This window comes from Caretta caretta, chromosome 28 (assembly GCF_965140235.1).
Source record: "Caretta caretta isolate rCarCar2 chromosome 28, rCarCar1.hap1, whole genome shotgun sequence".
Lineage (NCBI taxonomy): Eukaryota > Metazoa > Chordata > Testudines > Cheloniidae > Caretta > Caretta caretta.
This window is the reverse complement of record NC_134233.1, coordinates 14937213-15074828: the sequence shown is the minus strand read 5'-3', so window position 1 is coordinate 15074828 and position 137616 is coordinate 14937213. Positions and strand designations below refer to the sequence as shown.

General features: G+C 59.5%; 5 protein-coding genes across 7 annotated transcripts; 4 read left to right on the top strand and 1 right to left on the bottom strand.

Annotated features, from left to right (window-relative positions):
• The first annotated feature begins 14975 nt into the window (after positions 1-14975).
• Positions 14976-48800, top strand: LOC125628552 (alpha-2,8-sialyltransferase 8F-like). Its single transcript, XM_075123802.1, is given in 10 exon segments — positions 14976-15077; positions 29325-29436; positions 29735-29833; positions 30072-30149; positions 30400-30486; positions 30690-30834; positions 32162-32274; positions 32543-32629; positions 33261-33767; positions 48389-48800. Coding segments are annotated over 10 exon segments (1662 nt in total). The 5' UTR covers positions 14976-15055.
• Positions 48801-58260: 9460 nt separating this feature from the next.
• FIS1 (fission, mitochondrial 1) lies at positions 58261-87543 on the top strand. The gene is made up of 5 exons (XM_048833584.2): positions 58261-58391; positions 74135-74267; positions 74570-74646; positions 75315-75420; positions 86116-87543. The coding sequence occupies exons 1-5, from the start codon at positions 58347-58349 to the stop codon at positions 86217-86219; spliced, it is 465 nt and encodes a 154-aa protein (XP_048689541.2). The 5' UTR covers positions 58261-58346; the 3' UTR covers positions 86220-87543.
• A 9466-nt stretch (positions 87544-97009) lies between these two features.
• Positions 97010-105253, top strand: CLDN15 (claudin 15). Of its 3 annotated transcripts, none has more exons than XM_048833943.2 (5): positions 97010-97464; positions 102775-102939; positions 103442-103523; positions 103632-103742; positions 103987-105253. In XM_048833943.2, the coding sequence occupies exons 1-5, from the start codon at positions 97248-97250 to the stop codon at positions 104081-104083; spliced, it is 672 nt and encodes a 223-aa protein (XP_048689900.1). In that variant the 5' UTR covers positions 97010-97247; the 3' UTR covers positions 104084-105253. The 3 variants fall into 3 exon arrangements, with proteins under 3 accessions (XP_048689900.1, XP_074980130.1, XP_048689901.1); XM_048833944.2 differs by lacking the exon at positions 97010-97464 and adding an exon at positions 97997-98563; XM_075124029.1 differs by lacking the exons at positions 97010-97464; positions 103632-103742 and adding an exon at positions 97775-98563.
• Positions 105254-106039: 786 nt separating this feature from the next.
• LOC125628639 (dnaJ homolog subfamily C member 3) lies at positions 106040-123836 on the bottom strand. The gene is made up of 12 exons (XM_048833861.2): positions 123691-123836; positions 122122-122232; positions 121659-121783; positions 119150-119224; positions 118636-118779; positions 116329-116510; positions 115989-116108; positions 115446-115551; positions 110524-110644; positions 109174-109306; positions 108460-108608; positions 106040-107886 (listed from the first exon to the last, which is right to left on the bottom strand). The coding sequence occupies exons 1-12, from the start codon at positions 123797-123799 to the stop codon at positions 107744-107746; spliced, it is 1518 nt and encodes a 505-aa protein (XP_048689818.2). The 5' UTR covers positions 123800-123836; the 3' UTR covers positions 106040-107743.
• ADAT3 (adenosine deaminase tRNA specific 3) lies at positions 123821-127002 on the top strand. The gene is made up of 2 exons (XM_048833906.2): positions 123821-123928; positions 125885-127002. Exons 1-2 carry the CDS (start codon positions 123892-123894, stop codon positions 126898-126900), a joined length of 1053 nt encoding a protein of 350 aa, XP_048689863.1. The 5' UTR covers positions 123821-123891; the 3' UTR covers positions 126901-127002.
• Positions 127003-137616: the final 10614 nt, after the last annotated feature.

Sequence of the window (137616 nt, the reverse complement as noted above, 5' to 3'; positions counted from 1 at the left end):
CTGTTTTACTGGCTGGCTGAGAGTCTCAGTGAATCCCAGAAAGAGGGGTGCAGGGCCTGGACTCCCCCACACTCCATGACAGCTGGTGGCAGCGGTGGGATGTTCTGCACCCCGTGAACGGCGCTTCCTGCAGTAAGTGACGGGGGAGCAGTAAAACGAAGGGGGATTGACGGGGACCAGCGTGCTGAAGATTCAGAGAGGGACGGTTTCGGGGGGCGGTTAACCCCTGGGAGTGTGTGACCAGAGAGAAGGACTTTTGCAGTAACAGGGTCCCCCGGGGGATTGCAGTGAGCGGTCCCAGGGGCGGAGGAGTCTGCAGCTCGACCCTGGCAAAGAGTCGGTGACCTCAAGAAGGACTGGCACACTAGGGGCTTTTCCTGGAAACCGTGGAAAGCTGCCCGGCCTGCGAGTGGCCAGCAGGGAGATGTACGCTAAACGCCTGAAGAGCGACCTGGTGGAGCTGTGCAGGCAGAGGGGGCTGCGCATCGGGAGGTCCACCAAGGAACAACTGATTGCCCAGTTGGAGGAGAGGGATCGCTTGGATGACCCGATCCCTGTCCCTGAGGGGAGCCGCCCGGGGGACGCAGCGTGGGCCCCGGGGCCTGACCGGGCTGGGAGGGGTCAGACTGCTGCCGAGGACATCCCGAGACCCTTCCTACCTATGTCTGGGGGAGGGGTTGGGGGAAGCCCAGCGAATACCGAGGGCACCCTGACCCCGGCACCCAGCAGGGGATCCTCCCGGCGGAGCTCCCCATCCCTGGAGCGGAGGCAGCTGGAATGGGAGAGGGAGATGAAAATGAGGGAGCCGGAGGATCATGAAAAACAACGTCAACATGAGGAGAAACAACGTCAACATGAGCAGGAGGAGAAGGAGTGGGAACGTCAGGAGAAGGAGAGGCAACGTAGGCATGAGCAGGAGGAGAAGGAGAGGCAACGCCAGCATGAACTGGAGCTGGCCAGGCTGAAGAGCAGTGGGGCCCCGGCTGCGGTGAGTGTGGGGGGACCCAAGACTGCAAGGAGCTTTGATAAGTGCTTCCTGGCCCAGCGGAAGGAGGGGGAGGACATAGATAGCTTCCTGACGGCCTTTGAGAATGCCTGCGAGATGCACAGGGTTGACCCTGCAGACCGGCTCCAGTTCCTCACCCCCTTACTAGACCCCAAAGCCGTGGAGGTGTACAGCCGGATGACAGGGCCGGAGGCAGGGGACTATGAACTGTTCAAACAGGCCCTGCTCCGTGAGTTTGGGCTGACCCCCGAGATGTACCGGAGAAGGTTCCGGAGTCAGCGTAAAATGCCTGAGGTCACCTACCTACAACTGGCCAACCGGATGCAGGGGTATGCCCGCAAGTGGACAGCGGGGGCCCGAGCTAAAGAGGATCTGCTTGACCTAATTGTACTGGAGCAACTGTATGAACAGTGCCCTTCCGCCCTGAGGCTGTGGTTGGTGGACAAAAAGCTCGAGAACCCCCAGCACGCAGGGCAGCTGGCCGACGAGTTTGTGAACAGTCGGTCAGGGGGTAGCCGGGAGGAGTCCCAAAAGAACAGGCCCCCCCCCGATGCAGAGAGAGAGTCACCATGGGGCCTCCCAGCGGGGAAATAGGGAGAACCCCCTCCCAAGGGGAACGCCTGGCGTCGGGCCCCTCCGACCCGCTCGAGGGGACCAACGTGACCTGAGCTGCTATCACTGTGGCCAGAGAGGCCACGTACGGTCCCAGTGCCCTGGGCTCAGGGACAGACTGAACAGACCCAACCTACCCAGGGTTAACTGGGTAGGGACCCAGCTGGACAAGGGGCAGACGACCCAGGCAAGGGGGGCTGCCAGCTTACCACCTGCCCCGGAGGGAAGAGTACCCCAGGCCAGCTCCACCAGAGGGCTGGAGGCTCTGGACTCAGGGCGCTCAGTTTACAGGGTGGGCGCGGGGCTGTCCCTCCGGAGAGAGTGCCTTGTTCCCCCGGAGGTGGATGGGAGGAAGGTCAATGGATACTGGGATACGGGCGCGGAGGTGACGCTGGCCCGGCCCGAGGTGGTGGCCCCAGATCGGGTGGTGCCCAACACCTACCTGACCCTGACGGGGGTGGGCGGGACCCCATTTAAGGTGCCCGTGGCAAGGGTACACCTGAAATGGGGGGCCAAGGAGGGCCCCAAGGATGTGGGGGTACACCACCATTTGCCCACTGAAGTTTTGATGGGGGGAGACCTAGAGGACTGGCCAAGCAAGCCCCAGACCACCCTGGTTGTGACCCGTAGCCAGAGCCGGCGAGGGGCACTGCACCCCGACCTTGGGGAGGGTACCACACCGGAGGCGCAGGACCCTACCCTGGTGGGAAGGGAGGGCCGAGGGGCACGGCTCAGAGAGGCTGAGGCCTCAGACCTGGCCACTGAGGGGGAACCGGGCCCCGTCCCTTCCCCAGCCGCTGAGTTCCAGGCCGAGTTGAGGAAAGATCCCTCCTTGCGGAAGCTCAGGGACCTGGCCGACCTCGGTGTGGTACGGACCATGAGCAGAGGCTGCCAGGAGAGGTTCCTGTGGGAGAAGGGGTTCCTATACCGAGAATGGGCTCCCACAAGGGAAGTAGAGTCCTGTGGGATCAGGAGGCAGCTGGTGGTCCCCCAGAAGTATCGCCGCAGGCTCCTGTCCCTGGCCCATGACATCCCCCTCGCAGGGCACCAGGGAATCCGGCGCACCCGGCAGAGGTTGCTACAGAACTTTTACTGGCCCGGGGTCTTTACCACGGTCCGGCAGTATTGCCGATCCTGTGACCCCTGTCAGAGGGTGGGGAAGGCCCGGGACAAGGGGAAAGCGGCTTTGAGACCTTTGCCCATCATAGAGGAGCCTTTCCAGAAGGTGGCCATGGACATCGTGGGGCCTCTCAGCAGGACGACCCGGTCGGGGCAGAAATACATTCTGGGGGTGGTAGATTTTGCCACCCACTACCCCGGGGCAGTGCCCTTAGCTTCCATTGAAGCAGACACCGTGGCCGATGCGCTCCTGACCATTTTCAGCCGAGTGGGGTTCCCCAAGGAAGTCTTGACAGACCAAGGCTCCAACTTCATGTCGGCCCTGCTCCGGTGCTTGTGGGAGAAATGTGGGGTCCGGCACGACTGGGCCTCAGCTTATCACCCCCAGTCCAACGGGCTGGTGGAGAGGTTTAACGGGACACTAAAGATGATGCTGAAAACCTTTATGAACCAGCACCCGCAGGATTGGGACAAGTACTTACCTCACCTGCTGTTCGCGTACAGGGAGGTGCCACAGGAGTCTACCGGATTTTCGCCTTTCGAACTGTTATATGGAAGGAGGGTGAGGGGCCCCCTGGACCTGATGAGAGACGAGTGGGAGGGGAAGGCCACTCCCGATGGAGAGTCAGTGGTGGAGTATGTCCTGATCTTCCGAGAGAGACTTGCTGAACTCATGGGCCTGGCCAGGGAGAATCTGGCCAGAGCCCAGAAGAAGCAGAAGGTCTGGTATGACCGCACGGCAAGGGCCCGTGCCTACGCCACCGGGGATCCGGTGATGGTTCTCATCCCCGTGAGAAAGAACAAACTACAGGCCGCCTGGGAGGGCCCTTTCAAGGTCGTCAAGCAGCTCAAGGAGGTAAACTACGTGGTGGAGCTGTCGAACCGGGCGCACCACCGCCGGGTGCACCATGTGAATATGATGAAGCCATATTATGCCGGGGTGTTGGATCATATTAAAGAAGTTCTGTATTAAAATCACAAATGAGTTTGATTCCCCAGAGTTTAAATTCCAGGGTAATACTAATTAAGAGGTCTCTTGGTTTTTGGTACTGTTTCTCTCCCTCTATGTGCGAAACTTGCAAGCTGCTAATTGTGTTAGTACTTTCTAAGACAGAGTCTGTTCTCAAAGCAATTCACAGAGAGAGAGACTCAAAGCAATACTCTAACAACAGAAACAGCACCCAGAGACTCCCCGCCCTTTTGTTGTATTAACAATTGTGATTAAAATAGAGATAGAGGATCTATGTGGATGGATGCTTGGTGTGGATAATAACCGAATGATCAGGGAGGTGCCAGCCTAAGAATCCAGTGTCCATCGGCTGAAGAAGGCGTCAAGTGGAAATAACCAGAGGACCCCCCGGAGGGCAGACTGGAATCCACCCAACAGCCTCAAGAATGGGAGAACCAAAGAACAAGATAACATCTTGGAGCCGTCAGGAATGTGCCATCTGCTGATTGATTCAGCAACAGCATGATGAAGCAATTCCCATAGACTGCCATAGGAAGAAATTCCTATAAAAATAGACTCTAAAAAGTGAGAACTTTGGGGTCTGATTCTGCAAACCAACTTCCAGGAGCATCAGAGGAGCGTCTGACAAGGCCCTGCTCCCTCCTCATGTCCAGGCCACCTGGCCAGTGGCTTGGCATGAGCAAGTCTAGGGCTGGTAACTATGATAACTACCTTGCAGAACCTGTGTGTGTGTGTGTGTGTATGAATGAATGTGTGAATAAATATGAGATTGAATGGAATGTTATAGCTATAACTAACTGCTTACTATGATTCTTTCTGTATTCACAATAAATGTGGTATTTTGCCTTTTTCCCTTTAATAAGATCCTGCTGGTTTTTATTTTATTGGTACAACAGGGGGGATGTGGTGTTGGCCGTGTGTGGACAGTGGGAGGAGCAGGGAGATGACCCTTTAGTAGATCTATTCCCTGGGACCAGAGCTGGTTCCCCCCTGGAAACAATCCCCCTCTCGGATCAGCTAACCCCTGCCCAGCAAGCTGAGGTCAGGGGGGTGCTGCATCCGTCCCGACAGCTGTTTTCCAACCAGCCTGGACGCACTAATCTGACTGTCCACCGGGTGCAGACAGGGTCGCACCCACCGATAAGATGCTCCCCCTTCCGAGTCACAGGGAAAACTGCTCAGGACCTGGAAAGAGAGGTCCGGGACATGCTGGCTTTGGGGGTGATCCAGCCATCGGCCAGCCCTTGGGCCTCGCCGGTGGTGCTGGTCCCCAAAAAGGACAGGTCGGTCCGGTTCTGTGTGGACTATCGGACGCTCAATGCCATCACTGTATCTGATGCCTACCCCATGTCCAGGTCTGACGAGCTCCTAGACAAACTGGGAGGAGCCCGGTACCTTACCACCATGGACCTTACAAAGGGCTACTGGCAAGTGCCGCTGGATGCAGATGCCCGACTGAAATCGGCCTTTATCACCCCTCTGGGGCTCTATGAGTTCCTGACCCTGCCTTTCGGCCTCAAGGGAGCGCCGGCCACCTTCCAGCGCCTGGTGGACCAGCTCCTGAGGGGGATGGAGAGTTTTGCCGTGGCGTATATTGATGACATCTGTGTCTTTAGCCAGACCTGGGAGGACCACGTGTCCCAGGTTAGACAAGTGCTGGACCGACTCCAGGGGGCTGGGCTGACTGTAAAAGCGGAGAAGTGCAAGGTGGGGATGGCGGAAGTGTCTCAACCCTTCAGCTCTCACCTTGCAGGGGGGAAGGGCCCAGGCCATCAGTTGCCAGGAAAGAGGGTGTCGGCCATTCTCTGTGTCCAGACCCCTGCACACACATGCCCTCTAGGGCTCTGCAATGATCATACACCCTTACTCCACCCCCTAGATACTTAAGAACTGCCATGGGGAAACTGAGGCACCCCCACACTATTCAGAGGAAACATTAAGAACAGTCCCACTTCGTCACATCTCTCCCCCCTTCGAGATCGAACTGAGCGGGGTCACTTTAGCCGGTGACCTGGGGAAGTTCGAAGCCACCAACGTTCCCATGGATGCCCCAGCATCTCTCCCATTCCTTGGTAGGAGTTACACCAGGCCCTTCCAGTTTCACGCCCTCCCTTAGGTCAGGGGTGGTCGATAGCACTCGCAGGCCGCATGTGGGAAGGTTTATGCAGCCCATGCCCTTTGGCCACCCCAAGAATGTCTCCCCATTGACCATCACCTTCTGCTCCCACTGGAGGTCCGGGGGGCCTGGCCCCAGGAAACTCCACACAGACATATAGGCCCCTCGGGGTCACTGGGCAAGGGCCAGGAGCCGAAGAGGGTGAGGTGCCGGCCCATCTCCAGGACAGCATGCACCAGCCGGGTACTCGGGGTTCATGAAGAGGGCCCGGGCCGGGGAGCCGAAGTCCTCCGGGGTGCAAAGGGCCTGGAACGGGACCGCGCTGATGCCGGCGAAGCTCAAGGCTGGGATGAGGAGCAGCGGGGCCCCGTAGGTGCCCACCGCCTCCGCGAAGGGATGTCAGACCCCTGAACCTGCGGGCAGGGGAGACGCCCCCGTCAGCCGCTGTCCTGGCATGGCCCGTCCCCCAGCGCCAGACCCGTTCCCTCCCACGGCCGTCCCATGGCTCAGTCTCCTCTGCCCCGATCCCCCGGTGACCCCATGGCCGACCGGAGAGCTGGGGGGCTGGGCCTCCTCTGACCCCGATCCCCTGGTGACCCCATGGCTGATCGGAGAGCTGGGGGGCTGGGCCTCCTCTGCCCCGATCCCCCGGTGACGCTATGGCTGACCGGAGAGCTGGGGGGCTGGGACTCCTCTGCCCTGATCCCCTGGTGACCCTATGGCCGACCGGAGAGCTGGGGGGCTGGGACTCCTCTGCCCTGATCCCCCGGTGAGCCCATGGCCGACCGGAGAGCTGGGGGGCTGGGACTCCTCTGACCCGATCCCCTGGTGACCCTATGGCCGACCGGAGAGCTGGGGGGCTGGGACTCCTCTGCCCCGATCCCCCGGTGAGCCCATGACCGACCGGAGAGCTGGGGGGCTGGGACTCCTCTGCCCCGATCCCCCGGTGACGCTATGGCCGACCGGAGAGCTGGGGGGCTGGGACTCCTCTGCCCCGATCCCCCGGTGACGCTATGGCTGACCGGAGAGCTGTGGGCTTGGGCCTCCTCTGCCCCGATCTCCCAGTGACCCTATGGCCGACTGGAGAGCTAGGGGGCTGGGCCTCCTCTGCCCCGATCCCCCGGTGACCCCATGGCTGACCGGAGAGCTGGGGGGCTGGGCCTCCTCTGCCCCGATCCCCCGGTGACCCCATGGCTGATCGGAGAGCTGGGGGGCTGGGCCTCCTCTGACCCCGATCCCCTGGTGACCCCATGGCTGATCGGAGAGCAGGGGGGCTGGGCCTCCTCTGCCCTGATCCCCTGGTGACCCCATGGCTGACCAGAGAGCTGGGGGGCTGGGCCTCCTCTGACCCCGATCCCCTGGTGACCCTATGGCTGACCGCAGGGCTGGGGGGCTGGGCCGCCTCTGCCCCGATCCCCCGGTGACCCTATGGCCAACCGGAGAGCCCCTGTACCCCCTCACACCCTCTGAACTGGGTTTCCCCCACCCCCCACTGGTTACTCTCTGGGCCTCCATTGCCCCAGTTCCGATCCCGGCTTCCCCATGGGCCCCAATACGACCCATCCCTCCCGCTGCTGGCCTCAATCCAGCTGCCCCCCCAGCCCGTTGTGATCCAATCCCCCCTCCTGCCCCCCCGCTCACACGTTCCACGCCGGGCTCCCCTCCCCACACGGTTCGTCCCCCCGCCCCCCGGTGCCGCTGGGGTTCATGGCGACCACGCTCGATTTGGTGCCCACGTCGTCAGCAAAGCCCATGGGGGGCAGGTTGAACCTGCGTGAGCTGGGGAGCTGCCGGGGGAGCCCGGTGCCCCCCACCCCATGGGGTGCCCCATGTCTTTACCACCCTGCAGGGGCGGCGGGTATCATAGGCAAGGGTAGGCTGGGCCTCCCGGACCCCCTAGCCTGGCCCTCCCGGACCCCCTAGCCTGGCCCCGCCCACCCCCAGGCCCCGCCTCCTCCTGCGGGGGATGGGGGCAGAAGGGGAGGGGCGGGGCCTTGGGCACAAGGGGCGGGGCTGGGGGCTACCCTCCCCCGACAGCCCATGCCGCCCTCCCCTGGTCCTGCTCCTGCTCCCCACACCCCGGCCTTTGAAATGGCTCACGGCCCCCACGCCTCAACCGGGGACCCCCTGCCCTGCACCGCGACCCCCGCACCCGGCACCCCACTGTCCGAGCCTCCCCAATGCGCCCCACTCCCCCTGAACCCCTGCCACTGCACCCCACTCTCCCTGAACCCCCTTGTACCCCACTCTCCCTGAACCCCCCTGCACCCCACTATCCTTAAACCCCCTATAGCACCCCACTGTCCCTGAACCCCCCACTGCGCCCCACTCTCCCTGAGCCCCCCACTGAGACCCACTGTCTCTGAACCCTCCTACAGCACCCCACTCTCCCTGGACCCCCCTGCACCCCATTCTCCTTAAACCCCCTATAGCACCCCACTCTCCCTGAGCCCCCCCACTGAGACCCACTGTCCCTGAGCCACCCACTGAGACCCACTGTCCCTGAACCCTCCTATAGCACCCCACTCTCCCTGAGCCCCCCCTGCACCCCACTCTCCTTAAACCCCCTATAGTGCCCCACTCTCCCTGAACCCCCACTGCGCCCCACTCTCCCTGTGTCCCCCACTGCACCCCACTCTCCCTGAGCCCCCCACTGCACCCCACTCTCTTTAAACCCCCTGTAGTGCCCCACCCTCCATGTCCCCCCCTGCACCCCACTCTCCTTAAACCCCCTATAGCACCCCACTCTCCCTGAGCTCCCTGCACCCCACTCTCCTTAAACCCCCTATAGCGCCCCACTCTCCCTGAGCCCCCCTGCACCCCACTCTCCCTGAAACCCCCACTGCACCCCCACTCCCTGTACCTCCCACTGTGCCCCACTCTCCCTGAACCCCCATACCCTCATTCCCTCACCCTATACCCGCACTGCCCCCGATGCCCCAGCCCCAGATCTCCGGTCCCATCCGGCCCCGCTCCCCCGCCAGCCGGCGTTACCTGATGACGACCTGGGCCCGGTCGATCTCGGGGCCACAGCTGCTGTTACGAAGGATCCCCCCGCTCCCCGCCACGGCGCAGCACTCGTAGGGGGCGTCCTGAAACGGGGAGCCCTGCGGGATAGGGGACCTGGGTCAGCACCCACCAGCCATGAGCAGGACCTCCCACACACAGGGGGCCCCCTTCCTGGCGCTGAGATGCAGCCAGCTCTGGGGTGGGGCGCAGGGGGCTGTTTATAAAGTACCCCTCACTTGGGGCTGAGATGCAGCCAGCTCTGGGGTGGTGTGCCTGGCGCTGAGGCCCCCCCAACAGTCCCCCTTCCACCTTCACTGCACCCCCCCCAAGACCCCCCCACTACCGACCGCCCCCCTCTGCCAGATCTGGCCCAGGTTGCCAGCGGTCGCTAAGACCTGACAAACTTGTAGCTGGAGGCCAGCCCGGGGTGTGGGTCTGGGTCAGAACCGGGGTGAGCCTGAGCCGAGCATGTTTCGCCCTCAGACTGCGAGCCGGCAGGACTCGCACTCGCAGCGTCTCTGTCCCAGGCTAGAGAAAGACGAAACGTTTCCTGGGAACTTGCGAACCGGGGAAGGTTTTTAAGGGCTGTGATAAGTTTTGTACAAAGAATGGTTTGTGAGGTAGCATCGGAAAACTCGTAATTTGCTGGTCATTATTGTCCTGATACATTTTGTACAAAGAATGGTTTGTGAGGTAGCATCGGAAAACTCGTAATTTGCTGGTCATTATTGTCCTGATACATTTTGTACAAAGAATGGTTTGTGAGGTAGCATCGGAAAACTCGTAATTTGCTGATCATTATTGTCCTGATACGTTTTGTACAAAGAATGGTTTGTGAGGTAGCATCGGAAAACTCGTAATTTGCTGATCATTATTGTCCTGATACGTTTTGTACAAAGAATGGTTTGTGAGGTAGCATCGGAAAACTCGTAATTAGCTGATCATTATTGTCCTGATACGTTTTGTACAAAGAATGGTTTGTGAGGTAGCATCGGAAAACTCGTAATTTGCTGATCATTATTGTCCTGATACGTTTTGTACAAAGAATGGTTTGTGAGGTAGCATCGGAAAACTCGTAATTTGCTGATCATTATTGTCCTGATACATTTTGTACAAAGAATGGCTTGTGAGGTAGCATCGGAAAACTCGTAATTTGCTGATCATTATTGTCCTGATACATTTTGTACAAAGAATGGCTTGTGAGGTAGCATCGGAAAACTCGTAATTTGCTGATCATTATTGTCCTGATACGTTTTGTACAAAGAATGGTTTGTGAGGTAGCATTTGAAAACTCGTAATTTGCTGATCATTATTGTCCTGATACGTTTTGTACAAAGAATGGTTTGTGAGGTAGCATCGGAAAACTCGTAATTTGCTGATCATTATTGTCCTGATACATTTTGTACAAAGAATGGTTTGTGAGGTAGCATCGGAAAACTCGTAATTTGCTGATCATTATTGTCCTGATACGTTTTGTACAAAGAATGGTTTGTGAGGTAGCATTTGAAAACTCGTAATTTGCTGATCATTATTGTCCTGATACGTTTTGTACAAAGAATGGTTTGTGAGGTAGCATCGGAAAACTCGTAATTTGCTGATCATTATTGTCCTGATACATTTTGTACAAAGAATGGTTTGTGAGGTAGCATCGGAAAACTCGTAATTTGCTGATCATTATTGTCCTGATACGTTTTGTACAAAGAATGGTTTGTGAGGTAGCATTTGAAAACTCGTAATTTGCTGATCATTATTGTCCTGGTAAAATACGGGTGGCAACATTGCATGGAAAGTTACAGGATTGCTCTGTATGGCATTACGAGGACATACTCCAGCCACCGACCGGTTCCCTAGAGACGAAAGACTAGCCGGCCCTTCAGCCAGCTGTGAAATGGACCATCCCCATTGTCTGGGTGAAAGCGGGTCTGGGTGAAAAATCTACGTCTTGACAGAGGAACAGCTGGGAGTTCCCGTCCACACAGACTTTCTGTCTCCTGAACACGCGTCCCAAAGAAGAGCAGGGACCTTCCGCAAGAACGGGAGTCCGAGTTTCTCTCTCCCTTTCCGGCACCCACCCGAGGAACATCCCGGGAGACATCCCGGCGGAAAGGGATTCGGCGAGTGGGGGGGGAGACCTTGGCTTCGAATTCACTCCCCTTGTGGCCTTCGTTGCGTGTGGCTTTCATTTCCCTGAAACCGGTTCTGAGGTTGATGCCTCGTCATTTATACTCCCTTCAAGGCAGCCTGCTGCGGCTAAGAAATGTGTCTGCCCAAAGCCTGCGGGTTGGGGCGGACCCGCCAGGGCACCTCTGAGAGAAGCGGGTCGGGGCGCGTCTGGGACGGGGGGGGGGGGGGTTGCTGGGTGAAGGAGGGGCTGGTCTCCCCGCCAAGCAGTGTGAACGGCACCCCGGGTCGGAGGCCGGAGGGCACACGGCCGGTCGTGGGGACGCGGCCCCCGTCCGGAGAACGAAGCTTTGCACCGTTTACTCCCGTAGCGGCTCCGGGGGCTGGGCTCGGTGCAGGCTCCGGGGGTCCCGCCGGCCTGGGGGCAGGAGGCCGGGCTCGTGGGGCTGGGCGCGGCCTGGCTTTGGGCGTAAGGGACCAGGGATCGCGAAGTCCGGGGTGCGCGGCTGTCGAGGGGCTCGGGGGCCGCCCCGGTGAGACGGGACCGGGGGCCCGGGAGTTCCCCGCCGGAAAACCTACCCCCAGGCCACAGCGCCGGTTGGGGGGCTGCCCCGGGGCAGCGAGACGCGCCCGGCCCCACTCACCTGGCGGGGAGGGTCCCCGCGCTCCAGTTCCACCCCCATCACCGGGGCCTCGGGGCTGGAAAGGCGAAGGAGGGGTTACGCACGGCCAGGAGAGCCTCCCCCCCCCACAGGGCCCCCCCAGCACCCCCGTGCCTCCTCGCCTCCCCCCCGCCTCCTTCCCCCATCTCACAGAGCCCTCGCTCCTCCCTCCCCCCTCCCCTCCCTGCACCCCCTTTCCCGCCCCCACACTGCTTCAGGGACCCCTTTCTCTTCCCCTCCCCCACATCCCTCCTCCCCCCGCCTCCTTCCCCTCCCCCACACTCCTTCAGTGACCCCTTTCTCTTCCCCTCCCCCACATCCCTCCTCCCCCCGCCTCCTTTCCCCCCCACATCCCCCACACCCCTCCCCCTGCCTCCTTCCCCTCCCCCCACATCCCCCACATCCCTCCCCCCGCTTCCTTCCCCTCCCCCACACTCCTTCAGTGACCCCTTTCTCTTCCCCTCCCCCACATCCCTCCTCCCCCCGCCTCCTTCCCCTCCACATCCCTCACACCCCTCCCCCGCCTCCTTCCCCTCCCCCCACATCCCCCACATCCCTCCCCCCGCTTCCTTCCCCTCCCCCACACTCCTTCAGTGACCCCTTTCTCTTCCCCTCCCCCACATCCCTCCTCCCCCCGCCTCCTTCCCCTCCACATCCCTCACACCCCTCCCCCGCCTCCTTCCCCTCCCCCCACATCCCCCACATCCCTCCCCTGCTTCCTTCCCCTCCCCCACATCCCCACACCCCTCCCCCACACCCCTCCTCCCCCCGCCTCCTTCCCCTCCCCCACACTCCTTCAGGGACTCCTTTCTCTTCCCCTCCCCCACATCCCCCCACACCCCTCCCCCGCCTCCTTCCCCTCCCCCACACTCCTTCAGTGACCCCTTTCTCTTCCCCTCCCCCACATCCCCCCACATCCCTCCCCCGCCTCCTTCCCCTCCCCCACACTCCTTCAGGGACTCCTTTCTCTTCCCCTCCCCCACACTCCCTCAGTGACCCCTTTCTCTTCCCCTCCCCCACATCCCCCCACATCCCTCCCCCCGCCTCCTTCCCCTCCCCCACATCCCCCCACATCCCTCCCCCCGCCTCCTTCCCCTCCCCCCACATGCCCCCACATCCCTCCCCCACCTCCTTCCCCTCCCCCACACTCCTTCAGTGACCCCTTTCTCTTCCCCTCCCCACCTTCCCCCCACCTCCTTCCCCTCCCCCCACGTCCCCCCCCAGCCCCATCAACAGCCCATCACCCACCATCCACCCTCTTCACCCGCCCTCCCTCTGCCCCACTGAATCCCACTCCCTGCCATGCCCCCATAACTCAGTGGGTCCCGCAGAGGCCAGTGCCCCCAAAGCCCCTGCTCCCCCCCTCCCCCGCACACGGGGTTCCCGTGCTGGGCCATGCTCCGGCAGGGATGTCGGGGGCCCCGCCTCGCTGCCGCCCGGCTAGGGGGCAGAGAGAGGGGGGTTAACGCCGCTGGCCCCGCTTCCCGGGGACCCGGCTGCCCCCTGCCCTGAGGGCAGAGCGGGGTGTGTGTGCCAGGCCCCCCGCACAGCTTGGCTCCAGGCGTGAGGCCCCATCCCCCAGCATCCCCCTGGGGCGCCCAGCCCTGGCACCGAATTTGCGGCACCGTGGCGAACCCCAAGATCAAGGCCGGGGTGTAAGGAAGGAAACCTGCGTCCGGCCGGGCAGCAGGATCCCCGCGAAGCACCCGGGTGAGGAAGTGAGAACTTTCTGTCACGGGTCCAGGCATGCCTCAGTTTCCCCTATCTTTCGCCAGGCTACCCGGGGGGAAGGTTTACTTTTACCGCTGTGAGCTGGTGGGTCTGCGGGGAGCTCGCTTCCCACGATGAGCTTGCGGCGGGGGCGGTGGGGGGGGTTGAAGGCCGGCGGGGGGGGGGTTGGGGGGGGGGTTGAAGGCCGGCAAGGGGGGTTCGGGAAGAGCTGGGCCGTGAGTGTTTGATGACAGCCCGGATGGGTTTCAGTGTGGGGTGGGAGGTGACAGCGAGGGGTGTGGGGTTGGCGGGGGGGTTATCTCGGGGGGCTGGGGTGGCCCGTTCCGGGACGGGATCGATTTCTCCGGTGCAGCGTCTTCGATCGGCCAGGGCGGCGTTCAGGGGTACGTCCCTCGGAGCCGGTTCTGGGGGCTCTGGGCGCCTGGCTGCTGATCACAGATTTCTGGGGGACGGGGCGCGGGAACAGAGCGGCCCCTGGAGACTAGCACCCCCAAACCTCCCAGTTCACCGCTTGGATTTCCACAGGGTCTCCCCCGGCCTGTCTGGAGAAGCCTGGCTCAGGGCTCGCCACCTCGGGGTGGCCGGCCTTTGCCGACAGGGCTTCAGAGCGTAACTCACTACACACACCCCCCAAACATGAGTCCTGGCTCCCAGCCCCCCTTGCTCTGACCACTAGGCCCCACTCCCCTCCCCCAAGCTGGGGAGAGAACCCAGGAGTCCTGGCTCCCAGGCCCCCCTGCTCTCATCACTAGGCCCCACTCCCCTCCCCAGAGCCAGGGAGAGAACCCAGGAGTCCTGGCTCCCAGGTCCCCCTGCTCTCATCACTAGGCCCCACTCCCCTCCCCAGAGCCAGGGAGAGAACCCAGGAGTCCTGGCTCCCAGGCCCCCCTGCTCTCATCACTAGGCCCCACTCCCCTCCCCAGAGCCAGGGAGGGAACCCAGGAGTCCTGGCTCCCAGGCCCCCCTGCTCTCATCACTAGGCCCCACTCCCCTCCCCAGAGCCAGGGAGAGAACCCAGGAGTCCTGGCTCCCAGGCCCCCCTGCTCTCATCACTAGGCCCCACTCCCCTCCCCAGAGCCAGGGAGAGAACCCAGGAGTCCTGGCTCCCAGGCCCCCCTGCTCTCATCACTAGGCCCCACTCCCCTCCCCAGAGCCAGGGAGAGAACCCAGGAGTTCTCTGCCCAGCTCTGTGGAGGGAGTGGGACCTAGTGGTTAGAGCAGTGGGGGGTGCTGGGAGCCAGGACTCCTGGGTTCTCTCCCTGGCTCTGGGAGGGGAGTGGGACCTAGTGGTTAGAGCAGTGGGGGGTGCTGGGAGCCAGAATGCCTGGGTTCTCTCCCCAGCTCTGGGAAGGGGGCTAGTGGTTAGAGCAGGGGGGGCTGGGAGCCAGGACTCCTGGGTTCTCTCCCCAGCTTGGGGAGGAGGGCTCATGGTTAGAGCAGGGAGGGCTGGGAGCCAGGACTCCTGGGTTCTTTCCCTGGTTAATCTGCAATCTCCAGGCAGTGTCCTTCCCCGTAGACCCATCCCACGCTGCCCCGCCTCCGAGGCATAATAGTTCAAGGGTTCAAGGCCAGAAGCATCCATCGGCTCCGCCCAGCCGATCTCCTGGGTTCCCCAGCGATGCAGTAGCAAGCAATTGCCCTGGCTGGAGCCCGGTAACTGGCCTCTCTCCCGGACCCGCAGCCCGTCTGGATCCGAGAACCCGGGGGGGATGGAAAATCCACCTCTCGACCGTATGAACCGGGGGCAATGGCGAGAAGGAGGAGGGAGGGGCTTTCCCCTGTGGATCTGGGCAACTGGGGCTGGGGTCCTGCGTCCGGTTCCGGGGCCCCCAGTTCCAGGAGCCCTGGCCGTCGGCGCTGGACACATTCAGACCGGAGATGAGGGGGTGATTTGGCCCGGCGACGGGAGTTCACCCAGCGTTTTGTGGCAGGGCCGGGTGAGGCTGGGGGGGTGGAGGCCAGGGGCTCTCCTGGGATAGGATTCCCTTCCCTGCGGAGGTCGGTCCAAGGGCTGGGGAAATTGCAGCCTATTTCCAACGGGAACGTGGCCATTCCCCGGCTCTTGTCAAGAGCGCTTTGCGACCCGGGAGGTGTCCCCATGCTCAGAGACCTGAGGGAGGGAGCCAGGGGGGCAAGGCGCCCCCAAATGGCAAGTGTTGTGGGGTTCACTGGGGCTCTCGGCCTTGGCCACTCGCCCTCTGCGATATTTTTCGTGTCTTCTGCCACTTGGACCGGGGGGGATTTTGTGTTTTCCCCCGGGTCACAAAGTAAAACCCTGGAGAGACCAGCCTCGACCGGGGGCTCCCCTCTGCTCTAACTACTAGCCCCCCCTCCCCTCCCAGAGCCAGGGAGAGAACCCAGGAGTCCTGGCTCCCAGCCCCCTCTGCTCTAACCACTAGCCCCCACTCCCCTCCCAGAGCTGGGGAGAGAACCCAGGAGTCCTGGCTCCCTGCCCCAACCACTAGCCCCCACTCCCCTCCCAGAGCTGGGGAGAGAACCCAGGAGTCCTGGCTCCCAGCCCACCAATCTACGCTCCTAGACGCCCCCCTCCTCTGAGCGCTGGGCTTTCGTAGCCAAGCTCACCTCTGGCACCAGGCCCTTGGTGCCAGGCTGCGGGAAGCCACAGGCCATGTGTGTCCCAGGCGGGCCGACTTCCTCTCTGTTGTTTGTCCAGAGTCAAAGCAAACAGACACCTGCTTGTGCGGAGCCGGTATCTGGGCAGGGCACTGCCTAGCCATCAGGGCAACCAGCCAGACGCCTCCAACCTCTCTCCCGCCCCGGCCCCCCGACTCCTCGCCGGCCCCAGCAGGGAGCGGGCTGAGTTAAGGGGGTTTCCTTGCCCAGCGTCTCCCGGCACCGCCTCCCCGGGCGCGCTCCAGCCGCTGCAGACGCTTCGCCCAGGGCAACTTGGGGGGTGCGGGGGGGGGGTGTCTGACCCCACTGCTCTGGCTTGGCAACTAGCCCCCGAAACACCAGCTGCATGGGGCCGGACCAGCAACGCTGCACTTCTCGGCCAGAACTTTTGGGGAGAAGTTGGTCACAGATTTCTCTGTTTTTAGCACGCCCCTTGTTTTCACTTTTCCTGCTCTTTTTGGCTCGAGGGGTTTTTTGTGTGTGTGGGGGGGGGGTTGCACAGTTTACTCAGAGATTTGGGGGGGTCAGTTGCCCTGTTCTCTGGAACGTTTGGCCCCCCCAAAAAATCCATTTTTGAGGCTTTCTCGTTCTTTTTGCCCTGCACTTTCCAGTTTCGATCGTTCATTTTCTCACCTTTCCTCCCTGGGCCGGAGCAAGTGTGTGTGTGTGTGGGGGGGGGGGCAGCACCGTGGCCCGATCCCCCCACTTCCCCCTGCGGACCCACCCCCATTTTGCCCTGGCCTGCCGCCCCGCTCCTGTTCCAGCCACGGCCCCGCCCCTTCCCTTGTGGCCCCGCCCCATTGCACCCCTTCCCCTGTGGCCCGGACTTTCCGCCCCTCTAAGCTCCTCTAACTTTTGGGGGGGGGGATCTCAGGCCGCTCGCCGAACGGACGTTCTTTTGCTCAGCCGGAGCATTCGATAAGACCCCGGTCAGGCCGAGCCTTTGGCTAGACAGGGCACCGGCCTCTCCGCTCTAACCCACCGGTCTGCGCTGTGGACAGACTCTCCCGTGCCCTAGACGTGAGTGTGAATTCGGACACTGCAGTGTCCGATAGGACCGAAAATATCCGATTGCCTCTCTATAAATCCATGGTACACCCACACCTTCAATACTGCGAGCAGATGTGGCCACGGGTGTGACGAGGCGGGACTGTTCTTAATGTTTCCTCTGAATACTGTAGGGGTGCCTCAGTTTCCCCTAGGCAGTTCTTAAGTCTCTAGGGGGTGGGATAAGGGGGTGTAATTGTTGCAGAGCAAAGGGCCAGGGTACATAAATGGCCGACACCCTGTTTCCTGGCAACTGATGGCCTGGCCCTTCCCCCTGCAAGGTGAGAGCTGAAGGGTTGGAGAACAAAGGAATCAGGTGACCACCTGGCCCGGGAAAGGAACAAAGCCCAGAGGAGGGGGGGCTGGAGGGAGTTTCAGTTTGGGGCTGGCTGGGACATGCAGTGAAGGGCAGACGTGGTTGTCTGGCTCACTGCCCCCCAGAATGGACCCAGCTGAGGGGTCCCGTTCTCTGCACCTACAGGCTCTGTGTTAGACCATGTTCCTGTCGTCTAATAAACCTTCTGTGTTACCGGCTGGCTGAGATCACGTCTGACTGCGGAGTTGGGGGGCAGGACCCTCTGGCTTCCCCAGGAGCCCCGCCTGAGCGGACTCGCTGTGCGAAGCGCACGGAGGGGCAGAGGATGCTGAATGCTCCGAGGTCAGACCCAGGAAGGTGGAAGCTGTGTGAGCTGCGTGTCCTGCAGACAGGCTGCTCACAGAAAGGCGACTGCCCCAGAGTCCTGCCTGGCTTCATGGGGAGCCGTTCCAGAGCATCGCCCAGGGACTCCGTGACAACTGGTGGCAGCGGTGGGATGTACTGCACCCCGTGGATGGCGCTTCCTGCAGTAAGTGACGGGGGAGCAGTAACACGAAGGGGGATTGCCGAGGACCAGGCGTGCTGAAGGCTCGGAGAGGAGCGGTTTCGGGGGGCGGTTAACCCCTGGGAGTGTGTGACCAGCGAGAAGGACGGTGCAGTAATGGGGTCCCCCTGGGGACTGCGGTGAGCAGTCTCAGGGGCGGAGGAGCCTGCGGCTTGGCCCTGGGACAGAGAAGGACTTTTGCAGTAACAGGGTTCCCCTGGGGATTGCAGCGAGCGGTCCCAGGGCGGAGGAGTCTGCCGCTCGACCCTGGCAAAGAGGTGGTGACCTCGAGAAGGGCTGGCACACTAGGGGTTCTCCCTGGAAACCGTGGGGAGCTGAGAGCACACAGATCTGTGAGTCCACAACAACTTGGGAAGGGCGGAGTGAGGGCCTGTCACCGTCTCCTGAAGAAGGACATTGTAACCCTGTGCAGAAAGAGAGGGTTGAGCATTGGAAAGTTCACCAAAGCAGAGTTAATCGTGCAGCTGGAGGAGGATGACTGCTCTAAGGAACAGATTCCTGACCCCAACTGGGGCTATAGCAGGATCTGGGAGCAGCTGAAGCGGGAGCCAGGCATCCCCAAGACTCCTGTCCCCGACCAGACGAGGGTCTTCACGATCGGGTTCCCCATCGGGGGATCGAGACGGACGGGATTGGAGCTGAGTCCGAGAGAGCAAGAGGACCGTGGGAGACAGCGAGAGCCCGAGAAAGAGCTGCAGAAGCAGCAGCAGGATGAACTGGCGGTGGGGGAGCGGAGAGGCCTAGGGGACCTCCCCGGGGTGAGTGGGGATAGACCCCGGGGGGCCAGTTCGGCAGGGAACCTCGAGACTAAATTGCTGCCCCTGGTTAAGGGGGGGGGGGGATGTGGATGCCACCTCACTGCCTTTGAGCAGGCTGGAGATTTGAACCGGGGGACCCTGCGGAAAAGCCCCGGTGTCTAGCCCCCTTGCTGGGTCCCAAGGCCGTAGCCTCCGTCAGCCAGATGGGTGGGGAGGTGGACAGGCTCCCACTTCTGGTCCCAACCTATATGTCTGTGTGGAGTTTCCTGGGGCCAGGCCCCTCGGACCCCCAGTGGGAGCGGAAGGGGATGGTGAATGGGGAGACATTAAGAACAGTCCCACTTTGTCGCACCGGGCAAACTGGTTGAAACTCTAGCAAAGAACAGAATTTTCAGACACCGAGATGAACACGATTTGTTGGGGAAGAGTCAGCATGGTTTTTGTAAAGGGAAATCCTGCCTCACCGATCTACTAGAATTCTTTGAGGGGGTCAACAAGCATGTGGACAAGGGGGATCCAGCGGATATTGTGGACTTAAATTTTCAGAAAGCCTTTGACAGGATCCCTCACCAAAGGCTCTTAAGCAAAGTAAGTTGTCATGGGATAAGAGGCAAGGCCCTCTTGTAACCCTTGTAGCTGGGCTTCTTCTCCGCCTCGGTGGGTCCCGCACTTCCTTCTAGAGGTGGGTCGGGATAGCGTCCTGTCTCTCAGCATTTCCCCCCTCTCCGTTTATAGTGGGCAGGGAAATTCGGTGTCCAAGCAGCCTCACTGCTTCACCGGGGCTTCTGGCCTCCTCGGCGGACATCCACTGAGCTTGGGCGGGGTTCCAGAGCAGAAGCAAAACCGTGAATCTGCCTCTGGGGCACAGCCCCGTGCGGCTGAAGGGCAGCAGAGGGTGCGACTTGGCCGGATGCAGAGCCGGGCGGGAGCTGCAGTTTGGTTTAGTCTCCTCCTTGCCCTGCTTCCCTCCCTCCTCCGCCGTCTCAGCGCAACGAGGCAGCGTGAGAACGCCGCGGAGGGACCCGCAGTGCGACATCGCCTCTCCCCGGTCCCCTGCCCCGCTCCCTGCAGCACAGTGCCCCATAGCACCAGCCCTGCCTGCCAGGGGAGAGCGCCCCTGTTGTACCCAGAAAATAAACCCGAGCCGGATGGTTTTGCTGTGGGGGGTGGGGTTTGTGTTTCCCAGGTGAACAGGATTTCGGTGGGAAGGCGATGACAGACACAGGGGCAGCAGTGGGAGTGACCCATGTCGTGGAAGACACAATGGAGATGACTGGCTGTGGAAGCTGCCGTATGTCCACGATCCTGGAGGGGGGACCTGGTAAGCCTTTTGTCTGCATGAAATGCCGCCTGCTCGAGCTGATGGAGGAGAAGATCTGAGGTTTGGAGATGCAGGTGGAAAGTCTGGTTGAGTTTAGGAAGGGGTTCGAGCAGATGATGGAGCAAAGACATGAGGTATCTGAAGGGAAAAGCTCAGACTTGCAGATGGAAGCAGGACTGAGGAATTCTGAGGTGAGGAAAGTGGTCAGTGGAAGCAAGTGACTAAAAGAACCAGGCAGAGGAAAAGACGGGCTCGTGAAGGAGAAATAGAGCTCAGGAATAGGTTTTGAGAGTTGGAAAATGAAGAAGGGGCTCAGCAGGTGGTCACTGAAGGTGGAGGGGCAAGGAAGAAGAGAAGAGCGGCTAGTCCTATAGAAAAGGGGAAGAGTCAATGGAGACTACACCAAATATGAGCCCCAGGAGGATACAGGATGGGTTGAAGAGGATTACAAGGGAGAATAGGAATGGAAAGAACTTGCAGCCAGAGGGAACAGGGGATAGACTGGAGAACAGCATCGTCACCAGGGAAAGGCAGGTCTACGTGATCGGGGACTCCTTACCGAGAAGAATAGACAGGCCTGTAACCGGAGCTGATCCAGAGAATAGAAGGGTGTGCTTTCTTCCAAGTGCTAAGATACGGGATGTTGACCTGAGGTTGAAAAGGATCCTAAAGGGAGCAGGAAAGAATCCCCTAATTATCCTTCATGTGGGAACAAATGATACGGCTAGATTCTCGCTGGAAAGTATTAAGGGGAGACTATGCTAGGCTGGGGAAGACGCTTAAGGAAATCGAGGCTCAGGTGATCTGTAGTGGGATTCTGCCTGTTCCTGGAGAAGGGCAACAAAGGTGTGACAAGATTATGAGTATCAACCGATGGCTTAGGCAGTGGTGCTATAAGGAGGGCTTTGGGATGTATGGCCACTGGGAGGCATTCCTGGACAGAGGACAGTTCTCTCGGGATGGACTTCATCTGAGTAGGGAAGGAAATAGACTTCTAGGATGGAGGCTGGCATAACTGATTAAGAGAGCTTTAAACTTGGAATCTGGGGGAGATGGCTGGGAGATGTCCAGGTAATCTCCACCCCGGATTTTAGCATTGAGAGGGAAGAAAATGAAGTAAGAGAGGATACAGCCGTGGGCAGGACATAAGGAGGAAGGGCAGTGTGGATACCAGTCTAATAGGTCATACTGGCTGTAGAATGACCGTGCCGAATCGGGTACAGAATGTGAGGGAGGCCAAACAGCAAAAATGAAGATGTTTGTACACCAAAGCGAGGCGCCTAGGTAACAAAATGGAGGAACTAGAGGTACTGGTGCAGGAAGTGAAAGCAGATATTCTAGGGCGAACAGAAACAGGGTGGAATAGTCGTCATGACTGGACTACGGGTATTGAAGGGGATGTGCTGTTTAGGAATAAAGGTCAAGGTGGTGGAATAGCATTGTCTATCAATGAGGAGGTAGAATGTAAAGAAATAAGCGATGGAATGGATAAGACCGAGTCCGTCTGGGCAAAAATCACATTGGGGAAGAAAACTACTAGAGTCCCCCCGGGATAGTGCTTGGGATGTGCTAGAGACCGCCGGGATCTAATCTGGATATGGACAGAGCCCTCTTTAATGTTTTTAATGAAGTAAATACTAATGGAAGCTGCGTGATCATGGGAGACTTTAACTTCCCAGATATAGACTGGAGGACGAGTGCTAGGAATAATAATCGGGCTCAGATGTTCCTAGATGCGATAGCTGATGGATTCCTTCATCAACTAGTTGCTGAACCGACTAGAGGGGATGCCATTTTAGATTTGGTTTTGGTGAGTACTGAGGACCTCATAGAAGAAATGGTTGTCGGGAACAATCTTGGTTCAAGTGATCATGACCTAATTCAGTTCAAACTGAACGGAAGGATAAACAAAAATAAATCTGCGACTAGGGTGTTTGATTTCAAAAGGGCTGACTTTCAAAAATTAAGGACATTAGTTAGGGAAGTGGATTGGACTGAAGAACTTATGGATGTAAAGGCAGAGGAGGCCTGGGATTACTTCAAGTCACAGCTGCAGAAGCTATCGGAAGCCAGCATCCCAAGCAAGGGGGCAAAATTCCTAGGCAGGAGTTGTAGACCAAGCTGGATGAGCAAGCATCTCAGAGAGGTGATTAAGAAAAAGCAGAAAGCATACAGGGAGTGGAAGATGGGAGGGATCAGCAAGGAAAGCTACCTTATTGAGGTCAGAACATGAAGGGATAAAGTGAGAAGGACCTTGCAAAGAGAATTAAAACCAATAGTAAAAGGTTCTATAGCCATATAAATAAGAAGAAGTGGGACCGCTAAGCACTGAGGCTGGAGTGGAGATCAAGGATAATCTAGGCATGGCCCCATATCTAAACAAATACTTTGCCTCAGTCTTTAATGAGGCTAAAGAGGATCTTAGGGATAATGGTAGCATGACAAATGGGAATGAGGATATGGAGGTAGACATTACCATATCTGAGGTAGAAGCGAAACTCGAACAGCTGAATGGGACTAAATCGGGGGGCCCAGATAATCTTCCTCCAAGAATATTAAAGGAATTGGCACATGAAATTGCAAGCCCATTAGCAAGAATTTTTAATGAATCTGTAAACTCAGGGGTTGTACCGTATGACTGGAGAATTGCTAACATAGTTCCTATCTTTAAGAAAGGAAAGAAAAGTGATCCGGGTAACTACAGGCCTGTTAGTTGGACATCTGTAGTATGCAAGGTCTTGGAAAAATTTTTGAAGGAGAAAGTAATTAAGGACATTGAGGTCAATGGTAAAGGGGACAAAATACAACATGGTTTTACAAAAGGTAGATCGTGCCAAACCAACCTGATCTCCTTCTTTGAGAAAGTAACAGATTTTTTAGGCAAAGGAAACGCAGTGGATCTAATTTACCTAGATTTCAATATGGCGTTTGATATGGTGCCACATGGGGAATTATTAGTTAAATTGGAAAAGATGGGGATCAATATGAAAATTGAAAGGTGGATAAGGAACTGGTTAAAGGGGAGACTACAACGGGTCCTACTGAAAGGTGAACTGTCAGGCTGGAGGGAGGTTACCAGTGGAGTTCCTCAAGGATCAGTTTTGGGACCAATCTTATTTAATCCTTTTATTACTGACCTTGGCACAAAAAGCGGGAATGTGCTAATAAAGTTTGCGGATGATACAAAGCTGGGAGGTATTGCCAATACAGAGAAGGACCGGGATATCCTACAGGAGGATCTGGATGACTTTGTAAACTGGAGTAATAGTAATAGGATGAAATTTAATGGTGAGAAGTGTAAGGTCATGCATTCAGGGATTAATAACAAGAATTTTAGTTATAAGCTGGGGATGCATCAATTAGAAGTAACAGAGGAGGAGAAGGACCTTGGAGTATTGGCTGATCATAGGATGACTATGAGCCGCCAATGTGATATGGCCGTGAACAAAGCTAATGCGGTCTTGGGATGCATCAGGCGAGGTATTTCCAGTGGAGATAAGGAGGTTTTAGTACCGTTCTACAAGGCACTGGTGAGACCTTACCTGGAATACTGTGTGCCGTTCTGGTCTCCCATGTTTAAGAAGGATGAATTCAAACTGGAACAGGTACAGAGAAGGGCTACTAGGATGATCCGAGGAATGGAAAACCTGTCTCATGAAAGGAGACTCAAGGAGCTTGGCTTGTTTAGCCTAACCAAAAGAAGGCTGAGGGGAGATATGATTGCTCTCAGAGGGATAAATACCGGAGAGAGAGAGGAATTCTTTAAGTTCAGTACCAATGTGGACACAAGAACAAATGGATATAAACTGGCCATCGGGAAGTTTAGACTTGAAATTAGACGAAGGTTTCTGACCATCAGAGGAGTGAAGTTTTGGAATAGCCTTCCAAGGGGAGCAGTGAGGGTGAAAGACCTATCTGGCTTCAAGATTAAACTCGATAAGTTTATGGAGGAGATGGTATGATGGGATAACATGATTTTGGCAATTAACTGATCTTTAACTATTCATGGTAAATAGGCCCAACGGCCTGTGATGGGATGTTAGAAGGGGTGGGATCTGAGTTACTACAGAGAATTCTTTCCTGGGTGTCTGGCCGGTGAATCTTGCCCACATGCTCAGTGTTTAGCTGATCGCCATATTTGGGGTCGGGAAGGAATTTTCCTCCAGGGCAGACTGGAAGAGGCCCTGGAGGTTTTTCTCCTTCCTCTGTAGCATGGGGCACGGGTCACTTGCTGGAGGATTCTCTGCTCCTTGAAGTCTTTAAACCACGATTTGAAGACTTCAATAGCTCAGACACAGGTGAGAGGTTTTTCGCAGGAGTGGGTAGGTGAGATTCTGCGGCCTGCGTTGTGCAGGAAGTCGGACTAGGTGACCATGATGGTCCCTTCTGACCTTAGTATCTATGAATCTATGAAAAAGGCAATATGCTGGGTTTCTTGTGAATAAAGAATCAGAGTCAGCAATCAGTTCTAGCTATAACATTCCATTCACTCGCACATTCGTCCACTCATATGCACAAGTTCTGCAAGGTTGTTGTTATAATTACCGGCCTAGAAGTTGCTTGTGCAAAGTCACTGGCCAGGTGGCCTGGACACGAGGAGGGAGCCGGGCCTTGTCAGAGGTGCATCTGAGGCTCCTGGAAGTTGGTTGCTGAACCAGACCTTCAGTCTTCAGAGTCTGTCTTCATAGGGATTTATCCTCATACAGGTCTATAGGGTTTGCCTCATCACGCTGGTCTCACGTTTGAAGTGACAATCGATTGCTGGTCTCACGTTTGAAGTGAGGGTCAATCGCTGGTCTCACGTTTGAAGTGACAATCGCTGGTCTCACGTTTGACATGAGGGTCAATCGCTGGTCTCCCATTTGAAGTGACAATCGTTGGTCTCACGTTTGACGTGACAATCGATTGCTGGTCTCACGTTTGAAGTGACAATCGATTGCTGGTCTCACGTTTGAAGTGAGGGTCAATCGCTGTTCTCACGTTTGAAGTGACAATCGCTGGTCTCACGTTTGACGTGACAATTGTTGGTCTCACGTTTGATGTGACAATCGATTGCTGGTCTCACGTTTGAAGTGAGGGTCAATCGCTGTTCTCACGTTTGAAGTGACAATCGCTGGTCTCACGTTTGACGTGACAATTGTTGGTCTCACGTTTGATGTGACAATCGATTGCTGGTCTCACGTTTGAAGTGAGGATCAATCGCTGGTTTCACGTTTGACATGACAATCGCTGGTCTCACGTTTGAAGTGAGGGTCAATCGCTGTTCTCACGTTTGAAGTGACAATCGATTGCTGGTCTCATGTTTGAAGTGAGGGTCAATCGCTGTTCTCATGTTTGAAGCGACAATCTCTGGTCTCACGTTTGAAGTGAGGGTCAATCGCTGTTCTCACGTTTGAAGTGACAATCGATTGCTGGTCTCACGTTTGAAGTGAGGGTCAATCGCTGGTCTCACATTTGAAGTGACAATCTCTGGTCTCACGTTTGATGTGACAATCGATTGCTGGTCTCACGTTTGAAGTGAGGGTCAATCGCTGGTCTCACGTTTGAAGTGACAATCGCTGGTCTCACGTTTGACATGAGGGTCAATCGCTGGTCTCCCATTTGAAGTGACAATCGTTGGTCTCACGTTTGACGTGACGGTCAATCGCTGGTCTCACGTTTGAAGTGACAATCGATTGCTGGTCTCATGTTTGAAGTGAGGGTCAATCGCTGTTCTCACGTTTGAAGTGACAATCGATTGCTGGTCTCACGTTTGAAGTGAGGGTCAATCGCTGGTCTCACGTTTGACGTGACAATCGCTGGTCTCACGTTTGACGTGAGGGTCAATCGCTGTTCTCACGTTTGAAGTGACAATCTCTGGTCTCACGTTTGACGTGAGGGTCAATCGCTGGTCTCACATTTGAAGTGACAATTGTTGGTCTCACATTTGATGTGACAATCGATTGCTGGTCTCACGTTTGACGTGAGGGTCAATCGCTGGTCTCACGTTTGACATGACAATCGCTGGTCTCACGTTTGACGTGAGGGTCAATCGCTGGTCTCACGTTTGCTGTGATGGTCACTCACGCAGATTGCACTGCAGTGACTTGTGGCTTGTTGTTATCTTGCTCTTCGGGTCTTTGGCCTTGGGGCACTTGGGGGTGGACTCCGGTGTGCCCTCGGGGTTATCGGGGCCAGCTCGCCCAGCGCATCTTTCGGCCGAGTGCTCCGGGGTAATTGTTTTCCTTATTCTAAGGCTGGCCCCTCGGCCTTGTATTACCCAGCAACGTCCAGCCGCAGAGAGGCCCTGTGCCACGTCCCACCTTCCTGGCATGGGCACAGCGGATTCCCGATTTATCCTGTAACGTCCCCGCCCTGAAACCACCGGGGCTGGCGGGCTCCAGGCAGCCCATCCGTGGCACTTGTCAAAAGGAGTTGCCCGAACGTGATCTTGTGGCTTTTGGAACCGAGTCTCCGGATGGTCGCCGGCAATTAACACAGACCGTGTGAACGAACAGGCCTGGCCCACTTCGGCCAGGCTCAGCAGGCTGCGAGAAGAGGCGGAGAGACAAATCCGGGCTCTGTACTGGGCCACACTCGTCCCTCTTTTATCCAGGGACGGCATAAAACCTATTAATCCTTATTTTAATCCAACACCCCACCCACCAGCGCTGAGCCCCCCCCCGCCCCGCCCCTTGTCCCCCAGTGCCCCCTAGTGCCGCCCTGGGGCCAGCCCCGCCTGCCGGGAGAGAGCACCCCCTGCCGAGCCCCCCGCCCCGCTCTCTGCCCCCCAGCGCCCCCGAGCGCCGCCCTGGGGCCAGCCCTGAAAGCGCCCCTTCCTGCCCCCCCCTCACACAGCACTGGGGCATCGGGGCCAGCACTGACTGTGGGGCGAATGCCCCCCTCAACTGAGCCCCTTCCCCCCATATCTGGCAGGATCCAAGTGCCTTGTGAGAGCGACCCCCCCATCCTACCTGGCCCCCGCGGGGGTCCCTCCTGGCATCCCCACCGAGAGCTGCCAAATTTCTTACCACACAAAGCCTGCCCTGCCCCTTCGCGGAGGCCCTGCCCCCCGTCACCCCAGCCACCCGCCCCCCTTCACCCCAGCCCCCCACCCGCCATCACTCACTGTCCCCCACCCTCACTCACTTTCACTGGGCTGGGGCAGGGGGTCGGGGTGTGGGGTCCGGGAGGGGGTTCGGGTGTGGGAGGGGGCTCTGGGCTGGGGCAGGGGGTCGGGGTGCGGGGTCCGGGAGGGGGTTCGGGTGCGGGAGGGGGCTCCGGGCTGGGGCAGGGGGTCGGGGTGCGGGGTCCGGGAGGGGGTTCGGGTGCGGGAGGGGGCTCCGGGCTGGGGCAGGGGGTTGGGGTGCGGGGTCCGGGAGGGCGGGCAGGGGACCACCTCTACCCCCCTCCCCCGAGTGTCATTCCACATTGGGGTGCAGTTTGCAGCAGGAGGGAAGATGCCCCCAGCTACCCCCCCATGCACACCCAGCCCCCAGCCACCCCCTCCCTGCCCCCTGAGCTACCCCGCACCCGCACCCAGCCCCCAGCTACCCCCTCCCTGCCCCCTGAGCTACCCCGCACCCGCACCCAGCCCCCCTCTCCCTGCCCCCTGGGACCAGCCCCACCCCGGGGGGAGACCGCGCAGGAGTTGGCGGGACCGGAGCTCCTACGTCGCGACCCCAGGAACGAGAGTGGACGTGGGGCAGGAACGCCGGAAGCCCAGGTCCTAGGGTCCAAGCATGACGCGAGACGTCCGGCTGCTGCAGCCAAGGACCCACCAAATCGCGGCCCCCCCCCAGCAGGAGTCTGGACCCCCCGGCTCCCGAACGGCCCCGAAGCTGGCGAGGTGACGGGCAGGACCCAACTTTCCGCGACACGTCGGTCCTTGGACTCTCGGGGCTGCAACCGGTTGGATTCGGGGAGGAAACGGGGCATTTTCTTCGTGTTTTGCCTGGGGACCGGGGCAGGCCTCAGTTTCCCTGCGTGCGTAGCCAGGAGGGGCAGTTTGCTGTTGCAGGGGACCAGCTGCGACCGGACAACGGCCTGGAGGTGGGGGACCCCAGCGGCCGGTGAGCTGGTGGCCACGGGGCCACCCCAGCTTGGCAGCCGGCCGGGTGGGGCCAGTGGGAGGAGACGGGCCGAGGAGCGGGGTCCCGGCCCCGGGGCGGGGACGACACAAAGGACGGAGGATGGCAGGGGAGGCCCAGTGACCTCTTAACCTGGGACGGTCGACAAAGGACGGGGGGGGGGGGAGATGATCTAGGGGGCTCGGCTGGAAGGACGGGGCTCTGGACCGGGGGGGGAGGCAGAGCGGGGGTCGAGCACCCCCTGTGAGACCGGGGTGGGGGGCATGGAGGGGCCGGGAAAGAAGGTGACTCGCATCTGTCAACTTTCGATCAAGGACTTTCATGAGCCAACGGACAATTAATCACACAAACGCCCAGCGGCGCCCCCCCCGCCCCGTTAGCCCCCGGCATGCGGGGAGCGGGCGGGGGACCAGGTGGGGGGCGAGGGGGGGCCCGGCCCCACCCAGCCCGGGAGACGCCGCCGGGAGGTTCCCACCCGGCCTGCAGGGGGAGCCGGAGGGAGGCCCCACAGGAAGGAGCCGCCCTGGCCATGTGCCGGCTGCAGGGGGAGGGTCAGGACGCCTGGGTTCTCTGCCCAGCTCTGGGAGGGGAGTGGGGCTGGTGGGTCAGAGCAGGGGGGGCTGGGAGTCAGGACTCCTGGGTTCTCTCTCCGGCTCTGGGAGGGGAGTGGGGGCTGGTGGGTGAGAGCAGGGGGGGCTGGGAGCCAGGATGCCTGGGTTCTCTGCCCGGCTCTGGGAGGGGAAGGGGGGCTGGTGGGTCAGAGCAGGGGGGGCTGGGAGCCAGGACTCCTGGGTTCTCTCTCCGGCTCTGGGAGGGGAGTGGGGGCTGGTGGGCCAGAGCAGGGGGGGGCTGGGAGCCAGGATGCCTGGGTTCTCTGCCCGGCTCTGTGGGGGGAGTGGGGGCTGGTGGGTTAGAGGAGGGGGGGCTGGGAGCCAGGACGCCTGGGTTCTCTCCCTGGCTCTAACTACTAGGCCCCTCTCCCCTCCCAGAGCCGGGGAGGGAACCCAGGCGTCCTGGCTCCCAGGCCCCCCTGCTCTAACCACCAGCCCCCTCTCCCCTCCCAGAGCCGGGGAGGGAACCCAGGCGTCCTGGCTCCCAGGCCCCCCTGCTCTAACCCACCAGCCCCCACTCCCCTCCCAGAGCCGGGGAGGGAACCCAGGTGTCCGGGCTCCCAGCGATGATCTCCAGGAGGCCGGGGCGGAGGAGGGGCTCCCCAGGGGGCCGTGCCCGTGTGGGAACGTGGCTCACCGGCCCTGCTCTCCCCACAGCGAGCGCCAGGATGGGCCCCCCGAGGATGCTGCGGAAGCAGAGCTGGGCCCTGGTCCTGGCCGTGGGCACCACCCTCAGCTTCAGCCTCTCCGTGCTGTGGAGGGTTCAGAGGTGAGTGATGGGGGCTGGGAGCCAGGACGCCTGGGTTCTCTGCCCGGCTCGGGGAGGGGGGCTAGTGGTTAGAGCAGGGGGGGCTAGGAGCCAGGACTCCTGGGTTCTCTGCCCGGCTCTGGGAGGGGAGTCGGGGCTGGTGGGTTAGAGGAGGAGGGGCTGGGAGCCCGGACGCCTGGGTTCTCTCCCCGATTCTGGGAGTGGCGTGGGGTCTGCGGGGTTAGAGCAGGGTGGGCTGGAGGCCCGGACTCCTGGGTTCTCTCTCTCGGCTGCTTTTAATCTCTCTGTGCCCTCCCAGCCGTGCCCCCCCGCTGGCGGAAAGAGCCTCCTTTGAGGGTATGGCATCAGCGTGCGAACCAGGGATCGGCTGGCTCACGACCTGTGCCACGAAGCCCAGGTGTGTGGGGGGCGCGAGGTGGGGCCGGGGTGCTGGCATGCGAGGGAGCGGGCCATAGGGGGCAGGGGAATCAAAGGGGCCGGGAGTGGAGACATGCTGACACGGGCTTGGGGGGGATGGATGGGTGGGAGGCTGTGGCGGGGGGGGGGAAGGATGGGGTCTTGGGGGGGTGGGGAGAAGAGGAAGCACCCCCAGGGGTGTCTCCTTTCCGTAGTTAACCCCTCATCTTCCTTTCCAGCCCTGAGGCCAGGGAGATGGCCGCGGAGCAGTGCCAGGAGCTGGGGCAGAAATTGAGCCGGGGGGTCCTCCCCGTGAGGCGAGTGTGGCTGGGGGCAGGCCGGTCTCTGGGGCAGGGTGCTGGGGGAGGGGACCCACAGGATAGCCCCACTGAGCGCGCCCACATCCTGGGGCTGGCTTTCCTCGTTAAGGGCTGGACCGGGTCCGTAGCCCTCTCTCCAAGCCTGCCCCCACTGGGCAGCCATGCGAAACACAAGGGAAACTGAGGCACCCACGGGGGACTTAAAACCATTACTGGTCGGTCAGTGACTCTCTGTCTCTCCCCCCAGGCTGGACGAGGCCTGGATCTGGAGGCAGCTGACGCTGGTGCAGAGCTGCCCCTGGGCGCATAACGCCAGCGCCCTGGGCCGGTACAGGTACCCCCCACCCCGACCGTCCCGTCCCCGACTCCATTTCTTCTGCACCCCCCTGGGTTGCGAAGCCAAGGCGCAGAGTCCTACGGAGAGGGTGCAAACTAGTGCAGACAATTCCCCCCCCCCGCGCCCCCCCTTCCCATGACCCTGCCCCCCTTCCCCATTCCACTGTGCCCCCCCCCATGTCATCCCTCTCCCCCTCGCAGGGAGCAGCTGGGACGCCGCTGTAATGCAACGGCCAGGCTGGTGCTGACCCGGGACAACACCCCGCTGGGCTCCCGGATCGTCTACGACGGACAGCGGGCCAAGAAGTATGTGGTGAAGGAGGAGCTGCTGGAGATGCTGCCGCAGGTAGGGGGCGCTGGGCTGGGGGGGCGGCGGGGCCTCAGCGCCGGGCGCTCCGCCCCAGAAGTGGCTGCATCTCATCCCCGGGCGAGTGGTACTTTATAAACCGCCCCCCCCACCACGCCTCACACCAGAGGTGGGTGCATCTCAATGCTGGGTGAGGGGTCCCTGTCTAACCAGCTGCCACGCCCCACCCCAGAGGTGGCTGCATCTCAGTGCTGGGTGAGGGTCCCTGTCTAACCCGCTGCCACGCCCCACCACAAAGGTGGCTGCATCTCAGTGCTGGGTGAGGTGTCCCTGTGTAACCAGCTGCCATGCCCCACCCCAGAGGTGGCTGCATCTCAGTGCTGGGTGAGGGGTCCCTGTCTAACCCGCTGCCACGCCCCACCCCAGAGGTGGCTGCATCTCAGTGCTGGGTGAGGGGTCCCTGTGTAAGCAGCTGCCACGCCCCACCCCAGAGGTGGCTGCATCTCAATGCTGGGTGAGGGGTCCCTGTGTAACCAGCTGCCACGCCTCACCCCAGAGGTGGCTGCATCTCAGTGCTGGGTGATGGGTCCCTGTGTAACCAGCTGCCACACCCCATCCCAGAGGTGGCTGCATCTCAGTGCTGGGTGAGGGGTCCCTGTGTAACCCGCTGCCACGCCCCAACCCAGAGGTGGCTGCATCTCAGTGCTGGGTGAGGGGTCCCTGTGTAACCAGCTGCCACGCCCCACCCCAGAGGTGGCTGCATCTCAGTGCTGGGTGAGGGTCCCTGTCTAACCCGCTGCCACGCCCCACCACAAAGGTGGCTGCATCTCAGTGCTGGGTGAGGGGTCCCTGTCTAACCAGCTGCCACGCCCCACCCCAGAGGTGGCTGCATCTCAGTGCTGGGTGAGGGGTCCCTGTGTAAGCAGCTGCCATGCCCCACCCCAGAGGTGGCTGCATCTCAATGCTGGGTGAGGGGTCCCTGTGTAAGCAGCTGCCACGCCCCACCCCAGAGGTGGCTGCATCTCAGTGCTGGGTGAGGGGTCCCTGTGTAACCAGCTGCCACACCCCATCCCAGAGGTGGCTGCATCTCAGTGCTGGGTGAGGGGTCCCTGTGTAACCAGCTGCCACGCCCCACCCCAGAGGTGGCTGCATCTCAGTGCTGGGTGAGGGGACCCTGTGTAACCAGCTGCCACGCCTCACCCCAGAGGTGGCTGCATCTCAGTGCTGGGTGAGGGGTCCCTGTGTAAGCAGCTGCCACACCCCATCCCAGAGTTGGATGCATCTCAGCGCCGGAAGAGGGGCCCTGTGTGTGTGGGAGGTCCTGCTCATGGCCGGTGGGTGCTGACCCAGGTCCCCTATCCCGCAGGGCTCCCCGTTTCAGGACGCCCCCTACGAGTGCTGCGCCGTGGTGGGGAGCGGGGGGATCCTTCGTAACAGCAGCTGTGGCCCCGAGATTGACCGTGCTCAGTTCGTCATCAGGTAACGGTGGCTGGGCGGGGGCGGGGGGGGCAGAGTGGGGGAGGGGAAGCAGTTATACCGGCTGGAGTGGGCTCTGCAGGGTGGGGGGTGCGGAGGGAGGGGGATCAGAGGGTGGGGGGTGCAGAGATCAGGGAGTGCGGGGAGCGCAGGGGGTTATCTCTGAGCCGCACAGGGTGAGGAAGGAACTGTGGAGCCATGGGGACCCCCAGGAAGTAGGGAGACCCCTGGTCCCCCAGATGCCCCGAGGCTCATGCTGACCCCCCCTCAGGTTCAACCTGCCCCCCATGGACTTTGCCGAGGACGTGGGCACCAAATCGAGCGTCGTCACCGTGAACCCCAGCATCCTGGATTTACGGTACGGGCGTGCGGGAGGAGAACCCTGATTGGGGGGCGGGGCGGATTCGGGACCTGTGGGGTGGGGAAGGGAGGAGTGTGGATTGAGACCCACGGGGGAAGAAGGATGGGATTGGATGCCAGCCCCCTAGCTCTCCGATCAGCCATAGTGTCACCAGGGGACTGGGGTCAGAGGAGGCCCAGCCCCCTAGCTCTCCGATCAGCCATAGGGTCACTGGGGGATCGGGGCAGAGGAGACCCAGCCCCCCGGCTCTCCGGTCAGCCATAGGGTCACCGGGGGATCGGGGCAGAGGAGACCCAGCCCCCCAGCTCTCCGATCAGCCATAATGTCACCAGGGGACTGGGGTCAGAGGAGGCCCAGCCCCCTAGCTCTCCGATCAGCCATAGTGTCACCGGGGGATTGGGGTCAGAGGAGGCCCAGCCCCCCTAGCTCTCCGGTCAGCCATAGCGTCACCGGGGGATCGGGGCAGAGGAGTCCCAGCCCCCCAGCTCTCCGGTCGGCCATGGGGTCACCGGGGGATCGGGGCAGAGGAGACTGAGCCATGGGACGGCCGTGGGAGGGAACGGGTCTGGCGCTGGGGGACGGGCCGTGCCAGGACAGCGGCTGACGGGGGCGTCTCCCCTGCCCGCAGGTTCAGGGGTCTGAGGTGGCGGCGACGTCCCTTCGCGGAGGCGGTGGGCACCTACGGGGCCCCGCTGCTCCTCATCCCGGCCTTCAGCTTCGCCGGCATCAGCGCGGTCTCGTTCCAGGCCCTTTACACCCTGGAGGACTTCGGCTCCCCGGCCCGGGCCCTCTTCATGAACCCCGAGTACCTGGCGCGGCTGGATGGGCACTGGCGTCTCCGTGGGCTGCGTGCCAACCGCCTCTCTTCGGGCTTCATGCTGGTGAACGCCGCCCTGGAGATGTGCCGGCACCTCACCCTCTACGGCTTCTGGCCCTTCCCCGACGACCCCGAGGGGCGGCCCCTGCCCCACCACTACTACGACAACCAGCCCCCCAAGCCGGGCTTTCACGCCATGCCCGAAGAGTTCACCCGCTACCTGGGCCTGCACCTGCAGGGCGCGCTGTGGCTGCATCTGGGGCGCTGCCGGTGAGGAGTCTGGCCGGCAGCCGCGCACAACGAGGCTTGGATGGGGGGGTCTGAAATGAGCCCCCCGCCCCTCAATTCCACTTTGCTCCCTCCCCAGTTACCAAAGGAGGAAAATAGCCAGGGGCACCAATTCATTAGGCATTTGTTAATTGCCATTCGTTAATTGGTTTCTCTTCAGTGATGTTTGATGAACAAAGTTCATTAATGGCAAGGTGTCCGTTGGCCTCCTTTAATTACTAATTAATGATCACAGTTCGTTCGCTGTGAGTTGTTGGCTGGCCTGTTCATAGCTCTTTAATTATTGCAGTTTGTTCATTGTAATTAATAAGTCATCACCTCTTAATTGCGATTTAATTATCGCAGTTCAACCATCCTTAATTGATATCTCTTGCTGGCTAGTGAATCCTGGCGGACGGTTACTTGTAATTAGTAATTCACCAGCTGTCTGTCACTAATAAAGGCTCTTTCGTGATTGCTCTTTGTTAGGGGTGTGAGGGGTTGTCACCCCCGGGGTGCAGTCTGTGCCCCCTAACACTCACACTGCTTTTCTGGTAACTCAGCCAGCCGCTCCGGGCCCTGTTATCTCCCACACGACAGCACTACCTGAGTGCTTTACCTAAGCCACTCGTAGATCCACTATATAAGTACAAGCCAGTTCCCAGCTCCTCAGCCTTGCACCCTCACTAGAGAACAAACCCTGAATTCTCCCGTCTTGCACTGCCCAGAAAGCTCATGAATTCGTCCGCTCCCCCCTCGATGCAGGGAAGGTATGCGCCAGCCTTGGTTAGCTGAGCTGGGATTTCCCCACTCCAAAACACACGGGTCAGGATAAAACAGAAAACAAGTTTATCAAACTCCAGCGAGAGCGATTTGAAGTGAGTGTAAATGATAGCAAACAGATCAAAGCGGGTCACCTAGGAAATTAAACAAAACATGCAAACAAACCCTAATGTACTAGATAGGATTTGAATCAGAGATATCTCACCCCGATACAAGCATGATGGTTGATGGTAAGTGTCATGACCAGGGTCATATGAAGCCAGCTGGGGACCGGACTCAATGACCCTGACAGCCCCTTCCGGTCGTTATGGCCCGATGATACCAGCCTTCTACCGCTGCTGGCGAGGGCGGATTGTCCTGTATCCGCAGCGGCACCAGCCGGCACTGGAAAGGGGCAGGGTTGCACTCCCGCTGAGCGTTTGGGTGACCAACGGGCGTGTTTCAGCTTTGTACGGGGCGTGAAAGGGTTAATTCCTCCTCCGGGACAGGGGGCAGTGAAGGGTGGGTGTCAGAAGCACCACAGGCCGTTTTGACTGGCCTGGACCCACCAGTGTGACCTGCCCACAGACTGACGCGGGGCCCGCCGGAGAGCCCCGGACGGGACCCGAACGCAGCCCCTGTGACTCGGAGAAAACCCTGGGAAATGCCCTGCAAAAAACTCCGTTATGGGTGGAAAGGGTCCGCCCCCCCCCACGTGACCTGAATCTGGTCACCTTGTGCGCCCGTGTTACGCCACGATCTTTAATTGCCCATTTCCCACAGCCCCCCTGCCTCATGGCGGGTGCAAGGGGGCAGAGTGGAGGCATTTCCTGCCTCGCCCACGCTCGGCTGCGTAAGCTCAGGAATGGGGCAGAGGGCTGAGGGGTTGGTCTCCGCAGGACTGCGCTGTGGGGTTGGTGTGAGATTCTGAGCGGGACGAACATGGGAATTTTGATGCCCGGTGTGTGCCTCAGTTTCCCTCAGAGCGTGACGGGCAGGGACAGGTGTCCGTGCTCGCGCGCGGGGCCGTTAATCATCTCACTCGGCAGCGTGCGGTGGACGGCTTTGCAGACATAGCCGTTCCGCCGGGGGGCACAAGGCGGCACCAAGCACGAGGTTCAGTCGCGAGGGGCTACAGAACCGGCTTGAGCCCCCGCTTGGAAACCTGGGGGAACTAAAACCCACCCCAGCCCCTCCCGGCTCTTCCAACTTCCGGGCAATCACTTGTGCGAACACACCTACCAACACGTGTGGCTCTGGAAGCTGATCACAGCCAATTTGGGGGCTCACGGAAAAGGAGCAAGTAGGGTCGAGGCCACAGGGGAAGGGGTGCAATGGGGCGGGTCCACAGGGGCAGGAGCAGAATGGGGCGGGGCCACAGGGAAAGGGGCGGGGCCATGGGTGGAACGGAGGCGGGGCTGCAGGGCAGGGGTGTGACGAAGTGGGCCTGTTCTTAATGTTTCCTCTGAATAGTGTGGGGGTGCCTCAGTTTCCCCTATGCAGTTCTTAAGTATCTAGGTGGTGGGGTAAGGGTGTATGATCATTGCAGAGCCCTAGAGGGCAGGTGTGTGCAGGGATCTGGACACAGAGAATGGCCGACACCCTGTTTCCTGGCAATTGATGGCCTGGGCCCTTCCCCCCCTGCAAGGTGAGAGCTGAAGGGTTGGAGAACAAAGGAATCAGGTGACCACCTGGCCCGGGAAAGGAACAAAGCCCAGAGGAGGAGGGGCTGGAGGGGGTTTTCAGTTTGGGGCTGGCTGGGACATGGAGTGAAGTGCAGACCTGGTTGTCTGGCTCACTGCCCCCCAGAATGGACCCAGCAGAGGGGTCCCGTTCTCTGCACCTGCAAGCTCTGTTTTAGACCATGTTCCTGTCGTCTAATAAACCTTCTGTTTTACTGGCTGGCTGAGAGTCACGTCTGACTGCAAAGTTGGGGTGCAGGACCCTCTGGCTTCCCCAGGAGCCCCGCCTGAGCGGACTCGCTGGGGGAAAGCGCACGGAGAGGCAGAGGATGCTGAATGCTCTGAGGTCAGACCCAGGAAGGTGGAAGCTGTGTGAGCTGTGTGTCCTGAAGACAGGCTGCTCACAGAAAGGCGACTGCCCCAGAGTCCTGACTGACTTCATGGGGAGCAGTTCCAGAGCATCGCCCAGGGACTCCGTGACAACTGGTGGCAGCGGTGGGATGTACTGCACCCCGTGGATGGTGCTTCCTGCAGTAAGTGACTGGGGAGCAGTAACACGAAGGGGGATTGCCGAGGACCAGGCCTGCTGAAGGCTCAGAGAGGAGCGGTTTCGGGGGGCGGTTAACCCCTGGGAGTGTGTGACCAGCGAGAAGGACTGTGCAGTAACAGGGTTCCCCTGGGGACTGCAGTGAGCAGTCCAAGGGGCGGAGGAGTCTGCAGCTCGACCCTGGCAAAGAGGTGGTGACCTCGAGAAGGGCTGGCACACTAGGGGTTCTCCCTGGAAACCGTGGGGAGCTGAGAACACACGGGCCTGTGAGTCCACAACAACTTGGGAGGAGCGGAGTGATGGCCTGTCACCGTCTCCTTAAGAAGGACATTGTAACCCTGTGCAGAAAGAGAGGGTTGAGCGTTGGAAAGTTCACCAAAGCAGAGTTAATCGTGCAGCTGGAGGAGGATGATCGCTCTAAGGAACAGATTCCTGACCCCAACTGGGGCTATAGCAGGATCTGGGAGCAGCTGGAGCGGGAGCCAGGCATCGCCAAGACTCCTGTCCCCGACCAGACGGGGGTCTTCACGATCGGGTTCCCCATCGGGGGATCGAGACGGACGGGATTGGAGCGGAGTCTGAGAGAGCAAGAGGACCCTGGGAGACAGCGAGAGCCCGAGAAAGAGCTGCAGAAGCAGCAGCAGGATGAACTGGCGGTGGTGGGGCGGAGAGGCCGAGGGGACCTCCCCGGGGTGAGTGGGGATAGATCCCGGGGGGCCAGTTCCGCAGGGAACCTCGAGACTAAATTGCTGCCCCTAGTTAAGGGGGGGTGTGTGGATGCCCACCTCACTGCCTTTGAGCAGGCTGGAGATCTGAACCAGGGGGACCCTGCGGAAAACCCCGGTGTCTAGCTCCCTTGCTGGGTCCCAAGGCCACAGACTCCATCAGCCAGATGGGTGGGGAGGTGGACAGGCTCCCACTCCTGACCCCAACCTATATGTCTGTGTGGAGTTCCCTGGGGCCAGGCCCCTCGGACCCCCAGTGGGAGCGGAAGGGGATGGTCAATGGGGAGACATTCCTGGGGTGGTGAGATCCTGGGACAGAGAGAACTGGTGTCAGGCCCTGGGTGGTGCAGCCTCAGAGGCTGAGGGCCTGTGTGAGCTGGGTGAGGGTCCCAGGGACGAAGCCCCTCGCCCTGCCTATGGCCCAGATCCCTGTGCAGACCCAGGAGGGGTGGGGCTGGCTGGCCGTTGGGGTGCCCCAGGACACCAGCTGCGAGACCCTGTTGTGGGGTGACTGTGTCTCTTTGGGACAGGATCCAGGCCCTGCTCCTGTAACTGCCGAGGGTTTGAATTTGAATCCAGGGAACCAATTGGTGGAGAGGGAAATGGTCAGTGAAAATGCAGATGACCTGGCTGGCAGCAGGGAGGAGCCGCTAGGCTCAGACTACCTGCCTGCCTGTAACCAGACCCCTGGGACTCGGTGGGACAGAGAGATGCTCCCTGCCCCCTTGCACACCAGACTGGGGACTCTCGCTGGCTCTGATGCAGTGAGGAAAGCAGTGGCCTGCCCCCACTGGGACAGCAAGGGCAGTGCTGAGCACAGTGGGAGCTGAGACCCCAGCTGAGTGGGGGGAGACACAGGCAGGGCAGGGGATCTGTGGGGAGTGGCAAGGTGCTTGGTAAGGGAAGTTTGGATGAGCCTAGGCAGCCTTGTGAGCTGATGGCTGTGTCCAGTCAGCAGGGTGGGAAGGCGAGGAGAGTGGAAGATGAGTGTCCCTGGACCTTACCTGTTAGCTGGGTGGAGAATTGGGACAGTGAAGGAAATGGGTCTCTCTGTCAGGGGTATTGACTTGCCTATGGAGGGAGCTACCCTGATCTCCAAGCAGTTGTCTGTGACCAGCCTTGTGTGCTGGGACAAAGGGAATGAGATCCCAACCTGTGTGTCTGGTAAAGGAGAAAGTGTGTCCGGCTCTTCTTGGTCTGTGGAGCAGACAGAAGGGGCCTTTCAGCCTGTGATGGTTGAGGGTCATGCAGTTGTCTCAGAGCTGGTTCTGGATTCAGCTAAAGCCCAGGAAGGGAAGGGTCCTAAGTTTCTGTCTGCTCGGGAGAATGGCCCTGTAACTAGGTCGCATCCAGTTAGGGTCTATGTAAAATCCCCGAGACCAGACAATTCTGGTGCTTGTATTTTGCCTGTTGCTAGTGTGTTGTTGGAAAGGGTGGAGCAACTCTGTCTAATCAGGGTGAGATCCTAGCCAGGGCACAAGGAGAGCAAGAAGGTGATGTGATTGTGGAACCTACTGAGGGTGTGGAAACCTGTAGCAAGAAGGAAAAGATTCCTGAACTTGTGTGTGGCAAAGGGAAGGAGAATGCTTCTAACCTTTTATCTAGGAAGTCTGTAAGTTTGCATGAAAGGGGATTGTGTAGGAATCCGCCTGATGGGCCAGAGGTGATTCTGGATGTAAGGGAGACCCAGAAAGAGTCTGTAGTTGCTCAGGAAAGTGTTCCCCTAGAGCAAGCCCTAGGTAAAGAGGGTAAGAGCAGAATTTCTGGGAGGGGGTGAATTGTTGCATAGAAAAGCCCTGGGGAAAGGAATCCTCATGGAGTCTTTGCAAGCAGTTTACTGCCACTGAAGGGTGTGAAAGTGATTTAATCAAGAAAGTTTAAGTTCCTAACAGCCAGAAATTTTCTGTTGTGAATGGATCCACTGACTTTCCTGTTGAAAGATCCAGTGTGGAGAGCTTTGAGAAGGTCTCAGATGGAGTGAAAGCTATTAAGAAAGGTATACCGTCCTATAACCAAGTGGCTGTGTTTGGCCAGCTTGTTGGGGAGACAAGGTTGTTGGGAAAGGGATGTCTCCATGCTAGTTCTGTAAGTGAACAGTATGTGGCCCAGGTCAAGATGGGGGCCCTTAACCAAGAGAGCCCGAATTGCAGCCCTCCAGACTGGAGCTCTGGGAGAAAACCCAATCCCAGTTTGACCCCCTGGGGTTTTGGGGTGGTGTGACGAAGTGGGACTGTTCTTAATGTTTCCTCTGAATAGTGTGGGGGTGCCTCAGTTTCCCCTAGGCAGTTCTTAAGTATCTAGGGGGTGGGGTAAGGGTGTATGATCATTGCAGAGCCCTAGAGGGCAGGTGTGTGCAGGAGTCTGGACACAGAGAATGGCCAACACCCTGTTTCCTGGCAACTGATGGCCTGGGCCCTTCCCCCCTGCAAGGTGAGAGCTAAAGGGTTGGAGAACAAAGGAATCAGGTGACCACCTGGCCCGGGAAAGGAACAAAGCCCAGAGGAGTGGGGGCTGGAGGGAGTTTCAGTTTGGGGCTGGCTGGGACATGGAGTGAAGTGCAGACGTGGTTGTCTGGCTCACTGCCCCCAGAATGGACCCAGCTGAGGGGTCCCGTTCTCTGCACCTGCAAGCTCTGTTTTAGACCATGTTCCTGTCGTCTAATAAACCTTCTGTTTTACTGGCTGGCTGAGAGTCACGTCTGACTGCGAAGTTGGGGTGCAGGACCCTCTGGCTTCCCCAGGAGCCCCGCCTGAGCGGACTCGCTGGGGGAAAGCGCACGGAGGGGCAGAGGATGCTGAATGCTCCGAGGTCAGACCCAGGAAGGTGGAAGCTGTGTGAGCTGTGTGTCCTGAAGACAGGCTGCTCACAGGAAGGCGACTACCCCAGAGTCCTGACTGACTTCATGGGGAGCAGTTCCAGAGCATCGCCCAGGGACTCCGTGACAACTGGTGGCAGCGGTGGGATGTAGTGCACCCCGTGGATGGCGCTTCCTGCAGTAAGTGACTGGGGAGCAGTAACACGAAGGGGGATTGCCGAGGACCAGGCCTGCTGAAGGCTCAGAAAGGAGCGGTTTCGGGGGGCGGTTAACCCCTGGGAGTGTGTGACCAGCGAGAAGGACTGTGCAGTAATGCGGTCCCCCTGGGGACTGCAGTGAGCAGTCTCAGGGGCGGAGGAGTCTGCAGCTCGACCCTGGCAAAGAGGTGGTGACCTCGAGAAGGGCTGGCACACTAGGGGTTCTCCCTGGAAACCGTGGGGAGCTGAGAACACATGGGCCTGTGAGTCCACAACAACTTGGGAGGAGCAGAGTGATGGCCTGTCACCGTCTCCTTAAGAAGGACATTGTAACCCTGTGCAAAAAGAGAGGGTTGAGCGTTGGAAAGTTCACCAAAGCAGAGTTAATCGTGCAGCTGGAGGAGGATGACCGCTCTAAGGAACAGATTCCTGACCCCAGCTGGGGCTATAGCAGGATCTGGGAGCAGCTGGAGCGGGAGCCAGGCATCGCCAAGACTCCTGTCCCCGACCAGACGGGGGTCTTCACGATCGGGTTCCCCATCGGGGGATCGAGACGGATGGGACTGGAGCTGAGTCTGAGAGAGCAAGAGGACCCTGGGAGACAGCGAGAGCCCGAGAAAGAGCTGCAGAAGCAGCAGCAGCATGAACTGGCAGTGGTGGGGCGGAGAGGCCTAGGGGACCTCCCCGGGGTGAGTGGGGATAGACCCCGGGGGGCCAGTTCCGCAGGGAACCTCGAGACTAAATTGCTGCCCCTGGTTAAGGAGGGGGGGGGTGTGGATGCCCACCTCACTGCCTTTGAGCAGGCTGGCGATTTGAACCAAGGGGACCCTGCGGAAAAGCCCCGGTGTCTAGCTCCCTTGCTGGGTCCCAAGGCCATAGACTCCGTCAGCCAGATGGTTGGGGATGTGGACAGGCTCCCACTCCTGACCCCAACCTATATGTCTGTGTGGAGTTTCCTGGGGCCAGGCCCCTCGGACTTCCAGTGGGAGCAGAAGGTGATGGTCAATGGGGAGACATTCTTGGGGTGGCCAAAGGGCATGGGCTGCATAAACCTTCCCACATGCGGCCTGCGAGTGCTATCGACCACCCCTGACCTAAGGGAGGGTGTGAAACTGGAAGGGCCTGGTGTAACTCCTACCAAGGAATGGGAGAGATGCTGGGGCATCCATGGGAACGTTGGTGGCTTCGAACTTCCCCAGGTCACCGGCTAAAGTAACCCCGCTCAGTTCGATCTCGAAGGGGGGAGAGATGTGACGAAGTGGGACTGTTCTTAATGTTTCCTCTGAATAGTGTGGGGGTGCCTCAGTTTCCCCTAGGCAGTTCTTAAGTATCTAGGGGGTGGGGTAAGGGTGTATGATCATTGCAGAGCCCTAGAGGGCAGGTGTGTGCAGGAGTCTGGACACAGAGAATGGCCAACACCCTGTTTCCTGGCAACTGATGGCCTGGGCCCTTCCCCCCTGCAAGGTGAGAGCTAAAGGGTTGGAGAACAAAGGAATCAGGTGACCACCTGGCCCGGGAAAGGAACAAAGCCCAGAGGAGTGGGGGCTGGAGGGAGTTTCAGTTTGGGGCTGGCTGGGACATGGAGTGAAGTGCAGACGTGGTTGTCTGGCTCACTGCCCCCAGAATGGACCCAGCTGAGGGGTCCCGTTCTCTGCACCTGCAAGCTCTGTTTTAGACCATGTTCCTGTCGTCTAATAAACCTTCTGTTTTACTGGCTGGCTGAGAGTCACGTCTGACTGCGAAGTTGGGGTGCAGGACCCTCTGGCTTCCCCAGGAGCCCCGCCTGAGCGGACTCGCTGGGGGAAAGCGCACGGAGGGGCAGAGGATGCTGAATGCTCCGAGGTCAGACCCAGGAAGGTGGAAGCTGTGTGAGCTGTGTGTCCTGAAGACAGGCTGCTCACAGGAAGGCGACTACCCCAGAGTCCTGACTGACTTCATGGGGAGCAGTTCCAGAGCATCGCCCAGGGACTCCGTGACAACTGGTGGCAGCGGTGGGATGTAGTGCACCCCGTGGATGGCGCTTCCTGCAGTAAGTGACTGGGGAGCAGTAACACGAAGGGGGATTGCCGAGGACCAGGCCTGCTGAAGGCTCAGAAAGGAGCGGTTTCGGGGGGCGGTTAACCCCTGGGAGTGTGTGACCAGCGAGAAGGACTGTGCAGTAATGCGGTCCCCCTGGGGACTGCAGTGAGCAGTCTCAGGGGCGGAGGAGTCTGCAGCTCGACCCTGGCAAAGAGGTGGTGACCTCGAGAAGGGCTGGCACACTAGGGGTTCTCCCTGGAAACCGTGGGGAGCTGAGAACACATGGGCCTGTGAGTCCACAACAACTTGGGAGGAGCAGAGTGATGGCCTGTCACCGTCTCCTTAAGAAGGACATTGTAACCCTGTGCAAAAAGAGAGGGTTGAGCGTTGGAAAGTTCACCAAAGCAGAGTTAATCGTGCAGCTGGAGGAGGATGACCGCTCTAAGGAACAGATTCCTGACCCCAGCTGGGGCTATAGCAGGATCTGGGAGCAGCTGGAGCGGGAGCCAGGCATCGCCAAGACTCCTGTCCCCGACCAGACGGGGGTCTTCACGATCGGGTTCCCCATCGGGGGATCGAGACGGATGGGACTGGAGCTGAGTCTGAGAGAGCAAGAGGACCCTGGGAGACAGCGAGAGCCCGAGAAAGAGCTGCAGAAGCAGCAGCAGCATGAACTGGCAGTGGTGGGGCGGAGAGGCCTAGGGGACCTCCCCGGGGTGAGTGGGGATAGACCCCGGGGGGCCAGTTCCGCAGGGAACCTCGAGACTAAATTGCTGCCCCTGGTTAAGGAGGGGGGGGGTGTGGATGCCCACCTCACTGCCTTTGAGCAGGCTGGCGATTTGAACCAAGGGGACCCTGCGGAAAAGCCCCGGTGTCTAGCTCCCTTGCTGGGTCCCAAGGCCATAGACTCCGTCAGCCAGATGGTTGGGGATGTGGACAGGCTCCCACTCCTGACCCCAACCTATATGTCTGTGTGGAGTTTCCTGGGGCCAGGCCCCTCGGACTTCCAGTGGGAGCAGAAGGTGATGGTCAATGGGGAGACATTCTTGGGGTGGCCAAAGGGCATGGGCTGCATAAACCTTCCCACATGCGGCCTGCGAGTGCTATCGACCACCCCTGACCTAAGGGAGGGTGTGAAACTGGAAGGGCCTGGTGTAACTCCTACCAAGGAATGGGAGAGATGCTGGGGCATCCATGGGAACGTTGGTGGCTTCGAACTTCCCCAGGTCACCGGCTAAAGTAACCCCGCTCAGTTCGATCTCGAAGGGGGGAGAGATGTGACGAAGTGGGACTGTTCTTAATGTTTCCTCTGAATAGTGTGGGGGTGCCTCAGTTTCCCCTAGGCAGTTCTTAAGTATCTAGGGGGTGGAGTAAGGGTGTATGATCATTGCAGAGCCCTAGAGGGCAGGTGTGTGCAGGAGTCTGGACACAGAGAATGGCCGACACCCTGTTTCCTGGCAACTGATGGCCTGGGCCCTTCCTCCCTGCAAGGTGAGAGCTGAAGGGTTGGAGAACAAAGGAATCAGGTGACCACCTGGCCCGGGAAAGGAACAAAGCCCAGAGGAGGAGGGGCTGGAGGGGGTTTTCAGTTTGGGGCTGGCTGGGACATGGAGTGAAGTGCAGACGTGGTTGTCTGGCTCACTGCCCCCCAAAATGGACCCAGCTGAGGGGTCCCGTTCTCTGCACCTGCAAGCTCTGTTTTAGACCATGTTCCTGTCGTCTAATAAACCTTCTGTGTTACTGGCTGGCTGAGAGTCACGTCTGACTGCGAAGTTGGGGTGCAGGACCCTCTGGCTTCCCCAGGAGCCCCGCCTGAGCGGACTCGCTGGGGGAAAGCGCACGGAGGGGCAGAGGATGCTGAATTCTCCGAGGTCAGACCCAGGAAGGTGGAAGCTGGGTGAGCTGTGTGTCCTGAAGACAGGCTGCTCACAGAAAGGCGACTGCCCCAGAGTCCTGACTGGCTTCATGGGGAGCAGTTCCAGAGCATCGCCCAGGGACTCCGTGACAACTGGTGGCAGCGGTGGGATGTACTGCACCCCGTGGATGGCGCTTCCTGCAGTAAGTGACTGGGGAGCAGTAACACGAAGGGGGATTGCCGAGGACCAGGCGTGCTGAAGGCTCAGAGAGGAGCGGTTTCGGGGGGCGGTTAACCCCTGGGAGTGTGTGACCAGCGAGAAGGACTGTGCAGTAATGGGGTCCCCCTGGGAACTGCAGTGAGCAGTCTCAGGGGCGGAGGAGTCTGCAGCTCGACCCTGGCAAAGAGGTGGTGACCTCGAGAAGGGCTGGCACACTAGGGGTTCTCCCTGGAAATCGTGGGGAGCTGAGAACACACGGGCCTGTGAGTCCACAACAACTTGGGAGGAGCGGAGTGATGGCCTGTCACCATCTCCTTAAGAAGGACGTTGTCACCCTGTGCAAAAAGAGAGGGTTGAGCGTTGGAAAGTTCACCAAAGCAGAGTTAATCGTGCAGCTGGAGGAGGATGACCGCTCTAAGGGACAGATTCCTGACCCCAACTGGGGCTATAGCAGGATCTGGGAGCAGCTGGAGCGGGAGCCAGGCATCGCCAAGACTCCTGTCCCCGACCAGACGGGGGTCTTCACGATCGGGTTCCCCATCGGGGGATCGAGACGGACGGGACTGGAGCTGAGTCCGAGAGAGCAAGAGGACCGTGGGAGACAGCGAGAGCCCGAGAAAGAGCTGCAGAAGCAGCAGCAGCATGAACTGGCGGTGGGGGAGCGGAGAGGCCTAGGGGACCTTCCCGGGGTGAGTGGGGATAGATCCCGGGGGGCCAGTTCGGCAGGGAACCTCGAGACTAAATTGCTGCCCCTGGTTAAGGAGGGGGGGTGTGTGGATGCCCACCTCACTGCCTTTGAGCAGGCTGGCGATTTGAACCAAGGGGACCCTGCGGAAAAGCCCCGGTGTCTAGCTCCCTTGCTGGGTCCCAAGGCCATAGACTCCGTCAGCCAGATGGTTGGGGATGTGGACAGGCTCCCACTCCTGACCCCAACCTATATGTCTGTGTGGAGTTTCCTGGGGCCAGGCCCCTCGGACCTCCAGTGGGAGCGGAAGGTGATGGTCAATGGGGAGACATTCTTGGGGTGGCCAAAGGGCATGGGCTGCATAAACCTTCCCACATGCGGCCTGCGAGTGCTATCGACCACCCCTGACCTAAGGGAGGGGGTGAAACTGGAAGGGCCTGGTGTAACTCCTACCAAGGAATGGGAGAGATGCTGGGGCATCCATGGGAAAGTTGGTGGCTTCGAACTTCCCCAGGTCACCAGCTAAAGTGACCCCGCTCAGTTCGATCTCGAAGGGGGGAGAGATGTGACGAAGTGGGACTGTTCTTAATGTTTCCTCTGAATAGTGTGGGGGTGCCTCAGTTTCCCCTAGGCAGTTCTTAAGTATCTAGGGGGTGGGGTAAGGGTGTATGATCATTGCAGAGCCCTAGAGGGCAGGTGTGTGCAGGGGTCTGGACACAGAGAATGGCCGACACCCTGTTTCCTGGCAACTGATGGCCTGGGCCCTTCCCCCCTGCAAGGTGAGAGCTGAAGGGTTGGAGAACAAAGGAATCAGGTGACCACCTGGCCCGGGAAAGGAACAAAGCCCAGAGGAGGAGGGGCTGGAGGGGGTTTTCAGTTTGGGGCTGGCTGGGACATGGAGTGAAGTGCAGACGTGGTTGTCTGGCTCACTGCCCCCCAAAATGGACCCAGCTGAGGGGTCCCGTTCTCTGCACCTGCAAGCTCTGTTTTAGACCATGTTCCTGTCGTCTAATAAACCTTCTGTGTTACTGGCTGGCTGAGAGTCACGTCTGACTGCGAAGTTGGGGTGCAGGACCCTCTGGCTTCCCCAGGAGCCCCGCCTGAGCGGACTCGCTGGGGGAAAGCGCACGGAGGGGCAGAGGATGCTGAATTCTCCGAGGTCAGACCCAGGAAGGTGGAAGCTGGGTGAGCTGTGTGTCCTGAAGACAGGCTGCTCACAGAAAGGCGACTACCCCAGAGTCCTGACTGGCTTCATGGGGAGCAGCTCCAGAGCATCGCCCGGGGACTCCGTGACAGACCCGTTCCAAACCCCGAATCATTTTAGTTGCCCTTCTCTGAACCCTTTCTAATGCCAGTCTATCTTTTTTGAGATGAGGAGACCACATCTGTACGCAGTATTCAAGATGTGGGTGTACCATGGATTTATAGACAGGCAATAAGATATTCTCCATCTTCTTCTCTATCCCTTTTTTAACGATTCCTACATCCTGTTTGCTTTTTTGACTGCCACTGCACACTGCATGGACGTCTTCAGAGAACTATCCACGATGACGCCAAGATCTTTCTCCTGATTAGTTGTATCTAAATTAGCCCCCGACATACTGTATGTGTAAATTGGGGTTATTTTTTCCAATGTGCATTACTTTACATTTATCCACATTACGTTTCATTTGCCATTTTGTTGCCCCATCGCTTAGTTTGGTGAGATCTTTTTGAAGCTCTTCACAGTCTGCTTTGCTCTTAACTATCCTGAGCAGTTTAGTATCGTCTGCAAACTTGGCCACCTCACCGTTTACCCCTTTCTCCAGATCATTTATGAATAGGTTGAATAGGATTGGTCCTCGGACTGACCCTTGGGGACCACCACTAGTTACCCCTCTCCATTCTGAAAATTTACCATTTATTCCTACCCTTTGTTCCCTGTCTTTTAACCAGTTCTCAGTCCATGAAAGGATCTTCCCTCTTATCCCTTGACAACTTAATTTACGTAGGAGCCTTTGGTGAGGGACCTTGTCAAAGGCTTTCTGGAAATCTAAGTACACTATGTCCACGGGATCCCCCTTGTCCACATGTTTGTTGACCCCCTCAAAGAACGCTAATAGATCAGTAAGACACGATTTCCCTTTACAGAAACCATGCTGACTTTTGCCCAACCATTTATGTTCTTCTATGTCTCTGACAATTTTATTCTTTACTACCGTTTCAACTAATTTGCCCAGTACTGACATTAGACTTACCGGTCTGTAATTGCCGGGTTCACCTCTAGAGCCCTTCTTAAATATTGGCGTGACATTAGTTATCTTCCAGTCACTGGGTGCAGAAGCTGATTTAAAGGACAGGTTACAAACCATAGTTCACAGTTCCGCAATTTCACATTTGAGTTCTTTCAGAACTCTTGGGTGATGCCATCTGGTCCCGGGGACTCGTCCCTGTTCAGTTTCTCAATTAATTCCAAAACTTCCTCTAGTGACACTTCGATCTGTGACAATTCCTCAGATCTGTCACCTACAAAAGCCGGCTCAGGTTTGGGAATCTCCCTGACATCCTCAGCCGTGAAGACTGAAGCAAAGAATTCATTTAGTTTCTCCGCGATGACTTTATCGTCTTTACGGGCTCCTTCTGTATCTCGATCGCCCAGGAGCCGCACTGGTTGTTTAGCAGGCTTCCTGCTTCTGATGTACTTAAATAACATTTTGTTATTACCTTTTGAGTTTTCGGCTAGCTGTTCTTCCAACTCCTTTTTGGCTTTTCTTACTACATTTTTACACTTAATTTGGCAGTGTTTATGCTCCCTTCCAGTTACCTCCCTAGGATCTGACTTCCACATCTTAAAAGATGCCTTTTTATCTCTCACTGCTTCTTTGACATGGCTGTTAAGCCGCGGTGGCTCTTTTTCAGTGCGTTTACTGTGTTCTTTAATTTGGGGTACACAGTTAAGTTGAACCTCTATTGGGGTGTCTTTGAAAAGTGTCCACGCAGCGCGCAGGGATTTCACTCTAGTCCCTGTACCTTTTAATTTCGCTTTAACTAACCTCCTCGTGTTTGCGTAGTTCCCCTTTCTGAAATGACCTGCCACCGGCTTGGGCTGTTGGGACGTTCTGCCCACCACAGGCATGTTAAAGGTTGTTATATTACGGTCACTATTTCCCAGCGGTCCTGTTATAGGTCCCTCTTGGACCAGGTCCTGGGCTCCACTCAGGACGAGCTCGAGCCTAGTTCCCTCCACAATGCAGGGCCACTCCTACACAAGCGAGGAAAGCGGCTTTCCAAGCTCTCCGCCCCGTGCCCGAGGCCCTGGACCTGCGACCCCCCGCCCCGGTTACCGCCTGGCCTCACCAGGGGCAAGATCGCCTGCGGCTGTAAGCTAGGCCTGCCCCAGCTGGCCTCTGCCCTCCTGGCGGACCCCGCCAGACGCTGCCAGGCCGGACCTTGGGGGGACCCTGGCTGCCGGCGGTCGCTAAGACCTGACAAACTCGGAGCTGGAGGCCGCCCCGGCGCCCTGCGTGTGGGGTCGGCTCAGAGCCGGGGTGAGTCCGAGCCGAGCGTCTTTCGCCCTCCGACTGCGAGCGGCTCGTAAGCTGCTGCCGGCTTTAATCACTAGACCTCACTCTCCTCCCACACGACCCCAACACACACACTCAACACAACGCTCAGGACAACACACACCCAACACGACCCACAACACGTCTCACACACACACACAACACATGACACCGACAGGACACACAACACCGAGAGCCGGGGCCCTCCGCCCCCCAGCCCGCTGCCCCAGCCCTGAGCCCCTCCCGCACCCCAAACCCCTCATCCCCAGCCCCACCCGAGAGCCTGCACCCCCAGCCGGGGCCCTCCGCCCCCCAGCCCGCTGCCCCAGCCCTGAGCCCCTCCCGCACCCCGAACCCCTCAGCCCTGGCTCCACCCGAGAGCCTGCGCCCCCAGCCGGAGCCCTCCGCCCCCCAGCCCGCTGCCCCAGCCCTGAGCCCCTCCCGCACCCCGAACCCTTCATCCCCCACCCTACCCTAGAGCCTGCGCCCCCAGCCAGAGCCCTCAGCCCCCCAACCCGCTGCCCCAGCCCTGAGCCCCTCCCGCACCCCGAACCCCTCAGCCCCGGCCCCACCCGAGAGCCTGCGCCCCCAGCCAGAGCCCTCCGCCCCCCAACCCGCTGCCCCAGCCCTGAGCCCCTCCCGCACCCCGAACCCCTCAGCCCTGGCTCCACCCAAGAGCCTGCGCCCCCAGCCAGAGCCCTCAGCCCCCCCAACCCGCTGCCCCAGCCCTGAGCCCCTCCCGCACCCCAAACCCTTCATCACCCGCCCTACCCTAGAGCCTGCGCCCCCAGCCAGAGCCCTCAGCCCCCCTACCCGCTGCCCCAGCCGTGAGCCCCTCCCGCACCCCGAACCCCTCAGCCCTGGCTCCACCCTAGAGCCTGCACCCCCAGCTGGGCCCCTCCGCCCCCCAACCCGCTGCCCCAAACCTGAGCCCCTCCCGCACCCCGAACTCCTCAGCCCCGGCCCCACCCGAGAGCCTGCGCCCCCAGCCAGAGCCCTCAGCCCCCCAACCCGCTGCCCCAGCCGTGAGCCCCTCCCGCACCCCGAACCCCTCAGCCCTGGCTCCACCCGAGAGCCTGCGCCCCCAGCCAGAGCCCTCAGCCCCCCAACCCGCTGCCCCAGCCCTGAGCCCCTCCCGCACCCTGAACCCCTCAGCCCCGGCCCCACCCGAGAGCCTGCACCCCCAGCCGGAGCCCTCAGCCCCCCAACCCGCTGCCCCAGCCCTGAGCCCCTCCCGCACCCCGAACCCCTCATCCGCAGCCCCACCCGAGAGCCTGCGCCCCCAGCCAGAGCCCTCAGCCCCCCAACCCGCTGCCCCAGCCGTGAGCCCCTCCCGCACCCCGAACCCCTCAGCCCCAGCCCCACCCTAGAGTCTGCGCCCCCAGCCAGAGCCCTCAGCCCCCCAACCCGCTGCCCCAGCCCTGAGCCCCTCCCGCACCCCGAACCCCTCAGCCCCAGCCCCACCCGAGAGCCTGCACCCCCAGCCGGAGACCTCAGCCACCCTAACCCACCGGCCCAGCCCTGAGCCCCTCCCGCACCCGAAACCCCTCAGCCCCGGCCCCACCCGAGAGCCTGCGCCCCCAGCCAGAGCCCTCCGCCCCCCAGCCCGCTGCCCCAGCCCTGAGCCCCTCCCGCACCCCGAACCCCTCAGCCCCGGCCCCACCCGAGAGCCTGCGCCCCCAGCCAGAGCCCTCAGCCCCCCAACCCACTGCCCCAGCCCTGAGCCCCTCCCGCACCCCGAACCCCTCATCCCCAGCCCCACTCTAAAGTCTGCGCCCCCAGCCGGAGCCCTCAGCCCCCTACCCCAACCCACTGCCCAGCCCTGAGCCCCTCCCGCACCCCCCCCCCGTGTGTGTTTTTGTGTGTTTGTTCCTGCCGCCCCCTGCCACCGGGCCCCGCTCCGGGTGTGCATCTGCGAGCTTTGTTTCTCTGCGTGTGAACGGAGCCAAGTGAATTGGTTTCGGTCACTATTTCATTTGCCAAAACCAGGCCGTTTGGGGGCCGCCGAACCCCTCCGTGGCCGGGAGCTGGCCCCGCGGGCTCGCCCCCGGCCCGCAGAAACCACCCGGCGAAGAGACGGGGGACAAAGCCGGGCCGTTCGCAAAGAGCCGAGCGAAGGGTGGACCGCGGTGGGGGGCGCTCGGAGGGGCCCTTCCCCAAAGGGGCCCGGACCCCTGAACATTCGGTGAAACCTTTGGGGGGGGGGCGCGAAACAAACGTTCGTTCCTCCGGGCGACACGACGAAACCTCCACGTCCACCCGAAACCATTTCCTTCCTTTGGCCGCCCCCCACCCTGCTGGGGCCCTGCGACTGGACGAGCCCTGAGTCCCCTCTGCAGCCCCAGCTGCTCCAGCCCCTGGGGGAGATTTTTCCGGAGGCCCCATATTGTCTGTGGGCCCTGGGCACGGGCCCCAGGAGCCCGTTGGGTCATTGGCCCCTGCCGGTGGGAGCAGAAGTGCGGGCTGCCCGGGATCCGGCCCTTGGCCCCTGTCACGGAGTCCCTGGGCGATGCTCTGGAACTGCTCCCCATGAAGTCAGTCAGGACTCTGGGGTAGTCGCCTTTCTGTGAGCAGCCTGTCTTCAGGACACACAGCTCACACAGCTTCCACCTTCCTGGGTCTGACCTCGGAGCATTCAGCATCCTCTGCCCCTCCGTGCGCTTTCCCCCAGCGAGTCCGCTCAGGCGGGGCTCCTGGGGAAGCCAGAGGGTCCTGCACCCCAACTTTGCAGTCAGACGTGACTCTCAGCCAGCCAGTAAAACAGAAGGTTTATTAGACGACAGGAACATGGTCTAAAACAGAGCTTGCAGGTGCAGAGAACGGGACCCCTCTGCTGGGTCCATTCTGGGGGGCAGTGAGCCAGACAACCACGTCTGCACTTCACTCCATGTCCCAGCCAGCCCCAAACTGAAACTCCCTCCAGCCCCTCCTCCTCTGGGCTTTGTTCCTTTCCCGGGCCAGGTGGTCACCTGATTCCTTTGTTCTCCAACCCTTCAGCTCTCACCTTGCAGGGGGGGAAGGGCCCAGGCCATCAGTTGCCAGGAAACAGGGTGTCGGCCATTCTCTGTGTCCAGATCCCTGCACACACCTGCCCTCTAGGGCTCTGCAATGATCATACACCCTTACCCCACCACCTAGATACTTAAGAACTGCATAGGGGAAACTGAGGCACCCCCACACTATTCAGAGGAAACATTAAGAACAGGCCCACTTCGTCACATCTCTCCCCCCTTCGAGATCGAACTGAGCGGGGTCACTTTACCCGGTGACCTGGGGAAGTTTGAAGCCACCAATGTTCCCATGGATGCCCCAGCATCTCTCCCGTTCCTTGGTAGGAGTTACACCAGGCCCTTCCAGTTTCACGCCCTCCCTTAGGTCGGGGGTGGTCGATAGCACTAGCAGGCTGCATGTGGGAAGGTTTCTGCAGCCCATGCCCTTTGGCCACCCCAAAACCCCAGGGGGTCAAACTGGGATTGGGTTTTCTCCCAGAGCTCCAGTCTGGAGGGCTGCAATTCGGGCTCTCTTGGTTAAGGGCCCCCATCTTGACCTGGGCCACATACTGTTCACTTACAGAACTAGCATGGAGACATCCCTTTCCCAACAACCTTGTCTCCCCAACAAGCTGGCCAAACACAGCCACTTGGTTATAGGACGGTATACCTTTCTTAATAGCTTTCACTCCATCTGAGACCTTCTCAAAGCTCTCCACACTGGATCTTTCAACAGGAAAGTCAGTGGATCCATTCACAACAGAAAATTTCTGGCTGTTAGGAACTGAAACTTTCTTGATTAAATCACTTTCACACCCTTCAGTGGCAGTAAACTGCTTGCAAAGACTCCATGAGGATTCCTTTCCCGAGGGCTTTTCTATGCAACAATTCACCCCCTCCCAGAAATTCTGCTCTTACCCTCTTTACCTAGGGCTTGCTCTAGGGGAACACTTTCCTGAGCAACTACAGACTCTTTCTGGGTCTCCCTTACATCCAGAATCACCTCTGGCCCATCAGGCGGATTCCTACACAATCCCCTTTCATGCAAACTTACAGACTTCCTAGATAAAAGGTTAGAAGCATTCTCCTTCCCTTTGCCACACACAAGTTCAGGAATCTTTTCCTTCTTGCTACAGGTTTCCACACCCTCAGTAGGTTCCACAATCACATCACCTTCCTGCTCTCCTTGTGCCCTGGCTAGGATCTCACCCTGATTAGACAGAGTTGCTCCACCCTTTCCAACAACACACTAGCAACAGGCAAAATACAAGCACCAGAATTGTCTGGTCTCGGGGATTTTACATAGACCCTAACTGGATGCGACCTAGTTACAGGGCCATTCTCCCGAGCAGACAGAAACTTAGGACCCTTCCCTTCCTGGGCTTTAGCTGAATCCAGAACCAGCTCTGAGACAACTGCATGACCCTCAACCATCACAGGCTGAAAGGCCCCTTCTGTCTGCTCCACAGACCAAGAAGAGCCGGACACACTTTCTCCTTTACCAGACACACAGGTTGGGATCTCATTCCCTTTGTCCCAGCACACAAGGCTGGTCACAGACAACTGCTTGGAGATCAGGGTAGCTCCCTCCATAGGCAAGTCAATACCCCTGACAGACAGAGACCCATTTCCTTCACTGTCCCAATTCTCCACCCAGCTAACAGGTAAGGTCCAGGGACTCTCATCTTCCACTCTCCTCGCCTTCCCACCCTGCTGACTGGACACAGCCATCAGCTCACAAGGCTGCCTAGGCTCATCCAAACTTCCCTTACCAAGCACCTTGCCACTCCCCACAGATCCCCTGCCCTGCCTGTGTCTCCCCCCACTCAGCTGGGGTCTCAGCTCCCACTGTGCTCAGCACTGCCCTTGCTGTCCCAGTGGGGGCAGGCCACTGCTTTCCTCACTGCATCAGAGCCAGCGAGAGTCCCCAGTCTGGTGTGCAAGGGGGCAGGGAGCATCTCTCTGTCCCACCGAGTCCCAGGGGTCTGGTTACAGGCAGGCAGGTAGCCTGAGCCTAGCGGCTCCTCCCTGCTGCCAGCCAGGTCATCTGCATTTTCACTGACCATTTCCCTCTCCACCGATTGGTTCCCTGGATTCAAATTCAAACCCTCGGCAGTTACAGGAGCAGGGCCTGGATCCTGTCCCAAAGAGACACAGTCACCCCACAACAGGGTCTCGCAGCTGGTGTCCTGGGGCACCCCAACGGCCAGCCAGCCCCACCCCTCCTGGGTCTGCACAGGGATCTGGGCCATAGGCAGGGCGAGGGGCTTCGTCCCTGGGACCCTCACCCAGCTCACACAGGCCCTCAGCCTCTGAGGCTGCACCACCCAGGGTCTGACACCAGTTCTCTCTGTCCCAGGATCTCGCCACCCCAGGAATGTCTCCCCATTGACCATCCCCTTCCGCTCCCACTGGGGGTCCGAGGGGCCTGACCCCAGGGAACTCCACACAGACATATAGGTTGGGGTCAGGAGTGGGAGCCTGTCCACCTCCCCACCCATCTGGCTGATGGAGTCTGTGGCCTTGGGACCCAGCAAGGGAGCTAGACACCGGGGTTTTCCGCAGGGTCCCCCTGGTTCAGATCTCCAGCCTGCTCAAAGGCAGTGAGGTGGGCATCCACACCCCCCCCCTTAACTAGGGGCAGCAATTTAGTCTCGAGGTTCCCTGCGGAACTGGCCCCCCGGGATCTATCCCCACTCACCCCGGGGAGGTCCCCTCGGCCTCTCCGCCCCACCACCGCCAGTTCATCCTGCTGCTGCTTCTGCAGCTCTTTCTCGGGCTCTCGCTGTCTCCCACGGTCCTCTTGCTCTCTCAGACTCCGCTCCAATCCCGTCCGTCTCGATCCCCCGATGGGGAACCCGATCGTGAAGACCCCCGTCTGGTCGGGGACAGGAGTCTTGGCGATGCCTGGCTCCCGCTCCAGCTGCTCCCAGATCCTGCTATAGCCCCAGTTGGGGTCAGGAATCTGTTCCTTAGAGCGGTCATCCTCCTCCAGCTGCACGATTAACTCTGCTTTGGTGAACTTTCCAACGCTCAACCCTCTCTTTCTGCACAGGGTTACAATGTCCTTCTTAAGGAGACGGTGACAGGCCATCACTCCGCTCCTCCCAAGTTGTTGTGGACTCACAGGCCCGTGTGCTCTCAGCTCCCCACGGTTTCCAGGGAGAACCCCTAGTGTGCCAGCCCTTCTCGAGGTCACCACCTCTTTGCCAGGGTCGAGCTGCAGACTCCTCCGCCCCTTGGACTGCTCGCTGCAATCCCCAGGGGAACCCTGCTACTGCACAGTCCTTCTCGCTGGTCACACACTCCCAGGGGTTAACCGCCCCCCGAAACCGCTCCTCTCTGAGCCTTCAGCAGGCCTGGTCCTCGGCAATCCCCCTTCGTGTTACTGCTCCCCAGTCACTTACTGCAGGAAGCACCATCCACGGGGTGCAGTACATCCCACCGCTGCCACCAGTTGTCACGGAGTCCCTGGGCGATGCTCTGGAACTGCTCCCCATGAAGTCAGTCAGGACTCTGGGGTAGTCGCCTTTCTGTGAGCAGCCTGTCTTCAGGACACACAGCTCCCACAGCTTCCACCTTCCTGGGTCTGACCTCGGAGCATTCAGCATCCTCTGCCCCTCCGTGCGCTTTCCCCCAGCGAGTCCGCTCAGGCGGGGCTCCTGGGGAAGCCAGAGGGTCCTGCACCCCAACTTTGCAGTCAGACGTGACTCTCAGCCAGCCAGTAAAACAGAAGGTTTATTAGACGACAGGAACATGGTCTAAAACAGAGCTTGCAGGTGCAGAGAACGGGACCCCTCTGCTGGGTCCATTCTGGGGGGCAGTGAGCCAGACAACCACGTCTGCACTTCACTCCATGTCCCAGACAGCCCCAAACTGAAAACCCCTCCAGCCCCTCCTCCTCTGGGCTTTGTTCCTTTCCCGGGCCAGGTGGTCACCTGATTCCTTTGTTCTCCAACCCTTCAGCTCTCACCTTGCAGGGGGGAAGGGCCCAGGCCATCAGTTGCCAGGAAACAGGGTGTCGGCCATTCTCTGTGTCCAGATCCCTGCACACACCTGCCCTCTAGGGCTCTGCAATGATCATACACCCTTACCCCACCACCTAGATACTTAAGAACTGCATAGGGGAAACTGAGGCACCCCCACACTATTCAGAGGAAACATTAAGAACAGGCCCACTTCGTCACAGCCCCGTCCTGCCCTCCTGCCCTTCGCCCCACCGGCCGGAGAGCCCGCCGCGTTCAGGCCCTGGAGTGTCCGTTCTCTCTCTGGACCCCTCTGTGGATCTCGGTCGGTTTCAACCCTCTCCTTAATGGCCCGGTCACTGTGGCCATTCAGCGGACTGAACTAGGGAAAGGACAGAGGGAAACTGAGGCATGCCTCGGCTTCATAAGTGAAAATTCCCCATTTGTCCCACGGGGCCTTTCTGGCTGGCCGAGCAATCGCCCACTGCACCAGTGCCCGGCCGCCAGAGAACAGACCTGGCCCCGCTCCTAGCCTGACCCCCCGCTAGCCCTCCCAGAGCCTCACACAGCCCTGGACCAACAGGGATGCAGAATGTCTCCCCGACGCGCAGCACTCACTCGTACGCTAGAGGAAAGACGCTTGAGGATGAGGGTCTAACAGTCTCACCTGCCATCACGGAAGGCAAGTTGTTGGGGCCAGCATTAGACGGCACTGCCCTAAGAGTGCCAGGGAGAGAACCCAGGAGTCCTGGCTCCCAGTCCCCCCTGCTCTAACCACTGGACCCCACTCCCCTGCCAGAGCTGGGGAGAGAACCCAGAAGTCCTGGCTCCCAGCCCCCTGCTCTAACCCACCAGCCCCCACTGCCCTCCCAGAGCCAGGGAGAGAACCCAGGAGTCCTGGCTCCCATCCTGCCCTGCTCTAACCACTGGACCCCACTGCCCTCCCAGAGAGAGAACCCAGGAGAGAGCCCAGGGGAGGGAACCCAGGAGTCCTGGCTACCAGCCCCCCTGCTCTAACCACCAGCCCCCACTCCCCTCCCCTAGCCGGGGAGAGAACCCAGGTGTCCTGGCCGGGCTGTCCCTTGCTCAGCCAGGCGTCTCCGCCGATGCGACGGGGCAGCGTTGCCCCGCGTGGGTGCTCCGTGGGTCAGGGCGCTGCCCAGAGCCGCCCCCTTTTGTCCGACTGCCCCAGCTGGAGCAGCTCTGTTTGCCCTGGCTCGTGCCCCGGACAATGGGGACGAGACGCAGGCTGCGAGGCCCCCTCTTCCCCGGAGACCCCGGTGCCCCCCCGCCAGGCCTGGGTTCGGGCGCCCATGCTGCGACCCGGTCGCACTCTGCGTCTCTCGCCCGGCGTCGGCCGGCACGCGTGTCCCTCTGCGTGTGCCCGTGCGAGGGGGCGCGAGTGCGAAAGGGCGCGGGGTTTGAACCCGGCCCGGCGCCCCTGAGAGGGCACACGCGGGGCCCCGGTGGAGGGGCCTGGCACAACGGGGCCCCAGGAGAGCTGCCCCTGCTCTCCTCCCCTGCCGGGGGCCGCGCAGGGCGAGGGCTGCCCCCCTTGGCCTGCCAAGCTGGTGTGTGCACAGCCTGCGCCCCACAGCCAGACCCACAGCTGGCAGAGACCCCGAAATGCAGGAGCCCTGTGTGCCACGGGAACGGGATGCTGGGCGCGCCCCCAAAGGGGGGCAGTGTTGCCATGGGAACGGGATGCTGGGCACGCCCCCAAAGGGGGGCAGTGTTGCCATGGGAACGGGATGCTGGGCACGCCCCCAAAGGGGGGCAGTGTTGCCACGGGAACGGGATGCTGGGCACGCCCCCAAAGGGGGGCCCTGTGTTGCCACGGGAATGGGATGCTGGGCGCGCCCCCCAAGGGGGGGCCCTGTGTTGCCACGGGAACGGGATGCTGGGCACGCCCCCAAAGGGGGGCAGTGTTGCCATGGGAACGGGATGCTGGGCACGCCCCCAAAGGGGGGCAGTGTTGCCACGGGAACGGGATGCTGGGCACGCCCCCAAAGGGGGGCCCTGTGTTGCCACGGGAACGGGATGCTGGGCGCGCCCCCAAAGGGGGGCCCTGTGTTGCCATGGGAACGGGGTGCTGGGCGCGCCCCCAAAGGGGGGCCCTGTGTTGCCACGGGAACGGGATGCTGGGCGTGCCCCCCAAAGGGGGGGCCCTGTGTTGCCATGGGAACGGGATGCTGGGCACGCCCCCCAAAGGGGGGGCCCTGTGTTGCCATGGGAACGGGATGCTGGGCACGCCCCCCAAAGGGGTGGTGTCCCTGTGGGAGCGTCCCGTTCCCATGGTAACTAAGGGGGCGTGTTCAGCATCTCCCCACGCCCACGTCACGTAAGGGCCGCGCGGGCGCCATGGTAACAGGCACCGCCCGGAGGGGCGTGTCCTCCCGGGCCGGGACGGTGGCCGCCTTGGCCCAAAGCACCCCTTCCCTTTCCCGCTCCGCAGCCGGGCCAGGAGCCGCCAGGAGCGAAACGGCGCCTGCGCCCGAGCGGTGGGCGGGGGCGGGGGCGGGGGCGGGGGCAGAGCGGGGGCGGGTTTCCGGTTCCGGGGCGAGCTGCAGGTCCAGGTCCAGGTCCAGGTCCGAGGCGGCGGCTGCTTCCGGGGGGCGGGGCCGCGATGGAGTCGGTGCTGAGCGAGGTGGTGGCGGTGGAGGATCTGCTGGTGAGAGGCCCCGCCCCCCGCCCGGCCCCCGCCCCCCCGGCCTCCCCCCATCGCCCCCCCCGGCCTCCCCCTCCTCGGGCCCCGCCCCCCAGCGCCCCCCCGGCCTCCCGGGCCCCGCCCCCCCAGACACCCCCCATCGCCCCCCCGGCCTCCCCCTCCTCGGGCCCCGCCCCCCAGCGCCCCCCCGGCCTCCCGGGCCCCGCCCCCCCAGACACCCCCCATCGCCCCCCCCGGGCTCCCCCTCCTCGGGCCCCGCCCCCCCAGACCCCTCCATCGCCCCCCCGGGCTCCCCCTCCCCGGGCCCCGCCCCCCTTCGCCCCCCACCCCCCCCGTCCTCTCCCGCCCCGGGCGTCGCCCCCCATTGCCCCCAGTCCTCCCCGGGCCTCACCCCCATGACTCCCCCCGGTCTCCCCCTCCCTGGGCCCCGCTCCCCCGTTGTCCCATGACCCCCATCGCCCCCTCGTTCTTCCCCCCCCGGGCCCCGCCCCCCATCACCTTCCCGGCCCCGCCCCCAGACCCCCCCATCACCCCCCAGGGCCCCACTCCCTGGGCCCCGCCTCTTGGCCACCCCGTGGCCCTCCCAGGGCCCCGCCGCCCCATCCTCCTGCCCCCCGCTCTCCCATCGCCCCCCGCCCGGGATCCCCCTTCCCCAGGCCCCGCTCCCCGGCCCCGCATCCTCCTTACCTGGGCCCCACCCCTGCCATCTTTACCCAGGACCTCCCCTTCTCCCCCCCAGCCCTCCCTGTCCAGCCCAACCCCCGGATCCCCTACCCAGGGGTCACTCCCCCCGAGCCTTCAGTTCACGCCCCTTCCCCTGAGCCTATCCCGTGGTCCTGTCCACTGAATCCCCCTGCCCTGGGGCCACCCCCTCCAGCTCTCCCTCCCAGCGCCCGCCCCCTCCCTTCTGAGGCTTCTGCTCCCCCAGGTCCCACTGACGGTCGGCCCTGCCCCCCCCCCCCGTATCCCGGCCCTGAGTCTCTCCCTGCCGGGTTCCCCCACCCCACCGTGCCCTGGGGCTTTCCTCGGGGCCTCTCCTCCCTGAGACCATCCCCTGCTCCCCTTGAATAACCTGCCCCACTCCCCTTCTGGTCCCATTGTACCCCGCTCCACACTGATGGAGCAGGTGCCTGTGTGTTTGGGTTTTACTGGTTTTCTCTCCTGCGGGCGTCTCGGGCTCCTGGGCTGGAGGAGGCGCTTCCTACGAGCAAAATTCTGTGTTGTTCTTCCTTGGATGCTGTGACCCCCCCCGCCCCGGTCCCCCTTATACACCCTGCTGTAAGCCAGGTGCCTCCAAGAGTGTGTGTGTGTGTGGAGGGGGAAGGGATGGCTGGGGATCATGCCCCCATGGTGGGATGCGGTAAGCGATGTAAAGGGCCTGCCCGGGGACTTGTGCGGCAAGGCCGTGGGGAGGGCTACTCTGGGGTGGGGATCGGGAAATCCAAGCCCTGGGCAGAGCTCTGGGGTTTTGCGTTCTCTTCCCCGGCCGTCAGCGTGAGCGACGTGGAAGGGCCTGCCCCGCCCCGCCCCGCCCCGCGTGAGAGGGTTGCCCGAACAAAGCGACAAGCCACCTCTGCGTGTTGTTGTTGGGGCTTGGCTGACATGGGGTGAAATGGGCAGCCTTAACCCCCTCCCCCGCCAAAAAGTGGCCACCAGTGTTTTCAATTAGGCTGATTAACAATTGGAACAAGCTTGTATATTCAGACGCAGACTGGCTGCCTTGCTGGAAGAGATCCAGTGACTGAACATCTGAACGGCCCCATTGGGTCAGACCAGAGGTCCATCTAGCCAGTATCCTGTCTCTGACAGTGGCCAGTGCCAGGTGCCCCAGGGGGAATGAACAGAACAGGGCGAGGATCGAATGATCCATCCGCTGTCCTCCACTCCCAGCCTCTGGCAGTCGGAGGCTTGGGGACACCCACAGCATGGGGTTGCCTCGCTGACCGTCTTGGCTAGTAGCCATCGATGGACCTATCCTCCAGGAACTTATCTAATTCTTTTTGCGAACCCAGTTACAATTTTGGCCTTAGTCAAGCAATACGCAGTTTCCCTCCCTCTCTAGGGACCATGCCAGCAAAGTTGCTGCCCTGTTGAGAATGAGGATTATTGGGGTTTTCTATTAGATCTGGAGTTATTCCTTGTCGGTCTAGATGACGCAGGCTCTTTCCATCTACTTTAGGGGTTTGTTCTGCTGGCCAAGACCCTAGAAGACTTTGGCAGTGTCTCTGGTGCATTCTTCCTCTTTGGGGTCAAACCTCTGGTTAGAGGAGGCGCTTTGGTTGTGGGATTTTTAAATACTATTTGGGGGCGGGTTAATTCATCTGTTTCAGGGATGGTTGTTAATTTTGGGGGAGGTTTTGTTTGTTTCACTTGACTGGGAGTTAATTGAGTAGAAAGACGTGCCAAGCCAAGCGTCATTCTTTTGGCCGAGTCATTTTCCAAGAGGTAGGTCTTCCTGTGTTTCCTAAAGGTGCTCAGACTCTGAACTCTCCTGATTTCTGCAGGAAGATTGTTCCGTAGCTGGATCCCCTCTCCAGAGAATGCTTCGTCCCCAGCTCTCGTGCGGTTCCCTCCAGGGCTTTGGGATCTGCGTTGCCCCAGAGAAGTGCAGCTGTCGTGGTGGTTCATGGCTCAAAACTCGGTCTTGGGGCTTGCTTTGAAGATCATGTCAAAGGCCTTACGCTGGCGTTGGTAGCTGACTGGGACCCAGTGGGAAGAACTGAGCATAGATCCGAAGGGACCATAGGTCATCTAGTCCAGTGTTCCTCAACGACCGATCTGTGGACTGGCACTGGTCCCTGAGATTTCCCTGATACAGTGTAGGAAGGCTGCAAGCTATCAAATAGGTCAAGACACACTGCTCTAGTTGCATCTGAAGAAGTGAGTTTTTTTACCCACAAAAGCTTATGCCCAAATAAATCTGTTAGTCTTTAAGGTGCCACCGGACTCCTTGTTGCTCTAGTCTGACTTCCTGTCTATCACAGGCTGGCAATTTTCACCCAGTTCCCCCTGGGTTGAGCCTGAGAACTTGTGCACGACTAAAGCATATTCCAGAAAGTCTGGTTTGGAAGATGTCAAGGGATGGAGAATCGACTGCTTTCTTCGGGGAGTTGGCTCTGGTTGCTTAAGGTTGTCAGCTCTGAGTCTTGCTTGTGGCTTGCTCATGAGTCAATTAAGCAGTAATTAACTCCGCTGTAGATGGGATGGCTCTGTTTGTTGCCTTCTTTGTGAGCTGGAGGAGGCTGGGAAATGCTGATTTCCTGACTAGGCCTTCTGTGGTTTTGCGAAGATGTTTGTGGAGGCCAGAGTGAAGGGAGAGCAGTGCTGCGGGTTTCGTAACCGCAGCGGGGACCGTCTTCTAGGGTGGTGTCTAGTATTTTGATTATTGAAGGTGGCTAATTCCCAGATTCCAAGGCCAGAAGGGATCATCAGGAAACCTCTTGTGTAACACAGGCCCGAATGATGAATGCCTGTTTGAACGAGAGCGGACATTTCAGAAAAACATTCCATTTGGAGTTCAAAATCGCCAGCGATGGAGAATCTACCACAGCTGTTGGGAAGTGGTTCTGGTTGTTTGGTGCTTTATTTCTAGTCTGAATTCGTCATTAGAACGGCCGCACTGGCTCAGACCAAAGGTCCATCTAGCCCAGTGTCCTGTCTTCCGACAGTGGCCGATGCCAGGTGCCCCAAAGGGGATGAAGAGAACAGGTAATCGTCAAGTGATCCATCCCCTGTCGCCCATTCCCAACTGTTGGATCTTGTTCGACCTTTGTCTGCTGGGCTAAAGAGCCGATGATTAGACTTGTTCCCATGTAAGTACTTATCGATGGGAAGCGTGCAGACCTAATAGACAAAAGTCTAAGATGATCCAGAAGTTGAAGTTGAAGCTGGAGCAATTCTAACAGGAAAGAAGGTGTGAAATTTTACCAGCGAGGAGGAATTCACCATTGGGAAAAGTTCCCAAGGGCTGTGGTGGATTCTTAAATTAAGGCGACATACCTGCTCTAGTTCAACTTGGAATTAATTCAGGGCATCCGATGACCTGTTACACAGGAGGTCTGACTGGATGATCGCAATGGTGCCTTCTGCCCTTAGACTCTCTGAAGAAGAGTCTTGGATTATTAAATTTCTGTTCCCATGTAGGTGGTTATAGATCAAGTCACCCGTTAACCTTCTCTTTGAGCTGCTGGAGGCATGCTTCTTCTAACCCTTTAGTCGTTCTCATGGCTATTCTTTGAACCTCCTCCAGTTTATCCAAATCCTTCTGGAATGGAGGACCCTGCACGTGGGTTCAGGATTCCAGTAATGGTTGCAAATATGGGGGAATCATTGAATGGTAGGACTGGAAGGGACCTCGAGAAGTCATCTAGTCCCATCCCCTGCACTCAAGGCAGGGCTAAGTATTATCTAGACTATCCCTGAGAGGTGTTTGTCCAGCCTGCTCTGAAAAATCCCCAATGATGGAGATTCCACAGCCTCCCTAGGCAATTTATTCCCGTGCTTAACCACCCTGACGGGAAGTTTTTCCTAACGTCCAACCTAAACCGCCCTTGCTGCAATTTAAGCCCATTGCTTCTTGTCCTGTCCTTAGGGGTTAAGGAAAACAATTTTTCTCCCTCCTCCTTGTAACCACCTTTTATGTCCTTGAAAACTGTTCTCCTGTCCCCTCTCCGTCTTCTCTTCTCCAGACTAAACAAAACCAGTGTTTTCAATCTTCCCTCCTAGGTCAAGTTTTCTAGACCTTGAATCGTTTTTCTTGCTCTTCTCTGGACTTCCTCCAAGTTGTCCCACCTCTTTCCTGAAATGTGACGCCCAGAACTGGACACAATCCTCCAGTTGAGGCCTAATCCGTGCAGAGTATCACTTCCCTTCCGCCCGCGACTGGTGCCGTCTGCTTTGCGCTGCCGAGCGAAATGGGTGGAAACCCGTTGGCGTCGTTCCAGTGAGACAAGGCCATTCTCGCTGCCGCGTGGGAAGGAGCTGTGTGGCCGGGCTGGAGAGCAGGTTCAGATGTCTCTGGCCCCCGCGGGATTAGCGGTCGAAGCGCTGGGTGAATAGTGATCGCTGAGCGAGGGTTCATCCAGCTATGTGGGTCTGCTGGGTTGGGAGGTGTCGCATTTCCTCCCTGCAGCGTCTCTCAGGTCCCTGAGGCTGGGGCTGCGTTTGCGTGGGGGTGGGAGGGGAGTCGGTGAAGCAGGGCAGCGCCTTATCCCAGCGTCCAGGTGGGGCTGTGGATGCATTGAGCCCGAGCGGCCGTATGGGACCGGAACGTCCCACGCAAAGCTGGGATCGGATCGTATGAGCCTCGGTCGGCCCCGTTCACCGGTCGTCAGACCTCTCTCCTCCCTCTCTCGAGAAGTCTAACGGCGTGTCTCGTGGGCTGACGGGAGGAGGAAGCATATGCCGAGCTTGCAGCGCCGATGCCTTAAAGGAGCAGTTCCCTGAGCGTCAGGATGCCCCAGTTCTCCGTGCAGCCTGGTAAGGCGCCTTGAGGGGCTGCATGCCTCACCATCTTGACTGTATTGATCCTCCCTGTGAGGCAGGGCAGCACTGTTTTCCCTGCTATAGAAATGGGGAAACTGAGGCACAGTGCTTCACTGACTTGCCCAAGGATTCCCCCTTGTTCTCTCCCACCCCCTGCGCCAGTGAGCGCCATGGGGCAGTTATCTGTGTGCATTGGGATTAGCTGTGGAGCATAGACAGAGCTTTTGGGCCCAGTGATCCCGGGGCCAGCTCAGCGCTGCCAGAAACCTTATTTCAAACTACGAAGGAAACGCCGTTCTTCCTTTTGCCCGTTGAACCGGGCAGCCCGGGGGCTGGCGCGCGCCTGGGAGCGCGAGTGAAGCCGTCGTCCGTGCCAAGGGACTCTGGAGTAAACAATCGAAAGGAGCAAAGGGCTCATTGTTTGGGGGCTGGTAGCGGGTTACGGGCCCTGAGCCAGTGGCCTTGTCTAGTCTAGAAAGCCTTCGGGGAGGGGGAGGGGAATTCTGCTGGCAAAGCTGACCCACTACCTATTATGGTGGCACAAATGGGGGGCGTGATACAGATGGCTGTGGGGCTCATAAGACACCCAACTTTACTCCTCAGGGTATAACACCCATTCCCTGTGGACTCAGGGGTCTGCGGGGTCTTTTACAAGCGAAAGAACCTTACACGGTAATACCCTTAACCTTGATTTATTAACAGTCCCCAAAGCATAGAAAGCTAAACTTTTCCTGCTGTCCGGTCAGGATCAGGTCATCCGGGGACTCCAGCTTCTGCTCGGTGTCATTGGCAGACTGTTGAGGTCTGGCAGCTCTGATCTTGGGACTGTCCCCTGCAGTTGGTTCCCAAGAATTTCCTTTTGGACCCATTTATACAGTGAAACTTGAGTCTTGCTTAGCTATGTCCTGACCCAGGGTTTCTCAAACGGGTCCGCAGACCCAGGGGGTCCGCGAGTCATGTCCGGGGCTGCTGATCAACTCTGCCCCCTCCCCACCCGTGTCTCCTGCACCCCGTGGAACAGCTGTTCGCTTGGGGCGGGAAGGGTCAGGGATGGGGTGTCGCCTTGGGGAAAGGCGTAGAGCCAAGGCAGGGACAGGGGCTGATCAAGGGGCTTGGGGGGTCCTCAAAAATTTTTAAATCAAAATGGGGGTCCTCGGATTGCTAAAATTTGAGAACCTCTGCCTTAACCCATCATTTTACTAAAATATTACTAAACTATTCTCTAACCAATCCCAACATAGTATAAAACAATTCTTTAACCAGTCATACCCCCCCCCCTTCGCTGATTTACATGTAGCAAAATTAGTTATGTCACGGATACAAACAATCGAAGAACCAGACAGATAAAGAACAGAGATGTGGGGACCAGGAAGACAAAACAATAGACGTATAGATTTCACAATCACAACTTGTCGATAAACGATTTTTTTTAAACTAGAACAAAGAAACGAGTTATTTGCAAGGTTAAAGCAGGTCACACACACACACACACACGGCACAAACTTAAGTTCAAAACGTTAGAGAAGCTTCTATAATAAGCAAGTTATTATGTCCTTTAGGGCCAATTCTAGGAATCACTGCCCTTCAGTGTCCTGATAGCATAGGGCAGCGTTTCTCAAACTGGGAGTTGCAAGGCTATTGGGGGGGTGGGGGGGGGTCATGCGATCACCAAAAATACTGCTACGGGGTTGGGGGTACTGCAGTTTGAGACCAGTGTGGATAAAAATCAATGATTTTTTTTATCAGATTTTTTTTATTTAAATCGGATTTTTTTGATAAAATGCTTTTTGGGGAAAAAAACGTATCTAAAGATAGCTTTAATTAAGATACATTATAGCTGAAGGATATCTCCTATTGGAATAGGGATTACAAATTCTAATTCTGTAGTGTGAGACAATATATCCATGTAATGTTTAAGAAAAGTTTTGTAGATGAGTTCCTATGGTTCATGGATTAGGGACCCAATCTTATGGGGTTCCGGGGGCTTCTGTATAGATTATTTAGGTTAATCTTTCTGTCAACCCAATGGGACTCAGTGCTCCGTCTAGAAGATACCCTCAGAGATGCTTAGTCTTGCAGGTCGCAAACTGTGGATTTGTGTCCCCAGAGATAACATGCTTGTTAACAGCAAAAATGTTTTAAAATCAATAAATAACTAATATAGAGAGGTGAGAAATAACAGACCACAGTATTCTTGTCAGCAAGTTAAAGAAGTATGGGCTGGATGAATGCACTATAAGGTAGGTAGAAAGTTGGCTAGATTGTCGGGCTCAACGGGTAGTGATCAATGGCTCCATGTCTAGATGGCAGCCGGTGTCAAGTGGAGTGCCCCAGGGGTCGGTCCTGGGGTCGGTTTTGTTCAGTATCTTCATAAATGATCTGGAGGATGGTGTGGATTGCACTCTCAGCAAATTTGCGGATGATACTAAACTAGGAGGGGTGGTAGATACGCTGGAGGGTAGGGATAGGATACAGAGGGACCTAGACAAACTGGAGGATTGGGCCAAAAGAAATCTGATGAAGTTCAATAAGGATAAGTGCAGGGTCCTGCACTTAGGACGGAAGAACTCAATGCACAGCTACAGACTAGGGACCGAATGGCTCGGCAGCGGTTCTGCGGAAAAGGACCTAGGGGTGACAGTGGACGAGAAGCTGGATATGAGTCAGCAGTGTGCCCTTGTTGCCAAGAAGGCCAATGGCATTTTGGGATGTATAAGTAGGGGCATTGCCAGCAGATCGAGGGACGTGATCGTTCCCCTCTATTCGACGCTGGTGAGGCCTCATCTGGAGTACTGTGTCCAGTTTTCGGCCCCACACTACAAGAAGGATGTGGATAAATTGGAGAGAGTCCAGCGAAGGGCAACAAAAATGATTAGGGGTCTGGAACACATGAGTTATGAGGAGAGGCTGAGGGAACTGGGATTGTTTAGTCTGCAGAAGAGAAGAATGAGGGGGGATTTGATAGCTGCTTTCAACTACCTGAGAGGTGGTTCTAAAAAGGATGGATCTAGACTATTCTCAGTGGTAGAAGAGGATAGGACAAGGAGTAATGGTCTCCAGTTGCAGTGGGGGAGGTCTAGGTTGGATATTAGGAAAAACTTTTTCACTAGGAGGGTGGTGAAGCACTGGAATGCGTTACCTAGGGAGGTGGTGGAATCTCCTTCCTTAGAAGTTTTTAAGGTCAGGCTTGACAAAGCCCTGGCTGGGATGATTTAATTGGGGATTGGTCCTGCTTTGAGCAGGGGGTTGGACTAGATGACCTCCTGAGGCCCTTCCAACCCTGATATTCTATGATTCTATGACCTCAATCCTGTTGTCCCTCTGCAAATTTGTGCGCACAGGGTCAATCCCTTAACCTCTTTAAAAGTGCAAAGTTTCCAAAAGTTCAATGAATAGAAGATGGTTGGGGGCGGAATAGATCTGGACAAGGAGAAGAAGTCTGGAGATAAATGTGAGAAGGGAGGGACAGGCAGTAGAAACAAAAGCAACACTGAGCAGCATATTCCAGAAGTCTTGAGGTCTTTCTGAGTGTAGCCTTCATTGATTTGAGATCTACCGTACCATTCTCTCACTAGAAGGGAAAACCTATAATGGGAGCAGGCTGAAAAAGAGACCCAGTTTGGGTCCCATCTCTCTCTGAGTTGTGAAGAATATGCATTAAGGTTATAACAACAACAAGAATGCACTTTTATGTAGAAATTCATGATTAAATCGAGTCTTCCTGATTAGTGATTTAAATCAAATCCATCCTGTTGGAGACCCCTTGGTATAAAGGTACTCATTTCTCTTTAACAGGCATTTTTATTCCCTTCCCTGAGTGTTCAAGCTGTGATGGGATTCGGGCTTGTGCATGTCTCCTCTTCGTGGGTGTGGGGGAAGCCACCAGCCAATTCTTTCATCCGCCATGGCTTGTCTGATGCCTGCAGACCCTCTTTGGTTGGGGAGAAGATCACCCCTCTTGTGGTAAATGAGCGTTTCACACTTGGTAATGCGTCTCCCCTGGCTGTGTGGCTTTACGGTCTCAGCCAACATTTTTATAGTCCCAGAGCAAACATTTAAATGCTGCCTTTTGCCATGAGAGACAGATGTGGTAAGCAGGATGAATACATGCAGCATCCTACAGGCATTCTGTAAAGTCTAAACGCATTCTTATCACTCTAATATCTCTTGATAACACTAACCACATTTCTAGCTTTTTCACGGTGCCGTTGTCCTATTTCCAGAAGAGCCAACCAAGGCCGAGTCTGATCTTCTATCTCTTCATGACTCTAAATGCCTCAGTCAGGTCCCTATCTCCTAGTGTCGGGGTCATAGCTTGGCAGTGTCACACAGGAAAAGGCACCGAGAATATCGGCCGTTCTTAGAGGGTCGGGGGCTCTGTCTTGGGACGCAGGGACTCTGCAAAGGGCGTGGGGATCGTAGTGGATAATCAGCTGGAGATGAGATCCCCGTGCGGCGCTGTGGCCAAAAGGGTGAATGTGGTCCCAGGATGCGTAAAACGGGGGAATCTCACGTTGGAGCAGGGAGGTGATTTGGCCGGTGGTGCGACCGCTGTGGGACTCCTGTGTCCAGTTCTGGGGCCCGCAGTTCCAGAAGTAGGTTGATCTGTTGGAGAGGGGCCAGAGGAGAGCCTCGGGAAGGATGGAGGGATTGGAGAACCGGCCTGAGAGCGGGAGACTCTGGGAGATCAACCCGTGGAGCTTACCCGATGGGTTGAGGGGTGACTTGAGTCCAGTTTAGGTGAATTTGATAGCAGGCTCTTCCATCTAGCAAGCAAAGGGCCATGGAGATCCAGTGAAGCTCCAGAAAGCCAGACGAGAAATCGGATGCTGTTTTTTTCCCGGCGAGGGGAGTTACCCATTGGAACGCCTGCCCAAGGGCCGCGGAGGATTCCCCGTGTCTAAGTCACGGCTGGATGGCTTTCTGGAAGAGCGGATCCGGTTCATTTGGGACACAGGAGGGCAGCCGGGGCTGTGATCAGTGGGCCCTGCTCCTCTGAATCCATGCAGTGTCTTCTCCTTGCCGAATTTTGTGTTCTCCGTGCGGGTACGAGCACCTGCGAAAGGCCAGCAGGGGGCCCCAGAGGCCCTTGCCAGGAGCGCGGCCGGGACGAGACGGTCTGTGTCAGGGAGTCCAGTCCCTGCTCTTGCAGCCAGCCGTGAAAGCGTCCGGTTCCATCGTCACACGAGTTAGGTCCTTGATCCTATGAAAGCTGCTTCTCCTTTGCAGCCTTCCTTGATCATCCCCCGTTTATTCTTGGGCCAACGTTGTCCTTTAGCTTCAGTGGCTTTTCCCTCCCCCTCCCTGGGGTCCCCCTTTCATCGATTGTACGTAGACCAGAGGGGGGCAAACTATGGCCCGCGGGCCACATCCGTCCCGCGGGACCCTCCTGCCTGGCCTTTGAGCTCCCGGCCATGGAGGCTCCCCCCCAGCCCCTCCCTGTCCCCTCTCCCCCGGAGCCTCAGCTCGCCACACTGCTAGCACTCCGGGCGGCGTGGCTGGCTCCGGGCGGCGTGGCTGGCTCCGGGCGGCGTGGCTGGCTCCGGGCGGCGTGGCTGGCAGTCCTGCCGCTCTGAGCGGCATGGTAAGGGGGCTGGGGCTAGGGCTGGGGGTTGGATAAGGGGCAGGAGGTCCCGGGGGGGCGGTCAGGGGACAGGGAGCGGGGGGGGGGTTGGATGGGGCGGAGGTTCAGGTGGGCGGTCAGGGGACGGGGAACAGGGGGGGTTGGATAGGGGCGGGGAGTCTGGGGGCACCTGTCAGGGAGCGGGGGTGTGGATAGGGGTTGGGGCAGTCAGGGGACAGGGGGCCGGCGGGGGCGGGGGTTGGATGGGGCGGAGGTTCAGGTGGGTGGTCAGGGGACGGGGAACAGGGCGGGTTGGATAGGGGCGGGGAGTCTGGGGGCACCTGTCAGGGAGCGGGGGTGTGGATAGGGGTTGGGGCAGTCAGGGGACAGGGGGCTGGGGGGTGCGGCGGGGGCAGGGGTTGGATGGGGCGGAGGTTCAGGTGGGCGGTCAGGGGACGGGGAACAGGGCGGGTTGGATAGGCATGGGAGTCCCAGGGGGCGGGGGTATAGATACAGGTCGGGGCAGTCAGGGGACAAGGAGCAGAAGGGGTTGGATAGGGGGTAGAGTCCTGGGGGGGCCTGTCAGGGGGTGGGGGTGTGGATAAGGGTCAGAGCAGTCAGGGGATGGGGAGTGGCGTCCCGGGGGTGGGGGTGCGGTTAGGGGACTAGGAGCAGGGGGGGCAGTTAGGGCGTGGGAAGTGGGGGGGGCAGATAGGGGGAGGAGCCCAGGCTGTTTTGGGGGGGGCAGAGTCTTCCCTGCCCAGCCCTTCATACAGTTTTGGAACCCCTATGTGGCCCTTGGGCCAAAAAGTTTGCCCACCCCTGATGTAGACGGAGCAACCAGCCTTCCTCTCAAGCTGCATGTTGCCAGGCTTGGCCCTGCTCTTCCGTTCTCCTCCCGTGAGCCTGGCTCCCCGTTCCCCTGCTCAGACCAGCAGCCCCTCTCTGCCCCAGTCCTCTTTGGATTCCCCTTCCCGGAACGGGGGGCGACCAGAACTGGACACCAGGTGAGGTCTGGCTGGCACCCCGCAGCCCTGGCTCCCTGCTGGCCCTGGGCTCCGAGCCTCGCACGTCCTCGCACGGCTGCTGCGGCACAAACGTTGGCCCTCGTGCAATGCTGTGATCACTGATGTAACCGCCCAGTGCGCAATGGTACACCGCTCCCCTCCACCCCGATCTGGGCTGCCCTCCAGTCCCCGGCCCATTGTGGTTTAACTGGCCTTTACCCCCTGGGAATGAGGCTGTAATGAACCCTTCATGTCCTCTGAGCTCACCCCCACGTCCCCTTGCTGTTGTGGCTGGGGCTTGGAGACTCGCAAGGGACCGTCAGATCGTCTGGTTGGACATTGTCGCTATCCCGGGCCTTGAAATTATACCCACTTCCTCCGGATGGAGCCCAGTAACCGGCTTCTCTTCCTGAAAGCCAGCCAGCCCAGCTCCGGACATGCTAAGAGACGGAGAATCTGCCATGACGCTTGCTTAGTCACCGACTTTGTGGGATGGTTTGTTAAAATAATCCCCGGAGCTTCACAAAGGTCGGGATTCTTCTCTCCGTTTTCCAGACGGGGGAAACTGAGGCACAGCAGGGGACGCGGTCACCCAACAGCGCTGGGAATAGATCCCAGGTGTCCGGTGTCCCGGTGCTCCGTCTACTAGGCCTCGCTGCCCGCCTGGGAGAATGGCGGGCAGGACGTGGGCGGCCAGCGGGGAAAGCCGCGAGCGGGCGGCCCAGCAGCGCTCGCCGTGTTAGCCTTGTTTGCGATTTCCCAGCTCCTGCGCGGTTATGTTGCAACCCTGGGGGTGTTGAAACAAAGTAATCCGGGTTTAATTTCCTCCCTGGTGGTGGTGGGGGGGGGGGGGGGCGGAAGCCTACAATGAAAAGAGCATTTCATAGCCCTCATCTGACTTCCTTGACTGGCTGGGCCCCGCCTCTCCGCTCTGTTTATCAAACACAGCTTTAGGGCGGGGGGGGGGGAGGGTGCCAGGCCCGGCTTGGCTCGCCTGGCGTGCGCACGTGGCTGGTGGCATGTTCAGATCTGCCGGATCTCGCTTGGCAGTAGCGGGGCGCGTGCGTGATGGTGAAGACGGCCTTCCAAATGCGGCCCCGGCGTCAGTCACGCTGAGGGTGGGGAATGGGGAAGCCGAGCGGGGGAAATCCCCCCTCTTCCCCCGTTAACCTCCGTGGGGCGGAAGGCTGTAGGGTTAATTGTTTATCTGCCAATCGCTTTAGCCCCGGGGATGGGAAGAGGGCGCGGGGGGCAGAGACGTGAAGGCAGGGGGAGATTTTAGAGGTGTCACAGAGGTTTCAGGCCGGAAGGCCCCGTTAGATCGTCTAGCCTGACCTCCTGGGTAGCCCAGGCCAAACCAAACATTTCTGTCCTCAGGAGACTCGATTGTTGTGCGCCGCAGATGGAGTGCGGGAGAGACCGGGACAGGGAATTGAGAAGGCGAGACATGCCCGGGGGATCCAGCAGGCGGCCCACTCGCCGCGCCGCAGAGGAAAGCGGGGGGGAAAAAACGCCAGCGTCCCGGCCAATCTGACCTGGGGGAAATTCCCTGCTGAGCCCCGATTTGGTGGTGGGCTGGACCCCGAACTTATGAGCAAAAACCAGGCAGCTAGAAAGAGGCTTTGCTGGCCCACCCTGTGCAGTGGCCTATCTCCAGTCGTGATTGATCCTAGATGGTTCAGAGGAAGGCAACCCCAACCCCTACAGCATCCAGCTGTGCACGGGAGAGGGGAAATCCTTCCTTCCTTCCTGACCCCTGCGGGTGACCCCCGGAAGCATGAGATTGGATTAGAGCTGTTGTCTTAATACGGAGCTGCAAGGACAGTGCTGGCGATCCTTCTCCCCCGTGGCCTGTGAGGGAAGGGGAGTCCCAAGGCCCTAAGTGACTGTCTAGCCCGGGCCCTCCCGGAGTGGGGAATTGCAGTAGTTCGGGGCGGAAGTGGATTCATGCATGGGCAGGTTCTAGCCCTTGAGTTCATCATTTTTGTTGCTCTGCTCTGGACTCTCTCCAGTCTGTCCCCATCTTTCCTGAAGTGTGGCACCCAGAACTGGACACAAGCCTCCAGTTGAGGCCTGAGTAGAGCGGAAGAATTACTTCTTGTCTCTTGCTTGCAACTCTCCTGCTAATACGTCCCAGAAGGGTGTTCGCTTCTTTTGCAACAGCTTTACCCTGTTGACTCATATTTAGCTTGTGATCCACTCTGACCCCCAGATCCCTTCCCGCAGTGCTCCTTCCGAGGCTGTCATTGCCCATTGTGTGTGCGCGCAGCGGATTATTCCTTCCAAAGTGGAGTACTTTGCATTTGTCCCTATTGAATTTCATCCTGTTTACTTCTGGGCAAACCGGCGAAATGGTCTGATCATTCTGAATTTTAATCCTATCCCCCAAAGCACTTGCAACCTGCAGGGCGTGAATACCAGGCACTTAGCCTGCAGGTGTGCCCGCAAGACACAAAGGAGCGTTTGAAGGCCCGTGAGGTGCCAGCGGGAGGGAGGTGTGGGAGGAGACTGGTATCCTGGGCCAAGCGGGGGTGGGTTTTGGGGGCGGGGGTGGCCTAGCCGGCCGTCCTGCCTCAACACCAGGAGCTCGAGGCTCGGCCACGCCCGGTGCAGTAGCTGAATGTGTGGTTTGGCTCAGGTGAAATGTGACATCGGAGACCCGTAATTGGAGGGAGCTTGTTCCTCTTGGAGCCAGGCCGAGTCCAGGAGGGAGACAGGCTCCGGGGCAGAAATGCTCCTGGTTAGGGATCTGTGCTGCCCCTTTCCCAGCCTGGAGCCACCAGGGTCCTGTCCCCGGCTCGGGGAGGGGAGCGGGGGCTCGTGGTTAGAGCAGGGGTGGGGGGAGAGCTAGGATGCTTGGGGTCTGTCTCCGTCTTGGGGAGGGGAGCGGGGTCTAGTAGTGAGAGCAGGGGGCGCTGGGAGCCAGGACTCCTGGGTTCTATGCCGCTGGCAGGGTGCTGAGGCTGCGGCATACCACAGCCAGCGCCCACAAACTGAGCCTGTCCCCGGTAACTGGAGAGATACAAGGTGCCAGGCTGAGCCAGCGCGCCCAGGAATGCCCCCTTCTGGTCTGGATGGTGACTCTCAGGGCTGGGGGGCCCTTGGGCCACCAGGGAGTCGGGGGACCGAGGCTGGGCGCGAACGCACCCAGCACTGGGGAGGGATGCCTGGCCACATGGGACAGAGCCAGGGGCCCAGCCCAGCACCATCCTGCTGCCGGAACAGCCCTGCTGGAAAAGGGCCGAGTCCCCGGGGCAAGGGGGACTTTGTGCCGGGTGCGGTTAAGGGAGGCGCCAGCTACCCCTTGGGGTGCGCCAGGGTGGGCGGCAGGGGCCAGTGGTCAAGGCAGAGCAGACTAGGGGCTAGAGCAGGGGCACTGGGGAGCCAGGATGCCTGGGTTCTCTCCCCAGCTAGACCCCGCTCCCCTCCCGGAGCCGGGGAGAGAACCCAGGCGACCTGGCTCCTAGGCTTCCCCCGCTCTAACCACTAGAGCCCACTCCCCTCCCGGAGCCGGGGAGAGAACCCAGGAGTCCTGAACCTGAGCGGGGGAAGTGTCTGTGTGTGTCTCTCTCTCCTGTGTGCACCTGGGGGTGGGGGGTGACAGGCCCTGCCCTGCCATCTTGCCCTGCCCGCTCCCTGGCCCTGTGTGTGGTCCCGGCGGGCAGGGGTCTCACCCCGCCATCTCCCCGCAGCGGTTCGAGAGGAAGTACAGGGCGGAGCTGAGCGGCGGTGCGGTCTCCAAGGGGACACAGTTTGAGTACGCCTGGTGTTTGGTGCGCAGCAAATACACCGAGGACATCAGAAAGGGCATCGCCCTGCTGGAGGGTGAGTGACGCCCAGGCCCGGCTGGGGCCCCCCCCGGAGCCGGGCAGCTCTGCCCAGCCAGTCCCACGGAGCCAGACGCCCGGCGGAGGCATGCCCGCTCCTCTGGGTCCTGGGGTTAGGGCAGGGGAAGGCACGGTCTAGGCTGGCCAGGGCTACTGTAGGCCCCACCTTGGTTCTGGCTGTCTGCCTGGTTCCCCGCCCCCCTGACGCCAGTCCCCGGCCCCGCTGCGTTGCCCTGAATTGGGGGCGGGGGTGCTGGAGCCAGAGCCCCCCGGTAACCCTGTCTCCACTCGGCCCTCTAGAGCTGGTGCCCAAAGGGTGCAAGGAGGAACAGCGGGACTACGTTTTCTACCTGGCTGTGGGCAATTACCGGCTGAAGGTGAGTGTGTGTGTGGGGGGGGGAGGCGTGGCTGCCCCTCTGGGCATGGCGGGGGGGGGTGTCCTCAAGGTACCAAGGTGCTTGGGGGGCTGTGACTGGGGGTGGCTGTGTCGGGGAGTTGGGCTGGGCCCTGCATGGGACTGGCTCGAGGGGCGCAGGGATTTGGTTATATGGGCGCAGGGGAGGGGCAGACTCGGGGGTGTGGGGGGAGAGGGTGCCCTCAAAGATCAGGGCCAGCTCACCCCCAACCGTGCCCCGTTTTCCCCCCCTCCGTGTCAGCCGAGGGATGCGGGGGTGGGGGGCAGGGAGCAGATTGGGGGGCTGACCCACGCCAGAAGGGAAGCCAGGGTATCCCGGCTGGGGAGCGGGGCGGCTCGTCGGCCTGCGTAAACCCCGGCTGAACTGTCCGGGGCCGGGTTTACGGACTCTGCCAGCAACGCTCAGAAACCCCGCGGTGCTGACAGGCGCGATAAGAGCTGGGCCCCGGGGTGGGGGGGGTGGATTCCAGGAATGATGGGGGGCGGCAGAGCAGGGAGCGGACACCCAGGGTGGGAGGATGGTCGAAGCTGATCAGTGGGAGGAGGCGGGGAGGGATCGAGGGGCCCGGCTGTTGGGTGGGGGGCCGGGGAGGGGGTACCGTGGGTGCTGACTGCCCCCCTGCCCCCCAGGAGTACGAGCAGGCCCTGAAGTACATCCGGGGGCTGCTGAAGACGGAGCCCAAGAACACGCAGGCGCTGGAGTTGGAAAAGCTCATCGACAAGGCCATGCAGAAAGGTCAGCCCCCCCCGCGCCCCCCCCATCCCGTCCTAGGCTCGCCCCGGGCAGCCCTCTTCCCGCCTGACCCCGAAATCCAGGCTCTGGGTCACCCTCTCGGCCCTGCCCACGATTACTCTGCCGCCCCCCCCCCCCGGCCATCTTCCCAGCGCTTCCCTCCCTCCCAGCATGCATTGCAGCCCCCCCCCCCCCCGCCTTGCTCGCGAGGTGGGCGAGCTGGCTGGATTTTCCCAGCATGCACTGGGGTGAATCCGTCCTCAGCCTACCCGGGAGGCCCAGATGGGGGAGGCGGGGATGTGTGGGCGGGGCCTTGCGTGCTGAGGGGCCCCCCCCCCGGCTAAGCCCCGACTTCTCTCCGCAGACGGCCTGGTTGGCATGGCGATCGTTGGCGGCATGGCATTGGGCGTGGCTGGCCTGGCCGGCCTCATCGGATTGGCCATCTCCAAGTCGAAATCCTAACCCTCTGGTGCATCCTGGGAGTCCCCTCGCCCCCCCCTCCCGCCAGCTCCGCTCGAAGTCACGAATCTTCCCCCTCCGGGGCAATTCCTCCCTGCCCTGGGGTCCCGCTCTGGGGAGAGGGGGGCAGCTTGGCTCACCAGTGCCACGGGGGCTCGGCCACTTGGGAAGAGGGGCCGGGGGCGGGCTCCCCCTTTCCCCGGCAGCGGGGAGGCGGCTGGGGGGGAGCGGGGTGAAGCCCAGAGTGGAGATGCCTCCAGCCCCGCTCGGGAGCGGGCGGTTGTCTGCTCCCGCCGGGTGCCAGGGCAGGGTCCGAAGTCCGGCCGCCCACCTCCTCCGTTTCAGGCCCCGCTGCCCCGGGCTTCCTGCCCCCCGCCCCGCTTCATGCTGGGCGGGAACGCAGGGGCCGGCCCCGCCGGAGGCTGCAGGCTTCGCCGGCCGCGCACCAGGGCAGATCGCACTTCCCTGTCCCTGCTCTAACCGCTGCCTTCGCAATGTAAATAAAGGTTGTTTATGATGTGACCCGTAGGGGGACCTCGGCTTTGACCCCTCCCAGCTGGCTCCGCGCGAGCGGGTGGGGGGAATTGCTGGCTGGAAGAGTGGGCACCATCTCCCCCCACCCCGGCAGGAGCTGGAGGGGTTGGGAGTCTCCAGCGGGGTCATCAGAGTCCTTGGAAAGCTGGCTGTGCCCCTCTCCGGCTGCAGCCACGAGGCCACGGGCGATGGGCCCTTTCCGCCCATCCCCTCCAGCCAGCCCTTCTCACCTGCCAGAGCTCATTTCCCATCTAATAAACCGCTCTGGCGATAAGCGGCTGTCCTTGAACTCTGGCCAGGACCAGTAAAAGCGTGGGCACGGCCCACAGCAATTCAGCCGCTGGCAGCGTAAACAGCTGGGCCCCTTCACGCGGCAGGCGGGTCGCTCGCGCAGGCCGGGCCATTGCGTTTTGTTCCTGCCCCTACTACAGCGGCTGATAGCGGGGAGCGGGCAGCCGCCCTGTGTGCCAGATGGTTTGTGGTCCAGCCTTTGCTGTTCAGCAGAATGTTACCCCAGAGGGGTCTGGCTTCGTCCAGGGATTGGGCTGAGATGGGAAGCCGGGGGGGGGGGGGGGGGGAGACCTTTGCCTGTGCTCTACTTTCCCCCCGCCCCCATACTTGGCCAGTGGCCAAGGGTCTCCTCGGCTGTGAAGTCAGCGGAATGGAGTGTTCTGATTTCTCCCCTTCTGGAGATAACAACCTTCTACTGCTGCCAGTTCCCAGAGCTCGTCCTTGGAGGCAGGCTGGGGTGAAGTCTAGACTTCAAACCCTGCTGCTAATGTGTCATGTGGAGGGGGTTAGTTTCAGCCCTTGGAATTTAGTTCCCCCTTGTATAAAGGGTGAGGAGTTCCACGCAAAAAAACTCCGTTAAAAAAGATGTTCACGGCGCAAGGTCAAGCGGCCGAGAGTCAGAGTCTGGAAACGCGCTCTTTACACTCTCCCTACCCCCAATGCATCCGGGCACCCCCGGGAAGGTTGTACATCCAGGAACCAGCCAGGCGCCTTGAGCCTGGGCAGCGGTGACTCTGCAATAGAGCGTGGGCTCATGGGGGGATAAGCCGCTGGCCAGGAGCTCCCAGGGCCACACTGTGGCCTACGGGGCTAGATTGATCCTGGGCTGCATGGATGGGGGCGGGGGATCCGGGGTGGAAGAGTTGGGCCGGCCGGGGCTAAAATGCTCCGGAGCATTCAAACATCTCCAAGAGCGCCCGGGGCTGGCAGCTCCTCTCCAGGATTCCCCGTTGCTCGGGGTCTTCGGATCCAGGGGGGCTGCCTTTGGGGCAGACGTGAGCTCCCGCCAGGGGGTATAGGGTGAATTATGCCCCTTGAAGTCCTAGATGGTTCCTTCTGGCCTAACGTACGGCTGGATCTGGATAACACACAAGGGTCTGTGTCGGCGAGAATCTCCCTCACCTGGCCCTCTTGATCAGACCCCCGCAGATCCCGTCCTCTAGCGGTGACTTCGGCGCTCGGTCAAACCCGGGAGCAGGAAACTCTTATGAATCTCCTAATGTCCCCGCCAGGCATTTCCTCTTCGCCAGGTCCTGTCCCCTCTGGGCGTTGGCCCGTAATTCATAGCCTGGCTGGGCTGGCTCGACCTTCACTTTCCCCTGCTGGCCTGCTCTGAACTCCTGGGTCTTGGGCGGTGGCTTTTGCATGATTCCCCAGAGGGAAACTTGAACTGAAACAAAATTTACCAACGTTGGGGAGGCTCCCAGACAGTGGGTGCAAAGTGGCTGTTCCAGGCGCCCTGTCGAAATTGGATGGGAGTTTTGGGGACTCCTAAAAACTGGATTTTGGGGGGCGGGCTTAAAAATTCTGATATGTTTTTTTTTTCTTCAGCGAAACCCCAATTTTTCATTTGGGGCTGGGGGTGGGGTATGAGTCCTGCCGCTTCCAAAGTGTTTGAGCCGAGGGGCACAGAGCTGATTGCTGGGGCGTTCACCAGAGTTTTGGCTTCTCCTGCCTCTGAGCCCCGGGCTCGCCGGCCTCTCGAGCGACCCTGTTGAGTTGCAGACCCGACCCCTTCCTTGTTCTCCGCTCAAAGAGCAAATGGAGTTGAGATGCAGAACCGGCCGGGCCCCCCCGCTCTTACCGGTGCCGGAGAATCAGAGCCACGTTTGCTGTCTGTCCCCTTTTGGATCCAAATGCTGGTTTTTGGCACGCTGTGATCGCCGAACTGGAGGCCTGTACTTGGCTCCGAAAATTCTCATACTTTTCCAGCCCCCGCACCCCAACGTCATAAACTTGGACATATTTTTACACAGCGCAGTGGGAACGAATGGGTCGGGTTTTTTTAAATCAGTTTGATGTGCAGAAATACGTAAAACTGACACTGATGCCTCTCCCCCCACCAAGTTTTTGGGGGCGAAAATCATGCTGATCTTCGGGCCGATCCCAGGCGCGTAAACAAACCCTGGCATTTACTAGCTCTCGCTGCCTCGAGGGGGTGAAATCCTCCCTTTACCCCTGGCCTCCGTGTCAGCTGGACCCTATTGATTGGTACGGCTTGTGTCTTCCAAGTATTTCCTTATCTGCTTTTTATCTGGAGCTATTTTTTACGAGCTCCCTCCTTGAAACATGCGGGCGTTTAAAGAGACAGAGCTCCCGGCCTCCTCCCCCCATCCTCTGGCGCTGCCCCGAAGGAGACGTGGGTCTAGGCACCAGAAGGTCCTATTGATGCCAGCCTGCAGGCCCGAGTTCTGCCCTGGGTTCCTCCCTCCTTGAACTAGACTTGATCTCTTCCAGCAAATAGCCAGCTTTGATTTGAAAATTTCCACTCCAGAAGAATCCTTATGGTCATAGATTTGTAGATCCCAAGGCCGGCAGGGCCCGTTGTGATCATCTGTCTGATCTGTAGAGCACAGGCCCAAATAATTCCCAGAGCAGATCTTTTAGACGAATGTCCAGTCTTGATTGAAAAACGATCCGTGATGGAGAATCCGTGTCCTTGGTAAATCGTTCCATGGGTTAGTTACCCTCCTCGTTAAAAATCCACGCCTTATTTCCACTCTGAATTGGTCTAGCTTCAACTTCCAGCCGGTGTTAGACTTTTCTTGGCTGGCCCGAAGAGCCTGTTATTAAACGGTTGTTCCTTGTGTAGATTCTTGTCGACGGGGATCAAGTCCCCCCCCCAGTTAACCTTCTCCTTGTTACGCTAAATAGAGCGCGCTCCTTGTGTTTCTCGCGACAAGGCAGGTTTTTGAATCCTTTCATCCTTCTCCTGGCTCTTCTCTGACCCCTCTCCAATTTATCCACATCCTCCTCGAACTGTGGGCACCAGAACCGGACCCAGGGTCCCAGCAGGGCGAAATGCAGAGGTAAAATCACCTCTCCGCTCCTACTCTGGATCGCATTAGCCCTTCCTGCCCGCAGCATCGTCTGGGGACCTCGGTAGGGGGCACGTGGCCGGAAGCCGTGGAGACGCCAGTTTCCTGGTCTGTAGCAGAGGAAGGCAGAACCCGAACCCACGGCTGGGAGTTAAGGCCAGGCCCCTGCCAATGGGGAACGAGGCCCCAGTTGTACCCCCCGAGGCGGGCGAGCGGTTGGAGCGGACTCCCCGGGGAAGGGGGGGAGTGTCCGTCTCTGGCGTGCTCGTGCCGATGAGCGGTTTCCGAGGGCAAGGCCCTGGGCGCCCCAAACCTGCCGCCTGGTAGGGTTTGCTCCTGGATGACTCTGCAAGCAAAGCATGGGCAAAGAGGGCTCCTCCGTGTGCCTGGGGGCACTCCCCAAATGCCCAAAATATCTGCCAGCCCAAATCTGGTGGGCGAGCTAGCAGGGGGAAAGGGACGCCCCAGGCCGGTGGGGGCGCTGATCTGGGATCTGCCGGGTGCCTTGGAACGCTGTCGCCGATGGTTATTCCCAGTGTGTTTATTACACCCAGAGCCACGCAATGTGAGATAAGGGTGCCCCCCCCCGGGCCGGGTCCTGCATGGCTGCCCCCAAGATTGGGGTCCCCCTTGTGCCAGGCACTGCCCAGACCTATCATGAGGTACCCCCAAAAGCTCACGGTCTCCAGAGATGGGCTGTCGATCCCATTTACCAGATGGGGAAACTGAGGCGGGGGGGGGCGCTCGACGGGACTCACTGTGAGATTTGAACCTGGCTCGCCTGCGTCCCAGTAGCAGCAACTTCACCGCACGTGCCAGCCGTCTTCCCGGGCTGTTCACGGCACTGCGAGCGCTCCTCCCCAGCCGGGGCGCCCCGTCCTCGGTGCAGAGAACAGAACCCTTCGCCCCAGGTGTCGGGTGGCTGCTCTCGGGGCTGGGGTTGAGGTCTTGGGTCCCTGGCTAAGGAACGGCTTGAGGATCAGCTGGACCCAGAACCCCAGTGGCCTAAGGAGGGGGCAGGGTTGGGACCCCAGAGAGACAAGCACCCACGCCATGTGGGGCCAGGCGCTGCACAGACCCCGACGGAGATCAGGGTCCCCACGGAGCCAGGTGTTGCACAGACCCACGACGAGGGAGTTCTTCCTCCAGCGCTCACACAGCCTAATAGATTGGGGTGGGGAGGGGGAACTGAGGCACACAGAAGGAAAGAGATGGGCCCAAGGTCACCCTGAGGTGGGGAGAGAACCCAGGAGTCCTGGCTCCCAGACACCTGCCCCCAGCTCTAACCACCAGCCCCTACTCCCCTCCCAGAGATGGGGAGAGAACCCAGGAGTCCTGGCTCCCAGACCCCCCACCCCCGCTCTAACCCCCCCAGTCCCCTCCCAGAGCTGGGGAGAGAACCCAGGAGTCCTGGCTTCCAGTCAGTGGGGTGGCTGGGGGTTGACTGACGGCCGATAACTCAGCTGCCCGTGCAGCCCCCACAAGGAGGGCACGGGAGGGGGCAGCATAGCCCAGCCCCGGGGTGGGGGGGCCCTGCCAGCGGGTGGTACCAGCCCAGCCGGGGCTGGGGAGGGGCACGGGGAGCCTCCGGACCCGTGCCAAGATCAATGGGGCAAGGGGGGGGGATGCTCACCCCGCAGCTGGGCACCTGGCCTAGGCCCTGGAGGTACCCACCTGCCAGGCCACTAGCCTTTTAGGAGGAGGGGGTACGCAGCTCGCTTCTGGGTGAGGCCAGTATAGTGGGGAGAGACTGGGAGCCAGGACTCCTGGGTTCTTTCCCCGGCTCTGGGAGAGGAGTGGGGGCTGGTGGGTTAGAGCGGGGGTGGGGGCTGGGAGCCAGGACTCCTGGGTTCTCTCTTTGGCTCTGGGAGGGGCTGGTGGGTTAGAGCAGGGCGGGCTCGGAGCCAGGACTCCTGGGTTCTGTTCTCAGCTCTGGCAGGGAAGTGGGGTCTAGTGGTTAGAGCAGGCGGGGCTGGGAACCAGGACTCCTGGGTTCTCTCCCTGGCTCTAGGAGGGGCGTAGAGGCTGGTGGGTTAGAGCAGGGGAGGCTGGGAGCCAGGACTCTGGGAGGGGAGTGGGGCCTGGTGCATTAGAGGGGGCCGGGGGGGCTGGGAGCCAGGACTCCTGGGTTCTCTAGCTCGCTCTCTGTGGGGAGACTCGGGCCTGTATTTCCTCCTCTCTCCTTTGTCTACTTACCCCAGGAGCTCTGTGGGGCAGAGACTGTCTCTCACTATGTCGCTGCAGCGTCCTGCCCCATGGGGGCCCTGATCCCATTCAAGGGAGGGTCCGGAACGGTGCCTGGCGCAATGGGCCCCCGGTGTGGGGGTGCTCCCCGAACCCCAATAACAAGTAGTGAATGTGGGCTGTGGGGTTCCTGCTGCCCCTCGCTCTGCCCTGGGGCGGAGGGGGGGGCGGTTCCTGGACATTTCACATCCTTTTGCCCCCACGGGCTGGGCACAGGCCACCCGGCCCCCTCCTTCCCCGGCTGGGCTCCCCAGCCCTGCGGGGCTCCTGACACGCAGCTCCGAGGGTGGGCAGCGGTGGGGGGGACACGGTGCCGCCGGCCCAGAGCCTGGCCCAGCGCCAACCTGCACAGAGACTCCCTTGTGCGGCGGTGGGTCCCTCCCTCGCGGGACGCCCAGCACCTGCCTGACAGTTCTGGCCCAGCCGGCTCCGCGCGGGACAATGGGCCGTTTGTTGGCCCAGCCACACGTGTGATTCCCACGCTTCTGGCATGGGAAGGCCCCTGGATTGCCGGACCCGGATCTCCCGGCCCTCAGGAGCTAACAATGCAAGCCTGCACCCCACATTAACCTGCTAGGTCCCACTCCCGACCCAGAGCCGGGGAGAGAACCCAGGAGTCCGGGCTCCCAGCCTCCCCCGCTCTAACCCACTGGACTGCATTCCCCTCCCACAGCTGGGGAGAGAACCCAGGAGTCCTGGCTCCAAGCCTCCCCTGCTCTAACCCACTGGACCGCATTCCCCTCCCAGAGCTGGGAATAGAACCCAGGAGTCCTGGCACCCAGCCCCCCCTGCTCTAACCCACCGGACCCCGCTCCCCTCCCAGAGCTGGCAATAGAGCCCAGGACTCCGGGCTCCCAGCCCCCCCTACTCTAACCCACTGGACCCCACTCTCCTCCCTGAGCTGGGGAGAGAACCCAGGAGTCCAGGCTCCCAGCTTTCCCTGCTCTAACCACTAGCCCCCACTCCCCTCCCAGAGCCGGGGAGAGAACCCAGGAGTCCTGGCTCCCAGCCCCCCCTGCTCTGACCCACCAGCCCCCACTCCCCTCCCAGAGCCGGGGAGAGAACCCAGGAGTCCGGGCTCCCAGCCCCCCCCCCGCTCTAACCCACTGGACCCCACTCCCCTCCCAGAGCTGGGGAGAGAACCCAGGAGATCTGGCACCCCACACGCCCTGCTCTAACCAGTAGGACCCCCCCCACACACTCCTTCCCACCATTGTGATTAAGGTCAAGGTCTCAGATCCATGAGATCCTCCCGGCATGTTCTTGGGACCCCACATCAGTGTGTTTTGGGGGTCCCATTCCCGAGAGCGGTCACACATGCCATAGAGTAAAACCCCCATGGGCTGAAGGGCGGGGTGGGGTGCGCAGACAGCCGGAGGATCAGGGCTTTCGTGTCTGCTCAGCTTTGACTCCCGCCCCGCTTGGCAGACGGGGGGCAGCTCTTCTCTGGGGCTCGGGGGAGAAATCCCCAGGCGGGGGCTGGGCCCCGTGTGGCTGTACTGGGAATGGGGCTTTGAAGGGGGTCAATTTTCCACAGGGCCCCAGATCAGTGGAGAACAAGGATGCGGCAGCCGGCGTCATTGTTCGGCTGGAGGCTGCCGAGGGCCCGATGAAAGCTATTTGCTCAGGGCGCGCCTCCTGGGCTTAAGTGCCAAAAGCAACTAAGCCCCTTGGTGCAGCGATAGCGGGCACGGAGAGAAAGCCACCGCCCAAGATCCTGAGCAGCGCAAACCGTATAACTGGCTCAGATGGCTAATCTTTTTCCCCCCAGAAATATTGTTTGGTGGGCATAGAAACTTTTCACAGCACCGTGGCAAATTTTGTTCTGGGGGGAAAACCCGCAGAAAAATTCCATTTCGACCTTATTTATTTCCACCCAGGTTTTGTTACTGCATCATAGGAACGTAGGGCAGGAAGAGGTCGTCTTGCCCAGCCCCCCGCGCTGAGGCAGGCCCAAGTTAAACGTCGGCCGTGCCCGGCAGGCCTTTGGCCAACCTAGCCTTAAACCCCCGCAATGGCGGGGATCCCACAACCTCCCCTGGACGCCTGGTCTGGAGCTTCGCGTCCCCTTGGAGTGAGAACGGCTTTTGCGGTACCTCACCCCAATCTCCCTTGATGCAGGCCCTCGTTACGTCCTCGTTAGATCAGCCCCGGACAGAGCTGAAGCCGTAGACTTCTTCGCCCTCGTCTTTCCTGGGTGGCAGCTCGTGCCTTTCAGCCCGAGTCTCCCGTTTTGTCACGGGCGTGTCGAATCCTAGCCCTGGCCCGCCCGGCGCGGCTGACCCCCTCCCAGCTTGGGTGCTACTTGCAGGTTTCAAAGGCATCCTTAGAGCGCTCCGTTTCCCAAGCGGGACCCCCCGCTAGCGTGCCGGTGAGCCGCGGCAACTACTCGTTGAAGCCGGTCCTTCAACCACTTGTGCGCCCACCTTCTACTTCGGGTGAGCGGACAGCAAGTGTGAAAAATCGGGGCAGGGCAATAGGTGCCTACATAAGACAAAGCCCCGGATAGAGGGACTGGCCCTATAAAATCGGGCCGTCTGGGCACCCAACTTATAATGATTTCATCTGGCCCACATGCCCCTAGTTTCCTGTGTCAAAAACCTAACAAAACTCAAGGTATCTTGTGTCTGCCGTTACGTCCCTCCCCGAGGCCAGTTACCCGCTCGAATTGGATGGGTTTGGCGTGTCCCTGAGAAATCCACGCCGGCCGTTCCTTATAATCCTATTCGCCGCCAGGTTCTGCCGAAACTGAGGGCTGAATCATTTGTTCCGGGGGCTTTCCAGGTATCAAAGTTAGACACCCTGCGGGAATTATAGACCGGTCCGCCTTAGCCTTTGGGGGGGGGGGGGACCTGCACAAACCCCCCTTTTATATTGGAGGGCGCACGCTTTGAAACCATCCGAATCACGCCCTTGCCGAGCGGCGTGGCAGTCCGCCCCCCCCCCCGCCCCGAAATGAAAGCCGATCTGGGCCGCGCCGACGTTTTGCACAGCCGGGGTTCTGCCCGTCAGCCAGCGGGCAAGCTCCTGACCAAAGCTGGGGTGCCCCCCCCCCACGCCGGCCGGGGACGGCGGGGTTCCCCACACGCGCCAGCCCAGATCTCAGGTCGGTTCGCCCCGCAGGGGTGGGCCAGCTCAGGGCCCTGCCCATTCCCTTGCATGCTCAGGGGTCTCCGGGCCCCCTCGCAGCTCCCTGGCATGCAAGGGCGTTTGTCTCCTGCCCGCGACCTTGGTGCTACCCCCTGGGCAGGGCCTCGGGGGCGGGGGCGGGGGGGGGGCAAACCAGAGGATGTCTCCACCTCATCTCCTGGAACCGTATTTATTTATCATATAACCTGGCTGTGGCCCAGGGCGGAGGGGCACGAAATGAGAAAAAGCAAAAATAGCCTGGAGCTGGAAATGCAAACAGAGGCAGGGGGTAATGGGTACCCTGGGCATGAGGACTCCTGGGTTCACTCCCCGGCTCTGGGAGGGGAGTGTGGGCTGGTGGGTTAGAGCAGGGGGGGCTGGGAGCCAGAACTCCTGGGTTCGCTCCCTGGCTCTGGGAGGGGAGTGGGGGCTGGTGGGTTAGAGCAGGGAGGGGCTGGGAGCCAGGACTCCTGGGTTCGCTCCCTGGCTCTGGGAGGGGAGTGTGGGCTGGTGGGTTAGAGCAGGGAGGGGCTGGGAGCCAGGACTCCTGGGTTCACTCCCCAGCTCTGGGAGGGGAGTGGGGGCTGGTGGGTTAGAGGGGGGAGCCAGGACGCCTGGGTTCTAACCCAGTGTGGGGAGTGAAGTTTTGATTACATTACGGGCAGCATGATTGTTTCAGGTTTTTCTATGGACTCAGCCAACACCTAGAGATTAAGAGAGCAGCGAACGCTCATTGGCTCTGCCTTTGGAGGTGCCTCACCCCTCCCGCAGTTCTGTGCCTCAGTTTCCCCACCTGGCAAATCACTGGCAGGCGCACTCAGCTCTATTGCTAGGCGATCTCGCCTGCAACACTGGCTGCTTTGATCCCCACAGCAGGGTAAACAGAAGGGCTGAATGCAGGCCCGGATCACCTCGCCATGCTCCGCTGACTTGTCAAGGTCGATGGGCGGCCAGCGGGAGGCGGGCCCAGCGTTCATCGGCCTTGTCTTCTCTTGGCTGGCAGCTCCATCTGGCATCGTCAGCAGCAACCCGCTTCCTGCTCGGGGCATCGGAGCGACAGGCCGGCTGGGCTGGGAGGGGAGGAAGCGCATCGAGCTGCGTTGCTAGTCAAGGCCAGCGAGTAAGCTGGAGAGCACCTGTCCCTGAGTCTGCCGAGAGCCTGAGCCCAGCGCTGTGGCAAGGGGGAGCTTCCCTGAGCCTGATGGATGCAGCGACGCTGCCTGGGGCTGCCGAGAGCCTGAGCCCGTTGCCTGGAGAGGGAGGGAGCTGCCCCAAGTGAGGGATGCAGTGATGCTGCTCGACTCATCGGTGAACTGGGTCTTCCCCATCCTACAGGGAGCATCCAGGTCCCCTCTGCTCTCTCTGCCACCCAGCCTCGGACAGCAAAGCTCCCCATAAACCCCTTCCTTCCAACAGCACCCCGCTTTTCCCTACCTGGGGCTCCTCTGTAACAAGCCCTGCCCCCCTCCAGCTGCAGCCAGGAGGGGTTCTTGGGCCCACAGTAATTCCTTCAGTCCTGTGAGATTCTCAAGTGGTTTGGGAGGAGGGGGCTGGGAGCCAGGACTCCTGGCTTCTCTCCCTGGCTCTGGGAGGGGAGTGGGGTCTAGTGGTTAACGCAGCGGGGGCTGGGAGCTAGGACTCCTGGCTTCTCTCCCTGGCTCTGGGAGGGGAGTGGTGTAGATAAATCTCTGCATTAAGCATCTTCGCATAATTGTGTATCATTTTCATACGACTTTGTATTATGCCTCTGCATATAACCTTGTATTAAGTCTTTCCATATATAACCTCCGTTTTCACACAACTTTATATCAAATCCTTACACCGAAACTTTGTATTGAGCTATAGCCCCTAAGGAGAGTTAAGGCAGAAGGAAAATGTTTTTTCGCTCGGAGTAGAACAAAATCTCCCCCTTTTAACTGCCTGCCCTGGTGAAGGAGCGAGGCGTGGAAGGCAGCGCCTCCGGACAGCTGCAACCCTTGGAAGGGGACGGGAGCCAGAGCCAAGCACAATAAAACTTGCCAGGTGGGCTCACTACGGAAGATCAGACATACTGACGGCCTTGGGGGTGAGAAGCCAGCACCTTCTTTTGAAAACACCCTCTCTGAAACGAAACGGGGCATCCCGAAGGAAGCGCCGCCGGAGGCAGATTTTGCATTTGCATGAGAGGGAAGCGGCTGTACTTGGGAGGTGTCGTGCAGAGGACCCCAGGTCTCGGCTTGTCAACGTGGGAGCATCGCTCCGGATCGGATCCACCTCTCCCTCATCTAACGCACCTGGCCAGTGAAGTGAAGGGGAGCACCTCGGTGGGAACAACAACAAGACGGAGTGTGCGTGTGTGTGGGAGTGTAACATCGATCGTATGCGTATGATCCAGGGTATGATTGATACGTGGATTACCAATAAATGCGGCGTTTGCCTTATCCCCTCTGAACAGATCCTGTGCAGTACTTTAAGTATAACAGTGGGGGTTAGAGCAGGCGGGGGCTGGAAGCCAGGACTCCTGGGTTCTCTCCCTGGCTCCAGGAGGGGAGTGGTGGCTGGTGGCTCAGAGTGGGGAGACTGGGAGCCAGGACTCCTGGGTTCTATCCCCAGTGCTGGGAGGGGAGTGGGTTAGAGTGGCAAGGGGCTGGAAGGCAGGATGGTTGATTGCTTGAAAATAAACATCTATTTTACCTGTCTAATCTATTGGTAAAAATAATGAAGTTTGCCAAGTCAGGTAATCCAATATAATTGAATTAATTTGTAAACAAAAATCCTAAAGTTTGACACAAAATATTTTTGGAATATTTCATTTTGTGAAAAATTCTGTCATAGACAATCAGGGTTGGAAGGGCCCTCAGGAGGTCATCTAGTCCAACCCCCTGCTCAAAGCAGGACCAATCCCCAATTTTTACCCCAGATCCCTAAATGGCCCCCTCAAGGACTGAAAGGACTGAACTCACAACCCTGGGTTGAGCAGGCCAATGCTCACACCACTAAGTTATCCCTCCCCCCGTCCATCCCGATTTCAGACAAAAGTAAATTTTGAAATCTTTTTTTTTTATAACCAGCTCTGTGCCCCATAATGAAGCCCCCTGCAATTTTTAATCATGAAAAATGCCATTTTTTTCAAAGCGTTGACAGTCAGACTTCCTGGTTTCTCCTGTGTTTTTCACCAAGTTTTTATTGACATTTTGTCAACAGAATTTTTTCATGTCTCTTTTAGGACTTCAGCATTTTCCATGTCCCAAATGAGACACTGTACGCCGTGATTAGGTCTTTAAAACTTGGAATAATTACTTCAAATAATACAAATAATTATGATCCTAATTAATAAAATAAATCATAAACAATAATAATTCATTGCACCATGGTCCAGATCCCAGGGGGGTTAAGTGCCAAAATCCATTTGTCGCTCTGGGCCCATGTAACTCAGCTAATCGAATAATTCTTTATAAAATTGGACTTGTTTTGAGTATTTCTTAGTTTGCTAGGCAGGAGGTGACACAAGAGGATCACAAGGAGCTTACATCTACGACCCGAGAAAAACAGAAAATGAGAAATGATTTGGAAATAAAAATTTTTCCAAACATTTAAAAAGGAAACAAAAAGGTGATTTTTTTTCGGCCGTGTTTTCTATCACCCTGCTGCATGGGAACCATTTAATGAGCAATTCTACCAGGTCTAAGTTGGCTCTGAATCGGGTAAGAGCCACCACATTTCAAAATGTCGTGTGAAACAAAATTTCCAAACACATTTCATTTCAGGGCCATGGAAATGTTTTGATTTTGAAATTTTGATTAATTTTTTTTTGCGGGGCGGCGGGGAGAGAGAGGGGGTCAATTTTCCAATACGAAAAAAAACTCAAAACGTTCCCATACGAAAACTTCAAAACAGAGCCTTTCAACCTTGTCAAAATGCTTTTTTGTCGGGGGTGCGTGTGTTTTTTTTAAATCCAAAACAAAATTCCACTAAATTTGCCACCGTCCCAAGAGGAATGTTCCGTTTTAGTGAAATAGCATCTTTGAAATCTTATTTCTTGCCTCTTTTTTTTAAAAAAAATTGTTCATTTTGGGGTTGGTGTAGAACAGGGTTTCTCAAACTGGGGATCCTGACCCAAAAGGGGGTTGCAAGACTATTGTTGGGGGGGGAGGTTTGCGAGAGTGATGGCTGCTGGCTGGGCGCCTAGCTCTGAAGGGTGACATGGTATAGGAGGGTCTTCACATTTTGGAAAGGGAAGGGGGGGGTCATCCCAGCTTGAAATATTTTCAAGGGGGGGGGCTTGAGAACCCCTGGTGGAGAAGAGTTAACTCACCACTGGATTGGCCCCCTCGTGGGTGGGTTTGGTGGAGCAAACAGTCAGCACCCCCCCTGCTGCAGTGGGCCGTTTCTGCTCAAGACTCTGCCGGATAGCCAGGTCCCTTCCGAGGCAGGAACGTCCCACATGGAGAGCATCCCACAGGACCCTGGGCATCAACCGGACGGTTTCCGTTTCCCGCTGCTGTCAGAGCCATGGCCCCAGGAGGAGGCTTTCAGCTACACGCAGAAGTGAAACAAAATGCACCAGAAGCCACTTCTGCCCCTTCCCTGGGCTTGGACCTTTAACCCATCCAGGGTTCTCCCAGGCTCTCTGTTTTTCTGACTCTGAAAAGTGACCTCCCTGGAGTCTGGATTCTCAGCTCCATCTGCCTGTGGGTTGGCCCACTCCAGGGGGTCTCCTTCGCCCTGTCCCTTCTCCCATCAGGACTTATCCCAAGGTGTAAACTCTCTCCTGAAGCGTCTCTTCCAACTGCACCGTCTCTGGCTTTTGGGCAAACTCTCTCAGCCGGGGCCAGTCATTGCCCAAGACTGGCCGATCCCCTGCCAACTAGGATCATCTGAGAGGGTGGCTGATCATCACCTTGTAAAGGGCCACAGCCGCAATGGGTTTCTATTCCCAGCCTTGCTCCAGCCCCGTTTGGTTTCTGACTCCTAGCTCCTGATTCCAGCTCTGACTCCTTGGACCACCCATGCCCCAGACCGGGACGTCTGTGACGATGATAGGAAGGGGGGGGTCAAGGTCATGAGGGCGCCTCAAAGAGGCGGGTGGGCAGCGTTTCTGAGAGCCTCTCAAACGCTGGACTCCCCCCCGCTTGACCAGTGCTTGTGGATCAGCCTTGTCCCAGAGGAGCTCAGCTGCTACGCTTGCTCAGGAATCAAAATCCGGTCTCTGATTTGTCCGAGGCTTGAGCCATTAATTGCTCCGAAGATGAGGAAGTTGGACGTTTGACTGGGCTGGGACGGTGACGGGCACGGTGGCACCCTGGTGGCGTCTATAGCAGCTGGCGCCTGTGCACAGAATCACAGAACAATAGGGTTCGAAAGGACCCCAGGGGTCATCTAGTCTAATCCCCCACCATCACCGAATGGGGGTGCGTTCAGTGTGACCCCGGGCCTGGGCCCGACATTATTCGGCAGTTTCCTCAGCGACTTGATGGTAAACGTGAAACCACTGCTGATCAAATTAGTGAGCGGGACGTAGTGATGAGGCGAGGGCTGTCATACAGAGCGACCCGGACCCTTTGGTAAGCTGGGCCCATTCCAGAAAAATGAGTTTCAATATTATTATTTATAAATTATTATTAAATATTATTAATATATGGCCAGATAGATTGTTGGGTGTGAGGGTGGATAGGTAAATCATGGAATGGATGGATGGATGGATGGATAAAAGATTGAATGGATGGATGGATAGATGGATGGATGGAGAAATAAAAGATTGAATGAATGGATGGATGGATGGATGGATGGATAAAAGGATGGATGGAGAGATAAAAGATTGGATGGATGGATGGATGGATGGATGGATGGATGGATAAAAGATTGGGTGAATGGATGGATGGATGGAGAGATAAAAGTTTGGATGGATGGATGGATGGATGGATGGATGGATGGATGGATGGATGGATAAAAGATTGGGTGAATGGATGGATGGATGGAGAGATAAAAGTTTGGATGGATGGATGGATGGATGGGTGGACAGACTGATGGATGGATAGATAAATGATTGGAGGGAATGGAAGCATGAGTGGATGGGTGAATGGAGGAAGGATGGGGGGGGTGGACAGACAGACAGATGGATGGATGGATGATTGGATCGATAGATCATAGAATCATAGACTCAGAAGATCAGGGTTGGAAGGGACCTCAAGAGGTATCTAGTCCAACCCCCTGTTCAAAGCAGGACCGATCCCCAACTAAATCATCCCAGCCAGGGCTTTGTCAAGCCTGACCTTAAAAACCTCTAAGGAGATTCCACCACCTCCCTAGGGAACCCATTCCAGTGCTTCCCCACCCTCCTAGTGAAATAGTTTTTCCTAATATCCAATCTAGACCTCCCCCACTGCAACTTGAGACCATTACTCCTCGTTCTGTCATCTGCTACCACTGAGAACAGCGGAGCTCCATCCTCTTTGGAACCCCCTTTCAGTATCAAATCCCCCCTCATTCTTCTCTTCTGCAGATTAAACAATCCCAGTTCCCTCAGCCTCTCCTCATAAGTCATGTGCCCCAGTCCCCTAATTATTTTCATTGCCCTCCGCTGGAGATGAACGAGTGGATGGACAGGTGGACGGATGGATGGGAGGGTGTGGGGATGGACGAACGGATGGACAGACGGATGGATGAATGGATGGAGGCGTGTGGAGATGGATGGATGGACAGATGGACGGACGGATGGAGGCGTGTGGGGATGGATGGATGGATGATTGGATGGATAGAAGAATGGCTAGGTATATAGACACTCACAGTTTCTGCTCCCTTGCCCAAACCCACGGGAAGTCCAGGAGAGACTGATGCTTCCTCAAAGCCACCCATGGTTCATAGGATGAAAAGAGGAGGCCAAGAAGTTGAGCCAAACCCTGAGAAAAGCGGGGGCCGGGGGGAGGTGGGGGAGAAGCGACAGGAGAAACGGCCTCACAATCTGTGGTTGCCCGCCAATGACTGCAGCGAATGGGCCGTGACGGCTGGGAAACCCGTCCTCAGACACAGCCCGCATTGTGCAGCCGCAATCTATCAGAGTTAATGATAAGCTGCCAGTGAAAACATCCTGTCACTTGTATGCTGGGACGAAAGCACAAACAGAAATTACACTGGGCTGGTGTCCTCAAATCCCTTCCCAGCCAGCCTCAGACACGGCCTCCCCTCTCGGCCCGGCTCTGCGGGGACAGCCTCTCTCTATCCCCAGATGCCCCCTCTATCATCTATCCGTCCAGCCCCATACACCCCCTGGAATCGTAGCAAAGGTGCAGAGAATCACAGAAGACCAGAGGTGGAAGGGACCTCAGGAGGTATCTAGTCCAACCCCCTGCTCAAAGCAGGATCAATCCCCAGTTTTTGCCCCATAACCTTAAATGGCCCCCTCAAAGGATTGAGCTCACAACCCTGGATTTAACAGATCCATGCTCAAACCACTGAGCTATCCCTCCCCCCCCATCCACCCCATCTATCTATCTATCCATCCCCATCCACTTTCTATCACACTCTCTCTCTATCCCCATCCACCCCATCTATCTATCTATCCATCCATCCCCAGACACCCCCTCTATCTGATCTATCTATCTATCCCCATCCACTCTTTCTCACTCTCTCTCATCCACCCCCTCTATCTATCTAATCTAATCTATCTATCTATCCCTACACACCCTCTCTATCTATCTAATCTATCTATCTATCCCCATCCACCCCGTCTATCTATCTATCCATCCATCCCCAGACACCCCCTCTATCTGATCTATCTATCTATCCCCATCCACTCTTTCTCACTCTCTCTCATCCACCCCCTCTATCTATCTAATCTAATCTAATCTATCTATCTATCCCTACACACCCTCTCTATCTATCTAATCTATCTATCTATCCCCATCCACCCCGTCTATCTATCTATCCATCCATCCCCAGACACCCCCTCTATCTAATCTATCTATCTATCCCCATCCACTCTCACTCTCTCTCTATCCCCATCCACCCCCCCTATCTATCTATCTATCCCCAGGCGCCCCCCCCCCCCCATCCACGGAGGGAGGAGAGGGAAGCGCCCCACAGCCCCATGGCTGAACCACGACACAGCAGCCAGGCAGCTGCATGGGGCATGTTCAACGATGGTGGACCAAAGGACGCCCTGTGCCAATGACCAGGGAGAGAACCCAGGAGTCCTGGCTCCCGGCCCCCCGGGCTGCCCTCCCAGAGCTCGTAGCCTAGCCCCTTACGCACATCTTCACCCCCTAGACCGCTGCCTCAACAAGGGCTGAAGGCCGGGGTTTGCCTGGCTGGGTTCTCCACACCCCAGCGGCTGGACCTTTCACCAGGCAGGGGACGGGGCCAGCTTGGAGCAAGGGGCACGAATGAGTCACCCCCTATCTCCAGCACCCCGTTGCCAAGCAACTGGCTCATTTATCGTCCTTATCCCCGTCGTTCCCACCCCCAGGACGGATGGTGGCCAAGGTCTCAGGTTTGGCCTTGATCAAAGCCACTGGGGAGGGGTAAATAATTAACTGGCTGAGCTTTGCCAGCACTGTCTGCCCCCCCCACTCCCCCCTGGAGCTTGGCAGGGAGGGGAGGTTGGTACGGCCCTCTCCACCCCCCCAGATCACACCGCTGCTGTCTCCAGAGCCCATGTGAAAGAGCAGAAAGAAATCCCTTCCCTCTGGGACCAAAGATCACTGGCGATGTCCCCGCCAAGCAAGTCCGGGCACGGCAAGAGCCCTGAGCTCGGTCGGGATCTGTGCAGCTCCCACACAACGGGGGGACCCCGAGATCGGCCTGGGCCTCGTGCCAGGCGCTGTGCAGACCCTGGCCGAGATCAGGGCCCCCACTGTGAACAGACCGTCAGCGAAACACGAGTTACGGGTCTGCAAACAGAGGTCACTTGGTGACATTTAATGTCCTCTGCCATACAGGAGGACAGATGAGAGATGAGCTTGTCCCATCTAGGCGTAAAAACCTAGGACTTTATCCAGTTTCATGGCATAGGGTTTCTTTGTTTTTCACATTTCCCCCGATTCTTGTAAAAACAAATTCCACGTGGAAATGAAAATCTTTGTTCCATTTCCAGCCTGGTGGTTCTCTTCGAAAATCCCATTTGGGAATGTTGTGTCTTTTTTTTTTATCACTTGGGAAACATGCCCAAATTTCCCCTTGTAAACTTAATTTTTTTTGAAAATTTAACACTTTTCAAGGGGGAAAAATGACAAAATTGCAAAAGTGTTGTTTTTTCTGCCAGATTCTCAGAGTTTTGCTAAAATGGAAATTTGAAAACCATTTCAAAATGACAAAGAAAGAACGAACGAACGAAAGAAAGAACGAACGAACCAACGAAAGAATGAAAGAAAGAACAAAAGAACGAACCAACGAACGATAGAACGAATGAAAGAAAGAATGAATGAAAGAACGAAAGAATGAACGAACAAGAGAAAGAACGAAAGAAAGAATGAACGAACAAGAGAAAGAAAGAATGAACGAAAGAAAGAATGAAAGAAAGAAGGAAATAACAAACGAATGAAAGAACAAAAGAAAGAATGAAAGAAAAAACGAACGAAAGAAAGAAAGAAAGAACAAATGAAAGAACGAAAGAAAGAAGAAAAGAACGAAAGAACGAACGAACGAAGAAACGAAAACAAACACATTTTGTTCATTTTCCCCCAAACTTTTTTGCTTTTGCAATTCTTGTTCTGGTGAATACACAACATAGATACACGATGGAAAATGTTTCATTTTTCATTGCAATATTTCCTTGGAGATTTGGGAGGGATTAAATCAACCCTCCCCCCACCAAAAAAAAACCAAAAACCCATTTTTGATTCTTTTTGGCAACAGAAAAATAAAAATTTCCAGCCAAAAATCCTTCATGGGTTTGTTTGTTTTTTGACAAAAACTTAAAAATTTTTGTTGGCAGAAAATGCAACTCCCCCTCCTCCCCCCCCAGGACAACTCTTCTGCCCGGGGAAGCTGGCAGCATCCAGGGCCGGGTTCAATATCTCGGGGTTCCCTTTCAACAATACAACACAGAACCGGCTCCAGCCCCTCTGGGAAAATCCCCCCCCCCCCCGGGCGCCTCTCGGAGTTTTAGCCATTTCTGGTTAAAAGATTTTTTTTTTTTGAAAAATGGACAATTTGGTGCCAAAAACAATAAAATAAAAATTCCTCCATGAACCCCCCCATGGGAACTGGCTGGCAGGATGGGACTGAACCCCCGCCATGGGACTGGCTGGCAGGATGGGACTGGAGCTAAGCATTTGGGGATAACAGGCCTATCCCGACTTTACCCAGGACAGGCCACACCCGAACTGCACAAACGAAAGCAGAGAGACCAACAGCTGTGTTTGCCAGGCTGGGAAACTCCAGCTCCGGTTAGCCCCACAGAAAGAATCGTAGAAGATCAGGGCTGGAAGGGGCCTCAGGAGGTCGTCTAGCCCAACCCCCTGCAGTGCCAGGCCCCAAATGGCCCCCTCAAGGATTGAACTCACAACCCTGGGTTTAGCAGGCCAATGCCCAAACCACTGAGCTATCCCTGCCCCCACCTCGATGGGCAATCAAGTGGGTGGGAAAGGCAGCAGCAGCCTGCTCTGCCCCCTGGTTAGCTGGGCACTGCTACGTTCGGGTAACCCCCGCCAGGCAGGAGAGACCCAGGGCAACCGAGGCAGGCATTGGCGTCTCCTCTGGCGTTTGTCCAGTTCAGAGGAGGAAGGCTGGGAAAACTCTCTGGGCCCAGGCCGGCATAAAGGCGTCTTGCCTCTGAGCAGTGCCAGGTTTCGGGAGAAATATGGATTGGACGGGGGCTTGATTCGGGAGGGTTGGAGAAATAAATCCCGCCATGACGAAGTGGGGGATTTTCTTGTTTTTCCAATAGGTTGCACACAAATGCGTGACACCCTCTGATGGCTAACCGCCTCCCCGTCGGGATCAACTGCCTCTTATTCTCTGGCTGAACCCGGGCAGACTCAGCTGCCGGTGGTTGGCACTGGCTCTGAGAAATTGCCCTTTGTCACGGCCCAGAACCTAGCATCCTGTTGCCCTTGCCAAGCCAAGCGTATGCCTCGGGGATTGTGCAATGCACCAGCCCCTTTCCAACTATGCATCCGGGGGAGACCGCTGCCCAGCCCACCGCTCCTCGTCCGGTGCTGGCGGCCTCCCAAGAGGAAAGGTGGGTATTCCCTGAGTGGCGGGCATCAACAGAAAGGGGAGCATGCGCTCGGGGTCTATGCCAGTTTGGAACGCAGCCCGAGAGAAGCTTATCGTGTCCTTGGCTATCGCAAGGGAGTGTGCCTCCCGGCTCTCCCTGCAGGAGCAAGCCTGTCCCGCTCCTTCCGCCCTCGGCCACAGATTTTGCACTCCACCCCAGAAGGGGCTGCCCTCGGGGGCAGGTTCCTAGGAGCCTGGCGCAAAGAGAAAGGGGTTTCCTTGCACGGGGGCCATGCTGGAGGCTGGCGAGAGGCCGCAGCTCCTGGAAGGGGTAGTTTGGGAATGAGCTGTGACCGATGGAGCTCAGTGGGCTGGAGTCAAAGGGGCCAGACTCAAGCCCATTACAGCCTGGGTAAAGATCAACTTGACCTGCGAGAGGGATGGATGGGATGCTGTGGGATCAGGCTCCGGGGGGGCGGGAAGCGGGGATCATGCTGTGGCATCTGATCACCTAGGTCAGGCAAGCTGGGAGCCAGGACTCCTGGGTTCTCTCCCCAGCTTTGGGAGGGGAATGGAGTCGAATCTAGAGGGTCAGAGCAGAGGGGGCTGGGAGCCAGGACTCCTGGGTTCTCTCCCTGACTCTGGGAGGGGAGTGGGGGCTGGGGGGTTAGAGCAGGGGGGCGGGCTGGGAGCCAGGACTCCTGGGTTCCAGCTCTAGGAGAGGCCTGAGTCACGTTCATAGCTGGGGGGAGGGGAGACGCCCACACACAGCCAGCCAGAGATCCACGCAGACGGTGCGCAAACCCGCCCCCCACGCCCAACTCTCACACCTACCCCGCCCCGTTAGCCGCTGCTCGGCCCCGTTATCCCGCCCTGACGTCAAGAGGCCGCCTCTGGTTTTACCTGGCTGGCCGCTCGGGGCTGAGCCATCCGCCGCTCGCCCCAGTCCCCGTGCGCCCCTGCCCGTGCGCTCCGCTCCCCGTGCGCCCTGGGCGCGCCATGGCCGCGGCGGTGGAGGCCGGGGGCTTCTTCCTGGGCTCCTTTGGCTGGGCGCTGCTGGGGGTGACGCTGCCCAACAGCTACTGGCGGGTGTCCACGGTGGAGGGCAACGTGATCACCACCTCCACCCTCTTCGAGAACCTCTGGCAGAGCTGCGCCACGGACTCCACCGGCGTCTACAACTGCAGGGACTTCCCCTCCATGCTGGGGCTGACCGGTAACCGGGACCCCCCCGCCCCGCCCTCTGCGCCCCGGAGCGCCCCCACCCCCGCAGAGCCGGGACCCCCCTCCCCTCTCCGTGCGCCATGGGCCCGGAGCCCCCCTGCAAAGCCGGGACCCCCCTCCCCTCTCCGTGCGCCATGGGCCTGGAGCCCCCCTGCAAAGCCGGGACCCCCCTCCCCTCTCCGTGCGCCATGGGCCCGGAGCCCCCCTGCAAAGCCGGGACCCCCCTCCCCTCTCCGTGCGCCATGGGCCCGGAGCCCCCCTGCAAAGCCGGGACCCCCCTCCCCTCTCCGTGCGCCATGGGCCCGGAGCCCCCCTGCAAAGCCGGGACCCCCCTCCCCTCTCCGTGCGCCATGGGCCCGGAGCCCCCCTGCAAAGCCGGGACCACCCCCTGTGGGCCCCGGGCGCCTCCTGACAGCTGCCCAAGCAGATAGTAAATCGGGGAGAGGGGCTGAGACTCTGCCCCCCGCCCCCGCCCCGGGAGTATCTCGGCCCAAACTGGAAACGCTCTTAAGTAAGGCTGCAGAGTGGGGCCTAGAGGATTGGGGTGGAGGTTGCTTGGGAGCCAGGACTCCTGGGTTCTCTCCCTGGCTCACGTTCATAGCTGGGGGAGGGGGGTCGCCCACACCCGGCGAGAGCCAGAGATCCACGCAGACGGTGCGCAAACCCGCCCCCTACCCCCCATGCCCAACTCACGCACCTACCCCGCCCCGTTAGCCGCTGCTCGGCCCCGTTATCCCGCCCTGACGTCAAGAGGCCGCCTCTGGTTTTACCCGGCTGGCGGCTCCGGGCTGAGCCATCCGCCGCTCGCCCGTGCGCCCCAGTCCCCGTGCGCCCCTGCCCGTGCGCTCCGCTCCCCGTGCGCCCTGGGCGCGCCATGGCCGCGGCGGTGGAGGCGGGGGGCTTCTTCCTCGGCTCCTTTGGCTGGGCGCTGCTGGGGGTGACGCTGCCCAACAGCTACTGGCGGGTGTCCACGGTGGAGGGCAACGTGATCACCACCTCCACCCTCTTCGAGAACCTCTGGCAGAGCTGCGCCACGGACTCCACCGGCGTCTACAACTGCTGGGGCTTCCCCTCCATGCTGGGGGTGACCGGTAACCGGGACCCCCCCGCCCCGCCCTCTGCGCCCCGGAGCGCCCCCACCCCCGCAGAGCCGGGACCCCCTCCCCTCCCCGTGCGCCCCGGGCCCGGAGCCCCCCCCGCAGAGCCGGGACCCCCCTCCCCTCCCCGTGCGCCCCGGGCCCGGAGCCCCCCCCGCAGAGCCGGGACCCCCCCTCCCCTCTCCGTGCGCCCCGGGACCGGAGCCCCCCCCCGCAGATCCGGGACCCTCCTCCCCTCCCCGTGCGCCCCGGGACCGGAGCCCCCCTGCAGAGCCGGGACCCCCTCCCCTCCCCTCCCCTCCCCGTGCGCCCCGGGCCCGGAGCTCCCCCCCTGCAGAGTCGGGACTCCCCTCCCCTCCCCGTGCGCCCCGGGCCCGGAGCTCCCCCCCTGCAGAGCCGGGACCCCCCTCCCCTCCCCTCCCCTCCCCATGTGCCCAGGGACCGGAGCTCCCCCCCGCAGAGCCGGGACCCCCTCCCCTCCCCTCCCCTCCCCGTGCGCCCTGGGCCCGGAGCCCCCCCCTGAAGAGCCGGGACCTCCCCCACCCCCTGTGGGCCCCGGGCGCCTCGTAACAGCTGCCCAAGCAGATAGTAAATCGGGGAGAGGGGCTGAGTCTCTGCCCCCCGCCCCCTCCCCGGGAGTATCTCAGCCCAAGGTGGAAACGCGCCTAGAGGATTGGGGTGGAGGTTGCTTGGGAGCCAGGACTCCTGGGTTCTCTCCCTGGCTCCAGGCGGGGAGTAGGGGCTGGTGGTTAGAGCGGGGGGGGGGGGTTTGAGAACCAGGACTCCTGGGTTCTATCTGTACTCCTGCCATAGGCTCCCCCTGCCTGAGTTTCCCCCTCCGTGCAGTGGGGCTGGACACTTAAGAGCTGAACGGAAGGAAAGCCCCCCTGAGCGGCTGGGTAGGGGTCGCCAGCCGGGCTGATGAGGTGCCCTGGGCCGGTGCCCACTCCCCTGCCAGGCGCGCAGCCCCTGTTTGCCCAGCCTCGCACGGCTCAGCCCCGGCGCCAGGGCGAACGCCGGGAGCCTGGCCCCAGGCCCCAGGCCCCGGGCCCTGGCAGGTGTCCCAAGGGGGGTGGAAGCTCCCGACGCTTTGGGGCTTGGTGCCCGCTGGGCATCCCCTGCCCCTGCGTCTGGACCCTGGGCGGGGGGTTGGCAGATGTGCTCAGGGTGGTAAGAGTTACATTTTGCGTCCAAACAGGGTCCCCCCGACCCCACAGATGGGGGAGAACCCAGGAATCCTGGCTCCCAGCCCCCCTGATCTAACCCACCAGCCCCCACTCCCCTCCCAGAGCCGGGGAGAGAACCCAGGAATCCTGGCTCCCAGCCCCCCTGATCTAACCCACCAGCCCCCCACTCCCCTCCCGGAGCTGGGGAGAGAACCCAGGAGTCCTGGCTCCCAGCCCCTCCTGCTCTGACCCACCAGCCCCCACTCCCCTCCCAGAGCCGGGGAGAGAACCCAGGAGTCCTGGCTCCCAGCCCCCCCTGCTCTGACCCACCAGCTCCCACTCCCCTCCCGGAGCCGGGGAGAGAACCCAGGAGTCCTGGCTCCCAGCCCCTCCTGCTCTGACCCACCAGCTTCCACTCCCTTCCCGGAGCCGGGGAGAGAACCCAGGAGTCCTGGCTCCCAGCCCTCCCTGCTCTGACCCACCAGCTCCCACTCCCCTCCCGGAGCCGGGGAGAGAACCCAGGAGTCCTGGCTCCCAGCCCCCCCTGCTCTGACCCACCAGCCCCCACTCCCCTCCCGGAGCCGGGGAGAGAACCCAGGAGTCCTGGCTCCCAGCCCCCCCTGCTCTGACCCACCAGCCCCCACTCCCCTCCCGGAGCCGGGGAGAGAACCCAGGAGTCCTGGCTCCCAGCCCCCCCTGCTCTGACCCACCAGCCCCCACTCCCCTCCCGGAGCCGGGGAGAGAACCCAGGAGTCCTGGCTCCCAGCCCCTCCTGCTCTGACCCACCAGCTCCCACTCCCCTCCCGGAGCCGGGGAGAGAACCCAGGAGTCCTGGCTCCCAGCCTCTCCTGCTCTGATCCACCAGCCCCCACTCCCCTCCCGGAGCCGGGGAGAGAACCCAGGAGTCCTGGCTCCCAGCCCCCCCTGCTCTGACCCACCAGCTCCCACTCCCCTCCCGGAGCCGGGGAGAGAACCCAGGAGTCCTGGCTCCCAGCCCCTCCTGCTCTGACCCACCAGCTCCCACTCTCCTCCCGGAGCCGGGGAGAGAACCCAGGAGTCCTGGCTCCCAGCCCCCCCTGCTCTGACCCACCAGCCCCCACTCCCCTCCCAGAGCCGGGGAGAGAACCCAGGAGTCCTGGCTCCCAGCCCCCCCCTGCTCTGACCCACCAGCTCCCACTCCCCTCCCGGAGCCGGGGAGAGAACCCAGGAGTCCTGGCTCCCAGCCCCCCCTGCTCTGACCCACCAGCCCCCACTCCCCTCCCAGAGCCGGGGAGAGAACCCAGGAGTCCTGGCTCCCAGCCCCCCCCTGCTCTGACCCACCAGCTCCCACTCCCCTCCCGGAGCCGGGGAGAGAACCCAGGAGTCCTGGCTCCCAGCCCCCCCTGCTCTGACCCACCAGCCCCCACTCCCCTCCCGGAGCCGGGGAGAGAACCCAGGAGTCCTGGCTCCCAGCCCCTCCTGCTCTGACTCACCAGCTCCCACTCCCCTCCCGGAGCCGGGGAGAGAACCCAGGAGTCCTGGCTCCCAGCCCCTCCTGCTCTGACCCACCAGCTCCCACTCCCCTCCCGGAGCCGGGGAGAGAACCCAGGAGTCCTGGCTCCCAGCCTCTCCTGCTCTGATCCACCAGCCCCCACTCCCCTCCCGGAGCCGGGGAGAGAACCCAGGAGTCCTGGCTCCCAGCCCCCCCTGCTCTGACCCACCAGCTCCCACTCCCCTCCCGGAGCCGGGGAGAGAACCCAGGAGTCCTGGCTCCCAGCCCCTCCTGCTCTGACCCACCAGCTCCCACTCTCCTCCCGGAGCCGGGGAGAGAACCCAGGAGTCCTGGCTCCCAGCCCCCCCTGCTCTGACCCACCAGCCCCCACTCCCCTCCCAGAGCCGGGGAGAGAACCCAGGAGTCCTGGCTCCCAGCCCCCCCCTGCTCTGACCCACCAGCTCCCACTCCCCTCCCGGAGCCGGGGAGAGAACCCAGGAGTCCTGGCTCCCAGCCCCCCCTGCTCTGACCCACCAGCCCCCACTCCCCTCCCGGAGCCGGGGAGAGAACCCAGGAGTCCTGGCTCCCAGCCCCTCCTGCTCTCACCAGCTCCCACTCCCCTCCCGGAGCCGGGGAGAGAACCCAGGAGTCCTGGCTCCCAGCCCCCCCTGCTCTGACCCACCAGCCCCCACTCCCCTCCCGGAGCCGGGGAGAGAACCCAGGAGTCCTGGCTCCCAGCCCCTCCTGCTCTCACCAGCTCCCACTCCCCTCCCGGAGCCGGGGAGAGAACCCAGAATTGGGGGCCCGTGGGTTGTGGGGGGGGGGGGGCGGGTCACGTTGTGAAGTTCAGTGGATTTGCCCCCTGAGTGGGGGGAGAGCGCAGCTCCCCACAGGGGCCCGTCCCAACCGGCCTCCGCTTCCCCGCCCCGTGGGCCGCTCCGACGGCCCCGGCTCATGGACTGAACCGTCCCCGGTCGGGTCCCTGCACCGGCGCCGCGTGGCCCAGAGTCCACATCCCATTTGCGGCCCGGTTCTGGGTTCAGGTCTAGACAGGATCCAGGCCAAGAGGGCCCGGCTCTCGGGGGACCTGGGCGGCGCCCGGGCCAGCGGGGGCCCCCGATGCCCGCCGAGAGCCACCGGCGAGGCGGGTCGCGCTCACATGAAGCAACCGAACCGGCGTCTGGACCGTGTGAACCCCCCTTCCCGCGCCGGGTGGAGGACGGTGCACAGGGATCTGGGTGGCATGCGGGTTTTTTTTACCCCGGTCTGGCGTAGATACACGTCTAGCCGGTCACGGCCGTACCTGAGCGGCCCGCCGCCCCCGTCCTGGTGGTATTGACCCTGTCAGGTATAGGGGGCGAATCCCCCGAGTCCCATTGTAGATGGGGAAACTGAGGCACGCGGAGGTCTCGCTCTTCCGCGGCGCTTTCCGCTGCTCAGTTGCAAAGAGTTCGGGTTGGCCCCAAGCCCCGTGGGTCTCCCCTCTCCTAGACCCAGGGCGGAGGGGGGGGGGCAATGCACAACTTCTCAGCTATTCAGCCCCCCCCCATCCTTGTACCCCTCCCCAGGCTACCTGCAGGCCTGCCGAGCCCTGATGATCACAGCCCTGCTCTTCGGCTTCCTGGCCATCGTCTGCAGCGTGGTGGGGATGAAGTGCACCAAGGTGGCGAACGGGAACCCCGAAGTCAAGGGGAAGATGGCGGCCGCTGGGGGCTGCATGTTCATCCTGGGGGGTGAGCGCCTTGCAGTGCCCCCGATCCGCCCCCTGGGGGGCAGGGAACAGCCCCAGCGCGGGGTGCCTTGGCCATGCCCCCGGTCTGCCCCCATGGGCCCTGGAACAGCCCCAGGGTGGGGTGCCTTGGCCATGCCCCCGCTCTGCCCCCTATGGGCCCTGGGGGGCAGGGAATAGCCCCAATGTGGGGAGCTCTGGTCAGGTCCCCGCTTTGCCCCCGATGGGCCCTAGGGGGAGGGAACAGCCCCAGGGTGGGGTGCTCCGGCTATGCCCCCGATAGGCCCTGGGGGGCAGGGAATAGCCCCAATGTGGGGTGCTCTGGCCACGTCCCCGATCCGCCCCCGAGGGGTCCTGGGGGGAGGGAACAGCCCCATGGTGGGGTGCCTTGGCTCTGCCCCCGCTGGGCCCTGGCGGGAGGGAACAGCCCCAGCGCTGTGCACCGGGGCGGTGGGGGTCGCGGGCCCGCCCCCCGAGGCGCTCACGTCTCCCCTTCTCCCCCCCAGGGCTGTGCGGGATGGTGGCGCTCTCCTGGTACGCCTTCAACATCACCCGCGACTTCTTCGACCCCCTCTTCCCCGGCACCAAGTGAGTCCGGCGGGCTGGGCTGGGCTGGGCTGGGCTGGGGGGCAGCAGGGGGGGGAATCCCGCCCCACGGCCCTGACCCCCCCCGCCCCCGGTCTCTCCGCCCTGCAGGTACGAGATCGGCCCGGCGCTGTACGTGGGCTGGAGCGGGTCCCTGCTGGCCATCGTCGGGGGCGGCTGCCTCCTGGGGTCCTGCTGCACCCCGTCCTCGCAGGACAAGAGGTAACGGTGGGCAGGGCCCTGTGATCCCGGGGCAGGGCCCTGTGATCCCGGGGCAGGGCCCTGTGATCCCAGGGCCCGGGGCAGGGCCCTGTGATCCTGGGGCGGGCCCTGTGATCCCGGGGCAGGGCCCTTGCCCTGCAGCAGAGGAGGGGTGGGGGAGCTCCCCCCAGCCCGGGCCTGGTGGCCCCCAGGACTCCGGCTGGGCGTGCGTGTGACCCCAGCCCTCCCCGTTGTGTCCCGCCAGCTTCCACTACGCCCTCCCCAAGGCCGGCCCCAGTCGCCTGCGGAGAGGGTCCGACGCCAGCACCGGCGGGCAATACGGCAAGAACGCCTACGTCTAGGGGTGGGGACGGGGGGGGGGACACCCGCCGCAAGTCCCCCTCCCCCTCTCCCACCCTGCACCGGACTCCCCGGCGCCTGGCTGAGCCCCGGGAACCGGAGAGGGGCAGGACCGTTTGACGACTTGCCAGGCCAGAAGACTCCGGTCGGTCGCCCAGCCCAGGGCCCGCTCACCCCGGCCACGCCAGGATCCGAGGGGGCGAGCAGCGGAAGACAAAAAAAAAAAAAAAACCCCAAAAACTCACCCCCCCACAATGTCCCTGCTCATCTGACTTGGGGGGGGGAAGTCCTTCCTGACCCCAAAGCCCGTGATAGGTTGGACCCGGAGCATGGGAGCAGCCAGGCAGCTGGAAAGAGGGTTTTCGGGCCAGTGTCTCATCTGCAGATGTGGCCCATCCCAGATGCCTCAGAGAAAGTTGGGGGGGGGGGGGGACAGGACCAAGATGCTCCTGGCTCATTGGGCACAGCGGGAGGTGGAGTGGGGGCTGGGGCGGGAACCTTCCTGACCCTAGCGGCAACCCCGTGAAGCCCTGAAGCATGAGTCTAGATTCGCGCTTCCCGGTGCAAAGAGGAATTTTTCAATGAGATTTTTTTTCCCCATGGGAAAAGGCCGACGCACGGAAAACGAAACTGTTTGGGGAAGGGGTCGGTTCCGCTTCATTGCCCTGGGTTTTTTTTGGGGGGGGGGGGACAGGGGTTTTTTAAAGAGGGTCAGAAAATGTCAAAAGGGGGAAGTTCCACGGTTTTGGCTGGAAAGGCCGATTCTCGTTCAAGTCCAAGCGGAGACAAAACGGGGAGACGCTGGTGTTTTCGATTAACTCGATCGGCAACCGCTCGGCTCCGGAACGTGGCTGCGATTTCCCGGTGGGGACGGGGGCGTGTTGATCATTTCCCCCACCAGCTTGAAAACCCGCGGGGGCCCAGCGCTGCCGGCGGACCGGCTTGGAGGGGAGCGGCTCGGTCCCACCGGGAAGCGAGGGCGGCCTTCCCCGCCCCGGTCGCGCGCCGCGGGGCTGGGCCGTTCCAGGAGGCGCAGAGGCGGCTGGAGTCTGCCGCAAAGTCGGCACCGCGCTCTTCGGCCGCCTGGAGTTCGCGGGGGCCGGGGAGAGGCGGACGTGCAGAGCCCGACTTTCCCGCCTGTTTTGTACAAAATAAAGGTGTTTGAACGCAAAGGCCCAGTGTTCCCTGGGGGGGGGGGGAGGCCGGAGCCCCAGCTGGTGAATACGGTGGGGGGCTACGGTAACCCGGGACTGCTGGGGGAGCAATGACAGGGCTGCGGCTTGGAGCTGGGGCACGGGGATGAGTAAGGCACGGGCCCCGGCTGATTTGCGGGAGCGCCAGCCCCTGGGTAGAATGGGGGGGGGGGACGGGACTGTGGTCCTGCCCCCTGGCCCAGTGCTGGTACGAGCTGCCCAGGGAGCTCCAGCTCACATGCCTGGCCCCCCCAGGCCAGTGGAGAGTGCGGGGCTCCCCGGGTAGCTCTTACTAGGGCCTGGCTCCTGGCCTGGCCGGGGGGGGGGTCTGGGGGGGGGGGAAGAGGAGGAGCAGGAGGTGGGACCCCAAATGTTCTTTGTGCCCAGGGCTCTGCTCATGCCCTAAATGCCAGAGGTCCCCCCGGCCCCGTTTGCAGATCTTGGTCAGGGCCTCTAACCCCGTACTTGGGAGGGGGGCAGGCCTGTTTCATGCCAACGACTAACTCCAAGGCCTAACACACAGGTGGGAGAAAAGTTCTCGGCGTTAAAGAGCTACCCTTCCCCCTGGGCCAGGCAGAGCCAGAAAGTCACAACCAGCATCACACCTCCCCACCCCCTTGCAGGAAAAAGACACCAGAGCCTGGAGGCTACTAAGATTACCAAAGTTAACCCTTTCAGGCCTCCATAAAGAAGCAAACCTCCGTTCCTCCTCTTTCATCCCAGCTCGAGCAGGCCTGAGCCCAAAGAGGGAAAGGGAAAATGGGACCCTGTTTGCAATATGAACTTTAATCCCAACCTCGGGGGCGGCGCCTGCCACCCCTTGCCCGTGCAATGATTACAACCCACTCCTGAAACGAAATCAATGTTAAAAATCGTATCTCTAAAAGAGCCAACGGGGGAGAAAATGAATCCAGGTCAGTTATAAAACGTCAGCGGGACCGACTGCACTGTTACCAGCCAGAGGGGGGCGGGAGCAAGCAGCACGGAGGGTGGGAATGATCGTTAACCGAATTAAATTTCCTGCTTGGCCTTTCATCAGCCCTGACAGAAATTAACAGAGTCCTCGTACAGCCAGGAGTAAAGAACCGCTTAGCCCACCGAAAGGGATGCGGAAAAGGGAAACATTAGCGGGGTTAGGTCTTTTTTTAGCTACGCAAAGGCCTGGGAGGGGTTTTGCCAAGACGGGGAAACAAATTTTGTTTCTCTGTGAAAAATATATCAGGAAAGAGCCGGTTTTCCAGGAATTTGGGTGAGTTTTCACCAAGAGCTCATCACTGTGCAAGGGAGATTTTCTTAGGGGGAAAAAAGGCTTTTTTTGGTTCATTAAAAAAATACTAATAAATAATCCAGCACATATTTTTCCCCCAAAGGACTCTGATTGGTTTGTAAACCACACACATCGAGCAGAAATGGCTGGCTGGCTTTCACTTGCTTTACAGGGCTCCTTGGAGGTCAGCTCTGGGGGTCCCGTGCTCTCTCAGCCCCCCGAAGACGTGATGGGGGTGGGCTTGGAAAAAAGGGAGACGGGTATAAGAAAAATCTCAAAAAAAATGAAGAAATAAAAAAGTGGTTTTGTCTCAATTTTCCTGCAGGACAATTTCAATTTCCTAGCGAAAATTCAAAAGCCGACCGATTTTTGACTCGGACGTGCTGACATCTTCATGGGGGATGTAGTTCGGGCACCTCGTGCCCCCTTTCTGGTCTGTAGCCCAGATGCCCTGGCTGGACTACATCTCCCATGATGCACCACTGCCTCCGTGCAGTATGGGAGCCCCTGCTGCATTACTGGAGAGGCAGGCCAAGCCCACAGGAGGCATGAAGCCCCCTGAATGACAACTCCCATGAGTCCAAATTGAAAATTTTTCATTTTTGAGGCATGCGTTTGTTTTTCCAACCAAAGGCCGACGCATTTCCCAAAAAGTTTCCCTGTGGCAGACACCCCAGTCACGCCCGGGGCCAATAATTCTCCTTTTGATGGGCAATTTCCAATCAACCCTCGCGCCGAACCTTCAGCGCAGACCGCTTTTCTCCTAAGCGTGCCTTGGGCGTTAGCCGTCGCACACCACAGACGAGAAGAGATTGAGAGGATCGGAATTCAAACTGATGCCCAGCTGGATGAAGGGAAAGCATGGGGGGCTAGGTGCATGTCTCGCTCCAGGGCCGAAGATGGGATGCACAGACGGAGAGAATCCAATTAGTTCTCCGGGAAATTCAGCATAGAAAGAGAGATCCTCGCAGGCCTTCTTGAGACACCATAGAGAGGCGGCAAAACCATCTCATTCTCTACCTCTCTGCAGGTCACGGGGAAAGTAAATGCCCCCGTTCCCAGGCCAGAAAGAAACGTGGCAGGACACATTTGACACGATGAGTGGGAGGCGACTCCGGGGCCCGTGCAGGAGTCTACAGGAGAGACCATCAGCCCCTGTCTCCCCTCGACGCGCAGTCCGGAGCTCTTCCTCCCGCCCCGAGCTAATTGAAGTGGAATTTGAAGTGAAAATTGCCAGAGCCGAAGGGGTTAAACTCAAAAGGCCACTGGTGGGGGTGCCCTCCCCCCCCTTGCTGGTTCTCGGGGTCCAAGGGGTCCTCTCCGGAGTCAAACTTCTGCCGCATGTCTGGAAGGGAAAGGCGTGGTGAAGCAGGGGATTCGGGGTAACGTTTAGGACCTGCGCCTACCCACTAGGCATTGCTCCCCACTGGCTGGGAAGAGATCACTTCTCCCAGGGCACTAAGGGGATGCTCCAGCCCCGGAGTGGGCACCTGTGGCCAGACATCAACCCCCAAAGGAGAGGCAGCCCGGGTGTGTCTGGGGACTAAGGGGGGACCAAGAACATACAGAGAGACCGACACAGGGCCCCAGGAGAATGCGATTTCTCCGGGGAGGGTGTCTCCGCCTATAGGAACTCTTTCTTGGCTTGTCCCCACTAACCCGACCACCGCCCAGCGCTCTGTGCCAGGTGACTGACGGCTTCTGCCTGGCTTCGCTGTCTCTGGGGCTCCCTGAGCAGGAAAAGCCCCTCTCGGGAGTCTGATGTGCTGAGAGCCCCGGTGGGAAACAGGGGCCCAGTCTCGGAGACACTGTGGGACCACGTGGCCCTCGGAGGGTAGCTATGCCAGGGGCTCTTGGGTGAGTCCCGGGCACTCCACGCACCAGCCCGTCTGTTCGTCCACCCCCGGCCGGGCCTTACCTGGGTCTGTCAGGACCTCTTTAGCGGCTGCGATGTCGATGAACTTCTTCTCCGCCTCCTTCTTCTCGTCCTCGGACTGGAAGTTGTCGGGATGCCATTGCTGGGCCAGCTTCCGGTAGGCCTTGATGATCTCCTGCTTGTTGGCGTTCCTGGGGGTGGGGGCCAAGCAGGTGGTGTAAGAACACGGCAGCGGATGGGGGGCGGGGTGGCACCGGCGGATGGGCCAAGCAGGGGCCCTGTCTACACTAGCCAGGCCACCGGAGAATCCAGTTCTGGGGTCCCCGGTTCCACAAGGACGTTGACAAACCGGAGGGGAGGGCCACAAGAATGATGAAAGGACTGAAAAGCCTCCACGCTTTATAGCCCGCTCAGTCTGTTTAGGCTAACACCGAGAAGGTGAAGCGGGAGGGGACCTGATCGCAGGCTAGAAGGACCTGCATGGGGCATAGAAACCGGGCTCTTTGATCTAGCAGACAAAGGTCGAAGAACCAACGGCTGGATGTTGAAGCGGGACAAAATTCAGACTGGAAATAAAGTGAAACTCTGGGCTCCGTCGTACCGATCCCCACTTCCTCATGGCCCGGGGGTCCTCAAATGCCTTCCCGTTGGGGGGTGGGTCCCACAAGCCCCCTGAGGGCTCCGGGCAGCCCTGGGGTCTGGCTGGGGAGATCCCATCCTGCTGGTTCAAACCCCCGCCTGGGAAATGACACCCACCTCCGGATCCCCAGGATCTTGTAGTAGTCCCGTTTCTTTGACTGCTTCAGCAGCTTCTGGGCTCTCTCCAGCCCCTCCTTCACCTCCTCGTTTTCCCCGTCAAACTCCTTGGCCTCCTGGTAATCCTCCACCGCTGTGAACCAAGCAGAGCTGCCTCACGCCGTGCCCCGAATTCCCGCACGGCGCCCTTCGCCGAGGAACCAGCCCAGAGCCGTCGCGGCCGACTGCCAGGCACGCGCCGCTGTTGGGGCTTGTAGTCCGGGCGCCTCGGGAGCCTGGTTCTCCTCTGTGGGCTGGGCTGCCCCCGGGGAACTACAGCTCCCAAGATGCACCACAGCGACAGAGTTCCCTTGGGCACTGCCTCTCCAAAAGCGGCGGTCATGGCGCATCGTGAGAGATGCAGCCCAACAGAGGGCATGAGGTACACTCCCACGATGCACCGTGGCCTCTCCTCTTGCTGAGCCGCAACGGTGCATCATGGGAGCCCCTGGCAGAGGGGTCTCATGGAAGGCGGAGTCTGTCCCGGGGGCCCATCCCAGAGAGAACGAGGGGAGCAGGACACCTCCCAGTACAGCTCCCGCCATGCCCCACTGCCCATCTGGAAGACTGTGGTGTGGGCCGTGGGAGATGTCCTTTAACCGGGCACCCCAGACTCATAAGGAACCCGAACTACAGTTCCCAGGAGGCGATCCCTCCTGTCTCCGCAAGGGATGACTGCAGAGCATCATGGGCTATGTAGTCCGACAAGGGCCCCCAGCCCCAGAACTACCTCACCCAGGAGGTACCAGTTTTCATCTCGATTTCTGCCAATTTTTCTTTTTAAATTTTCCATTGAAAAATATAGACAAAAATACCCCTCCCACTCGAACGCACTATACACCACACCGCTCCCCTTCACAGCTGATCTAGAACCCAGGAGTCCTGGCTCCCAGACATGCACCCCCCCCCCTCCAGGATATGCCCCCAGACACACTGGCCCTACCCCACCTTCCTGTCAGAGCTGGGACAGAACCCAGGAGTCCGGACTCCCAGACCCGCCCCGTTCTAACCCCCTCGACGCCACTCCTGTCCCCGGCCTGGGATAGAGCCCAGGAGCCCCGACCCCCAGGGCAGTGCTCAAGCCGCTAGGCCGCACCGCCTGCCAGCCTTCCCCGAGGGCTGTGGCCAGAGCATCGCGGGTGGCTGGGAGGACGGGGCGAGACCGCACGGGTTGAATGCGGGGAGGGCGCCCGGCTCTCGAGCTGGCCCTGCTCCAGTCTCCTGAAGGTTCCCCAAAGGAAGGGCCGGTGACCGGGCTGCTCTCGCTCGGGCCGGCCGCCGGGCGAAGACCTCCGGCCGGCCGCGCCCTACCTTGCTGGAACTCCTCGTTGAGGATGTAGGCCTCGGCCCTGTCACGCAGGATGAAGATGTTGCGTGGGTCCCGCTGGTGAGCCTCCGTGCACACGTCGATGGCTTCCTGGGGCCGTTTGCTCTGCCGGGTTGCGGGGGAGAGAGGTGGGTCAGGCTGCGGCCGAGGGGCTGTTCCGCCCCTCTAGATTACTGCACCCCAATCCCCGCTGCCCGGGGCAAACCCCAGCCTCTCTGGGACACACCCCACTGACCGCCCCCCCCACCATGCTCTCTGGGATGGGCGCAACTGCCCTCCTCCAGACATGCACCCCCACCATCTCCAGGACACCCCGCACTGGCCCCGAGACCTATGCCCCACACTCTCTGAGATATGTCCTCCCATCCTCTCTGGGATGTGACCCATTAGCCCTCCCAGACACGCCCCATACCTTCTGGGATATGTGCCCCCCCCTCCCCACCGTCTCCAGGACGTCCCCCATTGCCCCCTTCTGGGCACGGGCTGCCCCCTCCCCAGACACACACCCACTGTTCTCTCCACAACTGCCCCCTCTCCCGTAGGTCTGCTCTGGTGGGCGTGAGACCTCCACACCCCGCGGGTATTAATCTAGCTGCATTAGCCACAGAGGGAGCCCCTAGCGTGGGCACCGCTGCATTGCGGTGCAGGGGGTCTTACGCTGGGAAACGCGGGCGTCCCGGCGTGCCTGGGGGGAGACAGACACAGAGATTGCGCCCACAAGTTCCAACCCCAGCCCCGTGCCGGTGTGAACGGTCCCTGCCTCCCCCCGAGCTGGCAAGGGGTTTGCGCTTCCTCTCCCGTCCTGCCGTCGCTGCCTTGCAAACTCAAACGAACGTGCCTTCCCTCCCGCCCAAGCCCACTAGTGCACTCGCGGTCCCTAGAGAGCTGGGCTGGGCCAGCTGCTTGCATGCATTTGGAGGTCCACCCTCCCCGGCCCCGCTGCAATGCAGGGAAGGGTCATTTCTCCCCATTTCACCGAGGGAAACTGAGGCACGCAAATTCAAGGCACCGTTTTCAAAGGTGACGAGTTTGTGTTCAAAAAGACGAGGAGTCCGGTGGCACCTTGTTTCTGTGGCTACAGGCTAACAGGGCTACCCCTGATTCCGAGTTTGTATTCAGTCCCCTTGGGGTGGGTCAATCACACAGCAGCTTTCGACCGCGTTGCCTTCGGCGACTCCCGCTCCGTCACGCAGCGAGTCTGCGGCAGCACCAGAAATCGAACCCAGGAGTTCTGATTCCCAGTCCAGCCCGTCAACCACAAGTAGGGCTCCTGGATCATTGGCCAGCAAAACTTTCCCCCTCTGTGACGAACTGGGGAGTTTCCTTGTTTTTCCTACGGTTTGCATGCCGAGTGGGTGGGACTCAGTTTCCCTGGGTGTTGCTGGTTTACCGAGGGGATGGGAGAGGGAGTTTGTTGGGACACAGGACCGGCGAGGGAACTTGGGACCCTGGAGAATGGAGACCCCAGCGACTGGTGACTGGGAGGCCCAGCTCGGGAGTCGCAGCCGGTTCTGGCCCATGGGAGGACAATGGGCTGCGGAGAGAGGGCCCCAGTGACCTGACCAGCCGGTTCCAGCCAGAGGGGGCCAGAGGACAGAAGAGGGGGGCCCACGGCGAGAAACAGGCGTGCTGAGGCTCGGAGAGGTGCGGCTCCAGGAGGCGGAGGGGCTTAGAATCATAGAATCATAGAATATCAGGGTTGGAAGGGACCCCAGAAGGTCATCTAGTCCAACCCCTGCTCGAAGCAGGACCAATTCCCAGTTAAATCATCCCAGCCAGGGCTTTGTCAAGCCTGACCTTAAAAACCTCTAAGGAAGGAGATTCTACCACCTCCCTAGGTAACGCATTCCAGTGTTTCACCACCCTCCTAGTGAAAAAGTTTTTCCTAATATCCAATCTACACCTCCCCCACTGCAACTTGAGACCATTACTCCTTGTCCTGTCCTCTTCCACCACTGAGGATAGTCTAGAACCATCCTCTCTGGAACCACCTCTCAGGTAGTTGAAAGCAGCTATCAAATCCCCCCTCATTCTTCTCTTCTGCAGGCTAAAGAATCCCAGCTCCCTCAGCCTCTCCTCATAACTCATGTGTTCCAGACCCCTAATCATTTTTGTTGCCCTTCGCTGGACTCTCTCCAATTTATCCACATCCTTCTTGTAGTGTGGGGCCCAAAACTGGACACAGTACTCCAGATGAGGCCTCACCAATGTCGAATAGAGGGGAACGATCACGTCCCTCGATCTGCTCGCTATGCCCCTACTTATACATCCCAAAATGCCATTGGCCTTCTTGGCAACAAGGGCACACTGCTGACTCATATCCAGCTTCTCGTCCACTGTCACCCCTAGGTCCTTTTCCGCAGAACTGCTGCCCAGCCATTCGGTCCCTAGTCTGTAGCTGTGCATTGGGTTCTTCCGTCCTAAGTGCAGGTCTCTGCACTCATCCTTATTGAACCTCATCAGATTTCTTTTGGCCCAATCCTCCAATTTGTCTAGGTCCTTCTGTATCCTATCCCTCCCCTCCAGCGTATCTACCACTCCTCCCAGTTTAGTATCATCCGCAAATTTGCTGAGAGTGCAATCCACACCATCCTCCAGATCATTTATGAAGATATTGAACAAAACCGGCCCCAGGACTGACCCTTGGGGCACTCCACTTGACACCGGCTGCCATCTAGACATGGAGCCATTGATCACTACCCGTTGAGCCCGACAATCTAGCCAGCTTTCTACCCACCTTATAGTGCATTCTTCCAGCCCATACTTCCTTAACTTGCTGACAAGAATACTGCTTAACCCCTGAGAGAGAGTGGAGCCCCGAGAAGGGCTGTTTCACTGAAGGGGGTCCCCCCCACGGACCGCACGGGGCCCAAGTGTGGGCACAACCTGTGAACCCGTGAAACCCTCCACGAGAACACTGCGGGGTATTTTGGCAGGCCGAGTGTCTCCTTTCCTAGGATATTTTGCATTTTCCGTCGGAAAACCAGCACAATTTCAGCCGCCGACACTCAGGGGGGGAAAAACGTCTAATTTTTCAGCAGGAAAATAATCCCCGATTTCGGACCAGCTCTAACCCCAGGCAGGAGCATCCAGAGCCAGGCCCACCGAGCGCGGGACAGGGGTGTTCGGGAGCAACGGCAGAGACCCTGCTTCCTCCCGGACGCTCGGCTCGGAGCCAGCCTGTGGTTTTGGGAAGGATGCAAAAGAATTTGCTGCGGGCCTCGTCCTTATCTACCCGATTGCCAGCAGGGGGTGGGGCTTAGATCCAATCAATCACAGACCTCCACCACGCCCCTTGACACGGAACGCAGGTGTCGGGTGCAGGCTCTGGGCTGGGCTCTCTCTGCCCCCTGCTGGAGGGGACGGGCCCTGCGCTGTGTGTCCCTGCCGCCCCCTGCTGGAGGGGATGAGCCCCGCTCTGTGTGTGTGTGTGTGTCCCTGCCGCAGGGGACGGGCCTTGCTCTGTGTGTGTCCCTGCCGCCCCTGCCATCTCAGCACCGGGCGAGGAATCCGTGTGTACGCAGCCCCAGCGCCCCACCCCAGAGGTGGCCGCATCTCAGCACCGGGCGAGGAATCCTTGTGTACGCAGCCCCAGCGCCCCACCCCAGAGGTGGCCGCATCTCAGCACCGGGCGAGGAATCCGTGTGTACGCAGCCCCAGCGCCCCACCCCAGAGGTGGCCGCATCTCAGCACCGGGCGAGGAATCCATGTGTACACAGCCCCAGCGCCCCACCCCAGAGGTGGCCGCATCTCAGCACCGGGCGAGGAATCCGTGTGTACGCAGCCCCAGCGCCCCACCCCAGAGGTGGCCGCATCTCAGCGCCGGGCGAGGAATCCGTGTGTACGCAGCCCCTGCACCCCACCCCAGAGGTGGCCGCATCTCAGCACCGGGCGAGGAATCCGTGTGTACACAGCCCCTGCGCCCCACCCCAGAGGTGGCCGCATCTCAGCACCGGGCGAGGAATCCGTGTGTACACAGCCCCAGCGCCCCACCCCAGAGGTGGCTGCATCCCAGCAAGGGAAGAGGAATCCGTGTGTACACAGCCCCAGCGCCCCACCCCAGAGGTGGCCGCATCTCAGCACCGGGCGAGGAATCCGTGTGTTCACAGCCCCAGCGCCCCGCCCCAGAGGTGGCCGCATCTCAGCACCGGGCAAGGAATCCGTGTGTACACAGCCCCAGCACCCCACCCCAGAGGTGGCCGCATCCCAGCAAGGGAAGAGGAATCCGTGTGTACGCAGCCCCAGCGCCCCACCCCAGAGGTGGCTGCATCTCAGCACCGGGCGAGGAATCCGTGTGTACACAGCTCCAGCGCCCCACCCCAGAGGTGGCTGCATCCCAGCAAGGGAAGAGGAATCCGTGTGTACACAGCCCCAGCGCCCCACCCCAGAGGTGGCTGCATCTCAGCACCGGGCGAGGAATCCGTGTGTACACAGCCCCAGCGCCCCACCCCAGAGGTGGCCGCATCTCAGCACCGGGCGAGGAATCCGTGTGTACGCAGCCCCAGCGCCCCACCCCAGAGGTGGCCGCATCTCAGCACCGGGCGAGGAATCCGTGTGTACGCAGCCCCAGCACCCCACCCCAGAGGTGGCCGCATCTCAGCACCGGGCGAGGAATCCGTGTGTACGCAGCCCCAGCGCCCCACCCCAGAGGTGGCCGCATCTCAGCACCGGGCGAGGAATCTGTGTGTACGCAGCCCCTGCGCCCCACCCCAGAGGTGGCTGCATCCCAGCAAGGGAAGAGGAATCCGTGTGTACACAGCCCCAGCGCCCCACCCCAGAGGTGGCTGCATCTCAGCACTGGGCGAGGAGTCTGCGTATGTACGGCCGTCCCAACCCCGTTGTGTGTGTCTCCTACCGGCTCTCCTGGCAGCGTGCAGGGCGGATGCTGGCGCGAGGCCGGGCTCACCTTGGAGAGGCAGTGACAGATGCGGGCCTTGGCCCTGATGATGTAAACTTCCACTTGCGATTCCGTCTTCATGGCCGCTTTATACTTGTCGATGGCTTCCTCGTACCTGTCCCCAGGAACGGCACATGTCACCCGCCGGCGGGGCTCCAACGGGCAAAAGGGGCCAAACTCAGGGCTGGCACCAGCAGACGACTCTGGAGCACCCAAAACATGCCAGACCTCGAGCCAGGCGAGGCTTCCAGGGGAAAGGGGCAGTGGAAGAGATCCCAGAATACCCGCCTGCCCCCAGGATTCCGGTTTAACCAGCCCTCGCGCCCCACTCCACAGATGGCTGCATCTCAGAGCTGGGCAGGGGATCCCTGTATAAAGAGCCCCCCATGTCCCACCCCAGAGGTAGCTGCATCTCAGCCCCTCCACTACTCCCAGCATGCCCCCTAGAGGCCTACGAGTGCCACGGCACACCCGGCTGGGAGGACCCAGCCTCTCATGGCCCCCGGCTTTATGGGAAGCGGGTGGCAGAGAGCGAGGGGGCACGGCCGTCACCTCTGCGCTTGGACGTGCTCCTCGGCCGACTCCAGCTGCTTGGAGAGCTTCTTGACCTGCTTGTAGTGGGCAAAGCACGCCTTGTCGTCCTGATCCAGCTTGAGACATTCACGCACCTGCCTGGGGAGCGGAGAGAGGGGTATAGGTGGGGCAGGGTTGTCTTGGAGATGCGGGGGTCCCCCACCCCCCAAGATCCCAGCGCACACGGGCGGGGCTCGGAGTCAAAGCCTGGCACCTCCAGGGCAGGGATTCAAGGTGGCCTGGTGGGGGGAGGTTCCTTGTCCACCCCCCCAGACATCCCGCACCCCTGCCAGCACCGCCTGGTGCCCCCCCAACTCACGCCAGGGCCTCCTCGTGCTCCCCCAGGCCGTAGTAGAGCTGGCTGAGCTTAAGGAAAGCTGCCCGGTTGTCGGCGCGGAGCTTGGTGGTGGGTTTCAGGTCCAGGATGGCCTTGCCGTAGTCGCCCAGCAGGAGATAGCACTCGGCGCGCAGCTCCTTGGCCTCGGGGGCCCACGGGGAGATCTGCGCCCAAGGAAGCAAACGAGAAAGGTGAGGCGAGGTGCCGGGTGCGAACCAGCATTGGCCCGAGGAGGGGGCTGGACCCCGCCCGGAGTGACAGCGACCTGCATTTTCAACGATAAATGCACCCTAGGAAAGGGGGCTTTATGGTGCGCCGGCTTCCACCAGAGAGGGGAAACTGAGGCAAGGTTCAGGGGGACCCACCGCCAGCTCCTTTGTTCAAGATCCCTCTGGCTTTTTAAGGTGGCGGCAGGGGAACCGAAGATCTCTATGGTTTCACATTCGTACTTTCAAGCTCAACACCCGATACTCCTAGCCTCGGCCACCCCCCCGTCCCCTAACCTTGCTGCACCATCGGCCCGGGTGTTCCTCCACCGCTCCAAGCTCCGGCGCAAGGCCTCAGCCAGCCCAGGCTGCTGTAAGCAGACGTGGGACTGAATCTGGAGCTGCAATTGGAAATGCTGCCGCATTGCCCCGGGGAATTGTAAGTCGGGTGCCTCATCTCCCCATTCTCTGCTCCGGGCCAGGCTTCCTGGCTGGACCACATCTCCCATGATGCACCGCAGCCAGGGACTCCCAACATGCCCCCCCCTTCCCTCTCCAAGAGGGAAGAGCACCATGGACCACGGGAGATGTAGTTTGAGTGATTTATGTTCCCGTTCACTTCTACAGACCAGGCTCCCGGGGCAGATATCACGGAGCATGAGGGGATGCATCATGGGAGTCCATGGCTGTGCATCATGGGAGATGTAGTCCAGCCGGGAAGCCCTGGCCTACAGAGGTGAAGCGGGTTGTGTGGGGACCGGAGGCTGCTGAACGACAAACGTCCATGATGCACCTGCCTTCCTGCCCTGAGAGTGCAGCATGGGGGGGGGGGGGGGTGTAGCCCTGTGACATTATTGGCATAACCTGGGACCATAGAGAACATTGTTGCAACCAAGGTCCTGTAATGGCACCAAATCTTATATAAAGGGAGTCAGATGAGGTGTCTAAGACAAGGTAATGGCTTGCTGGTCAGGATTATGCTGTCTATATGTAGGTATCATTTTTGTAGTTGAAGTTATGAATATTGGCTCTATACTGTCTGTATTTCAAACTTGTGCTGTGCTTCTGGGGGACAGCCCAGACAAGTTGGTGTCAGCTCGGCCTAGCCTGCTGGACGGCCCATTAAGGACCATCAGAGATACAACTGACCCATTGAGAGAAGGCAGACACGCCTGGGGACTCAGCCAGGCAGGCAGGGACCTGCCTATGGACAGGTACTCTGAGATGTTTCCAGGCCATGGGCTGGACAGCTTGTCTTTGGGACAAAGAAAGACAGACCACACGGCAAGAGACTATAAAGACCTGCTGCAGCTCCCCCATCTGGTCTCCAATCTTGCTTCCGACCTCTGGAGGGCCTTTGCTACAAACGGAAGCTCTGAACCAAGGACTGAAAGACCCATCCCAGGTGGAGATGTTCTCCAGAGACGGGATTTGAACCTGCCGTTTATTCCATCACTTCTACAAGCCTGAACCAAGAACTTGGCCATTACTGTCTGTCATTGAGTCCATGTAACCAATTCTGGCTCTCATCTCTATCTTGTTTCCTTTTATGAATGAACCTTTAGATTTTAGATTCTAAAGGATTGGCCACAGTGTGATTTGTGGGTAAGATCTGATTTGTACATTGACCTGGGTCTGGGGCTTGGTCCTCTGGGATCGAGGGAACCTTTTTTCTTTTACTGGAGTATTGGTTTTCATAACCATTTGTCCCCATAATGAGGGGCACTGGTGGGGATACTGGGAAACTGGAGTGTCTAAGGGAATTGCTAGTGTGACTTGTGGTTAGCCAGTGGGGTAAAACCAAAGTCCTCTCTGGCTGGCTGGTTGTCTTTGCCTTGGTGTGCCCAGAAACCCCAGCCTGGGGCTGTAACTGCCCAGCTAAGCAATTTGCCCTGAATTGGCACTCCCGCCCGAACCAGCATCGTTACAAGCCCAACCAGGTTACGAAGGACCACTGGTCACAGCAGCTTGGCTGAACAGCTCGGGCCGGCAGCGTCCCTGTGAGACTGAGAGATGCTCTCCCCTGCTCTCAGAGACGGCGTGATCCCCGCGGAGGGGGACAACCCCCTCTTCTGACAGATACCTCGACAGCTCGCTCCAGGATGCGGATGGCTCCCGCGTAGTCTGTCCTCTGATAGGCTGCCCGGGCCTCCTGCATGGACACTTCCAGCTCGGTGAGTCTGGCTAGCTGGCTCTGAGCCTCCTTGTGGCTGGGATCGCTCTGCAGCTGCGGGGGCGGGAAGGGGGAAGCAGAGGGGGGAAAAAACCAACAAGGATTGGTGGAGGCCTAGAGGGAGCCCTTCGACAAACGGGGAGGATCCCCCAGCCAGTGTCCTTCGGGGACAGAAAGGCGGCCAGCTGGACCCGCGACCCCCAGCGCAGAGAACATCTTCCCAGCTGTGCTCGGACCGACCGCACAGGAGGGTGAGTGGGGATGCCACGGCAGGGAAGGGCGATGTTATCCAACGCAAAGCAGCAAAGTCAGGACAATTGCTGAGATCCGGCAGAGCCGCCTTGGGCTCCAGTCGCTGACCCCCCTACTCCAAGAGGTTCCATTCCCACGCCTCTCACGAGGGGTCCCTTCTCCCGGCACTCACCACAGCTTCAAAGTCCTGCTTGGCCTGCTCCGTGTTGCCCTGCTTCAGGAGAATGCTGCCCCTCTGCAGCCTGGCCTGGAGAGGAGAGAGAGAGAGCAGATTCCCAGGGTGAGAGACTCCGGCAACGGCAGATTCAAATCAGTGCCGTCGATGGAGGCAAAGTCCTTAAAGCTTAAGCCCGGTCAGTTGCAAAAGGCAGCACTCTCGCTGAAGTGCGTCGCCGAATCGGGGCCTTAATGGCCGCCACAACGGATGTGCAAAGTTCAGTTCCTGGGGGAGGTTTCCTAAAGCATCCGGGGGATGAGCCTACGTGGCATGGAAAAGTCAAGGCTATCTAACGTTTCAGACCTAGCGCTTTTCATCTGTGGAGCTCAGAGCACGTTCCAAAGGAGATTCAGCGTCATTGCCCCTGTTTTACCGGTTGGGGAAACTGAGGCACAGGGTGATGTGGCAGGGGTTCTCAAAATTTTTTTTTTGCTGGGACTCCCTTTGAAAATATTTCAGGCTGTGAAGACCCCACTCTCGCCGTACTATGCCACCCTTACTTCTGCGTTGCTGTTGGGGGTTGGTGCTGCCTTTAGGGCTGGGCGCCTGGCAAGCAGCTGCTGCTCTCCGATCACCCAGCTCGGAAGGGCTCGGGCTGGCAGCCCCGCATGTGGCTGGCAGCCGGAGGCCCAAACACGCATGGGCCTGGCAACTCGCAACCTCCCTGTAATAGCCTCGTGACCCCCAGTTTGAGAACCCGCGAGCTAGGTTTTTAGGGACATTCTTACCTTTAAAAAAAATAAATAAAGAAATCTGGCTGAAGTGACTTTTTAAATCAGAACCAGCCACTTTCTCGCAGGGTCCATATACGCTGCAATCAATGACCCACGGCACAGCCCAGGTCAGCTGACTCGCGGGGCTCAACACTGGAGTGTAGACACTCGAGGTTAGGCTGGAGCCCTGGCTCTCAGGTCCTGCATGTCTGCCCTGCAACTTTTAGGCCTGCCGCCCAAATCGATTGCCCTGGGCCCTGAGACTCAGCGCCATGAGGGAGAAGAAGAATAGGCAGCCAGATTTTCAGGACCAATATGATTTGTAAATTTTCGCTGGCGCTCCCTGTTGCACTTCCAGCATACCAAAGCAGTTCACAGACCCTGGTTAATCCCGGGCGGGGCTTGTCATTAGCCCCAGAGAGGGAAACTGAGGCGCAGAAAAAGGCCGGGACTGGCCTCAGGCGCAGCTGGGAGGCAGTCGGGCGAATCCACCGAGCTCCCTCAGTCATGCGCCTTAACTACCTTGTTTTGGCCACAAAAGGAGAATGGCAATTCTATTTACATCTTTGTGTCAACACGCATCCAGCCGAGCCGGTTTTGAACCAGCTTTGGCAGCTCAGAGCTGGCAGGGAATCATTCTGAACAGCTGTGTCTGAGCTCAGGCAGAAAGAGAGAGAGAGAGAGCCCAGAATAGCCAATGCCTAGTGGTTAGAGCTATTGCAGGGGATGGGGGAGACCTGGGTTCGAGTCCCCGATCTGCACGGTTTTCGGCCCAAAGATTCGAGAGGGGAATCTCGAGTAGGAGCACGTGGGTAATGTTATCTCTGTATTCGGTGACCATTGCTGCTGGTATCCTGTGTCCAGCTGCAGGGTTCCACAACTCCCGAAGGACGTGGACAATTTGATTCAAAGATTGGGAAATATGCCTGAGAATGAGAGACGGCGGGAGATTGATCTGTTTAGCTTGATAAAGAGAAGATGAGGGGGTGACTTGATCACAGTTTATAAGCACCAATGTGGAGAACAGGAACGCGAGAACAGCTGGCTCTTCCATCGAGGAGAAAAAGGTCTAGCCAACTCCGATGGCTGGATAGTGAAGCTGGACAAATTCAAACGGAAAATAAGGCGTACTTTTTTCACAGTGAGGGTTACTGTGTTTGAAGAGTGACCACCCCGGCCGTGTTTAAATCACGATCGGGTGTTTCTCGACGAAAGCTGCTGCAGTTCAACCCGGAAGTATTTTGGGGCAGTTCTCTGGTGTTTATTACACCGGCGGTCAGACTAGATGATCAGAGAGGTCCTTTCCGGCCTTGGGATCTACGAATCTGGGTCTCCCACCCCCGAGTGGAGCGCTGTGACCCCCAGGGGAGAGCCACTCTCCCTTCTTTGCGTAAGTACGTCAGTATTCCTTCAGGGAGACCACTCGCCTGGGATATGGGAACGGGGACCTGACCCTGGGGTGACTTTCTGTCTGCTGAGAACCAATCAGCTTTTTCGGACCAAAACAAATTCTCCATTGAGCAATTCCCGACCAGCTCTGCCTGGAACAGATCAGCAGCCAGGGGGGCTATTCCGCATGGAGAAGTGACAACGTCCTTGGAGGGCCAAGCATTCTCCGGTTCAAAAGGGACACGGCCACGTCCCCCAGGAGGGCAGCGGCCCCTCCATCGCTCTGCACGGGGCAGCAAAAGTAATCTACCATTAGTTAATATCCCTGCGAGCCAGAAGTGGGAACAGTGGGTGGGACTTACGGCCAGGAAGTCCGGCTTGAGCTCAATGGCCTTCGACAGGTCGGGTAGCGCCGAGCGGAACTTGCCCATGGCCAAGTAGATGGTCGCTCGCTTGTAATAGGTGAGGTAATTCTTGGGGTCGCCTTCTGCAGGGGGGAGAATATATTACTGGAGTCCTGGCCCCGCCCCCCATCTCCTAGCCCCGCCCAGCTTTGTTCTCCCTGCCTCTGTCCTCAGAATATGAGAACACAGGATCAAAAGGTGGGGAATTCAAATGCCCCACAGCTCTCCCCAGCAGGTCCTTCTGTGCCAAACGCCCCGCCCTGGCGCTGAGTTCCTGCCCACTGTCCCCTGGGCACCCCCGATGCCCCGTGCCCGCCTGACGCAGCTGGGAGCGTGGAGGAGGCTAGCGTGGCTCTGGTCCGACGCGCTCCCTGGCTAGCTGGTGACATCCCCTCCTTTCCCCACCACCGCGCGTACTTACCGACGGCGGAGTGGTAATGAGACAGTGCCTCGGCCAGCTGTCCGGCCGCCAGCAGCTTGCGCCCCATTTCCAGGTGGTTCTCGATCTCGGCCTGCCCGGAGGCCAGCAAACCTGTAGGGGACAAAGTGTCTCACCTTCACTGGTTAGAGGGGAGTCAGGGCTGGGGGCCCCATTGAAATCCCCGTCTCCCCGACCCCGATCCACACACCACCCTACTTAATACCACTCTAGCATTCACGGGGTCCCCTAGTCACACGCTCTCCCAAGAGGCAGGATCTGTGGTGTCTAAACCATCCCAGACACGTGGCTCCCCAGCCTCCTTTTGAAACCCCGCAGTGGAGATGCTTCCACCCCTTCCCGAGGCAGCATAAAACCGCCCATTTCCTGCTAGCCCCGCGCCCCAAGTTCCTGGCCACGCCCCCTTTCTATTAGCCCCACCCCCACTCTCCTGGCCCCGCCCTGTCACACCCAGCCCAGTTCCCGCCATAGCTCCATCCCCTTCTACACTAGTCTCCACTCTCATGGTCTTGCCCCCTTCCTGCCTGCCTTGATGCCACCTTCCCACCCCGTCGCTCATCCACCCTCTCCTGACCTCCCCCAGTCTTGGGACCCTTCGCCTTCCTCGCCAGCCCCACCCCCACTCTCCTGCCCCTCTCCCCTCCCACACAACCCCACCCCCACTTTCCTTCCCCACTAGCCACCCCCCACTCTCCTGCCCCCTGCCACACAACCACCCCCCCATGTTTCCAACCCCACCCACTTCCCCACCAGCACCACCCCCACTCTCCTAACCCTACCCCCTCCATCTCCGGCCTTGTAACCCCCCTCACCTTCTCCACCCCCTTTCTCCTGACCCCCTTCCTCCCCACCCCACCCCACTCTCCAGGCCCTGCCCTTTCCCTGACAATTGGGGGGGCATCCGCGTTTGGCTTCCCGAGGGTGACCAGCTGTCCCGATTGGATAGGGACAGTCTCCATACTGGGGGCTTTTGTAGGCGCCCGGATTTTTCACACCGGCTTCCCCTTCTCTGCAGGTGGGGGCAGCACCAGGGGGCGGAGCCAGCAGCAGGTGGGAGGAGCCAGGGGAGGAGCTAAAGAGCCGCTGGTAGGTGGTGGGGGCAAGGGAGAGCAGGGAGGGGTGGAATCAAGGTGGAGGGGGCGGGGCCAGCAGGGAGGGGGCGGGGCTACGACGTGGGGTGGTCGCCCCGGTGGGGGCGGGGCTACGAGCGGCTCAGGGGCGGGGCATATGGGAGGGGGCGGGGCTAAGACGTGCGGCGGTCGCCCCGGTGGGGGCGGGGCTACGAGAGGCCCAGGGGGGCGGGGCCAGCAGGGAGGGGGCGGGGCTAAGACGTGGGGTGGTCGCCCCGGTGGGGGCGGGGCTACGAGCGGCCCAGGGGGCGGGGCCAGCAGGGAGGGGGCGGGGGGCTAGGAGGAGACTGGCCCTGCGGCGAGGGGGCGGGGCCAAGGGAGAAAGGGGCGGGGCTAAGCGAGCCATTGGGTCCGCCGTGGGGGGCGGGGCTAAAGCGTGGCCGGGCGGGAGGGGGCGCTTCCGGCGCGTTGCCATGGTTACCTGGGAGCTGCAGGTCCAGCAGGACGCAGAGCAGGGAGGCGGCCCAGAGCAGCCGCCGCCCGCAGCGCCACAGCCCCGGCCCCGGCCCGGCTCCCCGCCCGGGCTCCATGGCAGCGCTCCGGCGCCAGGCCTGCACTTCCGCATGCCGCGCTTCCGGCCCGCGGCGTCACTTCCGCCGGGCCCTTCCGGCCGCCGCGCTCGATGGTGGCCGCCTCCGCTCTGGCCGGCCGGCTCCATGGTACGGGCGCGGCTCCTCCGCTCGCCCCTCCCGCCGGCTGGGAGGCGCTGGGCGAGGGGGCGCGCTGGCCTCCGCTCTCTATGCCCCGGAGGACCGCGGCTCCGCGCGCGCGCGCTCCCTCTCTCTCAGGCCCCCGTGGCCCTCCCCCACTCGTCCCGCCGCCGGGCGCGGTTGACCAATCGGGATGCTCTCCTATGCAGACGGGCGGCGCCGGGAGCCAATGGGCGCGAGGGACCGGGGGCAGGGGGCGGGGCCGGGACTGGGGGCGAGAGGCAGGTGAGGGAGGGGAAAGAGGGTCCTTGGAAGGGGGACCCTGGGGGGGCTGGGACAAGGGGGGACCCTGGGAGGGGGGACCCTGGGGGGGCTGGGACAAGGGGTCCTTGGAGGGGGGACCCTGGGGAGCTGGGAGGGGGGACCCTGGGGGGGCTGGGACAAGGGGGGCTGGGATGAGGGGGGACCCTGGGGGGGCTGGGACAAGGGGTCCTTGGAGGGGGGGTCCTGGGGGGCTGGGGGGGCTGGGACAAGGGGTCCTTGGAGGGGGGGCTGGGAGGGTGGACCCTGGGGGGGCTGGGACAAGGGGTCCTTGGAGGGGGGGTCCTGGGGGGCTGGGAGGGCTGGGACAAGGGGTCCTTGGAGGGGGGGTGCTGGGGGGCTGGGAGGGTGGACCCTGGGGGGGCTGGGACAAGGGGTCCTTGGAGGGGGGGGCTGGGAGGGGGGACCCTGGGGGGGGGCTGGGACAAGGGGTCCTTGGAGCGGGGGTCCTGGGGGGCTGAGAGGGCTGGGACAAGGGGTCCTTGGAGGGGGGTGCTGGGGGGCTGGGAGAGGGGACCCTGGGGGGGCTGGGACAAGGGGTCCTTGGAGGGGGGGTGCTGGGGGGCTGGGAGGGGTGACCCTGGGGGGGGCTGGGACAAGGGGTCCTTGGAGGTGGACGGGGGATCCTAGAGGGCTGAGAGGGGAGGATCCGGGGGGGCTGGGACAAGGGGTCCTTGGAGGGGGAGGGGAGATCCTGGGAGGTTCTGGGGGGCTGGGAGGGGGAAGTTGAGGTTTCCCAGGGAGCCCCCTAGTGGGGGGAGGGGAAACCCCCCATGTTGTGGGGAAGGGGGAGGGGAGTCATTGCAGGAGGGGAGCCCCCCCCCGTGAAAGGGGCAGGGAGCAGGTCCCTGAGGGGCCTCCCCGCATGGGGGGGGGGAGTGCCTGGGATGGGATCATTAGGCCTGAGGGAGGGGAGTCCCCCCATGAAGGAGAAGGCGGGGGGGTTCATTGGGAGAGTCCCTCCCAGGGAGGGGGGATCATAGATGAGCCCCCCCCCCGAGGAGGGACAGGGGTGGCTGGGGAGGAAGTTGAGGTATCTGAAGAGCCCCCATCTATGGGGGTGGGTGGGGAGGCCTTGAGGGGAGAGACAGTCCCCTGCCCCCACAAGGGAAGGGGTGTGTAGTTTGGGGTCTTTCAGGAGGAGCCCTCTACATCTAGGGGGCAGGGGCGTGGAGGCATCTGGGTCTGAGGGAGGGGAAAGAAAAGAAGGGGGCTGGGTCAGTGGGGCCAGGAGAGGACAGCCCCCTATGTGAAAGGGGCGGAGGGGGAGGGGGCCTGTGGGGCTAGGATGAGGTCACTGGAAAGCCCCTTTTGTGGAGGGGAGTCATTGGGAGATCTACATTGAAAGTGGGGGTGGGATCTCTGGGGCTGCGGACTTCCCCCAAGTGTGGAAGGGGAACTGGGGGGGTCTGTGGGACTGGGAGTCCCAGGAGAAGGAGATGGGGGGAGAAGCCCCCTGCTCACGACCCTGAATCAGGAGCACTGGAGGGCCAGGTTTAGGGGCTGATCCTGAGGAATGAGTGGGGCTGGATCCTGGGGCCCGGGCTGCAGTGAGGGGCTGGCCCGGGATACGGCGCTGGGGGCCCTGCAGCCCGGTGTCCACGCCGTTCCCCCCGCCCCCCAACTCCTCCCCTCTCTCCCCAGCGGGCCGTGGGGCGATGGAGCCGGACTGCAAGCGCAGGAAGATGGAGGCGCCAGAGGACCCCCCGTGGGAGGCGTTGCTGGTCCTGCCCGAGCTGGAGTCGCAGGAGGTCGAGCTGACCCCAGCCTACGCCGCCCCCGTGCTGCTCAGGACCGAGACGTCCCGCCTGGTGCGGGAGCTGTCGGCCGCGCGCCCCCTGACGGCGCTCCCCCACCTGAAGCGCGTGCGGGCGCCGGGGGGCACTCGGCCGCTGGAGGTGCTCCTCTGCCTGGCCGGCCCCTCGCCGGACGCCTCGCCGGCCCTGGCGGAGCTGCTCCCGGACGGGCGGGTGGACCTCCGTGGCCTGGGAGAGCCCTTCCTGGTGCGGGTGCCGGCACGGGCCCCCCTCACCCGGCCCCAGTTCGAGGAGGCCGCCCGGCACTGGCCCACGGCCTTCCACGAGAACAAGCGGACCAGCCAGGCTCTGGCCGGGCGGCTCTTCACGCCCCAGGACAAGGCGGCCATGGAAGCTCACATGGAGCACGCCGTCCGTGCTGCGTGCCGGGGGGCGGAGCTGGGGATGGTGCCGGCGGGCGCCGCCGTGGTCGACCCGGCCACGGGGCGGGTCCTGGCGGTGGGGCACGACTGCCGGAACGGCCTCCACCCGCTGCTCCACGCCACCATGGTCTGCATCGACCTGGTTGCCTGCGGCCAGGGCGGAGGGACCTACAACTACCGGGACTATCCCGCCTGCTCCTTCCTGCCCCGGGACGGGCGCCCTCAACCTGGCAACGGGCTCCCCTACATCTGCACCGGTTACGACCTGTACCTGACCCGGGAGCCCTGTGCCATGTGCGCCATGGCCCTGGTCCACTCCAGAATCCAGCGGGTCTTTTACGGCGTGTCCGCCCCGCACGGGGCCTTGGGGACCCGGTACCGCATCCACGGCCGCCAAGATCTGAATCACCGCTACGAGGTCTTCAGCGGCGTCCTGCAGGGGCCATGCCAACGCCTCGGCCAGGAGCCCGCTGCCCGCTAGCTGCGGGGGTCTTTTTAGGGGGCTTGTTTTTATGCCGTTGGTTTTAAACGCCGAGCTTCATGGGGGGGGGGGTGTTTTGGGTTTTTTTTTTTAAATAAAGTTGTTTTAATGGGGATCTGGGGGTGTTGGTTTCTGGGGGCGTGTGGACCACCAAATCTGTGCCCTTTTGCCCCAGGGACGGGGGGGGGGCTTCCTGGGGGACAGTCCGTGCTGCAGGGTGGGTGGGGAGTCGGTGCCGTTCTGGTTGTGTTTGCCAGGGACCATGGGCGGCAGGTGACACTTTCCCTGGGGGAGACTAGCCCCCCCCCTGCCCTGCCCCTTCTGGCCGAGGCCCTGCCCCCACTCGTTACTCTCAGCCCCCTGCGGCCCTGGGGGGCTGAGAGCTCAGTCAGCGTCATGGGGAAAGGGGAGCCCCTCCCCCTTCCACCCTTTCTGCCCCACCCCACAGCCCTGCCCCCATTCCACCCCCGGCGCCGTCCCTGTTCTGCCCCCACTGCGACTCAGAGACCAGAGAAGCTCTGGGGGAGCTCCTCCAGGGCCATGGTGGGGGGGGACATTTTTTCTGGGCCCCCAAATCCGCCGCTGGGCCCCCACCCCAGCCCGGCGACACGCGGCTTGGGGAGGCTTAGCCTTCCCCAGCCTCCACTACGTGTCACCCGGGCCGGGGACCGCGGGCCAGCTGAAGATTGTAACAGCACGGCACGCCTCCGGGGCTGACGGGAGAGCAATGCGGAGTAGCTAGAGTGCTGGGGCGGATTCCTGCCTGGCCTGGCGGCTGTTTGTCCCAGCAGAACCTAGCAATGAAGCCCACCCTCCGATGCCCTAGGGAGAGGGACGCCCTCCTGGCTGACGTAGCGGGGGACCTCCAGGCACGAGCTGCTGGACCTTGAGGCCATGTGCCGCCTAGGAGCCTGGGATGGGAGGGGTCTCCTGGGCCATCAGGGACCAGTTCCCTGCCAGCTCATTCCAGTCTCAAACTGATCAAACTCCCTCTTGGAACGCGTTAGGTGGTTGTCCTCTACCCGGAGTGGGAGGCTGCTCTGAAAGCTCCCTCCTCTGAGGGTTAGACACCTTCTCCAGCCCCTCAGCGGGCCCCCCATCGCTGAGCCGTCCCTAAGTAGTGTTAGTCTGGCTAGTAGGATCATAGAAGATCAGGGTTGGAAGGGACCTCAGGAGGTATCTAGTCCAACCCCCTGCTCAAAGCGGGACCGATCCCCAATTAAATCATCCCAGCCAGGGCTTTGTCAAGCCTGACCTTAAAAACTTCTAAGGAAGGAGATTCCACCACCTCCCTAGGGAACACATTCCAGTGTTTCACCACCCTCCTAACGAAAAAGTTTTTCCTAATATCCAACCTAAACCTCCCCCGCTGCAACTTGAGACCATCACTCCTTGTTCTGTCATCTGCCACCACTGAGACCAGCCGAGCTCCATCCTCTTTGGACCCCCCTCTCAAGTAGTTGAAAGCAGCTATCAAATCCCCCCTCATTCTTCTCTTCCGCAGACTAAACAATCCCAGTTCCCTCAGCCTCTCCGCGTAAGTCATGTGTTCCAGTCCCCTCATCATTTTTGTTGCTCTCCGCTGGACACTTTCCAATTTTTCCACATCCTTCTTGTCGTGTGGGGCCCAAAACTGGACACAGTACTCCAGATGAGGCCTCCCCAATGTCGAATAGAGGGGGACGATCACGCCCCTCGATCTGCTGGCAATGCCCCTACTTATACATCCCAAAATGCCGCTGGGATGCTGTGCCAAACCGACTGTCACTGGAGACATGCTCCACCGACTCCAGTCAGCATTCGAGGGGCTCCTTGGCGGTCTAAACCGGAGAAGAGAAGCAGGGCAGTGGTTTTTCCTCTGTATACGACGCTGGTGAGATCAGTACTGGAATCCTGCGTCCAGTGGGAAATCACGGAGGCGTGGTGGGACTTCAACTCCCCAGACATGCGTTGGGAAAATAACACAGCGGGGCCCAGATTATCCAATAAGTTCTTGGGACGCATTGGAAACAATTTTTTAGTTCAGAAGGTGGAGACAGCTACCGGGGAGAGGCTGGTCTAGCTCGGATTTTGACGAATAGGGAGGAACTGGTGGAGAATTTGAAAATGCAAGGCAGCGTGGGGGAAAGTGATCATGACATGGTCGAGTTCACGAGTCTAAGGAATGGTAGGAAGGAGAACAGGACAATAAAGACAGTGGATTTCAAGAAGGCAGGCGTTCGCAAACTCAGGGAATTGATTGGTAAGATCCCAAGGGAGGCAAGTCTAAGGGAAAACAGTTCAAGAGAGTTGGCAGTTCTTCAGAAAGACATTGTTACGGGCACAAGAACAAACTGTCCCACTGCGTAAGTAATGCAAGAGACACCCTGGCTTCAGGAGATCTTCAATGATCTGAAACTCCAAAAAAGAGTCCTACGAAAAGTGGAAACTAGGCCAAATGACAAAGGATGAATATAAATGAGCGATTCAACTGTCTGTGACAGGAGACAGGGGAGTTCACACCTCTCTGAGCAGCTGTTTCAGGCTGTCTGCAGACTCAGGAAGGCAACATTGTCTCCGTGTCCATTTTTTGTGGGGGGGGGGGTTCTTTTTAACCAGGAGGGCTAGAAACTTAATTTAAAAATAAAAATGGAAAGCTGAGCTCCCAGCACCCTGGAGAGGGAGCGAGAGAAGAGACAGTCGGGGTGGGGGGGGAGGAGTGTCCCAGGCTGGGGAGACACCATTGGCGTCTCTGGCGTTTGGGGCATTTCAGACTCTGGGGTTCACATTCAGAGAGCAGCTGCCGCCCCCCCCCAGGAATCCCTGCTGGGATGTCGCCATCGGGGGAAGTTCCTGCCAGGCACTTTACAGGAAGAAAATATTTCTCTGCCTTGAGAGTGAAATTCCCACTAGGGCTGAGAGCCCCGCAAGCCCCCTGACCCCATTAAACCTGTTCACCTGGGGTGGCGAGGGGCCTTAGGCCAGGCTCGGGGCCTCGGCATGGCAGGGAGGGGACGTCACCCTCCAGCCCAAATGTAGCAAGACATTGGCAGGGCATTTACTGTGTGACCTTAGTCAGGGCTCTGCCCCACCCTGTGCCTCAGTTTCCCCCTTTGTCCCATAGGGAGAATGCCCCTGTCCCTGCTTTGTAAAGTGCTTTGGGGTCTGGGGCTGAGACGCTCCTACAGGAACGCTGCGTATGGTCATGGCCAGGACAGTCGGCAGATGCCCGCATCCCTTCTCTGGACCAAGGCTCTCTCGAGCTCTTCCAGCCGGGACAGCAGCCGCTGCTCCTGCTCCGCCAGAAACCCTCGCAGATCCCGCCACTCCCAGACCATCTTCCGCCTCTCGGCTGCCGTCCGGCTCTGCAGCCACAGGGAGAGGGCGGGTGGGTACCGGGGGAGACCCATAAATGCCCCTCCCGGCGGGTGGGGGAGTTATTTCCCAGAGCGCGGGATCTCTTGCGCTGGGGGACGGGAAGGTTATTTACCCCAGCAAGGGGCGACGGATCAGGGCAGGGGTGAGCTCTACATCGCTCATGGGGGGATTTTTCTCCCCAAAACCTCATCCGATTGTCCTGGGCCAAACTCTCCATCTCTGCAGCCGGCATATCCTCCCCATGCCCCTAGGTGCGGGAAAGGCTCCCCGGTCACTGTGACACGCAGACAGCCCGTGGGCAGGGGCTCTGGGCTCACACAGACTGACCCGCTCCTGCCCAGCAGCCTCCCGCGACCCTACGGGCACCATGCCACTTCCTGCTCCTCTTGTGTCCTGGCAATGGGCACAGAGCAGCTCCATTATCCCCCCCTTCACCGCCCAGGGGGCATGGGCGTTTGCGCAGAGGGCAGGCAGAGCTGGAAAGGCCCCCGGGGGCAACGTGTGTCACCTCCCCCTCCCGTGGGAAGCAGACGCCAGCTTTATGAAAGGGACTAGGGGGGATTAGAAAGACAACGCCAAGCCAGGTGCCCTCCCCTGAGCGGCAGCTGGGGCTAGAACCCAGGCTTCCTGGCTCCCCTCCACCCGCTCTACCCACTCGACCCCACTCCCTTCCCAGAGCTGGGGGGGCAAACACCTTCATGCCGCTAATCAGCAACTGCTGGTCCAGTGGTTCGAGCAGGGGCTGGGGGAAGTCTGAGAGCCAGGACTCCTGGGTTCTGTCTTGGCCAGTCTATCAGGGAGGGGGGTCTAGCCGGGCACTGTCTCTCATCTCCCCTAGTCTCGCTAACAAATCTGGTTCCCCCACGCAGGGGAAGCTACGGGGACACGTGATGCCCCAGGGACTTTTCAAGATCTGATCAGCCCTGAGTACATTCCCATGTCCCCTGTTCCCACTTGGAGAGGGGAGGAGATGGGGCTGCCCTGTGCCTCTTGCAGGGCCGTGAGAGGAACAGGAGGTACCTAGGGGCCACCACTGGGCATCGCACCAGCCCAGGCCCCAGCTCACCTGGATTCATCCTGGCTCTAGGGGCGTAGTGGGGTCTAGTGGTTAGAGCAGGGGGGGTAGGGGGCTGGGAGCCAGGATGCCTGGGTTCTAATGCTTCATGTCTCACCTTGAGTGGCGGGGGTGTTTGCCCCTCTGTGCCTCAGTTTCCCCTTCGTAACCTGAATCTGATTACTACTTCTCGTGGGCTGTGGGAAAAGTTGGGAGCCTAGGGTCAGTGGGCAGGGGGCATCCTCCCATCTCCCCCACCACGGTTCTTCCTGCTCCCTCTCGTGGCACAGTATCTGAGAGTGTGCTCTCCACGCCATTACCTAAATCATCGATGAAGACAGCGAACAGAACCGGACCCAGAACCGGTCCCTGCCGGACCCCACTCGCGGTGCCCTTCCAGCTTGACTGTGAGTCGCTGATTACTCTCTGGGAACGGTTTTCCAACCAGTTCTGCACCCACCTTATAGTAGCTCCATCTGGGTTGCATTTCCCTAGTTTGTTTATGAGGACATGATGCAGGACTGTATCAAAAGCCTTAGTAAAATCAAGATATATCACATCTCCTGCTTCCCCCCAATCCACAAGGCTTGCTACCCTGTCAAGGAAAGCTATCAGGTTGGTTTAACATGAGTCGTTCTTGACAAATCCATGCTGACTGTCACATCTTATTATCTTCGTGGTGTTTGCAAATTGGTTGCTTATTTATTTGCTCCATTATCTTTCCGGGTACAGAAGTTAAGCTGACTGGTCTGTAATTCTCCGGGTTGTCCTTATTTCCCTTTTTAATGATGGGCACTATGTTTGCCCTTTTCCAGTTCTCTGGAATCTCTCCCGTCTTCCAGGACTTTTCAAAGATAATTGCTAATGGCTCAGATACTCAGTCAGCTCCTTGAGTATTCTAGGATGCATTTCATCAGGCCCTGGTGACTTGAAGACATCTAACTTGTCTAAGTAATTTTTAACTTGTTCTTTCCCTATTTCAGCCTCTGACCCTACCTCATGTTCACTGGCATTCACTATGTTAGATGTCAAATTGCTACTCACCTCTTTGGTGAAAACGGAAATAAGTCATTTAATGCTTCTGCCATTTCCACATTTTCTGTTTATTGTTTTTTCCCCCTCATTGAGTAACGGGACTACGCTATCCTGGGTCTTCCTCTTGCTTCTCGTGTACTTACAGAATGTTTTCTTTTTACCCTTTATGCCTCTAGCTGGCTTAATCTTGTTTTGTGCCTTGGCCTTTCCAATTTTGTCCCTACATTCTTGTGTTATTTGTTTATATTCGTCCTTTGTCATTTGGCCTCGTTTCCGCTTTTCGTAGGACTCTTTTTTGGAATTCCAGATCATTGAAGATCTCCTGGTGAAGCCAGGGTGGTCTCTTGCCAGACTTCCGATCTTTCCTACGCCATGGGATAGTTTGATCTTGTGCCCTAACTAATGTCGCTGAAAAACAGTCAAACTGTCCAACTCTTAGACTGTTTTCCCCCTTTTGACTTGCTTCCCCTGGGATTTGCAAAAATCTGCCTTCTTGAAATCCATTATCTTTCTTGCGCTGTTTTCCTTCCTACCAATACTTAGATTCATGGACTCCGCCAGTTCATGATTACTTTCACCCAAGCTGCCTTCCACTTTCAAATTCTGAGCCAGTTCCTCCCTATTTGTCAAAATCAAATCTAGAACAGCTTCTCCCCTGGTAGCTTTCTCCCCCTTCTGAAATAAAAAATTGTCTTCTGATGCTCTGTACCTCGGGGAGACACCCTACACCCTCATGTTCATATTTAGAAAGTGATTGTGTGGGATCCAATGCAAAGTTGGTCATGTCGGGCGTCTTGGGAAGGCTCGTGAGGCACTGAGCATGGCTGTTATAGTGATGTTCCAGTAATTGTTCCAGTAACGTTATTATAATCCTCTGTAGCATGGGGCACGGGTCACTTGCTGGAGGATTCTCTGCTCCTTGAAGTCTTTAAACCACAATTTGAGGACTTCAATAGCTCAGACACAGGTGAGAGGTTTTTCGCAGGAGTGGGTGGGTGAGATTCTGTGGCCTGCGTTGTGGAGGAGGTCAGACTAGATGATCATAATGGTCCCTTCTGACCTAAATATCTATGAATTTCATGTATGTAGTTATGAGACTGAAAATGTATCCTCATGGCTTAAAATAAGCCCAGGCAAAAACTCTCCAGGAACAGAGGGGCAGTTCACATCTCATCAGGGCAGGGATGGGACAAACCCAGCCCAGCCTCGCAGGAACAATTGACACTGGCTTAGGAAGCAACAAAAGAATCTGTTAGACTCTTGAGGGAGTCACCCCCCCTTCCTTTGGCCAGTTTCGGACTGCGATGAGGTAATGCTCACCTGACTCTGAAGGGCGGGCAAAGCCAAGAGGGAAGTGTGACGGGTTGGGTCACAGAGACTTTGGTATGTTTTGACTTATAATCACTTAAAATCTATCTTTGTAGTTAATAAATCTGTTTGTTTATTCTACCTGAAGCAGTGCATTTGGTTTGCAGTGTGTCAGAGACTCTCCTTGGGAGAACACGCCTGGTACATATCAATTTCTTTGTTGAATTTCGGGGGAGGGATAGCTCAGTGGTTTGAGCATTGGCCTGCTAAACCCAGGGTTGTGAGTTTGATCCTTGAGGGGGCCATTTAGGGATCTGGGGCAAAAATTGCAGACTGGTCCTGCTTTGAGTCAGGGGTCCTCCTGAGGTCCCTTCCAACCCTGATCTTCTATGATTGATGAACTTATATAAGCTTGCGGTGTCCAGTGGGCATAACTGGACACTACAAGATGGCTGTTCCCAGGGTTGTGACTGGGACTGGAGATATTGGCTGGTGTCATTCAGTTGTGTGTGAACAGCCCAGGAGTGGGGGCTGTCACAGCAGAGCAGGGTCAGGCTGGCTCCCAGAATCAAGGACTGGAGTGACCTAGCAGATCACCGGTCTGGACAACACCAGAGGGGAAGGTCACAATCAGCCTCAACTGGGGGAGGCTTGGAGCTTGGGGGTGTGTGTGTGGGAGGGCATGTGCCCTCCCACCCAGAGGGTCTGTGATTAATGCATGGTTTTAAAAAATTATTGCGTTAATTGTGATATGCCTTAATTGCACGCGTTAAGGGCAGTTAATTGACAGCCCTACTCTGTATCAATCCATGGTACAAAGGGATCTCACAAAACTGGTCACTGGGCCACAAAATAAGTTCTATTGGAAATACAAAAAATTAAAATCTATTCTGGGCCAATATTCTCTTATACACTCTCTCCCAGCCCAACCTTTGGAGTGAGGTTTTCTACCAGAACTCCTTCCACTACAGGGGGTAAATTAAATCAAGTGAACTTTTCAAGATTAGCCATCATTTCCTGTACGACTAACAAAACAAAGATCAAGACAACTTCCAGTTTTTCAATATAATTCAGATCATGATATAATTAGTCCTTATTTTACAACCAATAACTTCACCTATCATTTCCATTGGTACCAATAACATATTCAAAGATCACCAAATTTCGTCCTATATGTTAGTTTGCTTTTAATCCCCACTGCCAACAACTGAACCTTGGCTCAAGTTGTAGTTTGTCCCAACGTGGGTTCATATATCTCTAGTTCTTCGGCCATGTGTATAGATGGAAGGGGTCTCCTCTGTGGGATATTTGCATCATGAGGAAAAACACCTCTCTCTTCTTTTCACGCTTTTTAATCTTTCAAAGTAGGAGGAGGGAGAAGAGAAGTGATGTAAACACATAAAACAAAAGAGAAAACCAAAGTCGGGTTTACTCTAAAAAACATTTATTGGTGTAACTCTGCTTCTGATCACCCACACTGGTTACCGAGAAGCTGAAAAAAGAAATCACACAGCCCCCTTTATTGCCTTCCAGTTCTCTGACTCCCAATCAGCACCTAGGTCCAGCACAGTGAGAGGTTATTTAAAAACTCTGCTCACATGGACAAAATGTTCTTCTGATCCCATAGGGTCAGCCACATTACCAGGTCAGTATAGGTTTGGATCTTACCCAAAATACCAAGCTGCCGGCCAATCCTTTAGCCTCTAAATGAAAGGTTTATTATAAAAGAATGAACAAGAAAAGAGTTGTTAAATGGGAAAGCAGTCAGATACATTCAGAAATCTATATATCGGGTTCTTAGCAGCATTGGTGAGTGGATGGCTCGGAAGTCCATCTGGAACAGATCCACAGCTTGGATGGGTCATTGTTCAAGGCTTTAGTTTGTAGACAAGTTACTCTAGAGGTAGGAATCAGGACTGAAGACAAAATGGAGACGATGCAGCTGCCTTTTATGTTCCTTTTGCCATGTGGCTTGTACTTCCTGTGTCCCAAACACAAGCTTCACAGCACATGGCATGGAAAAGCCTTGGAGGTCTCAGTACACAGGCATGACTTGCGGACTCAACAGGTGTATCCCCTCGGTCGTTTCCATGGGCTCATTGTACAGCCGATGACCCGGGGTGGGCCGTCGAACAGGCTCGGCAGGGCTGACGCCAATCTGTGTGGGGCTGTCACCCAGAAACACTGCACAAGTCTGGAAATGCAGACATACCCTACATAGCTATGACCCACAATACAAAGGTGATGCAGACAGAATCATCAGACTTGGAAAATCAGAGTATTTCCACAGACACCTTACACGGCGTATCTAGCATGATGCATTACAATTTTATAAAATTGGTATTAAGTGTCTCACAATTCCACACAGCGTCACACCTAGTCGACCAGTGAACAAGCCTGGCTTGTGAGATATCGGTTGAAAAGCCAATTTACTGAATATTAGCCTCCTGTTAAAATGTGTAGCAACACTGGCTGCAAAGTGACATGATTTTACTGTATGGTCTGACTGATAATATTACTGCTCCGGGGAACACCCACAGACCACTTCCTCAGAGACAGCAAGGCGATCGCCTGGTCAAATGGCCATTCTCCGGCCGCGGGGGGAAGGCACGAAGACGACATTTACGTTCCATCACAGGGAGGGCTTGACGCTCCCATCCACAGCAGCCCGCCCGTCACCACGACGCAGGTGCAAATTAAAGACGTTTCTAGTACAAAGGGCTCAGTTATAAAAAGAGGTGGGGAAACTGCTCGAGACGCTCCCCTTTCCCTCTGCTCAGGCCAGCAACTCTGAAGGGCTGCACTTGGGCCGGGGTGGGGGCTAGGGAGAGAATCCGTTTTCGCTTGTTAAGTTAGACGTTACTTTGTGCTTTATCTTCCGTAACCCCTGGGCCAGCAGCTCCGACTCCAGCAGCCGGCTCGTTCCACCCCAAGCACATTCCCGTTTGGGTGGAGCAGGCTCAGGGTTTGAGAGAAGGCCAGGGGTTGGAAGCTTCTGTTCGTTATGCCGGACCTATCCCCCCCCCCTGTTTTACTTGTGCAAACAGGAGATATTTGACACTGTGCGATTCTGCTCCTGTGCTCTCTTCCCACAGCGTTCAGCAGCAGGGGAGGGTCTCTGGTCGTGTGTGTGTCACGGGCATGCTGGGGTGATGCTGGAACAGGACAGAGCAGAGGTGGCATTGTGGGGGTGGCGTGAACCTCATCTCTTCCGTTCCCCTTCCAAGAACCGAGGGGACAGGAACCCTTACCCAGCGAGGTCACAGTCTCACAGGTCTCCTGCATGGCGTCTCTGGAGAGGGCTCTCTGAGCGGGGTCCAGCAGAGCCCCCTCTTCCCTGGTGAAATACACAGCCACCTCCTCGAAGGTCACCGGCCCCTGAAAGAGCCAGAGCCCCACACTCAGGACCTGCTGCCCCACTCACAGCCCCACTATTCGTGGGGGAGAGGAGCCAATCAAACGGAAAGTCTGGGTGGACCGCAGCCAACAGACTCCCACCCCCACCCCGCTCAGAGTACCCAGGAAACACCAGGGTGAGGGGGCGAAGAGACACCCCTCCTCTCTCCCAGCAGATCCATCACACACCTACTAGCCACAGACTGATACCGGAGATGCTGCCCCGAGCAGGGTCTAGGGAGAGATCTCTTGTAGGAAGCCCAACACCCTCCTCCTTGTGAGGAGCTGGATATGAGGCAGGAGAATCTCCCCTAAGCCTGACTGGTGGCTTCCCCCTTCCTATTTCAAGGCACCCACCGGTTAGTTGGGTCAGGCTCCAGCACTAGGAGTCTGGTCCTTTTTCCCAGCCCCATCTACGTGGGTTATTTTCTGTTCACCAAATTGGAGCATTTCCACCTCCGAACCTCATGGGTCTGTTCCAAGAATCTAGGCCACTTATTAAACATCCCACAGCAGGTTTGTCACCCCCTGGCCTCCTCCCTTTCTCCACCCTGTGCATTTCCTGC

Coding starts and splice junctions, on each gene's coding strand:
- FIS1 (XM_048833584.2), top strand. CDS start 58,347: ATGGAGTCGGTGCTGAGCGAGGTGGTGGCGGTGGAGGATCTGCTG. Junction 74,647..75,314: donor TGGGCAATTACCGGCTGAAG/GTGAGTGTGTGT, acceptor CCTGCCCCCCAG/GAGTACGAGCAGGCCCTGAA. Junction 75,421..86,115: donor CGACAAGGCCATGCAGAAAG/GTCAGCCCCCCC, acceptor CTTGGCTGGCAG/CTCCATCTGGCATCGTCAGC.
- CLDN15 (XM_048833943.2), top strand. CDS start 97,248: ATGGCCGCGGCGGTGGAGGCCGGGGGCTTCTTCCTGGGCTCCTTTGGC. Junction 97,465..102,774: donor CTCCATGCTGGGGCTGACCG/GTAACCGGGACC, acceptor ACCCCTCCCCAG/GCTACCTGCAGGCCTGCCGA. Junction 103,524..103,631: donor CCCCTCTTCCCCGGCACCAA/GTGAGTCCGGCG, acceptor TCCGCCCTGCAG/GTACGAGATCGGCCCGGCGC.
- LOC125628639 (XM_048833861.2), bottom strand. CDS start 123,799: ATGGAGCCCGGGCGGGGAGCCGGGCCGGGGCCGGGGCTGTGGCGCTGC. Junction 115,552..115,988: donor GAGCACGTCCAAGCGCAGAG/GTGACGGCCGTG, acceptor TCCTGGGGACAG/GTACGAGGAAGCCATCGACA. Junction 108,609..109,173: donor AAGATCCTGGGGATCCGGAG/GTGGGTGTCATT, acceptor CCCCACCCCCAG/GAACGCCAACAAGCAGGAGA.
- ADAT3 (XM_048833906.2), top strand. CDS start 123,892: ATGGTGGCCGCCTCCGCTCTGGCCGGCCGGCTCCATG. Junction 123,929..125,884: donor TCTGGCCGGCCGGCTCCATG/GTACGGGCGCGG, acceptor CTCTCTCCCCAG/CGGGCCGTGGGGCGATGGAG.